At 46.3% G+C, this 126533-nt stretch overlaps 1 protein-coding gene across 4 annotated transcripts; it reads left to right on the top strand.

Annotated features, from left to right (window-relative positions):
* The first annotated feature begins 13328 nt into the window (after positions 1 to 13328).
* LOC144175881 (uncharacterized) lies at positions 13329 to 110671 on the top strand. 4 transcript variants are annotated; one of them, XM_077704933.1, is made up of 10 exons: positions 13329 to 13479; positions 68633 to 68769; positions 73869 to 74070; positions 80144 to 80247; positions 82351 to 82553; positions 94587 to 94755; positions 95259 to 95537; positions 99303 to 99447; positions 103956 to 104225; positions 109451 to 110671. In XM_077704933.1, the coding sequence occupies exons 2-10, from the start codon at positions 68647 to 68649 to the stop codon at positions 109567 to 109569; spliced, it is 1614 nt and encodes a 537-aa protein (XP_077561059.1). In that variant the 5' UTR covers positions 13329 to 13479; positions 68633 to 68646; the 3' UTR covers positions 109570 to 110671. The 4 variants fall into 4 exon arrangements, with proteins under 4 accessions (XP_077561059.1, XP_077561062.1, XP_077561058.1 ...); XM_077704936.1 differs by lacking the exon at positions 13329 to 13479 and adding an exon at positions 18306 to 18328; XM_077704932.1 differs by lacking the exon at positions 13329 to 13479 and adding an exon at positions 43604 to 43778.
* The last annotated feature ends 15862 nt before the right edge of the window (positions 110672 to 126533 follow it).

The following is a 126533-nucleotide window of genomic DNA, read 5'->3' on the forward strand; positions in this document are numbered from 1 at the left end:
ACGCCGTTTCGTAGAAGCCGTTTCATCGAATGCCGTTTCAACGAATAGTGTCTCATCGAACGCCGTTTCATCGAAGACTTTTCATCGAACACCGTTTCATCGAATATTTACTCTGTCATAAAATAGCTATAATAGCACAGTGAAAGCGTTTGCGCAATCTCGTTGCCAGTGACGTGGAAGAGCCTAATAGATAAGACTCTACAAGACTCATGTACCGTGCTCCCGAGCATGCCCGCTATCCCGATGTACGAATGCTTGTTACGAGAAATTGTGTTTGTTGCGGCGAGGTGGCGTTTCCCTGATAATGTGTGATTGGGAACTTTGCACGTGTTTGGTTCTTTTTTGCAGATATGTTAACCTCGAAACGTTAGCATACCCGCAATGGAGTTCACCACGACAATCCGTGGAAAATCGAACCTCTTCTTGGATGGCTACGCCTATATGTATACGTTTGCGACAAGAATGTTCTGCAGAACTTTTACCCGGAAGTGCGGGCGTTACGGACCATGCAGGGGACGCGTGGTAACTCTACATGACGTGGATCGAGGAGGCACGATGTGAATGTCTTCAAAGAACACAACCATGTTCCAGACAGCACTAGGTATGAAGTGCTCCAGGCCAATCAAGAAATCAAGCGGATGACTTCCCGCAAGGGCTTCGCAGCTACTTTCATGGTTTGAGAAGAATTACATCGTGGGCAAAGCACGTCAGCTGCCGGACGGCGTAGTGATTCGTACGCCGCCAGGATTTCCTCACCTTAAGAAACTTGACATTATAATCAGGTCAGTTGTTAAGAGAGCCCTTGGACTCCCTTCTAAAACGTCCACCGAACGTTTAACTCAGCTCGGGATGCACAATATGATCACTGAGCTCATAGAGGCTCAGTACACGCCAAATCATGCGACTGTCAATGACAACTACTGGCAGGCAGGTCCTTGAGGATCTCTGCATCACTCTACCCCCTACCACTGAAGACAGAGCGGACATCCCTCCCTCTTGGCGCCGCAAGCTAATCGTTAAACCTCTGCCCCGTAATATGCATCCTGACCGAAACTCAGGAAGAAGGCAAGCCCGAGCAACAGCCATAACAAAACAATACGGCGCCCGTAAAGGCGTGTATTATGTAGACGCAGCGGGGCCCACACCGGAGGGCATCTGTACGGTTGCGGTCCTGCACGAGGGAACACAGGTGGATGGACTATCGGTGAAAACGAGTAAAATTGAATTTGCTGAAGAGACGGCTCTAGCCCTGGCCGCCACTCACTCTGACGCAACGCACATAATATCTGACTCGCAACAAACGTGCCGAAATTTCATCAGGGGTCGGATAGCACTCCTAGCTAGAAAAATTCTCACAAATGCTAATCCAGAAATATTCGACACCATAAAACAACTTGTATGGGTACCTGGCCACCAGGGAGTAGAGGGTAACGAGGCTGCGCACACAGCCGCCCGAGCGTCTCTCCCCCGGAGTTCCTCTGACTTCCCAGGCTCTGACCGTACACTCGTACCTTACCCGCTAACCACATTCTGTGAGGTCACAACATACCTGCGCCTCGGTAGGTGGGCGTTCCCGGTGCCCGCCAAGGGCCTGGATAGAACTGAGGAGCGCCATCTTCGCCGACTGCAGACGGGCTCATTCTACAGCCCCGCAATGCTCAAACACATCAACCTGTCCTTCTCGGGTTCGTGTAACTTCTGCGGTCAGTGGGCAGACACGTATCATATGGTATGGGCCTGCCAGTATAATCCAGGGTTAAAAGTCGAAGTGAATCCAACGAGGGAGGGCTGGGAGGCGGCCCCGTCCGGCTGCTCGGACCTAGAATCTCAGCGGGCTCTCGTCCAGCGGGCACGGGCGGCGGCCTCGACCAATGGGATCCCGGACTGAGGAATACCCCCCCCGCAAGAGAGGCCTAGGCGCCTCTCCCTCTCTTTAACTCTGTTTTGTACATCAATAAAGCTTTTCCTCCTCCTCCTCCTCCTCAGCAGTTGCGGTCTGCCCAGCCTTTTGTAGCTGCAGGAGAGCCTCGGGAAATAATGTCGTGGGGAGTGCTGTGGGGAGCTGGCACAGCCGCTTTCTCAAAGTTGTGGGCACTCTGGTTTCAGCCGTTTCCTCAGCCGCTTTCAGCAAGAACATCAATCGACTGAAGACAAAATAGAATCATTGCTACGAAGCCAAAAGCAGACAAAGCAAAAAATGGCAATCGTTGCACGAGAAGAAAGCATCATGCGCATTTGCTGCAACTGAATCGCAGACAAATTCCCCTCAAAGATTTCCTAAGAGCGATTGCTGTTAACATGTAAGATGGACTGTTTGAAAGTTTAACTGAAACATTGAATGCTTGAGTGTTTTCTCTGTCCGTAGTTCCCCCATCCTCTATCGGAATTTGTCTATTGTTCCCCATCTGTTTATGCTTCCCCCTTTGTTTATGCTTCCCGCTTAACCACTCATTTCTTCTTAAGCAACCCAATTTTTTATGCTTCCGTGTAATGTTCATTTGTTTGCTGTGCGAGATTGTGTTGGCAGGACACTGCGTTTATAATTGAGGACCCCCCGCACGGGGCACCTTGAGTAATCTTGGTGACGGTACTGGCGATACCGCGGACCCCGAGCCCCCAAACATAAGCTGGATCCAACTGTGGCGATGTGTTTATAGGTGGAGGGTTAGAAACCACGAACGGTGGCCGTCGGAGCCCAGGTCAAGCTCCGGCGGATGGGCTCCCTGTCTGTTCACCAGGCAGGGAGCTCCGGGACCTCTTTGACTACCAGGGTAAGGTCAAAGAAGAAAGTACCCCCGTCTCGCTGCTTCTTCCTATGCCATATGGATAAATCAAACCCCCCCCCCCCCAGACGTGATCGGCCCCCTAAAAGGGGCCCCACCGAAGTATCTTTTCCTTCTTTACCTTCTATCTCGCTCCCAAAGCAAGATAACTACCCTCGTTTTTTGATCATGGAATCTGTAGACAAATCGAAGCCGGTTTCCTCTCAATCTGTATTTCTTGTTTCTAAATACCTTGAAGGTATCATCGGCAAAACATATGACGCCAAAAAACTCAGAACTGGTGAAGTGCTAGTTGAAGTTAAAACCCAGCAGCAATCCACAATCCTCCTGAAACAAACCCGCATGGCAGATCTGGAGATCAGGGTCACACCCCACCGCAGCCGCAACAGTTGTCAAGGTGTGATCTCTGAGGCAGATCTCCTAACCGAGACAGAGACTGATCTGCTCGAAGGCCTAAAAGAACAAGGCGTGACAGCAGTAAGGCGGATCGTCATCAGGAGAGAGAACAAAGAAATAGCCACCAAACATCTGATCCTGACTTTTGACCGCTGCACACTGCCAGAACATGTCAACGCAGGTTTCATCCGTTGTTCTGTCCGGCCGTACATCCCGAACCCGAGGCGCTGTTTCAAGTGCCAGAGGTTCGGGCATGGCACCAATTCCTGTCGAGGCAGAACAACATGTGCCAAATGCGCCCAGCAGGATCATCTATCCGACAACTGCACTGCAACCAACTTCACCTGCCCGAATTGCCAGGGTCCACACGCAGCATACTCTCGCGCTTGTGAAAAGTTTCATCTTAAAAAAAAATCATTAACCTTAAGATAACCGAAAACATCACCTTCCCAGAGGCGCGAAAGAGGTTCGCCTCCTTCCCTCTGGGCAGGTACGCCGACGCAGCTCGCCGGGGGGCGGAGCGGCGTTTGGTTTCGGCGGGGACCCAGTACCGCGAGTCGGACTTGGTCCCGCCTCCGCCCCCCCCCCCCCCCCTGGGTTGCCTATGGCAGCCCAACCCGCCTCCGCACCACTCGCTCACCCAGCAGCGGCTGTGGTGGCAACAACGTCTGTTGGGGATGCTGCTGCATCCACTGCTTCCTCTCCACCGGCCCAAAGCACACGCAAGGGCACGGAGATGGAGACGGAGGCAGTCGCAGCGACCCCCTCCCCCGCCTCACTGCCTGTGCCACCTGTGGTGCTCCCCACGCCTTCGGCACTGGCAGCGCAGGCAAAGAACACCCGAAAGGGTACCACGTCAAGGGGGCCCAGTCCGCTGGGCACCCCCTTGCCATCAGATGACGACATGGACGTCGAGCCCTTCCGGCTTTCATCACAGCGGAAGGAGCGGGCTGCGACGTCCAGGTCAGTAGAGAAGGCCAGAAAACCCCTTCCAAGAGTGCAAGCCCCGAAAGACCCTACATAAATAATCACACTCCAGTAGCTCTAACACATCATAATGGGAAGAGAAAACATAGTTCAATGGAACTGCAGAGGCCTTCTGAATAATCTTGACGATGTGCATGAGATTCTGCATGCTAATCAGCCAAGTTTAATGTGTGTCCAGGAAACACATCTGAATTCAAACACACAAATTTCTTGAATAGTTACCTGGTGTACAGGAAAGACAGGGATGGCTGCACACACTCTTCTCGCGGTGTGGCCATAATTGCCCGCAAATCCTTAGCATGCCACCCTGTCACCTTGAACACCGTCCTTGAGGCTGTAGCCGTCCGCACAATATTATTTAATAGGTTGATAACGGTATGCTCCATCTACATTCCTCCTGATGTAGCACTTACGAGCTCTGACTTCGAGGCGCTGGTTGACCAGCTGCCTGAACCATACATTCTAACAGGCGACCTTAATGCTCACAATGCTCTTTGGGGCTCTTCTCGTACGGATGCCCGAGGTCGCCTGATAGAGAAGTTTTTAACATCCTCTGGAGCATGCCTTTTCAACAAGAAACAGCCTACGTACCATAACACAGGTCACAACACATACTCACATCTTGACTTGGCTATTGGTTCTGCAGTTCTCTTTCCATGTCTTGAATGGGGCGTGGGCACAGACCCATATGGTAGTGACCATTTCCCCACTTCATTAACGCATATAGGTACAGGCCCGAGCAGTCCATCTTCCCATAAAAGGTTTAATGAAGAAAGAGCTAACTGGAATACATTTACAGAGACATCCAAACTACACTACACGTCCATAACACACCTACACGTTGAAGAAGCTACCCAACTGCTCACGGCGCACATCCTCGACGCCGCCGAAAGGTCCATTCCCCACGCCTCTGTTGCCCCGCGCAACCAGCGGAGGCCGTGGTGGAATGAGGACTGTAGGCGGGCGCGAGAGGCCCAGGACAAGGCGTGGGGTATCCTTCGTCGGTACCCCACGTCGAGTAACCTCCTCTTGTTCAAACGGGCCAAGGCGTTCGGAAAACGTGTGCGCCGTGAGGCAAAACGCGATAGTTGGCGCACATTCATAACATTAATTAACTCCTACACAGACACACGGAAAGTATGGACAAGAATACGCAAACTCAAGGGACATCAAACACACAGCCTGCCTCTGGTCAGTACAACAGGGGACACACTTGAAGACCAGGCTGACACGCTCGCACAACACTTCCAACACGTTTCCAGTTCAGCACACTACACAACCACTTTCATGAAACACAAACAAATTGCCGAAAAGAAGCCTTTACATGGCCATGACAGGTCAGCCACTTCTTATAACTCTGAGTTCACACTTCATGAGCTGAGGGGTGCTCTGAGCACGTGTACACCCTCAGCTCCAGGCCCAGACAACATTACATATACAATGATACAGAACTTACACACAGACACTCTTGTAACACTTCTTCACCTTTTCAACAAGATATGGCTTTCGGGGCACAGTCCAAAGTCTTGGAGGGATGCCATAGTTGTAGCATTCTTGAAAGAAGGGAAGGACCCTTCTTCTTCCGCTAGCTATCGACCCATTGCCCTGACCAGCTGCCTGTGCAAGCTTCTCGAGAAGATGATAAACCGGAGGCTCGTGTACTTTTTGGACTACAACGGCCTTCTCGAGAGCTGCCAGGCAGGCTTCAGGGCGGGTCGATCCACGAATGATCAACTCGTAGCTCTTGAATCGTATATTAAGGATGCCTTCGTGCATAAACAGTACTGCGTAACTGTGTTTTTCGACCTCGAAAAGGCTTATGATACCGCTTGGCGTTATGGAATCCTTACTGACCTCAAGTCATTCGGTGTTTCTGGTAATATGTTTAACACTCTTGCTAGGTATTTGTCGGAGAGAACCTTTCTTTCGCGTCAGAGTTGGTTCTGCACTGTCAAAGGTACATGTGCAAGAAAATGGCGTGCCGCAAGGTGGAGTGTTGAGCTGCACGCTCTTCATAGTTAAGATGAACTCTCTTGGAAAGGCATTGCCACCCACAATCTCTTATTCCATGTATGTAGACGACGTCCAGATATCCTTTAAATCATGTAACATGTCCATCTGCGAACGTCAAGGCCAGCTCGGCGTCAAGAAGCTTGCCGGCTGGGCAGAAAAGAATGGTTTTAAAATTAATCCCGGAAAGAGCTCTTGTGTTGTATTCTCCAGGAAGCGTGGGGTCCACCCGGACCCAGACATCACTCTTGCGAATGTGCCAATTCCTGTGAACAAGGAGCACAAGTTTTTAGGCATTTTATTCCATGAAAAACTTACATTTATCCCTCATATCAAACAGCTCAAATGTAAATGCCTAAAAACAATGAATATTCTTAAGCTTCTCTCCCATCAATATTATGGGGCCGACAAACAACTCCTGCTGCGCCTGTACACAGCGTTGATGCGGTCTCGGCTCGACTACGGCAGTGTCGTGTATGGGTCGGCGACAAAGACCGCACTGAGAATGCTCGACCCAGTGCTGCATCTTGGCCTTCGCCTCTCATGCGGCGCTTTGCGCACTAGCCCTGTGGAAAGCCTTTATGTCGAGTGCGACAAGTGGTGTCTAGGGCATCAGCGGGAGTATGTTGACCTGCTATATGCATCTAAGATTGTATCCCTTACCAACCATCCTTTTAATCCCATCATGAACAATACATCAAACTTGCAACTCTTTTTAAACAGGCCATCCGTTTCCTTACCTTTCTCTCTCAGAGTTAGGGAGGAGGCTTCTGCACTCACGGTCCCTCTTTCAGACACGCACAAGACACCCATCCATAATTTAATTCCACCATGGCATCTACATCCTATATCATGCGACCTATCATTTACATTAGTAGAAAAAAATAGGGTACCCAGAAGTACAATTCTGCAGCACTTCCTGTTCCTGCAGGACAAGTACAGGTGCGCAGAATTCTATAGCGGCGCGTCGAAAACTGGTTCTACGGTATCTTGTGCAGCGCACGGACCAAATTTTAGAGTAAGCAAAACAATGAATTTTCATAACAGTATTTACACGGCAGAAGCATATGGCATTTTACTCATTTCAAACCACATCATCAAACATAAAATTCCCAAGTCCATTGTGTACACAGACTCTCAAAGAGTTGTACAGGCACTGTCATTAGGAAGGTCATCTAAAAACTATGTCATAAATGCTCTCGTCAAGGTACTAATGTCTGCTTATGCCTCAAATCTTGAAATAACTATATGCTGGGTACCAGGGCATTGTGGAATCCCTGGCAATGAGGCCGCCGACCAAATGGCTGGTGATGCTGCTCTCATGACTACAGTTGACGTTACAACAGTACCTTACACCGACCTAAAGACACACATCAGACGACAGCTTCGTAACACATGGGAATTACACTGGAGTCAACAAACAGACAACAAATTACACATAATAAAACAACAACTTGGACGCTACATAACTGACTCACACAACAGATACACTGAAGTCGCCCTGGCTAGGCTGCGGATAGGCCACACACATGCGACGCACTCCCACCTGCTCACTGGAACTTCGGGACCCACGTGTAGCAGGTGTGGAAAGGGCCTATCCGTAGTCCACATACTAATCACATGCAAGGCACTTGACACAACACGACACAAACATTTCCCTGAATTATACAGACAACACATTCCTTTGCACTCATCATACTTTTTAGCCGACGAACCAATGTTTTCTAGTCAACGTGTTTTTAAGTTTTTAGCTGAGGTAAACTTTCTGCAGCTCTTGTCATATCATGTGTAATCACCCTGGCCCTATACACCAGCCATCTCCATTGTCTTTTGTTTTGCATCACCTTTACTTTTAGTCACATGTTTTAGTATAGTATGTACGGTCTCATCAAAATTCAGTAACTTCTTCTTTGGCGCTCTTTGCCCATAGTCGGCCTTGCGCCAATAAAACCCAACTATCATCATCATTATAATTGAGGACCCATTAAAAAAATTTTATTGACTGGGGAAGGTAGGCGAGCAATAGCTTACGAAGAATTTTGTTTCATAGGGATTCGAAACACGGGGAAAAGGTAAAAAGGAAGACAACGCGAAAAATGGCTAGAAATCAATAGTAACTCCCAGCATTCGCTGGTGGTGCAGTACTATAAGCGATTGTGTAACAAATTTTTATTCTTAAAGGCATCGCTAAATGCCTGACGGAGCCCCTTCGAGATCAGGTGTCCAATTTGCGGAAGTGTGTTGTGTTGTCGCTCGGGAAGGAACCATAATTTTTAGTTGTCTTAATTTCACAAGAAGCCGAGGCACTTCCACTGTCGCATGCTCCTCCTGTCGCGAACCCAGAAATTTCGCAGAGGGCCGTGGACCCAGCCCCCTCCTCCACCACCCCCCCTCTTGAGTACGCCGGAGGTGGCGAGAGATGAAGCCCACGTATGGTCTTAAAGTAACCGCTAATGGCCGGAAAACATGGCAAAAATTTTGATGCACCAATGGCAGGTGCGCGCGTTTCGTTTCGATGAAACGGGCCTCGTTGATTCGACAAAATGGCGTTCGACGTAACGGCTTCGATGACACGGGCATGCCTTCGATGAAATGGGGTTTAATAAAACAGCGTTCGATGAACTGTCCCGCACCCGAGGCGAAGTACCTTAGGGATTCGGGCTCTTGGCGTCTCCTGTTGCCGTCTCGCGTAGTAACGGTACTAAAACAGCGGGGCACTCGTTTTCGAACGCCTTGCGCTAGGACGTAACGCGTACTAAAAAAACACACCGGGACACTCATTTTCAAACGCCTCTCGCTGGAACATTTAATCTCTGTGGGCAAAAATGCGCACTAGAAGAACACACCGCAAGTCCCGTTTACCAACCCCTCACGTAAGAAATATTCATGCTTTAAAGACACGAGAATTTTAGTAGAGCAAAGCTGCATACTTCAACCTGAACTCGGCTCGATCTACGACTTGAAAGCGCTGGGGCGTTATCAACACCCGGAGCATTGGGAAGGGGGAGAAGGACACAAGAAATACGTTACGCATATTGCTGGGATTTGCCCCGCGATTGCTGATAGTACATAATAAATGTACATAGGCATGAGGGATGGCCGGGCTGTCATGCTCCAAGATTAAAAAAAAAGAACAAAGGCGCGACTCAAAGCTAACCTATAGTGCATAATGTTTCCAGGGCAGTGGAGTTGCCGTCAGTAATTCTTTCGTGTAGTAACCCACGAGCCGGGGTAAGAGGGTCCGCTCTAGCCTGTAATTATTTGTGATGTCCCTGTAGGACCCAAGGCGATCCCTACCCGAACAGCGAAGTGAATGAGCATTGTTGACGTCACCAGCTCGGTCAGAAAATCCTCGTGTGACGTCGTGCGCCCTCTATGCTCGAGCCAGGCCAGAGTGTGCAGGTGCCCATACTAGACATGCTTTTTTTTTCGTTACGGAGCTGAACCGAAACGGAACTTTTATTGATGAAGTTAAACAGAAACCGGAACAAAAAAAAAATCTCTGGCCATCCCCACTAATTCAAAACGTGGGGAGGGGCGAAGCATGTAGTGTATAAGTGTATTCTTCGCGCATTGTCGTTTTTGCCAACGAAGATGAAACCGTTAGGGGGTAGAGCTATACAACTTTGCTGTAGAAGTCTCGTGTGTTTGAAGCAAGAATCGTTCTAGCGCGAGCCGTGAATGAGTGTCCCGGTGTTTCCTTAGTACGAGTAAGGAAGCGTTACAGCGCCAGGCGTAAACAAGTGTCTCGGTATTTTTAAGTGCACAGCACTTTAGGGGCTCGCTTTATCGTCGTAGCTCGCACGCTGGACTAAAGTAGAGCCACACAGCGTTCCTTCATAGCGGCTGTCGTCGCGGCCTAGAGGCTTCGAAAGCCAAGCGGTTTATATAGTCATAAACTTTCGAAACTCCCGAACCCCTGGCGCTTGTCATACGTCTCCCCGTTGTTTAGCTCAAATAAAAGTGTACGTACATTTGAGGCGAAATATACGTAATTCACCGGCAGCGCCCGCGTTCATTTAGTTATGAAACCCGTTGGGTTTTTTTTTTTTTAAGCGAAAAAAGTGGCAGTGCAACGCCGGCCCGTGCGGGGGGAAAAGCAAGCACAGAAAGCACAGAACTCCCGCTAGCGCAGTTTCGGGTAGGGGGTAGGGGTCACGCGAGCACTGCCAAGGCGGGAAATTTGAATTGCATTGGGTCATTGCAGTGAGCGGATAACGGTGCCACAGCCCATTATGGCGGATCACTGCTCTGCACTCGCGACAGCTCTCCCATTGAGTGGAACGGCTTTCCATTTTTTAGTACGCTAAGGCCAGAATGCATGGAGCGATCTTTCCCGACGAAGTTCGCGCGGCGGAAAATCTGCCGCGGCAGCGCGCAGTATGTTCGTTGGGCATTAACTCCATGGAGAGAAGAAACGGCGCCCGCCGCCGCTGTGTTGCTCTCAAATGTGGCTTCCATGTCCAGAATCAACGGCGGCGTTCAGTAAACAGACCCAGTGAAGGAGCTTCCCGCTTGGGTTGTACGTCGTTTGAAGATTCTGCGTGGGTAGGGGGCGTTTCTTGGGCTGAAATATGCGTGTTCAGTGCTCAAAAGCGCTAAAGGCAATAAAAAGTAAACGACTGTCCCCGGGGAGATTCGAACGGCGTTCTGCCTACAGTCTATCTTGACAAATGTGCTTTGGTGCAAAATAGAGCATGTCAAGACCGTCTATAAATAAATGCGACTGGCTGCTTCTAGTATTTTGCTGTATTTGAGAGGCCCTCGCACTGATATCTCCTGTTCCTCACACGCCGATCTTGCAGACGGATCCCATTTGCTGCAATAAAAGTTGTGTAGGTGGATCGCCTCTATTTACCTTAATAAAAGTTACCGTACATGCCTATCTCGGCGACACAAGCCACGATAGTTGGGTCCGGACCGTGTAGCGCTTGCGGCTACAGATGTCAGAAAAGCGCGGACTTCACTTCTTGCAACACCGTTATCCTCAATCGATCTCAGATTTACAATCCGTTTTTTTAGCTCGAGTAGGCGCGGGACAAGCGTGTGCCTCTCAAAGTCTCCCAAACCGGCCGTCTGCAGCGGCCTGTACACGCCGTACGCCATGGAAGCGAAATCGGAAGTCCTGATTTGTTCCTTCGGTTTGCCGCTCGCCGCCGCCTCGCCACCGAGGAACTTTTCTGACCCGGCTAGATCTGCGGCGACAATGGTTTTTCCGTCGCCAGAAGTTGTCGTGAGTGTTTTTTTCGCGAGATCAAGTGCATCAAAGATAAACTATATCGGCTCACTCCTTACCTCAAAGAAAGGCTTTTAATTGTGACCTGTAAGTGGTAACAGAGACTGGCATTTGACGTTCCTTAATCATGAAGTATAACTTTATAACTGCTGTTTATAAGAAGCTCGATAAGTAAAATCAGCCATTGTGGTAAAACATAAGCGGGCCTCACCATGTGCCCCATCGTAAATACCACTGGCTGAACCCACCTTCCACAAATATAAGCCGGAAGGACAACTATGGCTCCGTCCGCAATGGCGATGACCGCATTCTGCGAAGCGATGCACAGCATTACGTGACTCTTCATAGGCAAAGTTTTTTCAGTGGTAAAAGTACAAACACGATTACCTTCGTACTAAGCATGCTCCTGATATATTTAGCCGTCCAATCCTCCACAGCTTGTAATTTCTGCCTGAGCAGCATTATGTGGTCCGCCGTTCAACACCCTCACCCGAATCACTCAATGTTAATTGTAAGTAGCGGTGGGAGGCTGCCTTGCTCAAACCTAGCGCCTAATCTCCAGGACAAGATCTTGAACTCGTCCGAGAGGGTAGCGGAGGTGCACCCTTTTCCGCTTCCTTCTGTCCTCTACCCTTTCGGAATAAATGGAGTCGTTACCTCGGTCATTGCAGTCGACTCGATAACAGTAGGTATTACGACTGCTGTCATTTTACCCTTGGCTAGCGACCATAAAATTGACTGCTGACTAGGCAAGCCAAAAATCACACCTAAAAACCTTCACGCTCTGGAACAAGGGAAGGGTAACTGCAGAGCAAAGGTCTGCACGCTCACCGGGAACCCCTTACTCTTGCCAATCGGTCTCAAAAAAACGTAACGCAGACAAAAGGCTGTGTACCACTTCTAAGACTTGCAGACCGATAGCGATTACCGCCAGCGAAATTAATACTGCCAGCTTGGTCTTCCGCTGATGCGCTCTTGCAACGGCCTTCCGTTAGCTGGCCATATGAGCTTGCAGTGACTCGGTTGTCGCCCAAAATTTCCTTGAGGGAGGCCTTCTTCACGGAACGCTCAACAGCACTGAAATGTACAAAAAGTAGGCAGTGTTAACTAAAAACATTTTCACAACAAAAATCAAACGTGCACAATGCAGCTTGTTCGCGCTTATTTATGGTTCGTGTATTTTATGATCTTTCCGGGACCGCGCGTATTACTGAATAAGAAAAACTAAAAATTGACACGCACTACGCATCCAGGAAACGGCAGGTTTGTGAAAGGCAGCAGTTTCTTAACAATGTTTCGCCTAATAGACAATACTTGAATTTCTGTACAATACTTCTCTTCTAGAACAAGAAAAAAAAGGCGTAAAAACAATTGGCTTCAACAAAATGCTTTTTGTTTAGGGTATAACGGAGACCAGACGACGATTCGTACTCATTACTCTCCTGATCAAAGGGACTGACGCGCACGCGGTACACGTTTGGCAGACACGCAAGATTAAACCATCGCTTCTTCCTGGTTGGCGCCCAGTCTAAAAACACGCGTTCTGTTACGCAACGGGAAGAAACCGCTAGCGCGGAACACGGCACGTCCGCTCTTGCCCAGCCATAACTACTGCATAGGGCGCCAAGCCAGCGCACACAAATAAAAAAATAACCAAGATAACGCAAGAACGCGTTTGCGAGAGAGAGCGTGTGACGCTGGGGGTAAGGGCGAGGTCATTTTGCCTGTACGTCTCTCCCACCGAAACTGCTACGAATTCCACTTTATAATGCGTTGGAAACAAATAAGCATGCAAATACGTTGAAAGACGGAAGCGATATAAAGACCAAGGGCGTGGGAGACATATCGAGCAATGTGAAGGGCGCAGATCGGGCTCAGAACACTCGGAGGCGCTGTCGGTTACGTTTCGCAGTCTTGCTGTACAGTATACGGCGTGTGGCATTGCGTTGCTGGGGCGGGTGTTGCGTAACTGCCACAGCTTCTCTCCGCGCCGCTTCATCTATCCGCTACTCGAGGGCCCGCGACTGAACGACTTCGTGTGGCAGGTATCTACTGCATTCCTACCCTGTAAGTATGCATGCCGACAGTTTTCTTCAAATATTCAAGTTCAGGCTATGCTAGAGTATAACCAGGTGCAAGTTGTGAGCGGCAAGAGCGCTGTAGTGTACAACTCCGACGGAGCGACCAACCCAGATGTCGACGGGCGCGCGCGTTTACAAAGGAGATTGTGCTTAATTGCCCAATGAAGACAAAATACACGTTCGGTTCATTAAAAAGCCTATTTTGTCCCGATAACAACGGTGCGAATTTTATTGCTAAATATGAAACAATACACACTCAACAGTGGCGTCGCCAGATCCACTTTCCGGCGATTTTTCTATAACGTCAAAGAAGGTTGTTCGCGCGATTGGCGGCCGCTAACCTGAGTTACCGGCAAAAAACTTAACTGGGAGATTGCAGTAGAGCCTCTATTTCCGTTTGGTCGTATCACTTGAATGCTAGTGCGCAGTCAACGCACTCAAAGAAAGAAGATTTTTGGGCCGGCCCATCAAAACGTAGCTCCTTCCCATATTACGTCACCATGGCGCGAAATTTGAGTTTTTGAATATTTATTGCGTTTTTTTTGTTCAAAAATGTCTTTCAGGGATGGATTGTAGGTGAGTGATCTCGATTATCGAAGGCTAATTCTTTCAAACTGAGCCAAGTCGAATTTGGTCTTCAAGCGCACCATAGCCTCCTTTTTCTCATGTAGTTTGTTTGTCGTTGCTGCAGTAGTTTATAGGCAGAATAAGTTCTAGAAGTGACAGAAATGCCTGAAGTCACGTTCAAAATCCTTCCAGTAAGAAACTCCTAGCTCCGCGCGGAAGAACAGCCGAATGCGGTTATAGGGCACAGGGACAACTTCCGCTGTCGTTCTCAACTTGTGCCCGAGCATAGCACGTGTTCGCTACTGTCATTCGTTAAGTCCATATTTTGATCGAAGCGAACCAATGACGGCGAAAGGCGCGAGTTTTCACTTTAGGCGCCTTAGATACTGTATTGTTTTGTTTTGTTTGTTCTGCCTTAACAATTGCACTGAAGGCATCACGGTTGCTCAGTGACCGTGCCTTTATTGTGGATGCCGGAAATCAATAGCCGCGTATTCGTTTGTCGTGAAAAGAACTCAAGCATGAATAATCCCGATCGTGACGGTACTAATTTCTAATCGCTTATGATCGCACTGGGTGCCCCGTTCACCACACGTGCGCGTAGTTATGCGCGTGAATTTGTGTGCCCGGGAACCTTTGCTGACTCGCCCAAAGATAGGACACGCTTTGGTATAAGTGTGCCGCTACACACGGTATTGAAACCGGCCTAAACTGAGCTACATTGAGGAACCTGCTTTTCACGTTTTCACACCCGCTCGTTTGCGTCGGGTTGGGCTGGCGAACGTGGGCAGTAACGTCGCCAAGCAATGACGTCATCGCGCGCGCCGGCAGAGCATATTAAAGACGATAGTCTTTCTTGGGCTACTTAAACCCAGAAATTTTGGTCTGTCTGTATGTCTGTCCGTCTGTCTGTCTGTGACTCGATTCAGCCACCCGGCCAAAGCAAAAGAATGCCTGCGCAATAGTCTTATATAGTCACAGCTAAATCTACCCGTCTTGGTCCGGTGTAATGTTCATACTTGTCAACATTGTTGAAGAAGAACAAGACATTACGCAAATATGAGACAACAAATCAATACAGAAGTGATATTTGCAGTGTGCCTTTATAAAAATTCAAACATGCTTGACTTTTGCGAAATTAAATACTTCATCAACTGCAGAAAAAGAATTCACTCCGCCGTCGCCTGCTGTCGCCCGTGCCACTATAGCTTCTGGCGCCATTTTAAGAAATCAACCGGCAACAGTTACGCAAGGTTCCACTAGATGGTTTCCACGTTCTGCTTGCAACGCACGTGGAGTAGGGAAACGCGGTTCTATAAACGTTGAAGTAGGGCGCCTCGATTAACGCGCGTCTTCTCCGTATGGCAGCGTTCGCATCGAGACGCCCGGTTTGGAACAGTGGAACGCGGAAATTTAAAATGATTTAAGCAAACATTTGGCGTCTTTACCTTGGGAGGAGCGCGACGCAAGAGGAACAACATGAGAGGTAAGCGGTAAAGCGAAGGGAGGCATTTACTTCGCAAAAGCCGATAAAGACTATCGTCTTTTGACGTCATTTGCAACGAAAGGAGCAGATACGCGGCCAATTTTTTTACTGTAGCTTTGCCTCGCCGCACTCGGGCGGTACTTAAGTCACCACCTGTCGGAGGCGCGATACGACTGGTACAAGCATGGCTTTGGAATGGCGTCGCGGGAGGGCTCGATCTGTGAATTGTGGCGACGAGTGGAGCAGTTTTGACAGTACAAACAGAAGAATTCATGCCAAAAATAATAAAAAAAGCCACATGACCGAGAAGCGATAACATTAATCAACTTCTTATGTAGCGTCCCACAGGCCATACCTCACAAGCCGAACGGTGGCCACCGAACGAGTTCGCAAATTTTGAGCAAACGCCCGTCCCGCTGCGCCCTGCGATACTCTCGGAGCTTCACCACAATACCGCTGGGCACGCGTACATTGTTGATAATTTAATTACATTCGTAGCTCTTTGGGGGGATAACGACGACACCACGCAGAAAACTTGGGCAAGTTTCCAAGCATAACCCCGCATAAACTTAGCCGAACTAAGAATAAGCTAGGTGGGTGTGGTGTGTCAGTGGCGCCATCCTTCGAAAGGCAGGCGCACTGCGTGCGCCTCTGTTGAGAGTGCATGATAGATGTCGCTGTTGAATGACACACGTGATTGGAGCTAGTCAATCCGGTGTGTACGCATGTCTCCGTGTGCCGTTGTGAACATGGTTGTGAATAAACGGCCGCGCGTCAGCTCAGTCGTCGTTTGGTCTCTACCGGGTCAAGACTCGTACTGCCTGCTCGTGCCGCAGACTGTGCCGGCGCCCGTCGCGTCTCGCTCCAGTCACCACGCCCTTGTCGCGCGCTTATAAATTTTCAATTTTTAGATGCGAAGCATCTCATGGTCGGGGCTATGTCCCTCGTTGTTGGTGCGCCGTCCACACCCGCACTGCGCATGCTCGGCTTGCTGAACGCCCGGTGGTGCCTTACCCTTTAATGACTCCTGGAGCGACAGTGTTGCCGGTGTCTTCCTGGGCCGGTACGAGCCGAGCACGCTTCACGCGCCTTCGACGTTTCATCGTCGTCGGCAGCGGCGTGCGTCGGCGAGTCTCGGCGGGCCGTGATTACAAGCAGCCCACAACCATCCGGGGTACGTCATCGACCTCATCTTCAGCAACTTTAGGGTTCATCCACTACAACAGCCTTTGACTTTACATTTCACAGACCATAAGGCGGTCATAACCAACGCAGAACGCCAACCACAGCTAGACGTCACCTACTTTGAGCATGATCATGATAATGCCTAAATAAAGACAAATTCATACCACGTGCAACGTCTCCCTCTCTTTCTTTAAGGCTTCTTCACTCTAACACCCCCCCTCCAATAAAATTACACCATCTTCCCGTAAGGGAAACCTGAGTCGTATGCGAAGCAAACATGGGGTCAACGCAATTTCCAATTTCGTAGTTCCGGTAAGTGAAAAGTGTGGTAGTTACCATGGAAACCAAACGGTAAATATAACGGTAGCTACGTACCTCAACCTAACGGAAACGCGAACTGAAAACTAATGGGCACTTGAATCGACCCCATGGCTGCTTCGCGTACTACTCAGGGTTCCCCTACGGGAAGATGGTGTAATTTTATTTTGTAGGTTAATCTTCGTGTTCTGTGGGAGAAGAATAAGGTGCATAATATTGATTGTGTCTGTTCATCTGTGTTTTATTTTATTATATCGGTTTTCAAAATTGCAGTCGCCCAAATATCGTCATTTAGCTCATTATAACAATTAAATGTGTTAATTCCGAAAATGGTGCATTTATGTGGGATTGGAGGACGTTACACGTTTTGCTAATTGTCGCAATTTTGTTATTCGAATTTCCAACGTTATTTCCCATGCCTTTTTAGTTTAGTCGGCGTTTCTTGGAGATGTATGGAATGGGTACTTTTGATTTCGTCAGTTAATTTTGTGAAATTTTTATCCTTTCCGTTTTTTGTACTTTAAGATTTTTCAAAATTTATTTGAATCAATTATGTTCGCTTACGCTATTACAGTCAGAACACGACCTGACTAATCCCAATCTCACATATTTCCCGACCTAACCACCAAATTTGAATTCCCCGAAGGTGCCTATACGGCCGAGTGCTTTTATGAACTCGAACTTACCAATAGATTCAGCAGCTTTCCCGATTTAACGAAATATTTAAAGAAATAGGCATTTAAAAAGGAGAAATTTCGAATGTGTTTCATCAGAACACAACGAACATTATTGCGTCACGTAAGAAAAAAAAAACGGGGCATGTTTTTTTCTTCTTACGTGGCTCTACGAGATATACTCAGCAGTCCCGTAGCTGCCGAGCACGGCATCTCTGCCGGCGCGCTTTCCACGAGCTTGAAGGAAAAAGATAACGTCATCCATGTAACTTCATCTTGAATTACGTCGAAGAAAAATTAATTTCAAGATGACCCCGCAAGAGAAGTTGGATGAAGCCCTGTCTGGGTGGTTCAAGGATAATATGAGAGCCAAGAACGTTCCGCTTAGCGGGGAAGTGTTACAACAAAAAGCGCTATGTTTCGCGCATATGGTGGGGTGTGATGACTTCAGGGCATGGCCTGGATGGCTTATTATTTTTACCGCTGACTTTCAGCCCATTTCTAAATTATTCGCAGGTGGGTGCCGCCACCACCGCAATTATGCTGTCATGGTAGCGGCTGGGATGCGGCTCCTTTAGGCATCGAATTGGTGGAATCAACTGCTGGTAATATTGCACTCCCGATTTTACGAAGTTCTCCATTTAACGAACTCTTTCATGCGCTCCCGACGACTTCGTTATATCGGGTTTTAAAGGGGCCATGAAGACAAAATACAAGTTTGGTTCATTAGAAAGACTGCTCTGTCCTGATAACAATGATACCGATTTCATCGCAAACTTCGGAACAATAACGGAGATATTAAAGAAAACGCGTGAAGGAGTGGCGAATCACTAGCCAGTTTCCGGCAACTTTTCTATGACGTCACATAATCTTGTTTGGGCGATTGACGGTGGCCGAACTGATCAATCGCCAGGACACATGACTGGACGATTGTAGTGGGCCACTAGTTCCGTTTGATCAAATCACTTGAATGCTAACCTGCAGTTAAGATACTGAAAATTATGTTTTAAGTGATGGCCCATATGACGTAACTCGTGCCGATAACACGTCGCTGTGGCGCGAAGTTTGAAAGTTCCTAAGTATTTCTTCCGTTTTCATCGGTTAAAAAACGTTTTTCGTTGCCGGAATGGAGCTGCGTGAGGTACTGAAGCCTAACTCTTTCAAGTTAACTAAAGTTGTATTTTGTCTTCATGGACCCTTTAACTGTATAACTAATAACTGTGTTTTTTCCACAACCTATCCAGTTTTGTGCAGATTCAGAGCGTTACGGGGTCCTCCCTTGGGGGTACTCGGCAAAGAATACTACGCGTTACAAAGTCACTGGAGCTCCAAATTAGGCCGTTAGCGTGAAAACGCACTACTCTACCCGTAGGTGGCTGAGGCCGAACAGCGAAGTTTCTTTAGCAGTTCCCCCCGCACGGGGCACCTTGAGCAATCTTGGTGACGGTACTGGCGATACCGCGGACCCCGAGCCCCCAAACATACGCTGGATCCAACCGTGGCAATGTGTTTATAGGTGGAGGGTTAGAAACCACGAACGGTGGCCGTCGGAGCCTTGGTCAAGCTCCGGCCGATGGGCTCCCTGCCTGTCTACCAGGCAGGGAGCTCCGGGACCTCTTTGACTACCAGGGTAAGGTCAAAGGAGAAAGTACCCCCGTCTCCCTGCTTTTCAATGTATCATATGGCATCTTCAAACCCCCCCCCCCCCCCCAGACGTGATCGGCCCCCGAAAAGGGGCCGCACCGAAGTTTCTTTTCCTCCTTTGCAATCGATCTCTTCCCCAAAGCCCGATAATTTTTCGCGCTTTCTGATCATGGAATCTGTTGACAAGGCAAAACCAATCACTTCCCAGTCTGTGTTTCTAATCTCCAAGTTTCTTGAAAGCCTTGTCGGAAAGTCCTACAAGGCTAAGAAACTCACAACGGGAGAAGTTCTGATAGAAGTTGAAAACAAACAGCAATCCTCTAACCTCCTCAAGCAAACGCGCATGGTAGATGTTGACATCAAGATCACGCCCCATCGAAGCCTCAATAGCTGCCAGGGCGTGATCTCTGATCGGGATCTAATGAATGAGACTGAAGCAGATCTGCTCGAGGGGCTCCGAGATCAGGGCATGACAGCAGTGAGGCGAATCACCATACGCCGAAATGATGCAATAATTCCAACTAAGCACATAATCTTGACACTTGACCGCTCTAGCCTTCCTGAGTCGGTCAATGCAGGTTTCTTGAGATGTCCAATCCGACCCTACGTGCCAAACCCACGCCGCTGTTTAAAGTGTCAGCGGTTTGGGCACGGCACAACGTCTTGTCGTGGTAAATTGACGTGCGCAAAATGTGCAGCACATGATCATCAAACTGACAATTGTAAATCCGAGAACTTCACCTGTGCCAACTGCCAGGGACCACACGCTGCCTATTCTAGGAGCTGTGAAAAGTTCAAACAAGAGAAACAAATCATTGCCTTGAAAGTCAACGAAAACATCACCTTCCCAGAGGCACGGAAGAGGTTCGCCTCCTTCCCTCTGGGCAGGTACGCAGACGCAGCTCGCCGGGGGGCGGAGCGGCGTCTGGTTTCGGCGGGGACCCAGTACCGCGAGTCGGACTTGGTCCCGCCCCCGCCCCCCCCCTGGGTTGCCTCTGGCGGCCCAACCCGCCACCGCACCGCCTGCTAAGTCAGCAGCGGCTGTGGTGGCATCCACGTCCGTTGGGGATGCTGCTGCACCCTCTGTTTCCTCCTCTCCACCGGCCCGAAGCACATGCGAGGGCCCGGAGGAGATGGAGCTGGAGGAAACCGCAGCAGTTCCCACCTCCGCCGCACCGCCTGTGCCACCCGGGGCGCTCCTGACGCCCTCGGCGGTCGCGGCCAAAACGAAGGGCACCGCAAAGGGTGCCAGGTCCGGGGGGTCCGGTACGCCGGGTACCCCTTCCAAATCAGATGGTGACTTGGATGTGGGACCCTTCCTGTCTGCTTCGCAGCGGAAGGAACGGGTCCCTCCATCTAAACCTCCAGAGGAGGTAAAGAAACCCCGTCCAAGAGTCCAAGCCCCGAAAGACCCTACATAAATAGTCACACTCCAGTAGCTCTAATACATAATAATGGGCAGAGAAAATATCGTTCAATGGAACTGCAGAGGCCTTCTAAATAATCTTGACGATGTCTATGAGATTCTGCATGCTAATCAGCCAAGTGTAATGTGTGTTCAGGAAACACACCTGAATTCCAAGAACACAAATTTCTTGAATAGTTACCTGGTATACAGAAAGGACAGGGTTGGCTGCACACACTCTTCTGGCGGTGTGGCCATAATCGCCCGCAAATCCTTAGCATGCCACCCTGTCACCTTGAACACTATCCTGGAGGCTGTGGCAATTCGAACGATAATATTTAATAGGTTGATAACGGTATGCTCCATATACATTCCTCCTGATGTTTCACTTTTAAGCTCTGACTTCGAGGCGCTAGTTGACCAGCTGCCCGAACCATACATCCTGACAGGCGACCTTAATGCTCACAACACTCTTTGGGGCTCTTCTCGCACGGATGCCCGAGGTCGCCTCATAGAGAAATTCCTTACATCTTCAGGAGCATGCCTTTTCAACCGTAAACAGCCTACATACCATAACATAGGACACAACACATACTCATGTCTTGACTTGGCGATTGGCTCCGCAGTTCTCTTTCCTCTTCTCGAGTGGGGTGTGGGAACTGACCCATATGGCAGTGACCACTTCCCCACCTCACTTACATATATAGGTAAAGGCCCAAGCAGTTCCTCTTCCCATAATAGGTTCAATGAAGCACGAGCTAACTGGAATACATTTACAAAGACATCCAAACTACACCACACATCCATAGGACACCTACACGTTGAAGAAGCTACCCAACTCCTCACGGCGCACATCCTCGACGCCGCCGAAAAGTCCATTCCCCACGTCTCTGGTGCCCCGCGCAACCAGCGGAGGCCGTGGTGGAATGAGGACTGTAGGCGGGCGCGAGAGGCCCAGAACAAGGCGTGGGGTATCCTTCGTCGGTACCCCACGTCGGGAAACCTCCTCTTGTTCAAACGGGCCAAGGCATTAGGAAAACGTGTGCGCCGTGAGGCAAAACGAGAGAGTTGGCGTACATTCATAACATCAATAAACTCCTACACAGACACACGGAAAGTATGGACACGTATACGCAAACTCAAAGGACAACAGACACACAGCCTGCCCCTGGTCAGTACAACAGGGGACACTCTGGAAGACCAGGCTGACACACTCGCACAACACTTCCAACACGTGTCCAGTTCAGCACACTACACGAACACTTTCCTGAAACATAAAGCCTCTTGTGAAAAGAAGTCCCTACACGACAACAACAAATCACAGACTTCGTACAACTCCCTGTTTTCACTACATGAGCTGAGGGCTGCTCTGAGCACGTGTAAACCCTCAGCTCCAGGCCCAGACAACATTACATATACAATGATACAGAACTTACACACAGACACTCTTGTAACACTTCTTCACCTTTTCAACAAGATATGGCTTTCGGGGCACATTCCAAAGTCTTGGAGGGATGCCATAGTTGTAGCATTCTTGAAAGAAGGGAAGGACCCTTGTTCTCCCGCTAGCTATCGACCCATTGCCCTGACCAGCTGCCTGTGCAAGCTTCTCGAGAAGATGATAAACCGGAGGCTCGTGTACTTTTTGGAGTATAACGGCCTTCTCGAGAGCTGCCAGGCAGGCTTCAGGGCGGGGCGATCCACGAATGATCAACTTGTGGCACTAGAGTCGTATATTAAGGATGCCTTCGTGCATAAACAGTTCTGTTTAACTGTGTTTTTCGACCTAGAAAAGGCCTATGACACCGCTTGGCGTTATGGGATCCTTACTGACCTGAAGTCATTCGGTGTTTCTGGTAGTATGTTTAACACCCTTGCTAGCTATTTGTCGGAGAGAACCTTTCGCGTCAGAGTTGGTTCTGCACTGTCAAAGGTACACGTGCAAGAAAATGGCGTGCCGCAAGGCGGAGTTCTAAGCTGCACTCTCTTCATAGTAAAAATGAACTCCCTTGGGAAGGCACTGCCGCCTACAATTTCTTACTCCATGTATGTAGATGACGTGCAGATATCTTTTAAATCATGTAATATGTCCATCTGCGAACGTCAAGTCCAGCTCGGCGTCAAGAAGCTTGCCGGCTGGGCAGACAAGAATGGTTTTAAAATTAATCCCGGAAAGAGCTCTTGTGTTGTATTCTCCAGGAAGCGTGGGGTCCACCCGGACCCAGACATCACTCTTGCGAATGTGCCAATTCCTGTGAACAAGGAGCACAAGTTTTTAGGCATTTTATTCGATGAAAAACTTACATTCATTCCTCATGTCAAACAGCTCAAATGTAAATGCCTAAAGGCAATGAATATTCTTAAGGTTCTCTCACATCAATCTTATGGGGCCGACAAACAACTCCTGCTGCGCCTGTACACAGCGTTGGTGGGGTCCCGGCTCGACTACGGCAGTGTCGTGTATGGGTCGGCGACAAAGACCGCACTGGGAATGCTCGACCCAGTGCTGCATCTTGGCCTTCGCCTCTCATGCGGCGCTTTCCGCACTAGCCCTGTCGAAAGCCTTTATGTCGAGTGCGACAAGTGGTGTCTAGGGCATCAGCGGGAGTATGTTGACCTGCTGTATGCATCTAAGATTGTGTCCCTTACCAACCATCCTTTTAATCCCATCATGAACAATACATCAAACTTGCAACTCTTTTTAAATAGGCCATCTATTTCCTTACCTTTCTCTCTCAGAGTTAGGGAGGAGGCTTCTGCACTCACGGTCCCTCTTTCAGATACGCACAAGACACCCATCCATAATTTAATTCCACCATGGCATCTACATCCTATATCATGCGACCTATCATTCACATTAGTAGAAAAAAATAGGGTACCAAGGAGTGCAATTCTGCAGCACTTCCTGTTCCTGCAGGACAAGTACAGGCGCGCAGAATTCTATAGCGACGCGTCGAAAACTGGTTTTACTGTATCTTGTGCAGCACACGGACCAAATTTTACCGTAACTAAGAAAATGAATTTTCATACCAGTATTTTCACGGCAGAAGCCTATGGCATATTACTCGTTTCAAACCACATCCTCGAACATAAGATTCCAAAGTCCATCGTCTACACAGATTCTCTAAGCGTTGTGCAGGCATTGTCATCAGGAAGGTCGTCAAAAAACTATGTAATCAATGTTCTTTTAAAGGTCATAATGACTGCATATGCTTCAGATTTAGAAATAACCATATGCTGGGTACCAGGTCACTGTGGGATCCCTGGCAATGAGACCGCTGATCAAATGGCTAGTGCTGCTGCTCTCATGACCACAGTTGACATAACAACAGTACCTTACACCGACCTAAAGACACACATCAGACGACAGCTTCGTAACACATGGCAACTACACTGGAGTCAACAAACAGACAACAAACTACACGTAACAAAACCGCAACTGGGACGCTACATAACTGACTCACACAACAGATACACTGAAGTTGCCCTGGCTAGGCTGCGGATAGGTCACACACATGCGACGCACTCCCACCTGCTCACTGGAACTTCGGGACCCACGTGTAGCAGGTGTGGAAAGGGCCTATCCGTAGTCCACATACTAATCACATGCAAGGCACTTCACACAACACGACACAAACATTTCCCTGAATTATACAGACGACACATTCCTTTGCACCCATCATACTTTTTAGCCGACGAACCCATGTTTTCTAGTCAACGTGTTTTTAAGTTTTTAGCTGAGGTAAACTTTCTGCAGCTCTTGTCATATCATGTGTAATCACCCTGGCCCTATACACCAGCCATCTCCATTGTCTTTTGTTTTGCATCACCTTTACTTTTAGTCAGATATTTTAGTATGTACGTCTCATCATAATTCAGTAACTTCTTCTTTGGCGCTCTTTGCCCATAGTCGGCCTTGCGCCAATAAAACCCAACCATCATCATCATCTTTAGCAGTTCCTCAGGAGGGTAGGGGGTAGTTGTGGTGCGTCTAGGCGACCAGGATTCTGAATCACGCCGCCGGGACATTCCACCGAACTCCATATCATCGAACGCCATTTCATCGAAATCCGTTTCATATAATGTCAGTTTATCGAGCGTCGTTTTGTCCGAGCCTTTTCATCGAACTCTGTTTCCTCAAGCGCGCGAGACGTGTGAACGAGGGCTCGGACTACTGGAAGGCCCTGTGTGGCGAAATGTTGGCCACTGGTTAGAATCGGAGATGTTGTATTACTTATACTCCAAAGGCTGCCGAGAAACGATTTTAACTTTACAAAATACACGAGTTTAGACAAAGGTCAGCCACTCTAAAGACAGGAAGAGCTGAACAGAAGGCTTCGGCATGTTACTGTGCAAGTGAAATTTCATATGGGAACAGTTGGTGGCACGGCTAGCTTATCAGCGTCTAGGCTTTTCCATGGCATTTAATTATCTCTAACCTGTCTTCCTCGCTACCGCAACATTTTTACATCGCACTACGTCCCTGGACGATTCGGTCACATTCACAAAGTGCGGGAGTACCGAAATAACACCGCACCATTCACTAATTATTTTTCTTCAAAAATAGTATTCAGTGTAATCGTTTGCGTTAAGCGATTGTTACTGCTATTAAAAGTGCTTCGTTTTTGTATTTGTTAGAGTAAGCTGAATTGCTGAATTGATAACGAGTCTGTTTTTGTTTAAGTGCCGCATAAAAGACTAACCTGTAATTTTTTGCCTTGCCAACCTGACTTTCTGTCACCTGAGTTCTCCTAATCTATTGTCCACCCGAGTTTCGGTCAACCTGAGTTTTATCTGCGTTTGATAGACATGGTACTGTCGATTTTTACTCTACTGAACTTGTCGCAGTTTGAGTTGTGTTCTCTTGTGTTCACTGTAATACCATATTGGCGTTGTGGGTACAAATAACTAATTAAATAACTAAATACAACTAATGTTATAAAATTCTGTAAGCTATCCGCTGAACTGAATATGTCGCGCAACAGTACTAGGAGCTGGGACATGTTTAGTGCTCCTTACACTTGCAACGCCGCGTTCTTTATAGTAGCTGGAATGGACAGTTTATAAGGTTACACAGTAGCTATTTAGAGCCGGAATCAGTATTTCTTAACGTATTTGCTAGTCGATTCTTGCTCTAGATAGCTATGGCTTGGAACTAATATTATTGCCTTGTTTATGAATTACTGTTCTTTCAAAAAAGCCGCACATGTTTCAATCAATAGTCTCACATTTGCTTTCGAAATCGTTCTAACAGCAAACGACTCCAAAACTGATCGTGCCGTCATTAAAGCTATCGATACAGTCGGACTGGAAGCGTGGTCGCAAAACTAATAAATTTAATACTTTCAACACTAAAATACAATTATACTAAACCTAAGCGAAAGATAGCATCTCCTTTAAGCAATCTGTCCTTGCTTCTGCCGAATCGGTACGAAAAAGGCTCAAATAACGTTGCAGGAAAAGTCAGTAGACAAATTAACGCATCCTAGACCTGACACCGATGTCACTAGGCATGCTAGAGTGACACTATAGCGCTGCCCACTTTGCTCCTCTTGGCGGCAGCAAAATCTGACCCCACCTTCGTTCTTGCTGCGAAGAGGCCGCTCATCGAAGGGAAACGGGCGGGGAAAATTGCGAACATGTATGTGTACTTGATATGAGTGTTACTGAACTTTTTCAGAATAACCCGTTTGTTCAGAGCGCGGGATTTTGGGACAGGCAAAGTGCGATCGGGTTGAATCATGGCCGAAATGTGCTGCACACGCGCGAAATCATGCGATCCCACGCCAACGCACGCACATACGTCAAAGCAGCCTTCGCCATGGCCAGCATTACAACGTCTGCTTCATTAACTTCATTAACCAGGGGATGTTTGTATCTAAAGCCAATTCCAGGTAATACTTGAAGTTCAAAGCAATTTTACGTTAATAATGACAAATATAAGTAATTCCAATTACTTCAAAGCATACAGTAGGGTAAGGCGGGTAAAATGAGACGCGGCGCAAAACACGACATTTTGACTTTGCCGCTAGCACAAAACGTACTTTTTCTTTGCTTCTCTCTTTCAGCGATAGATGCCGGTAGTTGTCTATATTTTTGGTGTAAAATTTTGTGATTTCTCGAAGTGTTTGCGCAGGAAAAATTGCTCAGATGATGTCAGTGCGCTCGTGACCCGCCAAAAATGGGTGAAATTCTGCTCGGCAAAGTTTTCGGATCCGTGCATGAATGTACTTCACTGTCAGTACAACAACGCAAGTATTTTTGCTGTTACTCTATACTATAGGCTAGATGCCACCAAAAGTTTAGTTCATTTGGTGCCATGGGTCAAAGGGGGAAATTTTTTGAATTCGGGCGTGTGAGAGGGGCAAAACGCGACAAAAAGGCATTGAATTGCCTTAGAAAGTGTCGTATCAAGTGAATCGCAGTGGACCACATTGGCGGATTAGTGGCAAAGGCTTTAGAAAGATCCGGCAACATCCGCAACATTGCTGCTGGGTTTTAAAAGTGTGGTGTTTGGCCGGTTTCACGCGCTATTTTACGTGACCCCGAGTGGGACGTGCCGTCGTGTGCCCGTGCAGATGAAGAGGGTGTGGAGAAAGTTGTAGACAAGAACACCGACATAACCTCATGGAATAACGCCCAGAGGAATGTAAAAAGTACTACGACCGCAGTTAGTTTTAATAAAAATTCTCCAATACCAAAATTTAAAAAGAAACAAGCGCTTGAAAGTACGAATTTATCACAAATTTGACGTCATTGAATCATAAAACCAGGCCGACGAAGTTGAAAGCCACGAAACGCCCGCGCAATATGACATCAAAACGGCAAAAAGAAGCGAAGAAGATGCATGAGAACATATCCAGCCTCTATTTGCTGAATAAGCCAATGTAGTGCACGCGTTTTACAAAGGACAACAATAGCACATAGAAGGGCTGGTGGTGTTTGATTTGCCAAGATTTTTGGAGCAGCGCAGTGCCTGGTTCTGCCCGGATTCAGTGCGCTGAGTAAATTTCAAGTGCTTCTACTGCACGAACTGAAGGCCTGAAATTTTTTTCACACTGTCTCGTTTTGCCCCACGCATCGTCTCATTTTTCTTCGCATGTTGGGTAAAATGAGACATTTTGTGCATTTTTTATTTCTTTTTTAAATAAACTTCTGAACAGTGGAACATGACCATAATTATGTTGCACATGACTTGCACCCAAAAGAAATTTCCTGTGTTGACGTTTTGTGGTATCGAGTGAAATAAAAAAAATATTGAGTTTTTACATTTTTGTCGTATTTCCCCCGCCTTACCCAAGTATTTACAATAGCAATCCTTTTAAGGTGAAAGAAGCTACCCGTTTGCAGATAATGGCGAGAGATGAATTCTGCAGGTAAGTTTTTGCCTGCATAAAAACATTGAAGGTCGTATTGAACCACGTCTCTAGACGTTTTAACTATGGAAGTAGTCTCCTAATAATCTTCTGACCACCCAAGAAATGTCGGAAGGACATGGAGCACTTTTGATGCAGAGAACCGAGAAGCTTTTCCACTGCTGCTCTTGTTCTCAATCGACTCCCTGGTAACAACGATTGCACAACTTTGCCCAACACGAACAAATCACAAAGGAGAACTTTATGCATTTATTCATGCAAATCTTTAAAGGGTAGATACGGCACTTCCGCGTTTGCTAGGGGGAAAAAGCTGTCGAGTGGGGGCCTCGGCTTAGCAGTGTCTGTGCGTGCCAACGCAAACAAGCACTTGAGACCTGGACGAACACGCATTCTAGAGCAGACAATCAGATAGCACAGAAAACTACATGTGGAGATTGGTGTGGCTAAGTGGCGTCCAAGTTTACCCTTTCAATGATGAAGATAGCACTCTGGGAAAGGTCTCTATTGCAGCTGGCAGGACTAAATTGACGTGATACAGCTCACCCAACAACTCTTCGTGAAATATATTAAAATATGTTGTGCCCTGAGCAACCCTACTTAAATTTCAGTGAATCGCCGCTTAGTATAGTTCATGTAAACTTTTCACTGTGCGAACCATAATCTGCGATGTGGCGATATTTCTGGTGAAAATGTGGTGATCACTTTCAGCTGCATTCCTTGTCCTCGTTTGTAGATCACCGTAGTGTGATTTCCAGTGAAGCTGATATTATCGACCTTTCCACGTCAGTGCTTCTGCAGTAGGTGTTGACTTAATGCCTCTAGCGACGTCGTCGAAGCCATCAGTCGGAAGTGTTGACTGCTGTAATTACGTGAGCCTCTTTAGTGCGAAGTAATTTGAAACGTCAGCGTGATCGTAGCGCGACGTTTGTACATATTGCTTGGTTTCGTGCGTGTCATTCGTTCCATTAGGTAGGTAGGCCCCTTATTTTAGCAGAACCTCGTACACCGATTGGGCTAGAGGAGAGCAGTAAAAATCGAAAAGTATTCCACAAGTCATTTAACCTGCCCTGCCCTAGGTAATAAGATGACTCCGTCATTATTTGACGTGGCCCAAGGGTTTATCGGGGCACATCACCGATGCAAAACCGTCCTGTCAGAAACCCTTTGGAAATAACACCAAACATCCCCATCACAATCTTCATTCCATTGAATAACATTGGCATGTATTGAGCCAACCCCCTACCACGAGTTTGTAGGTACGCGTCCCGTTTGAGAGGCCGTTGGCGATTTGATACAACTTGCCAAAAGTCGAATACTCAGTTGAAGTGAATGTCGGCCCACAGTTTGTCTCCGCAAGGGGCACAATCAGCAGTCATGCATGGTGATGGGCGAAAGTGCGGACCCACATCCCGCAAACTTATGCTCTGGCCAACCGGGGTGAGAAGTTTTAATGTGAATGGCATGAACCTTGAGCGGTGACTGTTGGCACATTATACGATTGCAACTTGATAGATTCCCATCATTTTTGCGGGTCCGGAATGTCGGGAGCTCGCTGAGAGTTCGATTCCACAGGCGGTTAAAAAAGCAACTCCAGTTCTTATCTTACGTTTTGTTTTGTGTCAAAATTGCTCTACAAAAATGATTTGCCTTCAAAGCGGTACCGCAATGAAGTACTTCGAGTACAAGTAGCCGACATGAGATCTCCTATAATACAAGCAGTTCACTCTACTGATAACCAACAACAGAAATCGCTGACCCGTCAGTTTTCCTAACATCGAAATATGTAGAAACCGTTCTATGTGCAAACTACAGCGTAGACAAGGCTGAGGGCATCCCCGTGTGTGTGGCCTATAATCTAAGGACGAGAGCATGCGGCTGTGGGATTTTGCGGCTTTTGAGTGAAAATGCGACGTTTTGAGTCGAAGTGTTGTGAGCGCGATGGGAAGAACAGCATGATGACGCACCCATTATTTTGTTCGCGGAACTTGCGGTGACAAGGCCACGTGAGATTCGAAAAGTGGTTTGAAAATTCGTTAAATTTGGCGCTCTTTACTCGGAATAGCTCCTGATTATAAGACGTTTAATTGGTCTGTGTTCACATTCTAGCCCTTTCAATCGTTTTGAAGAACGTGGCTACTTTTTATAGCCATGACTAGAAAATCTTGGCGCAAAGCTAGCTTGAAATAGTGTATCCTTTTCTTTACTTGCCGTAGTATAATTGGACACGTTTTCAAGGCTTTGACAAAAGGGCAATGCAGCGAGATAGTGCCCCAGCCACTGCAATGCACTACTATTTACAAAGACGCGCAACCAAGCCTCCGCGACATTGTCACTCCATTCGTTGCAGCAGTAAGTGCCTCGGGGATGGATTGCCGCTAAACCCGTGACCGGACATCCTCTCACCCACTTGCCACGCGCTTCGCTATCGCTCCGCCGCACGATTAGCGCAATCGGCGGCTATTTCGCCCGCTGTTAAGGGTAACGGGTCATTTACTTGGCACACAGCATGTGATTGGCTTTTTGTAGCTTCATGAGCAAAGGGTACTCTTTGAATATTATATTTTCAATGCCGGGACTGTGTGCCCGTTGAGTGAGTGCATAGGAGCGGCTACAGAATAAGAGCAAATTAGAGGTTGGGCCCTGCCTGTCTTCCTTGTGCGTCATCAGCGGCTACTAATAAGAGCCAGAAAGTCGTGGCAAAGGTTCCCCGAAATTTATGCTCCTTTCCACACTTCCGGAGTGCCTGCACCCGATTCTAGTTTCGGTTGAGGGTTTGCTTCTGGCTGCTGCATCATCGCGTCCACTTCGCACTGAGGGCGTCATTCAATGGACGCCTGATGAGCACGGTTAACAACCACGGTCGCTGAGGATGGCTAGCACCCACAGAGAGTCGCTCAATGAGGCTAGCAGCGCTCTCGGGTTAAAACTCCTTCAGCTGGTAACCTTTATTTGCAGGAGATGCGAAAATACCAGGCTGTTAAGTTATTTCAACGAAGCATATACGCCGACCTAAAGGTCACTAACTCTTTTGGGATGATAGACAGTGCTATCTCCGAAAAATAAGTAGTGCACATGAATCAGGCTGATTTAATGGGAGGTATGTAGGATGACTGTGTAGTCGGCGGTTGTAGAATAACAATGGGAAGAGAACATGACGAAATTCACACCGGATAATGTAATACGGACTTCAGCAATTCCAGGTAGACCTGGGACTGTAAAGGCAGCCTTCATCAGGTGAGATTAACGTGCTTACATCCCAAATCGAAGAAGCTGCTTAAAATGCCAGAACCATGAACACTCAAGCTTCTCATGGCGAGGTTAAATGTACAAAATGCGGTGCAACGATCACCTTTGGTAGGGCGAAGTACACAAACTCCACTGGTCCACGTTCTGTGTACTCGCAATCGTGCCCCAAACTCAAGAAAAAGTAAAATCGAACTAATGTTACTGAAAACATTATTCCACAAGATTGGAACTTGAACCTGTTCTTTTCGGCCACATCGTGTCAAAGATTCCCTACCATATCCAACCAGCTAACGCCCCCTCCCCCTGAAGAAAGTGAACCATCGCAGCTTTTCGGAAATTTTAGGGCACAGCCCACACAAAAGCATAAATGTTATTTGCAGCGGCATACTTGAAGAAGCATACAGCCGCGTGCAGCTCTACTATTTCTTTCACATTCACATCTGCAAAAATGTTAGGTATCCTCCTATTCTTTTACTGAGTGCGGAATAGATGCTTGTAGGTGGAAAGTTGCGGCATCAACAGTGAACAGGGAACGACACAAAAAAAAGACAGCGGCCTTGTTTGTGTGGAGGGCGTCACGCCGTGTTGGGGACGGTGGCGCTGCCTTCGCGCATCTTCCGCCCTTTCTCGGGAACCCGTGACTCCTCGCTTCCTCTTGCGATTGGCATCTCAGTCTAAACGACATCTGCCACGGGTGCAGAGCCGACTTAGTGGCTGAAGGGAGGGATATGAGTTAAATGCGACAAAATTTCGTTACTGGTCGACAACCCAAGTAGCGACGCAGCCGATGCTGCTTGTGAAGCGATAAAACCTGACCACTGACGTGGTTCAAAGCACAGTTGTCACTTTGCGCGAGAAGCGTGCAAGAAAAGCTGTGGTGCGGGCTTCTGAAGGCGGAGCCAGGCAAGTGCACAGGGCCGAGCATTCTGTTCGCGAGTAAGATGGAGGAGATGCTCACTCATCCCTAAGAATCTATCAATAGATATTCGGCTAATTTTTAAACTATCATTTCAAACATTAAAGGGACCCTGCAACACTCTTTGAGCAGTACAAGTAAACCTGCGCGACGTTTAGATTACACTGCCAGGAATACCTGAGCCAAATATTACACGTGCACGTGAAGCGGTGAGCGCGCAAATCGATGTGAAAGACGCGGAAAAACAAACCGCTCTCTCTTCAGTTGTCCTCATTATGCATGGCCTAAGGGACGTCACATAGGCCACGGCTGCCCCAACGGCTGTCACTGGTCAACTTCGCGGCTAGATTTTCCCATTTCCGTCGTCGTCATCGCTGTGTACGAACCTCTTCTATGCCTGAACCTGTAGGCACAGTTTTGCCGTTTATTTTGTGTTTTGAGTGCGCGCGGAGTTTGAGTGATGAGCTCAATACTTCCCTTTCAACGGGACCACTCGACTACAAACGTTTATTGCTTCAAAAACGCCCTACCAGCCCGAGCGCGCACTTACGAGCAGGCACCCATGCCTGCTTTTTTGTGGCACCAGACCGGAAATAGGCCCCTTAGCATTGCGGAGAAAAGGAGAAAACTACCCGGCATGTGATATATCGAAGGCCGCCGAAGAGAACGCCGCGAGCCGCCCCCCTCTCCGGGAGAGAGCGCGCAAGCTTTCTTCGCCTTGTCCGCGCTCGAGTTGACAGGGAACGATTATGCGCGATTTCTCATCGCGCGTAGTTTCGTTAATTGTGAACGGATTTTCATAATTCTTGCGGGAGGAGATTTCTTGGACAATAGACTTTATCCCAAAATACAATACTAGTAGTCGATGGCAAGTGTTGCAGGGTCCCTTTAAGTACCTCAAATCCGTGAGAAGTTAGGGTGTACTGCGTGTTCCCTGTATGCCCCGGTAGCCTCACTGCCCAAGGCAGGTGACACCTTTCTAATGTGCCTGGAGCTTCTTTTGCGGAATCCCATCACCATTATTTTCTATCATGACGATTTTCACATATTAGATAAAACGTTACTTGCGTTGTCATCTACACCACATACCAGGCACTTTTAGGCTTACATCATAGCAATTATTTTAGCAAACGTAACCTATACATAAATCATATCGGTATCTGAAACTTTTTTCCATCGATACCCTTGTGGCAGGTAAACAAAAACACTTCTGCGATTCGCTCATCATTCTCAAGAAATAACTTCCATGGCTCCGTGCACTTAGGAGTTGTGGATGCGGACGCATTATTCTCCAATTTAACGCGGCCGGATGCACCTACAAACTTCGGCGCTGCAAGCAAGGTTTTCGGGTTTCTCGGCTGAGTGTTTACGGTGTACTGACGTGCAGAGCCATTTCCGCAGCTACCTTCGTTGCTGCAAAAGGCGATTACGTCACCTCAAAGTCCATAGCAGTGAGGTACGTCTGCCGTGCACAGCAACCTGGCTCGACAGTGACGGTTACGCCATTGCGTGAGGCTGGTATGTGGTTCTAGGTAGGAACACCGTTAATATAACCACTCCATCGGCTCCAAACATCGCATCCCAAAGTTGTTAAACCACATGCACCACATCACATGGTGCCGTGCGCACGAAGGCCTAAATGGAAACGTGAGCGCCTATTCGCTTGCGAGAAGCCTTAGCAACCGTAGAGACGCACACCACTGCTACTCGATATCACCGTACAAATCCTACGGAGAATGGTTTAAAACAAAGACGAAAGAGGAAAACTACGCACACCTCACATGAGACGAAGCACCAACGAAGCACAAATGCCGATAATACAGACACACTTTGACACACAGATACAGGTTGGCGTTTATGTTTGCAGACAGATTGAGTGAGGACGGTTCTAAACATGTAATAAAAAAGCCACCCGCTTCCACACCGTATGGACCTTCCCAGCCATTTTTCAGACCGATAACAATACACCTCATTGTTTATATACACCGAAGGCGACTCCGGCCAGTTGGGCAATGGAGCACCACCGCAAGTTGATCGACAGGGTTTGGGCCTGGGCACAAGCTTCTGGGGCCCTATAAACAGGACTGCACCCAAGTTTCTCCCTTTATTCGCTTACGCATTCTAAAGAGAGTTTTACTGCACTGGACTGACCAGCACAACACGAAGAATGAAGGAGGCTCACACGAATGCGTGAGACCTGAAGGTAGTGAAGCTGAACAGAGCCTTCGCGACCACGATCGCAGCCGATTTTTTTCTTCGCTGCCGTTATGACCTTTACTCCATCATTGTTGCTATAACTGTCAGCTTATTTCATTTTTTTCGGAAGTGATAATCATTCGACATCACCTTAGATAGGCGTACTCTATGACCTGCTTTCTCGTTCCGAGCAAGTGTTGATACGATTACGGCGAGTGCTGGAGTGTTTTTTTTAAAGTGCGATGCACTTCTTAAGCGACCCTGAACCTGCGTCCACCGGCGATGTCCGCATAGCATACCCACGTGGGGGATTGGCCAGGAATCTCCTCGTCTTCCTTTGCAACGGGGGGAGATGGGGATTAGCCCGGAATCTCCTCGTCTTCCTTGGCAACGGGGGGAGATGGGCGCGCACTGCCTGGCCGCTGACATGGCACATACCCACGTGGGGGATTGGCCAGGAATCGGGCGTGAGGAGGGCTAATGCACCCGCTTAAAGGAGTACTGACACGAAATTTCAAAGCTGAGATCCGCTCTAGCAATCAATTGGCGATGTCCGCATTGCATACCCACGTGGGGGATTGGCCAGGAATCTCGTCGTCTTCCTTGTCAACGGGGGGAGATGGGCGCGCGCTGCCTGGCCTAGATTTCTTCTAGATTTCTTCTTCAACCTAGATTTCTTCTTCAAAAAAGATATTGTTTCTTTACTGAAATAAAAAGCAAGGAAGAAACACATTTTGGTTTATCCAGTTTTCACTAGATGGCGCTACCTGTCAAGCAAGTGGGACGTTTATTTTTTTTAGTACAAAAGGGACATATTTAAAAAATAAGGAAACTGGGGCGTTTGAAGCTTCTTCGTGAAATTTTGAAACCTTTTCGTATAGGTAAGCGACAGTTATCGATCCTTCCGGCCATGAAATAGTAAGTGCCATATAAACGTTAACACGCGAGTCCCCCTCACTGCGTCCAGAGACAAGTCACTTTAGACGGTCTCATGAACTGAAACCCTCCCCGTTCCACCGAGGTATAACGGGTAAGTTAAATACATTGAAAATGGATGTTTGGATTTAAAATGAAAAAAATGTAAAAGGTAATTAAACAGGATAATTACGCAGAAAAAGAATCACTACAGAACAATGATAAGTACAAAAGATCTCAAAGCTATTATCGCGTTATTTGCCGCTGACTTTGTTTCTGCGTTTGTGTGAAATTGCGACAAAATATTTGAGGGGTTAGTATTGCGTAACGGGAGACCTGCTATCAGAACAATCCCGGGGAAGCGTTGGGCAATGCAAATTTGCAGGCGTTTGTGATACGTCGCGGCCGATGGGTGGTTGGGAGTATATTTCCGCTATACGGGTGCTGGACACTGGCTTTTTTGCAGTCGCATGAAATTATCTTGGAAATGGTTAATCCCCGAGGGCAGAAACAACGCAGGAACGATGGCACCGCGCAACAACCAACAAAATGACTTGTTCAAAACAGGTGCTCCAAATAACACAAGAAAACCGAGAAACCGGAGGTCTAGGGCCTTCCACTATAGGGTAATTTACAGGTTGCCTGAAATGATTAGGAATTAGAGCATCGGCAGCAGATAAGGAGTGAGGCAAGAGAGATTTGTGTGAATTGACAGCCGGAAATGAAGAAGTAGATAGCGCGAAGGCGTACGTGATACATATTACGTCCCCGTTATCTCAGTAAAACAGTCAGTATAACCCACGGCGTGGAGTACGGCCTCACGCTATTGTCCCTTTGCCGGATTGATATCAGGCACGCGTCCTCTTTCATTTTTATCTTGTCGGAGGCCAAAAAATCAGCCGACGAGATCCACTCAACTAAGACTTTCAGCTGCCTGCACTTATTGTCGAAACCTTCTTGGAAGAATTCATTGTTCGTGAAGTGTTTTAGGTGGGGCGGCAAAATAACTAGATACTAGAATTTTGGGCCAGAGAAGGAACGCCACTTACCGCAAAAAAATTCCCTCGCACTTCCCCGAGGGGGAGAGTGTGTAAGTGCGAATGCACGGTTGTGGATTGCGCGATTACGGTGGATATCGTGATCTTGGAGTGGAGAGGAGGCGCCCAACACCCGCAGTCACTGAGCGGAGAGAGGAGGAGGAGAGTAGCGCCCGCCGTTACGGCGAGGGCTACACGAGCGCCCTCACGCGTCGGAATGCGGAGCGCCCGCTACGCGAGCGAGAGCTCTCCCGCCCGAAGTGGAGAGGAGGCGCCCAACACCCGCAGTCACTGAGCGGAGAGAGGAGGAGGAGACTAGCGCGCGCCCATCTCCCCCCGTTGCTAGGGAAGACGAGGAGGAAGACAAGGAGCGCGCGCACCCGCAGCTGTTGCTATGCGGACTACGGCGGCGGACGATTCAGGCTCGCTTAAGAAGTGCATTTGCACTTAAAAGGTCCTTCAAGGTCAGTAGATTGCAGATGTACTGCTTGCTGGTAATATTTTAAGTACACATATTTCGCGGATGTGGATGCTTGTGGCTTTAAGCACCCCAGTGACTAGTAAATCTATACCACATACTTCGGCGTTGTGGGGAAATGCATTTTCAAATATGCGACATTGGAATGGTAGGCTCTGCAGATTGAACTATCATTTTGTGCCGCGGCTTCCGCTACATGTTATTTGGAATTTTCAAAATATAGCTTTGTCTAAAAGGTTTTGTGGGGTGATTACCACGGACCAGGTCCGGTGAGTCACATAAAAATTTGTGCAGAAATTCAGATAGTTGTCTACTGTTACCTTAAGCCGTTTGTTTTCATTGAAAGTTGGTACACAGCTTGATTTGGCTATGGTTAGCCAAATACGTTGCGTTATTTTATTGTTTTATATTTTACTTCTGTTTGGCAGTTGTATAGATTTAATTAAACTAACTATTAAATGTCCAGAATGATCTACAATAACGCGTACCAAAAATTTGCGTTCGTGTGAAGCTCAGCGAATTGAAAGCATTTCTGTTTGGTTTACCGATCGTTTTGCATCCTACTTTCGGGCATTGCCTATTAATTTTGACAGAACTGTTTGTGTTTTCGTTTTACGGTAATTGCGCTGCGATTTTGAGTCGTTTTCGTTCTCACTGAGGTCAAGGTTCGCGTGAACGCTTGTTTATGAGGGAAGGGATTCAGAATGCTTTTCATGAGTGGCCACTTAACAGCCTCACTTCTTGAGTGTTCCTCACTATTGCGTCCACTGAACACCGCGACAAATAAAAGGCGCGTATCATTGCTAGCGGCGCCGCGTGGCGGTGGGCGAGCGTACCAAGATGCCGGGAGATCGTGACGGTTCCCAAAGTTCGCAACGGGTCGATAGGGTATTGAGAACGTTTAAATGGGCTGCCAATGCCAGCGCAACAATAGGTTCATGCTAAAAACAGCACAGGGACGAGGACGGAAGAAGTGACAAACTAGAGCGCTCACGAACAACTGAAGTACGATTTATTATACGACATTAAATACACGGAAAAATCAGTGGCGGCAAGCATGCGCCCGTTCAAGGTTAAGATATCACTCCAGGTATGCAATGGAGGCTTACATCAAGGATAAAACAATCAGACTTGGTGTCAAGCTAGCTATCTGATACTAGTGAGGTTCAACTGGCTAGGCATGCCACCTCTTTCCAAAAGGGCAATTGATGGCGTGCACACGCAATGTTCCCCTCAAATGCCAATCAGTGAGGCCTCCAATATTTCCCGCGAGCGAGCGCCTCGATAGCGTTTCAAAACGCGCGTTTCTTTTAACTTTGGATGGCAATCACTTTTCTTGCATTTCTTGCAATGTATTGAAAGATTTCTGCCCGTTCCTGTGTGCATGGTGTAAGCATGCTCTCTAAGACGATCATTCAGGCATCTACCAGTCCGGCCTACGTAAACTCCTCTCGGCCCCACTGCATGGCAGAAGCACACTGATCTGCCATCGGGCGTCACATACCCGATGCTACACACCGTGCAAATGGGGGGTGCGACCGTCGGCCGCGGCCGCGCTTTGCCGTAGCTCGGCACGGCCATGGCCGCCCTAGAGGCGGCCCGTCAGTGGCTTGGACACTGGCCTGTGCTGTTGGGTGGTTTCCCTCCCACACAGAAGTCAGTGACCAATTGCAAGGCTCCGAGCAAAGCGCAGAGGACTCCGACCACTCGATCCGACGCGATCCGACCACTCGGATCAGTGTTAATATTAGGGATTATTATTAATTAATATTAAGTTAATATTAAGCAGTGTTAATATTATGGAAAAAATACAAAGGCTCTATAGTGGTGCCTGACTGGCGCACGTTCGTTCAGTTGAATTACTACAATTACACCAAATTATTCCTTACCACAATACCTTGCTAGGGCCGTGTCAAAATGGGTACAATCACTTTATTTACAGCGTATCCCTCAGTTGTATCGGAGTAGCCATTACTTTAAGGCAAACACTACAGCTAGAAAGCATGCTGAAACACCCTGATCGGCCGCCGAATGGCATCACCTCTAGCACGTAGCAAGAGATATATTAAACGATTGTTTTTGCTCTGCTTCTAATACAATATTACCGTGATATGCATGCAAATCCTTCCAAGTATTTATGTCATCGCCCAATCCGTAATATAGCGAGAGTAGAGGTGGCATGTGCTCCGACGTATTTCGTTACATAAGCTTATTTTCAGTTTAGCGCGAGAAAAAACTGAGATATAAGACAGCTAGGTTATTATTCAAGAAATATAAGTATTTAGGAAGGCATAAGCCTGGGAGTGTTTGTAATTCATTCTTGGGCACCGCGAAAAAGCGCATGCAATATCAAACAGAAGGTGCTTTCCTGTGTACGTCTTGCCCTTCCTTCGTCTTGGCGTAGTATTTCCTTTGCACCGAGTCAAGAATGTAAGCAGACTTGGAAGTGTCACCTGGCGGTCGTTGAAGAGAACTTATGGGCCCTCTTGGTTTTATTCATCACCATTTGGGAAGACCTTGCTGATACTTTCTTTATCACATGGATTTGGCATTTTCTGAACGCGTCAGCTTAAAGCAATATCATCATTTCACGTGAGAATATACCACACAATTCTCTACCATTTCCTTTTCTATGCACATTGCCATGAAGCATGCCTTGTTATTTGTTTGTTAACTTGTGCTACTAGTGCGTGAACACTCACAGTTCATTTAGCTCCCATTTGTTTCTAAGGTTGAATGCCGCATCGGGATATGTTGTGGTCAGAACCCCTTGTGGCCTAGACAGTTCGTATCTGCTCATCAACATTCCCGATTTAATTGGGGGGGCTGGAAAGGAGGGTGTTTCGAGAGATATGCGTTCCATTCCAGTGATTCGCTTGGCTGCGTACGTTATTTTGCAGACGGCTTCTGTGCCGCTACATTTCATTTCGTATCTGTTATTTACTTTCAGGGCTCGCCTGCCTTGCTGAAAGGAGAGAGATTTAACATCAACAAAATCGACAAAAAGCAATAGACCTGTAGCAATTCTTGATTTGTGATGTCTATGTTGGAGGCGCTGGAGGCGGGAACGCGGTTTCAGCCTCTGCTTGTTCGGTGAATACAAGCCATGATACAGGTTAGTTCAACTAGATGGCCCGACAACTTATAGCCCTGTTCAAACAGGGACGAAGTATGGGAGAGAATCGGAAACGCGGTTTTCTTAAGACTGGATTAGGGTGAAATATTTTGTGAAAAATCAAAAGCCGGGAATATGTATGCCGTAGAGATGTCAGCTAAGTTGTCTTCTTCATGGCCGTTACACTTGAATGGCGTAAGTAGTTAGATAATACATGACTAGCTGCGTGGTTTTGAATGCCTTCGAGGGCGACGATGAGTGTGGTTTTGAAAGGGACCTAGATGGCGCATGCATTATAGTTTTGGACGTGCTATGGTTGTGTACAGGATAAATTTTAGTGAAGAAGGGACAGATAAAAAATTAAGACCTAAATATTTTATAATGCGATATACGCAACATTCATTTGTCAAGACACGTTACTTGTGATGTGAAGACTTTGGTGCTTCTAACACGTTTTACAGTACTAGCGCGACGCAATAAAGCTTGATGGTACCTTATTGCAACAACCGGATTGGTTACCCAGATGGGTTTGAAGTTCCGAGGTATAAGGGTAAGGCGTGGTGCTGCTGAGGTCAACGTAGCAGGTTCGATCACGGCCGTTATGGCTGCTTTTCAGATGCAAAAGAAACGCGAAAACAGCCGCGTGTCGATATTTCGGTAAAGATGCCCGGGGGGTCAAAGATAAACCGCAGCCCTTTTCTATGGCCTGCCTCATAGCCCATCACTCTTAGGCATAAAGGACTAAACGTTCGTCTTCTGGGCGACTAACCGACTTTGCCACCATCACTGCGCCCTTTGGGGAACAAGGGAACAAGTGAGAGCGGACGAACGGTTAGTCGGTCACCCGATTGGTCCTTCCGATGCTCTCCAAGGACGAACTGTTTGTAGGGGGTCATAGGAAGAAACACGCATGTCCACGAAGTGAATAATGACGAGTGGGCGAAGCACTGGGGATCTTTCTTACCGTAAATCACCCGTGGCATTGCCCACTCGCGCATGTAAATGAGTGACAATGCGTGTGTACAGTATATACAATTCCAATCCTATCCAATCCAAATCCAATCCAATCCAGTAGAATGCTCCCACGCATGCGCTACACTGTGTACACAGACGCCAAGGGACAAACCACGAACAAAGCGAGGTCCCAGCGTGCTTCGCCCCTTAAAAAACAGCCGGGACGGAACCACGGACTCCTGCAACAGTAGTCAAGGAATCCAATACGCTACCCCAGGGCCACAGAGCCGACAAAACGTGTCGTAGAAAATGTGTATTGAAGTGTAAAGCATTTACTACTGTGCACAACGCGACGATTCATTTCAAGTACTGTCCTAATTTCTATACGCGCTAGCGATCGTGACCGTGATTTGCGCTTTTTTTACGCTAGGGACTATTGTTCAGCTCGATTCTAAGTAGAGCCTCACAACTCGTCACCTAGCTGAAACGGGTGGTTGAGTGATCAAACAACTCATTTTTCAAGCACAAACGAATTAGCGAAAACTAAGTATATTTTAGTGTTCGCTACGTATGTTAAGTGCTCTAGGTATTATATGTGAAAGCGGTCGTCTGCGTGCATGTAAGAATAGGGAAATAGAGTATATTTATCTGCATAGGCAAAACCAAATTTGGTGTTGCCTAGTCTGAACTCTTCAAGTTAGGGTTACTAGACGATCGCGACTGGGAAATGCAGCCTGGTGTTACAGCAGCTCCAGTATGGCCATTCCTTTGGTACACAAGGCAACTGTGTAAGGAGTGTAACAGCTAACTTCATGACGCTTCGCTGTAGCGCGCATTTTTTCTTGTAGCTGTCATCACAACTAACACGTTTTTCTCGTCTGTCAAACATATCCGTAATGATTACGTTTATGGATCAACGTGCGCTAATTTCACTAATACTTGTGTTATTGTTGACACCGTTGAAATATTTCATTTGCGGTTATTACTTCGCGCGAATCCTATGTAACACAGTGTCTTAACACAGCCTCAACGGGAAGCGTTAATGTACATCGCGCATCGCCGCTGCTTGCGTTACCCGCCGCTTGTTCAACCCTGGGCGCTCTTCCTATAATTAACAATATTTGTTTAACGTGGCACTATGTAAAAGACTTCCGTTTGTGAAATCTAAAACTGTCCACAGACATATGCACCAAATGGCAAGGACGACGCTGTTACAGGGGATTAACGAAGCTGCAACGAGGCTAAGAGTTGGGTTTCGGCTTCCCGTTGCTCTTCATAGATCGAAGTGGACGAACATTCAGTCTGCATTTGTGCACGCGGCCCGCACTCTGCCACACGTACTACCCTTGAAGATGAACGGTTGCCCGCCAAGACGAACGGCCGTATTCAGTCCTCATTTTACTTCTTTTTAGCCTAAGAGTGCAGGTGCGGCTTCGGTGCGTTAAACACCATAATCAATCATCAAACACATCAATAATCAAGTTTGAAGATATCAGCCGGGTTAGAAATCTTTATGAACAATGAATAACTGTGAGCGAAGAGCTAATGGTAGCGCAAGTGAGTCGAAAGGAAGGTCGTTAACATTAATAAGGAAGAACAACGGTCTCAGCACTGACCCTGGGGCCATGCCATATGTTACAGCAGAGGAGGTGACAAGCAGTCATCGTATGTACTGGTTTCGTAATGGGTAAGCTACATTAGTGTTTTCTACTTAATTACGGAGCACAAGTTGGCTACAATAAATCTTAGTTACGAGAAGGACCTAGGTTACATGAATACAGTCTCGAAAAGATACTTTTCTGAGCTATAAACAACTCATTCAGCCATCGTCAAGGACGCCGGAGTGATCGTTTTTACTCAGAACCCTTAAAACATTGTAGAGTCCCGGATTGCGACCACGAAAGCTAATACAAGGCATGACTTGTCCCCAACAGTACAACCGCATTACTACAGTAAACTTCTACAATTGAGTTATTCAACAGTACGACGGAGGTGCTTAACTGGAAATGTACGATATCGGTTACGAAGCAGAAGCTTTCATTAGGAGATTCACGTGCGCAGAACTATCAGGCGTACACGTTGTGGAGAGCAATGTACTTTGCAAGGGGAAAGCAAATCATGCTATTTTGTTGCTTTGCTTGCAGGTGATAAGATACGGAAAATAGCGGGACTGACCTACAATAAAAAATGGAACGGGGCCCTCTTCCCCTCTGGGGTAAATGTACCTTCTTCTCAATTTCAAGCACTATGCACAGGAAAAGTTCAAAGATATACTCGTTGGTTTCAAGAAAGTAAACGTTGGCTGCTACAGAACCGTACACACTTAACAGAATTCAGATCCCCACTATAAACTACACCACATGCTAAAGCTGATCTGGTTCGTGCGTTGTTTTTAAAACGAAAGAAAGATGTCTCGTGTCAGAGGCCGCTGAAGCACCTTGAATGAGCTCCTATCTATTGATAAGACGAACAAGTCGAGATTGTCGCCCTAGATTCTGTTTGATTTATTTGGTATTTTCCATTGAAGCACAACCTTATCGTAGACATGAAGGACAGTTGCCCGGGCGATCGTGCGTCGCCTCTCGCGCTGGGTGCTCGAACAGGGGAAGTAATGTTAGCCATCTCCAGTCGCGCATGTGAACGCGACCTACACACGAAGATTGCACCGACAGCGGGCGATAAATAGGTCGTTTCGTACCCTCATTTTATAGACACACTTGGCGTGTCGTCCCGCAGCCGCCATCCGGTCTACCACGAAGCCCTCCGTCACAGGGTATGCACAGTCTTTTTGATCATAGACGTCAAGTAAACGTACAGTTGATCAGGCGTTCGTTTAGCGCTTCCTCATGCTACCTGCGTATAATTATTTGTAAAAGTAAGAGGTCCGCAAGTTGAACACCTTTGTGCTCAAAAACATTTAAAGCTGGTTTTCACACAGATTGAAAACTTCTCCGGAGCAGTAGACAAAATTTTTCTTCTCCTTCCCTGATACCAAACGGTATGTGGCTGTGGAATACGACAGCCAGCTGTTTCGGGTATGCTATTTGATACGAATTGTGGGCTCTTGATAAGTAGAGATTATATCATCAAGCGCAGTCATTTCAGGATTACTGAGTGTTTTTAGCGCAATTGATTTTAAACAAATAGTCTCTGATAAAGGGAACGAAGTACGAACAGGTAATCGTGAAGAAGTAATATACATTCACAGAAGTATCTTTGTGTTTCACGTGGCCTTTATTTCCAGTGCCCTTTTCCACGCTCACCGTGAGATGATGTGCTTAAGCCGTTCCATGTCATATTCCATGCTGAACAGACCGTCTCAATTACATTCTGGGTTACAAATTCGGGCGTTTACAATGTGCGCAGGCGTCTCAACAGGTTTCCCTTGGTTTATGTCCCCGACAAATCATTTCGCTTCTCCTGTGCAGTTGATGTAAGACAGCCGGCCAGACAACCGAACTTAGCAGTGGAGTGTGTTAGATAAACGCAAGCGTTTATTTCGCATTTTTCACAATCGTTTCGTCTTGCCGCCCGTGAGTACATAGTGCAGTTCTTCAACAATCGCGCAGTCCTTCCTAGCACGCAGTACAGTGTATTTTGATCTTCACAATATACGGAGAGTTTGTACTAGGAAGAATCAGCTCGCGCGTTTTTACACCGCGAAGTTCATAAAAATTATCAAGCTTGGTACACCGCCGGCTGAATTGTATTCGCTTAGCCCCTAAACATTGAGATCTACGGAGGAGAGACCGCTGTTGCGCAAGATTCTAACAAATATCGGCTATGAGAGAAGCAGGTCCTTTATGAAGGGGAGGAATATATCTTGTAATTACATGTTTCTGGACCGCAAGAAAACATTTCTCTGTGCGTACGTGAATCTCTGTGCGTCTTCCTAGCTATTATCAGGACCTCCTCTTCACTAAGTGGAGTATACAGGCACTTTATTGACGACAAGGCTGAGCGTGATTAGCCAACACCTACAAGACGATCATTCGCCGTGCTGAACAAAAAAAAAACACTGTAGTGGTAAGATTGCGCGCTTCCGTCGGCAGATAAAAGCTGTAATCACCGACGGCTGGTAACTGAACTTGCAGAATCTGTCTGCTACGTTAGGTGGTCGTCCTGGCGGTGAGAAGGCAATACCTATGTCTTTTTGAGGCAACGTTGATTTGGTGGATTTAGAACAAACACATACCTTCAAGAGGAAGTCATGACGATTATTGTTGGGAAGCTAAAATAGCAAGAGTGGCACGTGAAAAATGGCGATGTCTGGATGAGCATGGCGGTACCACGTTCGTGCAACGAAAACTACGATCGCTACCAATTAGGCGCCTGCAGCTTAGCGTGCGCCAATAGTAATAACAAACTTTATTTCGCAAAAAGTAGAATTTCGAAAAGTATTCAGTGCAAGACATTGGGTCTTTTCAAGCCTTGCACGAAGACAAGTACTCGACAGCAAGGTTAGCAAGCTGTAAAAAAATCACGCTACAAAATACAAAAATCAAGGTTTAAAGAAAAGAAATTGACAGAAAAACATACGAGATAAAACGAAACAAAAAACGGCTAATTAAAAGTACATGTATGCTCTAAAGGCACCTAAACAGATGAATAATTGGCTTGGAGGCATGGTTTCCGTGCACGTTTCAGTGAATGTTTGTACCATTCAGTACGCAGACAGGTGAAACTGTAATAAAGTAAGAAAACAATGTTTTTGGGTGTAACAACCACAATGCGCATAACACCTGGGGTAGTGAATGTATATTCTTGTCTGAGAAGAATGACGGGGACCGAAGGAAAAAGGAAAGTGATGTTGTAGAAATGGTTTAACCCCGGTCTCAAAAAAGAATGCATCACATGAGATAAAGTGTACATAGAGAAATGGGCTATGAAGACGCGGTATGGACCAATTGTATGGCAGATTTCTGGAAGGCGTTTTGGGATAAAACTCAATTCGGCGCTGCAATTAAACCAGCACTGATAGAGCATAGTTAATCTGTGTCTGATTACTGCACACAATGGCGGGAACGATCACTATTTGACCAGAAAATCGTATCATGTATCTGGAGCTGTATAGAGAGAAATATAGTGTAGGGAGCTTTGTAGTAATACCTGTAAAATGATGGTCTCACGTAACGTCCGGACAAACTTTTATGCCCACATATTTTACATTTGCTTGCGAACTATTGTGCATGCAGTTAGTTTACATAACTAGTCAATAATGTATAATTTTTAGTATTATTTTTTATTATCCTTATTAATATTTTTAATATTATTTGGTTCAGATACGGAAACTAAATTTATTCTTTTAAAACTCAAAGAGGCACTGACACAACACTTCTGCATCTTTTTTTGTTGTTGCAATAAGTAGCTAATCGCGCATGGAAGCTTCAATTGCTTCAGTGCGCGACGGTTGTTTGATTAGAGACGTTGTTTATGCAACCAGTCGCAGTTTCGGTTTCATCGGGTGCCTCGAAAGGTGGGATTTTGTATAAACAAATCTATCCACGTGACCACAAAAAACCACACAGAGTTGCCGGAGCACTGTCGATCCCGCGTCGGTGGCAGTGTATGCTAATGTCCCTACGTACTAACGTCGTCAGCCGCTTAATTAAAAATTCAAGCCGTTTCACGCAACGTGAAAGCTGTCGGAAGTGCGGAGCAGTGATTCAGGATAATGAGCTGTGGCGCCGTTATCCGCTCACTGCAACCACCCATCACGCTCATCGCCGAGCTGTCTCACTCCTCTCCTGAGCAATTGAATGGAGGCTTGTCCAACAGATTTCAAATTTCCCGTCTTCGCAGTTCTTGGGCAACCCCTGCCTAAAACAGCGCGATTGGGAGTTTATTTTTGTGCTTGCTTGTCATTCCGCACGTTCCGGCGCCTTTCTGCGCAGCTTAAAACGCGCCTTTTTTTTCTTGCTTTGCCACATTTTCCACTTACTATCGCAAAAACCAACGCAACGAGCGTTCCGAACTAAATGAACGCGGGGCGGCCGGTTAATTACATGTCTTTTGCCTCAGTTGTCCCTGCAGTTTTCTTTGCGCTAAATAACGAGGAGATGTATTACAAGCGCCAGCGGTACACCAGTTTCGAGCGGTTATGACTATATAACCGCTTGTTTTTAGAAGCTTGTGTGGGACGGCGTGATGGCGGTACGCCTTGTGGCTCTACTTGGGCTTAGCGAGCGTGCTACGACGACAACGCGAGCCCCTAAAGTGCTCTGCACTTAATACAGTGCGGGAATCACTGTAGAAGTTAGGTCGCGGCCAGCTGCCAGATGATCCAACGAAATCCTGATGCCTCCCCCGCCAACGATCGGATCGACGTACGATCGGAGCGGGGAGCCAGCAAGAAACACGGACAGTGCGGAGGGGGCCAACACGTCGTGACGTGTTTGGGTGTTTATTTACTCTACGTCCAAGTAGACGTCGATATCGCGACGACCTCCGCTGGCTGCTCGGGTGAGTAACGTACACTTTAAAAATATGTTCTATGCTCTAATTCCTGCTGATACTTTGCAGATGGCGTACCTGTGTTCACACCAATCTATCTCCGTAGTTATCTCGCCTTCAAAACTTTGTGTCAGTGCTCGTTTAAGCAATTGCGTTATTTGCACACAAGTTATTATTACGTGGTCAGTCACAACTTGAAGCAAGCTGTCGCCCAAGCGCAGAAGTGCACTACGGTAGCCGAAGACAAGAACCGATGTCTTAAGGAGACAGGTGGCGTTGCGGTTTGTCCTCGAGTTGCGGGGTTGCTCCAAACAAATGGCAACAAATTCGATGCTACCTGCACAAAACGTATTATTGCAAGAGGATGTTCATATAAAATTTAGGCACCCCTTATAACCAATCTTATCTCGCACTCGTTTGTTTGGACCGCTTTGGAGAGCCTTGGAGTATTCCAGCTACTCTGCTGGCGATATTAAGCGACCCGATTGATTTACATTCGCTGCATATTTGTGAATGAAGCTCGTATGCGGCGGTCCTTTGTACAGAAAGCTCGCTCTGTAATTGTGTTCTGTAATTGTGCTCGTTCTGTAACCCACGCAGTTGCCACTTACAACAACACTGTTTCTTCGACATTAGTTTTTTTGCGGAAAGCTGTCATACCAAGGCAATCTTGTGACTGTTTCACATCTTTTCGCATGTGCGCGAAATTCATCAGGCTGCTTTGAGGCATCGTTATTTTGGCACTTTCAGCCAGAATATGGTGTTCTGCTGGATAAAGAGGTTTGTCGGATGTTGCCAGCGCGTTTAGCATTTGTGAATGGGCCTTAGTTCATACCTAGCCAAGCAGACAAAAAAATGGACATTGGTTACTTGCGTGCGGAAACAGCACAGGACGACAGCAAATTAAGTTGAAAGTATTGCAAAAGACCAGCGCTTTTTTCCTTTTTCGCAATAGTCTTCCCCCTCCACCCTTATTTATTCAGACGAGTTTATTACGAAAATAATGCGCACCATTGCAATGAACGTTCCGAGCACCTTGTTTATTTATTTATTTATTTATTTCCAATACTGTTAGCCCTTGCGGGCTGTTACAGGGGTGGGAGGAAAATAATTTTCCACAAAAATGTAACACCAGTTCCGCGATAGACAAGCAATGCATTCAGAGAACACACAATGACAGCTTACGCTCAAATGATTCAGTCGTGGGTGTGTCAATAAATACATCTGCATCAAGGTTGTTCCACTCAACTATAGTTTTTACAAGAAAAGAAAATTTGAACACATCAACGCGTGGCACATACGGCATCACAGCATGAGAGTGACCTGTTCGTGGCGACACTCGCCCTGGGGGGTACAAGTATAGCCTGGAATCCAAGTTGAATTTATTATAATACAATTGGTACAAGAATTTCAGCCTAGCTATTTTTCTGCGCACTGAGAGTTCGGGCAAACCGGCACGAGATAATAGTGCAGATACAGACTGCGTTCTTCGGTACGCACCGAAGATAAACCTTGCGGCTAGCCTTTGAATCCGTTCCAATTTGTTTATCAAACCCACATTGTGCGGATCCCACACTATACTAGCGTACTCCAGTGTCGGCCGTATAATTGATTGGTACGCCTTGAGCTTGACCTCAGGTGCCGCATCTTTTAACTTTCGCCTTAACAGACCGAGTTTGCGTTGAGCAGATCCGCAGATGTTATCAATATGCTCGTTCCAGTTCAAATTGTTCGTTATTGTGACCCCGAGATACTTAAGCTTACTGGCATGCTGAAGTGGAATATTATTTATTGTGTAAGTAAAAGGCAACGGGGTTTTCTTGTTAGATACAGTCATGTAAGCCGATTTATCAAAATTAATTTTCATGTCCCATGTAACACACCAGTCGTAAATTTTTTGAAGGCTTTCGTTTAACAGCACTTGATCTTGAACATTCTTGACGCGACAATAAATGAGGCAATCATCCGCAAATAGACGTAGTTCAATCTTAGAATGACTGTCATTAGCAATGTCATTAACATATAAAAGAAACAAAATTGGTCCTAAAACCGACCCTTGTGGCACACCCGACAAAACCGGCAAAAAAGATGACCGTTCACCAACTATTTGGACATACTGTTTTCTATTGGAAAGGTACGCGTGAATCCATTTCACGATTTGCTTGTTAACTCCAAGTTTATATAATTTCTCAATAGGTTTAGTGTGACACACCCAGTCAAAAGCCTTTGAAAAATCAATGGCTATTACATCGATTTGCTCCTTGTTGTTAATTGCAAGGCCGAACGCATGGGACACTTCAAAAAGCTGCGTTACTGTCGACAAGCGTCGGCGAAAACCATGCTGTTTTCCGTAGAATAAGTTGTTAGTTTCAATGTATTCAACTAGATGTTTCGATATTATATGTTCTAACATTTTACACGCTGCGCATGTAATGGAAATTGGTCTATAATTTTCCGGCAATAACTTATTGCCCGCCTTGAAAACAGGTACAATGCGAGCAAGGAGCCGGTCTTCGGGTACACCTCCAGTACGCAATGACACCGCAAAAATTCTCAACAAGAAATGGGATATCCATTCGCAATAGCGCCTCAGGAACTGATTGGGTATTTCATCGGGACCACAAGATTTTTTGGTATCCAGTTTGAGCAACAAGGCTACAATGCCATCTCGGGAAATGTCGATATCGTTAGTATCTCCAAACTGCGTCGCACTCGCTTTGAGCAAGTTAATAAATTAAGCAAATGCCACAATATCTGGAAATATATCCTATAGGCGGATTTTAATGAGTAACTGAAACGCCGCAATAAAAATGTAAAATTTGCTGATGGAGTACAATCTGTGCACAAAAAATTCGGATTTATACACAAAACAATCCAACATGTAAATTTAAATTACACACACAACAGAGTGTCAGCTTACGACGCTTGGGGTGTCGTAGTTTTTACGAAAAGCATAAAAAAATTTATACTTGTGGTAATAACGCAGGTGTAAAAAACATGAAAGAATGCATCATTTTATGTTTCCTTAATAGCTGTTCAGTATACAGGATGTCCTAACTATCATCCAGTAATGTTTCAAAAAGAGCAAAGCCGTTATTCTAGGAAAAATTAGTCCATAATGTTTCCGGTAAATTGTTGTTGGTGATATTTAATTACGTCTATGTGAATAATTAGCAAAATTTTAGATGTACTCTCTTCTTTAATGAAGAGTGAATGAGGCACTTGCAGGTACCTGCAAAGACATCTAGCTGTGGTATTTCCCGCGACGTAATAATTGAGTACTGCTTTTTTCTGACTGATCAGGAAAACCGCGAAATATCAAAAATATCCCTTGACGGTGCCCCCACAGCATTGTACAGCACTGCCCTTTAACAGGCTCGGAATGAGTAGCCGCAATAAAACAAGAAAAGAACGAAAATCGCGACCGAATTTTTGCGTTATCTGATCCATGTGCCCTGAGAGACTTGGGTTTTGCTTCTTCTTCCTTGCTTCTCCATCTCCCTCCTTCTTTCAAGATGATGCGCTGTCTCTGGGCGTGTGACAGGCAAGGCAGCTGCTTTCAATCAGATTATCAGAGGGCGCTGCGCAATGAGGCGGGCGGGAGTGCCGTCATGTGGTATTTTTCATATTTCGCGGGGTTTCTTTATTAGTCAGAAAAAATGAATGCGGAATTAGTACGTCCCCAAAAATACAGCAGTTAGATGCCCCTTGTGTGTACCTACATTACGTAATTACAATTACGTAATGAAATCTTGTTAACAAAACAATCACTAGCTGTTAACCCATTGTATTGAAAACATTATGCAAGTTGTTTTCATTGCGTGGTACCATTGTTTTTTTTTTTTAAATATTGGTGCATGATTGCTGGGACACCCTGTATATGTTCTAGGGCAGATAAAGGCATAGAAACAATGCTCCAATGGCGGCGAAGTCAGAAAAAAAAACCTAAACAAAATCTCATAGCAAGCATTTCGCACACTCAGAATTATTGATGTCCCTTGTAAAACACTACAAAATTGCTCCCGTGGGCCTCCAGAGCGTAGCCAGGTGGGTTCCCGATGTCAGAACATGCCGCAAAATTTTCAAGTGCTGCATTCTCCTTCTCCCCTCTTTGCAGTTTTTTTCTCCTAGCCCATGAAATTTACACTGCGAAAAGATAACGGAAAACCCTACGATAAGAACAGCCTCAATTTCTTGATAAATGGTTCCTGGGAGTCCTGTGTACACATTTTTTTTATGTTGATATTACAGCGAACAAGGCATCTACACCGAACGAGGCATCCAGAGTTTAGTAAAGCAGAAAAAAGACCGAGACATTGTTCGGGCACAGGCGCTTCTTCTTGTTTTTACAGGCGGCGTATAACACCCACGGAAAAATACGTTTTGGCTACGCCACTGTCTCGTGCTTCCCGTTTTGTCGCTGTGGCCTCAACTCAATTAGAGCTCCAACACGCACTTAATCTCAGGATTTGGTTTAAGCTCCAAACAAAACCAAAGGAAAAAAACAACGAGAAGAAAGGGGCAGTCTTTTCTGCCTTTTATTTTACACAAGTTCTGGAGGACATTTTGTCGCTCTACTGTGTGCTCGATGTACCCTTTTGTAGAGCGCTGCTCTGTTGTTGGCTGTTCCGCATACCCTGATAGTTTGTTCCAAATGACTCGCTCTCTATTCCGCAGGTAAAATATGCAAATTAACGGTCAGTGAACCGGGTAGACTACCTAACTCTTGGTATGCACAAGTGTAGCAATGGCCGAAGTACGCCTAGACAACGCACTGCCGCCGTCGAGACCAACTGTGTGACTAATGTTGTAATAGACGGGAAGAAACCGATCGCCTTACGAGCGCAAAGAATGACGCGCCATTGACGTGCCCGCTTGTTGACGCAACTGTGTTTACGGCGTTCTCTCTGCCATCGTCTTGCGGCTGTGTCTGCCCGTTCTCGGTGCGCCGGTCGCCGCTGCATCTTGCCGTATAAGCACTAACGCAGCTTCGATGCCTTCGGTCATCGTCGTCGTCGTCGTGATAATAATAATGAATCAATCAATGAATCAATCAATTTATTTCCAGTGCCCAGAAACGACGGTGATGTCTTAGTGCTGGTACACTAACAAACATAAAAACAAACAAAATGACATGATATACATATAACACGTATCACTAAAAGTACGCTACACTAATAGAAGCATAAAGAACGGTAGTAACAATGATATTACACTCTATGGACGGAAGAGTTAGCCACAAATAATGTACTAGTTAAGTGAACATACAGCCAATTAGAAGATAGTTAAGTAAGGATAAAAGCTATACAAACAAGAAGTTGAATAAAGTGCAGTAACGACCAAACAAAGGAAGGTGGAATAGCAAGATTATGTGAACGGAGTAAGACATATCCTGTTAGCTACAAACAGCACTACTCAGCCCTGCACGAAACTGGGCCAGGGAGCCATTACAAACATCCCATTTGTCCCCAAGAAAGTTGTACAGGCTTTGCAGTCAGTGGATAGGCGAGTGACGACTACTAGTTGCACCAGTATGGAATGGATAACGCGATCGCGTGCACTTCTGGGGAACTCGGAGTATAGGCTGGGACAGAAGTTCTGGGCAGGAAATGACTCCGTGTAGTAGCTTGTGCAGAAAAAGATAAGCTCGATCACGCCTAGAACTCAAGGGAATAAGCTTAGGTAGCTGATGTTGGCTAGAGGATGAAACAGAACTGCGTCCTAGCCGGTGTTTATATATTGACAGGAATTTTTTCTGCACTCGTTCAAGATACTGGTAATTGGACTGGCAGGTTCCAGTCGAAACTACAGATGAGTATTCTAATTGGGGGAGGCAAACTGATGAGTAGAGCTTTACAAAAAGAACTGGAGTAGTTAAATCTCTTGTAAACCTGCACACCGCACCCAGACAGCGGAGGGCCCGCCCGACCATCTGTCGTATATGGGGAGTGAAACTGAGGGAACTGTCGAACAGCACTCCAAGGTCTCTAACCTCGGAAACTTTTGACAGACGAGAATTATTAAGCGTGTAAGAGAATTGGAAGGGATGTGTTCTCCGGCTGTAGGTGATAAATTTGGTTTTATTAGAGTTAAGAATTAATCCCTGCTCAGCACACCAGCGCACGAAAGATGAGATGTCAAGTTGAAGGGCGAGGCAGTCCTCTGGGCAATTAATTATTTTGTAAACCTTTATATCGTCCGCATACAAAATGAAAAACGAGCTCTTAATAGAGGTAGATACGTCGTTAATGAAAAGAGAGAACAAGAGAGGGCCCAAAACGGACCCCTGAGGTTCGCCGCTGGTAGGAATGTAGTCGACAGATCTTTGGCCGCTTACACTGACATAACAGCGTCTGTTAAGAAGATAGCTGCCTAGTAAGGCAACTAGCGGAGCATTGAAACCACAGAGCAACCGTTTTTTGAGCAACAGTGGATGAGTAACAAGATCAAAAGCTTTACTTATATAACAGTAGACTGCGTCAATCTGGCCTCAGTCGGTGACTGCTTTGGATGCATGCGTCATAAAGCAGGTAAGGTTAGTTGTCGTTGACCGCCCAGTTATAAAGCCATGCTGATCGGGTAAAAACGCATTTTTTACGCTCGAAGACAAAACTGTGTGTAACGAGGACTCAAAGTTTTGACGCGGCCCAGAGAATTGAAACCGGCCGGTAGTTCGTTGTATCTGTGCAGTTGCCTGACTTGAAGATAGGATATATTCAGCCGCCGCAGAAGAGTTGGGGTTGGGAGGTGTAGTACCAGGAGGCCGTATGGATGCGGCGCTCAGCGACGGCTCGTCGCGCAGGCGTCTAACCTCCTCCAATCGGAGAGAGGCGATGGTGCCCGTCTGTTGGGATAGCGCGCGTGCGTTCTCCCTGCGGAGCCGGTCATTGCACTCCCGAAGCTCGGCGACCGAGTCGGTAAGGAACGAGATCCTCTGCAGCGCGTTGAGTAGGAGCTCGCGCAAACCTGTTTCTCCGTCCCCAGGAACATCCAGAGGAGAGACGGCGGGAGCGGCGAGGTGCGCCGAGGCAGGAATGCGGGAGCTGACAATCGAGTTTCAGCAACTTCGGTGCTGAAACACCGAAGGCAAGCACATGCGTGAAAAATCACATGACACGCTATGTTGAATGTGTGGAAAACGTCGTATACGAAATTCCTTTGTCACCGTGTGGCCGCACTTACATCGGGCAGACAGGCCGCTGTCTCAATGATCGCCTGAGGGAGCATGCCAACAATGTAAGGACGTCATTAAGTACCACCTTGGCAACGCATTGCGCTTCCTGCGGCTGCGCCCCCCTCTTCCAGGACTGCGTGATTCTCGCGCGGTATCCTGGACGTAGAGAGCGGGAAATCTTTGAAGCGTTCAAGATCAAAAAGAAAGGAGGTGCTTGTATTAGTGAGGCATCAGTTTCACTTCTGGAAAAGGAAATGCTGTACCTATCTTGAACTTTAGACTTGTATCGGCACGTGGCGGTTCATGTTAACGACATATCGTGTTTTTCCGATGTGATATCTCCTAAGTCATTATCGATCCGTCTGTTGTTTTCCTTTTTCTATATATATGTTTTCTGCTGCAATAAAGCGCTCAGTTGTTCGTCAGCGCCTGTGGTTTCGCTCAGTTGTTCGTCAGCGCCTGTGGTTTAGTCTTACCTTTCTTCGTCCCGTCGTTTGCGCTGTTTTTCTTAGCTTAACAATGTACCAACTGGCCCGTCAGCATACCCTTCTGCAACTTGTATCAATTGTTGGCTTTTCATTGAACCATGACATGGGATTTCTGAGAAAGTACAGCCGTCAGATAGACGAACGAAAACATATTTATGTATTTGCGGGAATAAACTGCATAAATTTGTGCTCAAATGTAGTTCCAAACCATAAAGTTTGTTGTTGATAGTGGTTGACCAGTTTCGATGAGCACACCTGCTGCCCTTAGCGATTGTTACGCTCCCGCAACACGCCGGCAAAATGAACAAAGCATGTTAGCCAGCAGTCTTCTAAACCTTGCAGCAAGGTAATAGGCGTGATAATAGCTACATCGCATATTTTCGGAGAAATCAAAAGTATCGAAGCTGCAAGCTGCAAAGTTACCAAGGTAAAAATCTTAGTGCCGCTTCGCTTCATCCGAACTGCAGATATGGAAGCATTTCAGATGGAGGGCACCGTAACGCAGCTTAGCAAACGTAATAAACAATTATTCGGGGAAGTTCTCTTTTGAAATAGAGATAAATCGGCGAGAGTGATGGACTAGTACCGCTATATGTTGTCTGATATTTAGCGGTACCGGCCCAATCACATTTTTGATACTTCATATAACCTAATAATACTAGCATCAGTGTAACAGGCTCAAGTGGGACTCCCTTCTCAAGCAATAATAAACAGACAAACCCAAGCAAACGAAGAACGGGAGAGCATACACGTACGAAGACAAACTGGTACGCAGCATTAAACTCAAATAAATTCAGCGTTAGCATATATTATATATGGGCAGATGCAAAATACTCTGTGCACAAATGCAAACATGTTAAGACAAATACACTGACCCCCTCGCCTTCCCTCATACAGGCGCTCATACATAGGTGCAGCAGCGGTGGGACCATTTGTTCCTACTTTCAAGTTGGGATCATTAGTTCCGGGACCATTAGTTCCGGGGTGATTTGTTCCGCGACCATTTGTCCCGCGACCAAATACCTGCGGCTGCACGGTCCTTTCTACAAGCCACAGCATGAGTCATGCCGTCAGGGTCGTACGGTATGCGACACCGGCGCAGCGTACTATTTTAAGAGTCAGAGAACGCATTGTTCGTATTGCTGAGTGATAAATCAGGCCACATCGCTGGGCGGGACAATGCAAAAGTTTTTCATTGAGAGCCGGAACTCGTTGTGTTGTGGCGTCTGTCGTTTCTTGGCAGCCAACCACAGCAGCTAACACGTGCAAGTAGGAGCCAGCCTCTGAAGGGTTGCGGGCAGCACGGTTAAAGCGTTGCTAAACTCCTGCGTTTTGTTCCGCAGGTGATATGCACATTATTTTCAGATATCGAACAATCTGGTTGCTGGGCTATTCCTGTTATGCTGGTATGTTGCCCATAATGCGCCGTTGATCATAACAGCCGGAGTATGCACTTGAAGACTTCCGCCAGATTCTAAAGCAGATTGATTGATTGATTGTAGGGTTTAATGCGCCGACGCAACGCAGGCGATGAGGTGCGCCGTAGTGGAGGGCTCCCGATTAATTTTGACCACCTGGGGATCTTTAACGCGCCCAAATCTCGCACACACGGGCGTTTTTGCTTTTCGCCTCCATCTGAAAAGCGGCTGCCGCGGCCGGGAATCGAACCCGCGACCTCGTGCTCAGCAGCGCAACACCTTAGCCACGTAGACACCGCGGCGGCTCGATTCTAAAGCAGGCTGGACGAAGCCAAGAAAGTTCTTTACTAAGGTTATTGAAATTGAAGTCGCATCCTTAAAGCAGCCGATTGGTGCTTTGAGTGACGATTTGAAGTATTTGTAATCCTAAATAACGGACGCGAGCAACAAACTCGCCTGCGCCGGGTGAGAGAACTCAAAATATCCAAAAGACAGCCACGTTTCTTAGGGGGAAAAGAGTTCTGTGCACATTAACTTAACAAGCGCAGTTGCTAGGTGGGGCGGTCCACATCATATGTACCAAATATAACTTTCTTACTTGTAGCGGAAAGATCACTGTCGTTGCTTGTCTCCCATGTATCGGCCGAGGACATTTGCACGGTGCACACTTTACTCCCATGTATCGGCCGAGGGTATTTCAGGACCCTTTTAAGAGCCAAATGAAAAGAAAACAGGCATGGCGGATTTGTAGCCAAAGGAATGAACTAGGGATAATACTAATTACATTCGTGCAATAAGAAAGTATACAACAGCTGAAGTTATTTCGATTATCCTTAACGTTCAATTTGGGAAGTATTCATTAACACCTTACATTGAGTGTGTAAACAGAGAAAACGCCGCAGACTGACCAATCAGACGCTCATTTCTGAAACATAGACACAACGCAACGCATAAAACGAAGAAAAAGAGCGTTCGAGCATAATCTTTGGGCCTGCCCTGACGAGACTTCACACTGTACAGTGAGTACCTGTCTGCAGATAACAAAAATATTTCATCATGTAGCTGGAGACAAAACGGAAAACAAAAGTCTCGGTTCATATTTGTGTACGAGAAAAAAAATCTTTTATCAGGTGGACAGCAAACTCTAGGCTTATTCACGTAGCTTGCACGGTTGAATATCACAGGTTGCCTATTGACAAGTTATGCACGACAAATGTCATCTAAGATATAACGATGTAGAGAGCTAGGTGGGTTGTATAAGAAAAAGAAATTCGCAATACAGTAACTGTCTCAAGTCGTCGTCGAAGTGCGCAGAGCACGAAAAGGGACGGTTGTGTTGGAGAGAAGGCAAACTAAAATGCACCAGGGATATGCGAGGAAGAAAGGGCTCAGGAAATCTGTGTCACATACAATCGACATAACCTGGCCGGAAAGGTGCGGTCGTGACGCAAGAGGTTACAGAATAGTGAAACGATCAGGCATAGTGACGGAACGTCTGTAGATGAAATAGGATATAGAGACGTGAGACGGAGCGTCTGCGAGCGGGCGGAGATGTGCGGTGTATCCGCCAGTGTCCGTAAGAAGCGGAAACCGGCTTAGATATTCAAATACGCCGACGCACGCCGTATTCAGAAGCTTAAACTGCGAATCTATAATTCGCCACCGCTGTTTGCCCATGTGTTTCGCTCTCTCCGATTCGCCGTTCCCAGTGTCGGTACATGAGTGTGTGCCGCTGGATCATCTGTAAACTTGTCCAGTCTCGCTTCCCTTACATCTAACTCATTTCTTTCTAACGTACGTTTTTCGGGCGTGCGCATGGGGTGCCTCCGGAGGTTTCTGAGTACACGCGCCTGGCGGATTTCCCTCTGGCCTACCTACAAAAAACGTCACTTTAAAACAAAGGCCCATTTTCCCACGCGCTAAAGAGAACGATATGCCATCATATGGCTGTTATGGTGTAGTTGAAGTAGTGTCGTATGTCAGTCGATAAAAACCTAAGTTGAAAAAAATTACACCATCATCTTCCCGTAGGGGAACCCTGAGTAGTATGCGAAGCAGCCATGGGGTCGACTGAAGTTCCCATTTCTTTTCAGGTCGTCAATTCCGGTGACGTTCAGCTTTGCGTGCCTTCGTTGTATCAGAAGCTTCATGACGAAGTTTGAATGAGTGAAGGACATAAGGCGCGTTCGTAGCACGTTCTCCCGTCTCGGTTTTTAGCGCAGTGGGGAGAGCGCCACGTACTTCCCGTTGCGGCCAGATAGTCGTGGGATCGGAACCGGGCGCCGCCTAAATATTTCATTTTATAGTGGACTGCGCTGACGTCAGCCTAAACGCTGACGAGGCTGAAGAGACGCGCATGCGCAATAGAGTGCGGACGGCAGACAACGACAACGAAGGGAGGGAGGGACACAGCCCCGAGCATGAGAGGCTTCGCATCTAAAAAAAATGTTAGCGCAATCATCTAGGTATGCGGCCCACATTGTAGTGCTGACAGCATTCGAAAATTGATTTCACTTGATTACAAGGTTCAAAGCGCGGACGCCACGCAGGCGATGAGGTGCACCATAGTGGGGGGCTTCTGATTATTTTGACCACTTGGGGGTCTTTGACGTGCGCCGAAATCTCGAACACACGGGCGTGTCCTCTTTCCGCGGCATTCAAAAAGCTTACACATGCGGATTGCTTATTGATTGACATATTCATTTAGCTAAGACATCAGCGCTATATACAAGCAAGGGTATGAGGCGACGAGTCCGTAGTATGTGCAGGTTATGTTACGTTCTTTTGGCAAAGATACAACTGAATCCCTGGCGATGGCTCCGAAATGTATGTTTGAATAGATATCAGAAGCCCTGATTTGCTTACAGCGACGGAACGAACGATTAAATTTTTTTGGGATTAAATTGCAGTAAAACCGTGGGCCCTGCCGCTTCCTCAGCTGTACGATATGCGAAGAATTGAGTGCTATGGAAGCCATGACGGCATATTTCACATCCAACTATGTGGCAATATGGTTATTCTTAAATCCAGTAAATAATTCAAGGTTCGTGTGGACGCTGCTGTTAGGGCCTCCATTGAAAATCAGATGTTATATGCGAACGTTCTGAAGAACGATGAAGCTACCAATTAAACGTTTTAAAATTTTTAAATTTTGTTACATAGACGCGACTGTACATCATCTCCCCCATACAGAAGCTCTCCCACATCAGTCTCCAACGTTCGTACTCGTAACACGTGCACAACCACAAAAATGACAGAATGTCGGTCTCGCACGAAGTTTTTCTAAAGGTGCAAAATGTCTCATTATGCATATTGAAGGGGTACAAGAATGAAAGTCGGCACGCAATAGTTACGTTGCAATTCAAATAAAATGCGTGGATTTTTCAGACCAATCAACAAACCATATATTGTTACACTTGACGTACTTCGTGAAAGAGCCATATTACCACATAAAAAAAAACCGTAAATCAACGATATAACAAATGTGATTTTAGTACTATCGACCCATGCCGATCGCTACGATGAGAAACTGAAAATAACTGGAGCGCCGATTCACTCCCTGCGCTCCGGTGAAGGCAGTGTTGCTCGCTTCGGCTCACTACAAGTGGACAGGCAATTCCTCCGATGAAGTGGCGCAGCGGGCAACAAAAGAAACCACGCAGAGGGGAGGCCTGCGTACGACCGGACGCAGCACGTGGTGGAATTAAAGTCAATGAGGAAGATGACACTTGGAAAAGGGAACCTATAGACGACACGCGGAATTGCGGTCTCACGTAGCCCACGGCGTTCGCGACGCGATTGTCTTGGAGGACTCGACACCGAGCAAAGGCATCTTATGCCGGTTCGAGAAGGCTGCGAAAGATCGTTAACGCATGGTTCATCGACGAGAAGCAAGGTTCCTCCCCAGAACGCTGCTCCACCTGTCGCTCATACCACAAAACGGCGTCCGCAATCAGTGGGCGCTTTATTCCGCACACGAGGTCGAGTGCTGTTGGTTGAGGGCATATGCAGCAGATACATTGTGTGTTTTCATGTTATCTTTAATCAGCGTCGTTCCGCACCTTTTCTATACACCCGTTGAGCAGCGTCCTCTGAAAGCACGACTTTCCGAAAAAAAAGAATACACACGGAAAGGTGTTTACGGCTTGAATCTTTGGTATATTTTTAGAAAGTATAAAAGACCCCAATGTATAGGCGAACCCTTGGCGCAACGTACGAACGTACAAAACATCTCTGCAATAGGGGGAAGAGCTCGGGCTCTACGGCAGCGTAGTAAGGGTTCTTACGCGTGATGACGGGAACCATATGGTGGAAATGAAGTGTGAAGTTAGAGACCGTAAGTTAGAATCGAAGTTCAACAGGCCAGTGTAAATGGTGATGGGGAAATTAATGTGATGAGGGTAGATGTCCTTGGTAATGCAGTTAATAATGCAGGTATACTGTATTTGCACGATTCTGACGCATACCTTTTTTTGCTAAAAGTAGCCTTAAAATATCCTGTTGCAATACGGCTTAAAACCGATGTTGTGTTTCAATGTTCCCCGCTTTGGCTTTAAAGCCAGCAGGAGCTGGATGGGAGCGAAAATGAAGCACAAGGAATTCCCGCAGCCGCAGTTGCGTGTTCACGTAAACTGTCTTTTGCCCGATACGGAGTGTCATGTCTTTTACATCTGAATGGTGGAACCCGCAATAAATTGTTTTTTCGGTATTGTAATAGGTAGACTTACCTCCGTGTTATAATCGGGGGCGCGCCAGAATTTTGGAAATACCATAAGCGATCTGGGTACTTTTAATGTTTTAGCATGCCATTGTTAGCCAGGGGTACTAGCTCGCAGTTTAAATGGGCTGCCACACTCATTTGTGCCTTAACTGTTACACATTCATGGTAGCTGGTCAGTTGTCTGTGACTAAATTTTTGGGCACTAATAAAGCAAATGTTCTTACAACAGTTTTGAGTGCACCCTCGAATTATATTTTAAAAAAATATTAGGAAAGTTGTACTCGAGTAAATAGAAGCCGGTAGTCTACATTTCAAAATTTGACATCCTGTGACTATTTGCGAGAATGTTTACATGTTGAACATTTGGTGAATGTCAAACATTAGGAACATTGAAGATTTCGCGAACATTTCTAGTGTTCTGGAAAAAAAAACACATTGTATCTTTACCTTGGATGTTGCAGTGGCTGTTAAAAAACGTAAACTCACGAGTGCCCGGAAATGTTTTCATGCACGCCTGAGGTTCCCTTTGACTCCATCGTTGGCCATTACTCCTTCACTGTTGCTTTGACCTGCCGCCTTTACTCCATCATTGTTGCTGTGAGTGTGAGCATCGTTCATTATTTTGGAACTGATTATCATTGGACAACACCTTGGAGGGGCGTCTTTCTCGTTCCGAGCAACTGCTGCCACGATTGCGGAGTACGCTTGAGATTTTTTTTGGCAACTCTTGGCCAATCTCCTTAAGTGGGTTCGCTTGGTTTGACAAACCTGCGCCGGTAACGCTGGACGGTCGCCACAAGGCAGCCACACACGAGCGCACGGAATTTGCTTGGTTTTTTAACTGCCGGGCGGTAGCCACGAGGCACACGCCCACGTACGCGCGCTCACGTGCGCTCGGCATTTTCTTGGTATTTTTAACTGCGGACACGCAAAATAACGATTTGCTAAATAGCTTTGCTGTTAAAACACAAGCCACGTCTTTTCAATCTGGATTGTGTCGAACTGATTTTTTTTCCCAACTGTGAAAAAATTACGCGTTCCTTGTTATAACCTAAAAGAAACACCTGCCAAATCGGTTCACCTGGCCTTAACATAGTTTACAAGAAAACGAAAAGCGTTTAACCTACAGACCAGCCCCTAGAGTTACATGGCTTTCAAAAACACGCAGTCGCACTGACTCCTCTGAGCTGTAGATTTTTACATGTGGGATTTTTACAGTAATATGCAATATTTCCCCATGTCAGCTTTTCAATTCGAACATATGTGCCTCATGAAGTGCCTTACCCGGCCGTGAAGCGTGAACGGTGACCGGTAGTCTGGGCGGGTAAGAAACGACTGGCCTAGAGGTGCACGAAAAAGACGGCTGGGGACTGAACACCGGTCTTTGAAGTTGCTTAACGCTGTTGGTCTGTGCTAAACCTAATTTTGTGAGAATTGCTTTCATGTTCGCTATATCTTCCAACCAAAACGTGAGCGCAACCTGCCTGAACCACGTTGATTGATGCCCCTTGAATTACATCGCCAGAACCTCACCTGTGCTTTTACAAGTAATATTTTTTTTATTTATTGTCATCGCTTTTGTGTTAACTCAGGGCAAGGCGGGCTGAAAATTTCCAGCAGGGTTCGTAATACTCTAGGTATTTGAGTTTGTAAGGCCCTTAAAACATGGTGCACAACTCGCCGTGAATTTTCTCCGCGCTACGTTGATTCCTCCTACGCCGACTTACAACAGGGCCACGTGTTTCTAATTCCGCGTTCGGTGTGGTGATAAGCTAACTGAAATTTATGCCAAGAAACACGCGTTTACCGCAGACGGAATTCCCGCCGGCAGCGCTCAGCCCAAAACACTTTTTGCAATCTGAGCATGCGGGATTCTCTGCTTCCGCAGCTTCCGCTGCATACACAACGCCGTGGAATGTGGCCATGATATGGCTTGGCTGCGGTGGCGCGTGATGAGGTGAGAAAGGGAGAGTAGATGGCGGGGCGCCCCAGGCGGCCAAATGTTCAAACAAATGCTAAGCGTAGAGAATCTCGGCGGGACTGGCGGGACGGAGCGCAGCTCTTTTAAGCCGCACGCCTGAGGTTGCAAGACGCCCAACGGACAACTCGTGTCTGGCCCAGTTTGGGACGGCCGGACGCTTTCTCAACCCACCGTTTATTGGCCAAGAAAGCCACCGACGCTACTCCCCGTCGTTAGAAGCCGGCAGCCGCACGTGAGCTCGAAGTTTTGTTGCCGGAACTGAATAGACACTGAACAGCGTTTGTTGTGGTTAATATTCCTTTTTAACTAAACCTTTCGCTGTCCTGGGAATACGTTTTGGTTTTATGTTGGTCCAGAGTCAGCATGCGTCGTTTCCGTCTTCCGGTTAAATCCGACACCTCCCAAATAGTCTCGTGGCAACTACAGTACACGGGTCTGAGTTTGCACGTCACGGAGTATTGCACGGTAGGGAATATTATAGTAGGTAACATTGGTTGTGGCAAAAAGATTCAAACATTGCGTAATCCTTCTACACATGTAGCTATTATTTTCTCGCATTTTTTCTAATATGCGTAGAAGCGATCAACCAGAATTCTCATCTGGAATTCTCAATATATTAAAAAGAACTTCAACATGCTGTCATAACGCCTGCTGAAACTTTATTTCTGCTGAGATAGCTGAACGAGACTAAAGCAACATACACGACGGCATACAAACCAACGCATCGATGCAAAACCTAAATATTTTTTTTTCTGCTCTGCTACTTTCGAATCACGCAATTTCTAAGAACTGACACGTAACTGAAATAAAACACCCTGGGTTGAGCCTGGGAAAAACGCTGATGATAAAAGTGGCTGGAACAGCTGAGGTTTCATAACTACGTAAGGAATAACTCACATTGTCCGAAAAAGAATATCGTTACAACTCAAGACGTCTTTTGTCCCACCAACAGAGATTTGTCAACGGTCGTTGGAGCAAAAGCACTTATCAATGGAAGTTTTTGCAGGTATTGAAAACGCATTAGATAGTATTCCTGTTCCTCGTTTTATTTCTGTATCATATTGAATAGTTATGGCGCAATGGTTGATGTCTCTTAGTGTTCATTCTCTGGCTGTCTGTCATCTGAAGAACGGCTAGGTAAATAACTGCTAATCGAGGTATAAAAGCTCAACAATACGTTCCACAAGATTAGTTCTCGCATATTTGCAGTAGTATAAATGATCTACCGCTGGAATGGCACCAGTTACATTGTTACTTTACGTGTATGACACCACCCGTCTGACGTTTTAAAATTCTTTTTGAGAACTGCATAGTGCATGAACGTGTGAATTACGCAGTATTGCTCCCTTGTTTTTCTAATTAGCAGTTAACTTTGCGTGCGGTCATTAGCACGTGCTTTCTTTTTTTGTTCTGGAAAGTGGAGGATTCACAGTGCTTTTTTGAATTGGTTCCCGCAGAATAGACCAACCCAATCGGTGGCCTTGCAATGTTTAGATTTTTCTCAACATTTTCACCCAACGATTAGTACGATACGCAGTTCGGAAGCACATTTACGTCTAAATTTTAGTCCTGAATTTAGTTCGTGAGCCATTACGCTATTTGATTGAGACCATTTTTTGAGTAAAGTCTGTAATATATATTTTATAGCGGGGGGCTACCACACGTGCGCGGATCGTTTTATAACGCCAAATGTGGGACCATGTGATTTGTGGGGGCGCGTGCGCAGGAAAGCTGAGGACGTTGGGCACGCCGAGATAAGGTGAAACAAGTTGGGTGTGCAATCATTGTTATCAGTGACGTGAGGGAAGAGTGCCTACTTCCCGGATAGTAGTCAAAATGGGGGCACATTTGTTTCTGAATCACCAATTTTTCTTTTACTTGTCCTCTCAGACCGCGAAACAAGCTTTACAAGTGTGAGGAACGTTATCCTTGCCAAATCCGTTGTCCGAGATTATGCCAGCAAAGTGTTTTATGCAATTCTCACCGCTTTGTGGTATTTGTCCGGTAAGGACGCGGTGACGTTCACCGCCATCTGCAATGCGTTCTGATAAGGCGCTCACGGGAACGAAGGAGTTCTGCATGTGTGAGTCCAAGTTATTGACCTCAGCCGTGCGAGTTTCTGGCTTCAGTGCTGGAGTACATCCTCACGTTCAACCCGCCGCGGTGGTTCAGTGGCTATGGCATTGTGCTGCTGAGCCAAAGGAGCGGGTTCGATTCCTGGCCGCGGCTGCCGCTTTTCTGACGGAAGCGAAAAGCAAAAACGCCCGCGTGCTCGAGATTTCGGCACACGTTAAAGATCGCCAGGTGTTCAAAGTTAATCCGGACACCGCCACTTCGGCGCTCCTCATCACTTGTGTTGCGATGGCGCGTTAAACCCCACAATCAATCACACCTTCACGTTTAACAGTCAACTAACCCTGATAGCTCAGGTTATTCGTTTATGTGGAAATTAGGTGAGTAATTCAGGGAAGTGTACGCAATCATAGCGCCGAATTTTTAACGGTTCACTTGATGCGCAATCAGAAAGTTGTCACTTCCCTATTCGTTCTGTAATGTGTACCATTATTTTGATACCCTTCATGTGGTAAGGGAGTGATGCCTGATAATATCTTGCTGCAGGCTGCGTAGACCAGTTCGAGTTGGGATGAAATGTTTATTGCAGAGCCGATGTGGAACAGTACTCCTTCCGAGTGTTCCCGCGTAAATCACGATGGGAACAACACCAGGCGGTACTTATTGCGCTAAAGTCTGCTCCAATAATAATTAGACCAGTTTATTTCAGGCAAAAGATACGCTAAGATACGCTACCTCCAATCGTAGAGCCCCGGTTCCGGGAGTACCGTTTATGCCTGGAATAAATTTTGAACAGGAGGGCAGGATTGTGTCTCGGGGGTGGAAGTCGGAGGTATTACATGCCGGTTCGAATTTCCTAGGCGTCCCACGGGTATTGCCTAGAGTGACAGGATTTAGCACTACCACTTACCCGTTACCAGGGAAGTCGGGAGATTGTCTCATTTTGGAGTCCTTGTAGGTGGTGTAGCACGGGACTTTGCAAGGGCCTTTCGTTTTGTATAACAGTATGTTTACGGGCCATATTGTTGACACGGGATAATTTAAGTAAGGACCGTTTTGATCGAATCATTGATAGTTGCAACGAAGTGTAAGGGATTTAGAGAGTGTTGGTTAATTTTGTGGCATTACTTTTTTCGGCGGAATGCAATAGGAATGACTGTTTGAATAAAGTGGTATATTTGTTTTATAACATGATGTAAGCACATTTTCGTAGTACCGTACATTGACCATATTCTACGAATATTCGCACATCTTAAACCAGATTTGTGCCTCCCGCTGTTGCAACGTCTGCTCAGGGACGTTATTTTGGGGGCTGCGGCCGGTCGGCTGTAGATAAGCAGCTGCGCGTGGCGCGAGGTGGGCGAGTGGCCTTGGGGATCACGTATGTAAGGCCACATCTTGGGGGGAGTCAGACTGGAGTCGGCTGATGGCTTCCCGAAAAGGTGCAAGTTACGTATGTATGGCCTGAAGATCAAGACTCGTCTTTAGCCTTTAGCTGCGCATTTTCGGGCATTACTTCGTGGTTGCCTGGTAGAGGGGATGACGATGAGGACAAATCTTCTGCGGTTTTAATGTGGCGGTAGGCCCACAAGAAAACATAGCGCTGGCAGGTAGGTCCTTTGGGCTTGATATTACGCTCGGCAACATACTCTTCGTGGCAGAGGTTTCTTCACGTATTTTTTCCATCAAGGTTATTGCAGTGTCCTTGCTTCTTAATTACTGAAAGAACGCTTTCTTAAACGAATAATGTTTAAACATGTAGATTATTCCATGCTAACAGCCCAGTTCAGTCCGAATGCACTTTATGCTTGTTTGGTCTGCTGCCTCGCGTGCCTTCCATGTTGACGCTTCGGGTTTTGCATTAGAATGCTCGCTTCAATGGCGGCTAACGAGATCTGGTGCCTCGTTTTGTATCACAGTAACCAACGGCCCGGCATGCAACAGAGAAAGACCTTTATACAGATTAGCCTCCGGCATCACGGCGATGGAACATCTTATACACAATGGCAGGAAGGGCAGTACTCGGCCAGGTCTTGCTACACTTAAAGACAGTATTAGATGACTCGTATCAGTTATATACAATTTTTAACCACGTGGGGAAAGTAGTAAGGTCAAAACGTACCGTTGTCTGATTCTGTGTTTTTGTAAGCAAAATACTTCGACCTTTCATTTACGAATGGAAGCGTGTGGATGGTTTTATATGTTTAAATACCGCTTCAAATAGTGTCTTTAGTTGTGCGCAACAAACTCAGTAGTTCAATAACTACTTCTATGGCTTCTCAGTTTCTCCCCAAACGTAAGGTGATATATTTGGGCGCATTTGGTTGCACGACGTTCGGCGTATACTGCGATGGACGCTATGCTTGCCGCGTCATCGAGACAACGCGGAGGCGAGTTAGGGACTAGGTGCTTGTTGGACTTTTGCTACGGCATGTCGTGGATTTTGTCCTGCCATTCTTTATTTCTGGTTTTGAACAACTCGCGTCACCGGCTTGAACCGTCTGGGCGCGTCTTGAAGACGCGTCATCTTTACGTTCTTGCGTACGGTCGGCACAGAACTCTGCCGCGTCATAGATGTTCACTTGCGATTATGGCCGAGAGAGAAAATGGTAGGGTAGTTCAGGGCAGTAGAAAATCCACGCCCTATGAATAATTGGCTTAAGTGTCTTTATCGCGCATAGAAATGTACCGATTGAACCGGGAGTCTCTTCATCCGTAGGTGTTGTGACAGGCGCACACGCAGACGCCGCGCCATTACTTGTGATCAGAAGAAGGCGAAGTCTTGTAAAGTACCAACACCTTATCCCCAACCGACTTCGATCGCGCGGGGCTAAGAAAATAAACTGAGATTTCAAGCTTGTGGCGGCTACGATGTACCGAATGTGGTCGGGGAGGAAAGCACGTAGATATGAATGTATGAATGTACATAATGAAGCTAGTATCGCTAAAACCATGACACCTATTGGAAAAAGCTGAAGTACAGTCGGGATCAAAAGTCTAGATTGAACGTCCACCACAATTTTGTCTTCCTGCGGACTAACAGCACTTCGGCATGGGCAAGAAGACGGACAGGTGTACAATTAAAATGTACAGTTAACCATGCACACAGTTAAGGCGGCCTGCACTCATGCAAATGCGCTGCCTTTTGAAAGCTGCTCGAGTGGAATCTAGACTTTTGCTCCCCAATTTACATTCTAAGGTTGACAGCTATACAGGCGAGGACCCCCAGGGGTGAACGGCTAAATGTTACAAACTAAAGATGCTCCGCGTTACTGCAGAAGGACGCAGTTGGCTGAATTATTCGTGTGAATTACTTGCAGGAACAGCACCGACAATGAAGGTTCGCATTGAAGATGGCATCGTGTACTCGCCTTACCCTGACGTGGACGTACCAATTAGGTCCTTCTACGACTTGGCCAAAGAGAAGCTTACCGAGAACCCTGACCGGACAGCTATGGTAAGATATTTGGCTAGACGACTGCTGACATTTTGTAATCCACTGGCTGTGGCCTTGAAAATTTTAGGAAGGATTTTGTAAACGTTCTGTTGATTGCTGAAGTTTCAACACCTTTAATCTATTCGCCTTGATATAACCCTTTAGTGAGACCAACTGATCTCTCTAATGCCTGGCTAACCGACTTTCCGCGTGACTAGAGTACGTTAGGCAGTTACATGTGCGTAGACGATTTGGTACAGGAACTGGGCAATTTTTTGGCAGACTTATTCAATTTTTTATATAGGCCGTAGACACGATATTTGTTGTGAAGTACTCCGACACTTGAAAGGGAAATGTGGTAGGATCATAAATGCGAAAACATATTTCTTTTTTTTTTTTGCGGAAACTCGGAAGTCGCAATTGTATGATGCACGGGTAAGCCGCTCAGCTACACGTGAACCCCTTAAGAATCGAATTAATCACTGTAAACATGCAGTAGAGGTAGTGGATTTTTTTCAGTTCTGTATAAGAAGTCTGCTGCAAAACTATAGGGCCCCAGGGCCTTTCGTCGAGTACCTCGATTGAACCTCAGGTATTCTAATGGAGCTTAATATAGCAAGCCCCTTGGAGTCATCACAGCTATACACATTGACATCCCTGGCAAAAAACTTTTCAAAGCACAAGAAGTCTGATATCAGGGTATGTATGAAGTCCATAGGGCTTTATTACACAATTGCAAACACTACGTATGGGTGGTAAACGCTACCCATCGAGCCATTCTAAAGTAGACGTCTTTATAGTATACACATCCGCTGCTAGCAATACTTTTTCGGGCGAAAATACAGGTGGTATGATACGACGATATGTCGGTCGTGTGGCATTTTGTTGATGACAAATCCATGGAGGGCGGAAGTGGGGCGTACGAAGGATCGACAAGGACATACAGTTTTTCTACTTGAACCCACGTAGAATTGCTCGGCCACTCAATATGAATACAATTTGGCGCGCTAAATGGCAATTTATGGGCAAGGTTACTTCGTCGTGCAGGGTCGGACCCTCAGGAAGGAGGGGGTGAGGCGGTTGCGCTAACGCCCTGTCCCCGCCCCCGTCATCCCCCATTGCGACCATGCTGTGGTACTACCGCTCACCTCAGAGGTCACTCTTTGTAGGATTCGGGGCTGACGACTTTGTTTTCATACTAGCATAATCCCGGGTTTTGGTTATTAACTAATGTTCTTTCTTTATAAGAAATCTCAGTCTTGGCGATGAGTGAAAATTGGAATTGTTTCGCAAATTGGCGAAACCTTCCCAATTCATCTTAGATATTGCCGGATATACTTTATTTTCGGTAATTGAACATAAAGAGAAAGACAGATACTTTCACAGCCACGTCGTGAAAAACAGTTTTAGAAAGGTTTGTACTGGAGTTTATGCTGTACGACCACTTTATTTGGCTCTAACGTAGGGCTGTAACTGTTCCTTTCTACGTGTACACTGAATGTTACGGAAATGATGAGCACTTGTTAACTACCTTTGCAGGTGTTCCTTTTCCAGAAAGCTGGGTACAGCAAGACTACCGCGTTCACTTGGAAGAAAATGAACGCAACCTCTCTAAACGGGAAGAAATCTTTATAAGCAGGGCCGTATTGGAGTGTTGCCGTACTCGAAAACAAATCTGACGCCAGCAGATCCCTTTAGGCGGTATTGTTCCGACCGCTGGTTGTACGATCTTTTACGAAACAAATGTTCGCAGCACTGAACATCGGGCACTTTTCCACGTCATGGAAATGCCAAAGTGCATTGCTCTGGAGGCTGTTGACTCGTTTATTCAAGTATTCGTACCAGTGTGCGTAGGGAATTTCTGTAGCTACGTGCAACTATTTAGAGTCATTCTTTATTTTCCAAAGTAAATTTCAATCAACCGCAGTGGTGGTGTCGCTTGACTACTAGCTACCAACCTGTGGCCTAGTGACCTCATGTATTCCACCTGTCGCTTCTCATTCATATCGGAGCGACAAGGGCGACAATAAATTTTGGCATCCACGCTTTTATGCAAATATGTATTATCCCATGAAATAAATAGAGGGTGTCAAGTGTCTTTCCAGAAATCTTACTTAGGGTTATTAACTGGGATGGATTGACATGGTGAAATCTTGGCATCGAATCGAACACAAATATCGGCCGAAAACAAAGCTGGGCTGGACACATCACACCATGTGCTGATTTATTTTTTCCGAAACCGGTCAACCGCATTTAAAAGTGTGTGCCTAATGACATGAATGGAAGCAAGAACTCAAACTGGGACGTGCATTGGAGCTTTTATTTCCACCTATTTGTGACACTTCGAATGGGACATTCCCGTATGCTGTGATTCGTTGGCTCCAGCACTTTGAGTGGTTTATAGACACCCCGCTATTTATCTTACGTATAAACTATAAATCAAAGCAAGAATATTTGAAGATACGAAGTACAACATTTCCGATCACAACCCAAACTGGATAAGAACACTATGTGGTCCGAATTAGAAAGATTGAATGAACTCGCTGCCCTAGCTCTCACAATCTTTAAGGCGGAGCTGGGCCTTGATTACCGCCATGGCGACACATACGGGGGCATTAAATCGGCTGTGCATGTGGTATTAAAACCTTCTGTTAAAAATAGAGAAGGCTTTCAAAGGCAACAGTATGAGCCGAAAACTTTGCGCAATGTTAGCAAACATTATTGCGGAGGTGGTGGGTAAGGTGTTGGCGAGACGGTTACGCATTGTTATACATTATTTGAACTTTCCTTTACGGCCCCCGTCCCCAGATTTTAACGTCCACGTCCATCACAGGCAGGAAAAAGTTATGAGAAGGGGATCGACAGTGCTTAGCCATTTCAGCTTTTGTTTTGTAGGTTTTCGTATATGTGGATAGCGAAAAGGAGAACCGGCTACAAAAAAATTATTTTTCGTGCAGCCGATTTCTCCTACAAGTTCCGCCAGTTAAACACGGTGTGCAGGTAATATTACTACACATAACCGAGCGAGAACCGAAGTGCCTAACAGTTGAGCAATTGGGTAGGTTCATCTGTGATAAATCTTTTCCGCACATGGGAGAAGTCATACATGGCAGAAATTTTTACCATGATGAAAATCTTTGGTACATTTCAGGTACCACAGGACCATGTCACAGTAGTGCTCTATTAGTAACAACTGCACGTTGAATTTAGGAGACAACGTTTATTAGACAAAGGTCGCTGGTATTCCACTGCTAATACCATATCGGTGTTCGATACCACAGCGAGGGATGCCCCTCCAAATGGCCAAGCAATAATCTATAAGGAAAGAAGAAAGGAAGGAAGGAACGAAAAAAAGGTAAAAGAAAGGCAGGAATATTATTCAGCCCGTGACCTAGTATGCTGTCCTACACGTGGAAAAGGGGAACAAGGAAAAAAAAAACCGGAAAACAGAAAAAGGAGAAAGGTGAGGACTAAGCGAAAAGGGGTGTACCCAGCGTTAAGACACCATAGACAAACAGGTTCAGCGAGATAATCAATAAAGCTGCGCAGTATTGATTGATAATTCTTAACAAATCTTTCAATGGCTATGCTCAGAAGCATTCCTTAAATGAGGCGCAAATATGGAAGCCTAAAAAGTCAGCGCCAGAAAGCATAGTGCCGAATTGCGCTCGTGTTGAAATGGTAATACTTCGGGGCTATAATTTAAAATCCGCATACTCAAGAATACACCTGCGATGTCGTGCAATGACGTGGAATACCGTAAAGTTGAAAAGTATTCATAACGCTAGGTTAGTTACACCTCCTATAAAATACCTCTTGTTACTAGTTGCCTCAAGGAATGTTCCGTAAATCTACAAAGGTTCATTAGGCGTACTGTAAATAGGTTTATTTATTGCCCGTTTCAACAGACATAACGTGCAGAAATTCAGAGAATTGTCTACTAATGCGTCGCATTCTTATTCCGCTTGTGTATAGACAAGGGGCATAGAATGGCTACTACCATTCCAGAGAGTGTCAGTTCTCACACACTCTGGAGAACTCAGACCCTATAAAACGTGAGTCTTTTACAGCGAAGTATGGTTATAAGTAGCCAAAGACGTTGGATTATTTTATTGATATGTTTTCTTTTTTTATTTTTGTATATGTAGTCAATTTATACCATTGTAGTGATTAAGTGCCTGTAGTTCCCTAATTATTTTTTTTTCGAAGATCCAAGGCGTACTGCAGAGTATGTCCATTTACGTTATATTTTTATTTGTACTTCGAGACTTCATTTGCAGACTTTTATTGTTTAGGCTGAGGTTTTGTGCTGAGTTGTATACGATTCGTATTTTTGATTTTAGGAGACCATTTTTATCGAAATTTTAATTTTTTATATTTTGTTTTTCAAAATTATGTTCGACCAATTACTTCCATTAGCGCTGTTATGACGATTTACTTCTGTAAATATTCATTTTTTTTTTCAAATACATTGCGTTACATGGTTCTGGCTGTGGTTACACTCGGCAAAGGATGCTACCCTTTAAAAGCTGTTTCGATTTCCGTTTAGCACCAAAGTCTTCCGAACGAGATCAAAGCGCTCACCCTCATGAGTGCAGCGAAAATCAATGTCTTCCACGCACTCAAACAATGAAATTTTGAGTTCTGGCGAAATGAATCTAACGATTCTCACGGTCGAAGTTTTCCCGTGACTGAGAAAACGTGAGGTTCGCAAAGATTGGCCACAGTCAGGGGCACTTCGTTCTGAATTTTATATTTCTGCATGGGTTTCGACGATCAAACATGAGAAATATAGAGTTCGGTCTATGCATTACCTCTTCTATGTTGGGATTCAGAAAAACACTGTTCCAGTTAATATTAAATTCAAGCACAGTTATGCGGATTTTGCCTCCTCTATTTGTGTTCTCTCTGTTGAATCAAAACTTCACAACGATAGTATCTCTGCATTAACTTAGCGAAATGACACAATAGTGAGAGGTAGAATACCTTGTTTAAAACAAACCTATTTCAAATAGAAAATAGCGAAAATTAGTGATGCAAACACCTCTTCTGGCACCACTGCGATTGATGACATTAAGACTTAAAATGCATACTATTGATCACATGGCGTTCTTGTGCAGGTTGATGACGAACTATGCCTGAGTCGGGCTCAACTGCTGGCCCGTATGAAGTCCTATGCCGTCGGCTTCCGTCGCCATGGAGTCCAGCAAGGAGACCGATTGTGCGTTCACGTAAACAACAACGTGGAAAATTACGCTGCTATGTACGGCTGCATCCTTGCCGGTGCCACCATTATTATGGCCAAGACGTCGCTCACCGAGCGTAAGTTGGCATGGCTCCAAAACGGCCTTTGGTGCAATAAAATCACTGACAAGAACGCTGCGGTCACCGCACTCCAGAGTGTAAAAGAAGTGGTGCACAGGAAATGAAAGCACCGCTAGGAGGGGCACTAAGAAACTGAAAAAAAATGTGGTTGATCCCTCTTTCATAGGAACCAGTAAAACACGAAAGTGAAATGTGCCTTCACAGGAACAGTTGAATGTTTATTGTGCATCGATATGAACTTGCACATCCCTATTTTTATTTCGTCCGTATGGCACCGTTATACCATCAACGTTATACCATACACCATTATACGCAGCAACGTCAGACGTTAGGATTGTACGCGCGTAAATCCGACTGAAACGTACTGCAGCAGAAACAACAGGAACCAACAGAAACCGACTGAAACCACAGGCGCTCGCAAACCATCCCTGCGTACGAAACCAAACGGGTTATACCAGCGCATCGTTCGGTGAACACAACGGCCCTATGCAGCGAAACGAGCAGTGGACCGTGCTACGAGCGCAACATTCGCAAGTCGGCGTCGATCTTACTCAGTGATCGTTAGCTTGCCGGTCTCTCCGCAGGTTACGCTACGTGTCCCCGTACACGTAGGCGCTGGCAGCACTATCTGAAGGGAAGGATATAAGGCGCGTTTTCGTCCTTCTCAGGCGTTGGTTAATAGCGCAGTTGGGAGCGCGTTGCGTACCTCGCGTTGCGGCGAAAGAATCCGTGGTTCAACTCCCACCACAGCCAGACGTAGTTTTTCTGGCGATGTCATTTCCGTGACGGATATGACGTCAGTCAGATCTTGGAGGACCCCGGCATAAAACACTTTCGTGTTTACAATGCGTGGTGTGCAAACAGAGGTGAAACTGCACGTTACGAGGGCAGAAATAGATCTGTAAATTGGCGTCGACCAGATTTACGGGATTATTCGTTTGGGTACTGCGCTGAAATGGCACACTACAACCTTTCTGTGACAAATGTGGGAACTTTCTTACGGTGTTAGAGGTGATTGTTGACTGCACATCATCCGAAGCTAGGTGGGGACACTTCCTTGAGGTGCACGCATAGAGAATTCCCCTTTTTTGTCTTCATAACAGGTGCGCCAATGTTCAGTACCAAACGTATTTTAACGTACGTCGCTGACAACAATTTTTTTCAAATGTCATCTCATACCACACGTAAACCTGGAGGATACCAGTACTGAGAGTTTCTTCACATACACGAGCAACATTGAGCTACAAGGCGTCTTTCAGGCTTTCATCGCAATTCCTTTCAGCTATCATTATACTTGATTATGTTGTTCATACTTTGAATAAAACCCCTTTGCTCCTGTACATTCATGTATGTTAGTAAGGTCATGCATATGCCGTGCATTGTCTAGTCAGTAACATTATTCACTGAGAGACCACCGAGCTCTGTGTTGCACTCTCTGGCCTCGGAAGAGCTTGTGCGATAAACACACACACATAGATGCTGGTGTCTGGACTATCGAGTAGACAGGCGCCGTTAAACTCAAAAAACTGCTTTTTTTGCTACAGGGTTGTGTATTCCTGTTTCTCGCTTCCAAGACGAGATTTATTTTTGCTGCTGGACGATACGAATTTCTCAACTTTTGCTTTCTTCGTCACTTTTTTTACAAGAGCCCTACTGTGTCGCTAACTCCCGCTAGAGTAGAAAGGTGTGCTAAAAAAATTGTGCGCTGCTTCTTCATTTGCATAAATACGCTTATTCAATTTTGTAGCAAATGGTGTCCCAACTACACACGCTAACTTTAACTCGCAACAGGTCTTTCCGGAAGCGGACGAAAGTCAACATTTTAATGATGTCATAGTTGAGGCCGTAATCTCTTCTGGCCTTGGTTTAATTTTATTTCTAAAGTTGTTACAACACATATAAGGGGGAAAAACACGGTTGCAGGTCCCTTGGTTAAAGTCCCAAAATCGTTCCCGTAAAGTCCCAAAGTTATTGAAGGACCTGAGGGGGACCTTCAATGATGATAGTCCTAGAAAAGGATACAGCAAGTAACACAGGATTAGCTATAAAAAATACAGAAAGAAACAATTGCTGAGAACCCAAACATAGACAAAGTGTGGAAACAAGAAAAAAATTCGAATACTGTTCTCGCCACAGGAAAAAGTCTTACACAGAGCAGGTACACTAAAACGAGCATTGAGACAAAGGTCAGTCTCAGAAAAGTATCGGAGTGCAAGTATAATATCTTCCCGGACAACCGCGCGTACAGTATTTATTTGTCGTTCAAGAGTCAAATACTTAAAAAAAAGCTTTTTCCCTGAGATATAAAGGGGCAGAATGTGTTAGAAAATTTAGTCTGACGCGCCAACGTATTCCAAAGTAAGATAGGAAGATAGAACTACATGTAACATTTGTCTTCCACAGTTATTTGGGAGCACATAGTGGCGGGAAGCTGAGTAAATTATGGACACGGAACGATGCCTTGGCGGATAATATTAAAGGAAAGCGGATCCTAAAGTTTAAAAATGGAAGACGAAGGCGCAATAAAAAGTCTGTATTTTACACGTTTAAAGACCTTACGGAAAAAATTACCGCCGCAGCTTTCACTACTAGTGTAAGGCTGGTGAAACAGCAAAGCTGGCGGCCCCTATACCTTCTTCGGAGACCCGGCTGTTGCACCTCACAGGGATTTCCGAACTTGCCGCTTAAAGTTCTCGCTGACTGGTAGGCTTGGAGCATTTTAAAGTGCGCGGGCTTTCACATATCTACCAAAGTGGACTGCGCTAGCACGCGCGAGAGCCCGCCGCCAAGTCCAAAGCCCACACCAGCGCGTCGAACCCAAAGGAAAAGCTGTGCGTCCGGAATGCGCTGATAGGTCAATCGGGTAGACGCCGGTTTCATAACAGGGGGACCCAGGTTTGACTGCGACCGCTGGAAGCGTTTTCATTCCTTTCAAATTGAATGCACATGTCATTGTTTCCCGCCGCTGGTAACCTCGTACTCCTCGAGCCTTTGCGGTGGCCCAGTGGTTTGGTTGGCGCCTTGTTTAACAGCAGAGTTGTTTAGGCCGATCTTTGTCCGTCCGTCGCACCAAAACACCTCGAAGCTTCAGGAAGACAACATGGTTAAGGAGGTCCCGGGAATCTAACCCGGAACCTTTAGTCCTTGAAACCGGGAACTTAACCACTGGGCTTCCCCAAAGTTCTGAGAGCGACGGGCGCACAGCATTTCCTTTGGGTTCGTAGCGCGGGCGTTGCTTTGGACTGGGCCGAGGGTTATGAGCGCGTGCTAACGCGGTCCACTTAGGGAGAGATGTGAACGCCTGCAGACGAAACGATGCGGGCCTGGCAGCTATGGAGAACCTTCTGCGGCAACTAGGGAAACAATAATGAGGTCCTACAGCCGGGCCGACGACGAAGGGAGAAGAGCCGCAAGCTCTGCTGTTTGTCCAGCCTTGCACCAGTAGTGGAAGCTCTGCCAAATAATTTTATTGAGGCGCGCAGTCCGAACACCTGCTCGTTGAGTCCTTTTCCTCCTTGCAACTTTCTCTCTTACTTCGAGGGTTTTTGGTGCGACGAAAGGACAATGCTCGGTTTAAACAGCTCCGCTGGCAAAACACCGGCAAGACCCTCTCACAAGGAAACCGTCATATAGGAAACGCAACACACTAGCCCTTGCAGGCAAAGCATTTGAGGTTCACACCGATTTATCTACCAGCCGAAACAAAAGCGAGATATCCGTGCCTCTGCTTTCTACTGCGTGTGGGCGCTTTTGCTGTTGAGCGTCAGCGAGGTGTTGCCACCTTGGAGGCACTACCGTAGCGCGCGATTGTCCCTTTCTTGGGGCACGTTCGTAAAAGGTCAGTAGCGCACTTATACTGGCCGAAACCCCCTGCCATATTGTAACGGCCATACCCATTAGATTCTCTATGCGCAGTTGCAGTTCGGTCCAGTGGTATGCTGTTCCGAAACAACTGCGGACCGGTTTTGTCTGCAGTCTGGGTTAGGGCTCAGAAGACAGCGATGGTTATCCTTACAAGGATGCCTGAACTTCTTATCCTTACACGGATGTCTGAACAAGGATGCCTTGCAGCCTGAACTTCTCGCGCAGGGGAAGGCTTTCCCCCTGCATTGGTCGACTCGTTTCATGGAGGTCACCAATAACACCTTGCATTGGGTTGTAGTCCCTTATTGAAGTGTAATGCGTGTGTTTTCTAGGGAGGGCATTCGTATGTTCAGAGGCCACGAGGCACCCTACGCAATCTGGCTGAACATGCTTCTATGTACGCACATAAGCAGGAGTGAAGAGGCAAACTGTGGGAGAATGTTGTTGCTTGAATATCGATTTATACGCGTGAAATGTGGTGTCTGAACCTTGTGCCGTGGCCACTAGCGTAAAAAGCCTTTGGTGCGTTGGACCTTGTTTTTTCGTGGTGAACTGTTGTGCTGTTTACTTTCTTTTTTCTGTAGCACATTGCGTATATACTGTGTCCTGTCTGCCCAGGCAGTAGCTAACTGCAGCGGGTTCTAGCTGTTACTAGATTTAATAAATTGTCTTCATGTATACGCTACCTGTGGTAACGAGGCATAAATAGCTTCGCTGTAAAAAGAGGCTGCCCTGTGGGATATCCATTCATTCGGGATTTCTCAGTGCCTAAGCTTTACGTACTGAAGATATACAATACAATTTCCGGTTTAACTTTTGCTCTCGAAGCGAAAGAATATTGTTTGTGTCAGCCACGCTAAAAAAACCGCGGAATTGTACTTATTCCTCAAACCAAGTACCCACCATACAGTTGTTCTGTTTTAGCTAATAGGCTACATGACCTTATTATCGCACGGTGCTATTTAGAGCAACACATTTTAAATAAAGGTGTTTTAGGTCGGCAAGTGGAGCACTTTACCGCGCCAATCGTCATGCCCAGAAAGTGCTTTTTATAACTTCAAACACGTTTTCCCGAAATTATGTCTGGGCTACTTTGCATTGCTTTGCACCTCGTTTGAAAAGTCTTTGTGTAGCGTGAAAGCTCAAGCACTGGGTAAAGGTGTGAAGAAGTAGCGAGTCCCGTGGTCTTTCTTGTCTAGGTTCTATTTTGCGCTGTTCCCATCGTGTACCTATACCAAGATGCCCAACTCGCAGTTCTTCTTAGCGAGTGAATTCTATACTTAGTACGGGTAGATGGTGCCTGGTTGAGATGAGAGTCATCAAATGGAAGTGTGAAACAAAAAGTTACCTCTATTATGTGATCGGAGACACTGTTGCAAGGCAACGGTGATGCTGACAAAGTGAAGATTGCCAATGGTAAAGTGTCAATGGTGGGAATTATGCTCGGAGAGGGGGGAAGTTTTGTTGGTCCAAAGAAGGAAAAAATTGAAGAGCGCGACAACGACACAATACAATCTAAGTCGCACAATGCGCACGCGCTTATTGAGAAGAATATTGTCACGGGACACATGGACAATGCCCCTTCGGACGCCGCCGCCGACGATTAGGCAGTGGCTTTGTCGCGAGTAATGTCAAGGCCTACGCCAGCTCTGTCATGGCCGCAACGCAAATATTGCAAATAGATCACTCGTCAAGTTTCATAATTGTTCGTCTCATCTTTTCCCTCCCCCCACGCAACATCTTTGGTAGAGGTTCTGGGTAATCTTCGTCCCCGTCGTCGAGCAACGCCCGGCTCGGCATTCGAAGACTCTTTGTAAAAGTTCCCTGATCGTAGCGGCTAGCCCCAGCCTCGGTGCCTCAGGGCCACGCCCATGCCCCCAGCCTGATGTCCACAGTCGTTGAACCGCCGTTTATTTTAGTAAATATAGGCACCATGAAAGGCCCTTTTTGTATTCCTGTGCTAAAAGAAACATGCAGAACTTAGAATCTCAATTGCTCTTTAGGTTATCGGTTACCCGCTCCACCCCCCCCCCCCTCCTAATAAGGTCCCGTCATGCACATCGGGGCCAGATTTTGTAGCACAGGTGGTGATGGGCGAGGAGAACAAAACTGTGGTAAACTATGAGCGTCCCTTCACGAGTTGAAGTTGCTGCCGACTCATGCATCTAAATTGTTCAGTCCACTAGAGAATTCTTGTCTCTCGCAGGGGAGCTTCAATACCAGGCACAGGACAGCGACTGTACGCACATTCTCACCGATGTGGAGTATGCGCCGAAAGTGGTGAAAGCAGTATCTTCCCTAAAGATGAAGGTAAGGTGATGGTGACATTGAGCTCAAATAGATTCTCCTGTACAGCCAACACGTACTCAAACGCGAAAATTCACGCAGGCATTCCGCAACGTTTTTTCTACTCCACATAAATGTCTTCATTTAAAATAATACCTGAAGCTTTAGAAGTGCATTGTTATTGGGAGTGGTAGCATAACATTCTTTATTAAATGTCGGTACACTGATGTGCAAAAACGTGTTTTTATCCTTCAATACTGTTATAAAGAGCTTAAACCAGCTGTGGCGGAATGCCAGGTGCAGCTGTTTCCCGTGACAATACTTTTCTCTTAGGGTAAATTTTATTTCGAAGACGGGAGTTAGCGAAAGTACTGAAATGGTTTCCATGATCCATAGTGAACCAACAAAATATCAGAGAAAAATTGTCCCTTGCAAGGTTTTCTTCGCATAAATCTTAAACAAATTCTTGTAATGCAGCATTCCGCTTGCAACGCATGAAGTTGATTTTCGCTTACGTGGTGCAAGTGTATTGACGCTGGCAAATATGGAGGATTGGTTAGAATGAGCTAAAGGCGTTTGCTGTGCCAAATAACGTGATGGAGTAGTAAACGTTTCTTACTCATACCTTGGCAGCATTTTTGCTGGTTTACGAGTGCCCTGAATGCGCTCAGTGTAATAGCTTGTGTAGCCGGTCTCCGACAGTTGGCATAGATGGGCGATTTTTGTGGACGTCATCTTTATACACTTGTTGAGGCAGTATCTGCCGCGGATCCATAAAGGCGTGCAGCAGTATACGTTGTACACACGCGCAACAACGAGCGCAAGAGGAGGCAATTGCGCTCGCAGAAATGGAACATAACCTGTGCTTGTTTAAAACAAGTTCACAAAAAAAAACGAGGTTTATGGTTGAATAACACAAGCTAAAATAGCGTTTTACATGGGGCGCTGCGAGGATGGCAGAAATGATTGAATAGGGGGACACGCTGTAAGTCATCAATTTCGGCGCACCTGAAAAGCAAAAGGGCCTGAGAAACGGTGCAGGTTTCGGGCGATGTTGAACGTCCATAAATATTTAATCGTTCGGCAGGTCTTCCATTTGTTGAGAGATGTCTACTAGGCAATGTTAATCAAGCCGGTAAGCAAGCCGTTAAACACCCACCTGCACACTGCGCAGGTGGGTGTTTCACAGATCCACCCCTGAGTTTCCACACCGTATCGCTAGCTTTATCCCGTTGCCATTTCACTCTGCAGGCTGTTTTACCAGTGAGTGGGCTCAACACGAGGACGGTTGAAGCGCGTTCATCGTCATTATTCCTTGCGCCACCTGCATCTATTAGGATTTCCTTCGTGTCACTCGCACCTGACTCGGTGTATTTGGACAGAGCGGCATCTTGGCCTAAACTGTGTTTTTCCCAGGAAACCTACCTTGTTAATTTACTCTATCTGTTTCTCTGAATGCATATAAAGAGTCAAAGCGAGGACGTTTGGCATGCCTCCATCGTACTCAGTTCGCACCACTTGCATCTAATACGATTGCATTCCCGTTTCTCGCCTCTGACTCCGTGTATTTAGGCAGAGCGGCATCTTGGCCTAAACTGGGTCTTTTTCGGGAAGCTCACCTTTTCTCTTCACTCTGTCTTTTTGTCTCTCTTGATGCTTGCAAAGCGTCAAGTTAACGTAGGTAAAACCGTTACCCAAAGCGTCAGACTTGTGCTGCCCCACTATACTGCATACCAGGCATGAGCTTTTCCTACTAGAAAATTGGGCTTCAGAGCTAAGCAAATCTGTCCAGCAGGATTTCTTTTTGTTTACGAATTAGACTTAAAAGTTTCAGAAAAAAAGCCTTAGATTAGGATACTTTATTATCTTGGCCCCTAGTTATGCCAACCCTGTACACTTATTCTGCAAAGAAAATGCTGAGTGACCGGAACTCTGCAAATGGTACGGTTTACAGAAACAGGAAGTTGACATGAGCATACGCATTTAGTAGCAAAATAGAAGCACTTCTAACTAAATATCTTCGTGATTCGGTTAATAGCGGTGTTTTGTGTCTGGTAGGGTGAAAGAAACTTATATCGGCTGTAATCCTCGAGTGCTGTTAGGGTTAAAGGAACCTTATACACGCAGGGCCTCTTCAGCATGGGAGACACTCCGGGCTTCGTTTCCGCCGCCGAGTTCTCGGAACTTGACGAGAGTGAGTTCCAGGAATGCCCCGTACCGGACACGCGAAGTGCAGTCATGGCCATCTGCTACACGTCAGGGAGCACTGGCTTGCCGAAGGGCGCCGAGATCACGCACTATAATTTCGTCACTTGTTTCTACACATCCAGGTAATCAATGCGTTTTCACCTTCCGACATTCGTTTCTCACCAAAATTTACCTGTGTGCAAGGTAGGCACTCTAATTAAGAAACAAACGTGATAAAAACAAGAAAGGAACGCGAATATACTGAATTTAAATATGTGATGTGAATCTGAGGCTCAAGCCAACCAAACCTCACCCACTCACTCGATATAGCTCAAAACACTCTGCCCCTTACATTTTGTCACAATATAAACACACTGCCAGTGCCGCCTATGAAATCAAGCCGTAACCTACCACCTCTAGCGTTTCGTGTACTTGGCCTCTGCATTTTCCATAAAATATTCTATCACCACGAACGTAGATAAGTCCTTATGGCACCTCACTACATTTGCAATCGCTTATACCACGCAAACGAAGTCAGTATACACCATGCCCGATCTAACGTCTTATCTATCACTTTTCCCCGGTCGGCCTCAAATTGGAACTACCTTCTTGACTCTCAGTCTGTATGCCAAATCCGGTGTTGTTAAAAAACGCCTTAACTAACATTGCATACTAAGAAAACTTTGCAACTTACATTCCTCAAATTACTCTTAACCTGGGTGATTGTATTTATACCATATAATTCACAGATAATAATGTATAGGTAAAAATTTTTTTTGGTGACGTAATACGCACTTCCCGTCCCCGCACGGGGCACCTTGAGTATTCATGGTGACGGTGAGCAGCGACACCGCGGACCCCGAGCTGCCAGCATAAGCCGTGTCCAACCGTGGCGAGGTGTTTAAAGGTGAAGGGTAGAAGCCGTAAACGGTGGCCGTCGGAGCCTTGGTCAAGCTCCGGCCGGTGGGCTCCCTGCCTGTCTACCAGGCAGGGAGCTCCGGGAACTCTTTGTGACTACCAGGGTAAGGTCAAAGAAGAAAGTACCCCCGTCTCCCTGCTTTCCAATGTATCATATGGCATTTTCGAACCCCCCCCCCCCCCCCCCAGACGTGATCGGCCCCCGAAAAGGGGCCGCACCGAAGTTTTCTTTCCACCCCTACCAACTATCAACGTTCCGAAACATGACAACTATCCCCGTTTTTTGGTCCTTGAATCAATAAATAGACAAATCCAAACCCGTCTCCTCCCAGTCTGTATTCCTGGTCTCCAAGTTGCTTGAAGGGATCATTGGCAAATCTTTCGAGGCAAAAAAACTACGAACAGGGGAAGTGTTGGTTGAAGTCAAGACGCAGCAGCAAGCCACAAACCTCCTGACCCAAACCCGCATGGCAGATCTGAACATCACTGTCACACCCCACCGCAGCCTCAACAGCTCGCAGGGGGTGATATCTCAACCAGATCTGCTAAGTGAAACAGAGGCCGACCTTCTAGAAGGCCTGAAGGATCAGGGCATAACAGCTGTCAGGAGAATCACCATCCGTCGCGACAATGTCGAAATACACACTAAGCACATAATCTTAACATTCAGCAGTTCAAAACTTCCTGAGCACATCAATGCTGGTTTCATTAGGTGTGGTGTACGTCCGTAGATACCTAACCCGCGCCGATGCTACAAGTGCCAGCGGTTCGGGCACGCTACGACTTCTTGCCGCGGCAAACATACCTGCGCAAAATGCGCCGCACACGACCACCCCACTGAAAAGTGTGATTCCACCACCTTCACCTGCGCAAACTGTCAGGGGCCGCACGCGGCATACTCCCGTAGCTGTGAGAAGTTTCACCAGGAAAAGAAGATCATCCATGTGAAAGTAACCGAGAACATTTCCTTCCCCGAGGCGCGAAAGAGGTTCGCCTCTTTCCCCTTGGGGAGGTACGCCGACGCAGCTCGCCGGGGGGCGGAGCGGCGTCTTGTTTCGGCGGGGACCCAGTACCGCGAGTCGGACCTGGTCCCGCCACCGCCCCCCCCCCTGGGTTGCCTCCAGCGGCCCAACCCGCCACAGCACCACCTGCTCAGTCAGCACCGGCTGTGGTGGCATCCACGTCCGTTGGGGATGCTGCTGCACCATCTGTTTCCTCCTCTCCACCGTCCCGAAGCACATGCGAGGGCCCAGAGGAGATGGAGCTGGAGGAAACCGCAGCAGTTCCCACCTCCGCCGCACCGCCTGTGCCACCCGGGGCGCTCCTGACGCCCTCGGCGGTCGCGGCCAAAACGAAGGGCACCGCAAAAGGTGCCCAGTCCAACTCTAGAGGGCCCAGTCCGCTGGGCACCCCCTTGCCCTCAGATGACGACCTGGACATCGAGCCGTTCCGGCATGCACCACAGAAGGAAGGAATGGGCTCCGGCGTCCAGGTCAGTAGAGAGAATCAAAAAGCCCCTTCCAAGAGTAGAAGCCCCGAAAGCCGACACATAAACACACACATACTCCAGTAGCCCTAAACTTCAATCATGGGAAGAGAAAATATCATACAATGGAACTGCAGAGGCCTTCTTAAAAATCTTGATGATGTCTATGAGTTACTGCACTCCAATCAGCCAAGTGTGATGTGTCTCCAAGAGACCCATTTAAACTCCATGCACACAAATTTCTTGAATAGTACATGGTATTTAGGAGGGATAGAGATGGTGGTGGCACATCCTCAGGCGGTGTGGCCATCATTGCCCGGAAAACCTTGGCGTGCCACAATGTTCAACTACAGACCATCCTAGAGGCTGTTGCCATTCGAACGATAATTTTTAATAGGCTTATAACACTATGTTCTCTTTACATCCCTCCTGACTTCCAACTATCGAGCATAGATTTCGAGGGTCTGGTAGATCAGTCACCCGAACCTTTCATTCTTTTAGGCGACCTCAACGCACATAACTCTCTTTGGGGCTCTGCTCGCACGGATTCCCGAGGTCGCCTAATTGAGAAATTCTTAACATCGTCAGGAGCATGTCTTTTCAACCAAAAAAAGCCAACATATTTTAATATAGGACACAACACTTATTCACACCTTGACTTGGCTATTGGATCTGCAGTTCTCTTTCCATGTCTTGAGTGGGGTGTGGGCACTGATCCATATGGTAGTCACCACTTCCCCACCTCACTAACATATATAGGTAAGGTCCCGAGCAGTCCATCTTCCCAAAACAGGTTTAATGAAGCAAGAGCAAACTGGAATATATTTACAGATTCATCTAAACTACACTACACGTCCGTAACACAACTACACGTTGAGCAGGCAACCCAACTACTCACGGCGCACATCCTCGACGCCGCCGAAAAGTCCATTCCCCACGCCTCTGTTGCCCTGCGCAACCAGCGGAGGCCGTGGTGGAATGAGGACTGTAGGCGGGCGCGAGAGGCCTAGAACAAGGCGTGGGGTATCCTTCGTCGGTACCCCACGTCGAGTAACCTCCTCTTGTTCAAACGGGCCAAGGCGTTTGGAAAACGTGTGCGCCGTGAGGCAAAACGGGATAGTTGGCGTACATTCATAACATCAGTTAACTCCTACACAGACACACGGAAAGTATGGACACGAATACGCAAACTCAAGGGGCAACAAACACACAGCCTGCCTCTGGTCAGCACAACAGGGGATACACTCGAAGACCAGGCTGACACACTCGCACAACGCTTCCAACACCTTTCCAATTCAGCACACTACACAAAAACTTTCATTAAACACAAACTCGTGGCCGAAAAGAAGCCTTTACATGACAATGACAGGTCAGCCACGTTTTATAACTCTGAGTTCACACTTAATGAGCTGAGGGGTGCTCTGAGCACGTGTAAACCCTCAGCACGGGGCGGCCTCTCTAGCATCCACAGTGGTCCCGCGTAATTCGCGCCAACAGCGCCAAATCCTCACGTAGTGGTACGTGGCCTCTGAAAAACGTTGCATTTATCGTCATGGCAACGAGTGGAGAGGGGGAAAGGAGGTTGGTGACGTCGCGGACGCTGCTGACGTCATTTTTTCCGCGGCAGCCGGGCTGGGCCGCCGGACGAAGCAACCGACGCTCGCCCAACTTTCGCGCCGGCCGCTTCTCGTCGCCGCTCGGCAATGGCACCAGGCGCAACAGTTGGACGAGCGGCGGCGATGCCTCGGAATGGCCGCCACCCGTCGTTTGGTATGTGTGTGCAGTAACGAGTTTAATAATTGAATGAAGAAAACATGTAGGTAATAGTCCATTTTCTGGTGTCGAATTGTTGTCTTTGTGGCGATATTAATTGGAGCGTTACACAAACAGTCTTTTCGGTTTTCTTTTATTAAAAATTCATATGGGGACATCTTTGATTCGAAGTCATGAAAAAACATGCCCTACTCTCATATATTGCATATACAGCCGGTAAAAGGCTTGTCTATAACACAGCGTTCGTACTCTCAGCCCTATCCTGCCCCACCGGAGCGGGATTTGAATAAAAATACTGCGGAATTATGAAGTCTTAGCCCTTCGCTTTTGCCTCCGACATGTTTGGAACGAGTATGTTTCGGCAGTTTTCGGATGTAGCTGGTTGAAGTTGAAATCGCTGTTATAGACAAGCGTTTTACCGGCTGTACATGTTATGAACACACTATGTATTTTTATTTTCATTACCTCAAAGCCCCATGGAAAAGGGGCATTACATGAGGGGTGGGTAAGGTACACACAAAAAAGAAACAGTAGTACAGTGAATAAAAGACAAAAATACAAGGCATGAGTTTCAAAGCAATATACAGGTTGTAGAATATATAGATAACATAGCACCAGAGTCAGTATAGCAGTTTCGTATAAACTAGAACGAAGTCATGGCAAGCAGAGCTAATTTAAATAGTTGAGGGTCGCTTGTTTGTACAAAATGGTCAGGCAGATTATTCCAAAGTTTTCCACAGGTTATAAAAAATGAGTTTGCGAATGTGGTGGTTCTAGGGCGAGGATATGATAGCTGAATTGAATTATTACTGCGGCAAGGAGTTTGTGGGCTCCTTGGAATCTAAGTAAAATTTTGACATGCAAATTTAGGCATACAACATTGCACAATAGGAAAAAAACGTGCGAGATACACATTTAAATACAAAATAATTGATCACGCAAGCAGAACTTCAAAAGTTTTAGTCACTATAGATTTTTTTTTTTTCGCGCACACCTCGGCGGGAGAAGAAAAGAACTTGACAGGTCCCACTCAATGTAGACTTATCTCTTGGGCTCGCCTCGAGACAGGAATATTCTTAGACATTCAAAATTCGTTTCACTTCAGCGACACAGTAATCGGGAACCTATAAAATAAAAGAAGGCACGCACAGGTATGCTTCAAGGGCGGCCTTTTTGGCCAGTTAACGCAAACTCTGAAAGAAAGCGTTAACCCGGACATTAACCTGCATACACTGCCGAGAAATCATGTTCGCACCAACAAAATGCAGCGAGAAAAAAACTTGCGGCACAATAACCGCACTATTGACCACTCATTGCTGGATTATATCTGCGTACAAAAATAATTCGCGACCACATCGTATAGCACAGAACACAATCGCAACACAAACCGAACGCACCGTCTTTTCTTTTAATGGCCCGTGAACAGTCTCATTACCAGGGGGGGGGGGGGGGGGGAGAAAAGACGTGCAGAAAAAAAAAAACGTTCCTGTATTGTAAGCCCAATGTACCATGCTCATTACTTCCAGATATGGGCTAGGTTGTCACAGGCTACTCTCTAGCTCCTGTCTGGGTCGCGCCTCTTATCTCATCCTGTCCGATACGGCATGACGCTTTTAACTTAGAACTATGGAACAGCAAGGCCACTTGCGATAAGATGACAAGGCGTGGGCGCGCACGTTAGATTGAAGAACAAAGCCGGCATCGCTACTTTTTTTTTTTTTTTAAATAAGCGAAACGCTTGCAATGGGGGCTGCAGACAACGCATGTATTTCGGCTTGGCCTTCCACTGATCACTGTGCAAATCGAGTGGCATTGAACACCGCGGTATTCGCCAGATATTTCGGAGCGATGAAGCAACGCTTGGAAGCAGTTTTGCCGCAAATATCCGTTTTTGGAGCAAGATGGAACAGGAAAAACTGGTCAGAGCACACCGCCCCCACGCCATCAATCGCCGTGGTAATAGGAACGAAGTCAATGACAAGAAGCGGCTACAGTTGAGCTTGCCTGCTTTGTGAGCAGGTGCAGCGTGATGACTTTGGAGGGGTTGAGGCGATTCACCAGAGGAAACGTCCAATGAAGTCTCAAACCTTCCTCGACTTGGGGCCCCAACCAAGACTCAAACCCACTGCACGAAACAATAAAAATACATTGATAAGAATCCTGAACCGACGTGCAAGCAGTTACTAAGGCAATCATAAAACGGCAATGCCGCCTCAAATTCACCTTTTGAGCAAGAGTGTGCGCGCCGAACGCGCATTTACTTCTATTAAAACTTTTTGTACCTGCAAGGCTGGGATATATTTAAAAATTAGTTTCCACTCCAAGACGACTGACATGTCTCATTAACTTCCCGTAACATGCGCGAAATATTTTGAAAACAAGAGAGTGCGATCGGTCGGCTTTTTTGGAAATTACTATTACTTGTACAACGCTAATTTGCTTACCTGTCGTCTTTGGAGAAGACGAGAAACTTGGCCGAGCTGTTTCGCCCTGTGTTGCTGCACCACAGAGCTGCGCAGGGCTGGTGACGCTACTTCCTCCGCGGCCCCATATTTAGAATACATTCGAATATATTTTATAATGCAGCGAAACGTTTAGCCCGTGGAGGCGTTGAGGCAACCCGCGCAACCCTTCGCACGCCGGCTCGCTTACGCACGCACCGAACTGGCCCGCCGCGAGCGCCGAGAGAAAGAAAAAAAATATTGCGCCGGTGAGCTGTTGCGCATGCGTGAGGAAGCGTGGAAGCATGCACGGTGTGTTAAGAAAGAAACGCCGAGGGAAAGGGAAAGGCCACGCCGCAGCACCCTGCCGCTAGGATCGCCACAATTTCGGAAACCGAAACTAGCCAGAGTCGCCGACCAGTGCCCTCAGCTCCAGGCCCAGACAACATTACATATACAATGATACAGAACGTACACACAGACACTCTTGTAACACTTCTTCACCTTTTCAACAAGATATGGCTTTCGGGGCACATTCCAAAGTCTTGGAGGGATGCCATAGTTGTAGCATTCTTGAAAGAAGGGAAGGACCCTTCTTGTCCCGCTAGCTATCGACCCATTGCCCTGACCAGCTGCCTGTGCAAGCTTCTCGAGAAGATGATAAACCGGAGGCTTGTGTACTTTTTGGAGTACAACGGTCTTCTCGAGAGCTGCCAGGCAGGCTTCAGGGTGGGGAGATCCACAAACGATCAACTTGTGGCACTAGAGTCATATTAAGGATGCCTTCATTCACAAACAGTTCTGTTTAACTGTGTTTTTCGACCTAGAAAAGGACACCGCTTGGCGTTATGGAATCCTTACTGATCTGAAGTCATTCGGTGTTTGTGGTAATATGTTTAACACCCTTGCTAGTTATTTGTCGGAGAGAACCTTTCGCGTCAGAGTTGGTTCTGCACTGTCAAAGGTACACGTGCAAGAAAATGGCGTGCCGCAAGGCGGAGTTCTAAGCTGCACTCTCTTCATAGCAAAAATGAACTCCCTTGGGAAGGCACTGCCGCCTACAATTTCTTATTCCATGTATGTAGATGACATGCAGATATATTTTAAATCACGTAATATGTCAATATACGAACGCCAAGTCCAGCTCGGCGTCAAGAAACTTGCCAGCTGGGTAGATAGGAATGGTTTTAAATTGAATCCTGTAAAAAGCTCCTGCGTTGTGTTCTCTAGGAAGCGCGGGGTCCATCCGGGCCCAGACATTACTCTTAATGGCGTGTCGCTTCCTGTGAACAAGGAGCACAAGTTTCTGGGTGTTGTGTTTGACCAAAAACTCACATTCATTCCACACATCAGGGAACTTAAACATAAATGTCTCAAAACAATGAATATACTTAAGGTTCTCTCCCACCAATCGTATGGTTCCGACAAAGAACTCCTACTACGGCTCTATACTGCTTTTGTTGGATCTCGTTTAGACTATGGCAGTGTGGTATATGGGTCGGCGACTAAAACAGCGTTGCGAATGCTTGACCCAGTGCTACACTTGGGGCTACGGCTTGCGTCGGGTGCTTTTCGCACTAGCCCTGTCGAGAGTCTGTATGCCGAGTGTAATAAGTGGAGCCTTGAGAACCAACGGACGTACATGGACTTACTTTATGGTTTTAAAATTTCGCCGCTGTATAATCATCCTTTTTATCCTGTCTTTAACGATACATTAACATCTCTGCTCTTTGTAAATCGCCCATCCATTCCTCTGCCCTTTTTACTTAGAGTGAGAGAGCGAGCCTCGGATCTCAATGCTTCGTTTTTAGATGTGTACAAGTCGTCTTTTTCTAACAGTGTACCGCCTTGGCAAGTTCGCCCTGTATCGTGCGACCTTTCTTTTATGAGACTTGACAAAAATCGTGTACCACGAGCTGCAATACCGCAGCACTTTCTGTTTTTGCAGTTTAAATACACATGTGCAGAATTTTATAGTGACGCTTCTAAAACCTCCACTATGGTGTCGTGTGCTGCTCATGGTCCAAGTTTCAATGCAGCCAGAACCATGAGCGTCCACAAAACAATTTTTCAGCAGAAGCCTTTGGAATTTCACTGATTTTACGACACATTCTTTAAAATCAAATTCCCAATTCCATCATCTATACAGATTCCTTGAGTGTTGTTCGCGCACTGTCATCGCATACACCCCCCAAAAACCACATAGTTAATCTTGTATTCAACAGTATCATGTCCGTGTATGCACAAAAGCATCAGCTGGTCCTCTGCTGGGTCCCAGGACACGCTGGGATCGCTGGGAACGAGTTGGCAGACGAGAGGGCCGCTGCTGCTGCACTCAGGAACACTGTAGACATTACAACGATACCCTACACAGACCTCAAGCCACACATAAGACAACCCTTGCGCAGAACATGGCAAACACACTGGGACGAACAGACAGACAACAAACTACATATAATAAATTTACACTTGGGACGGTACACATCTGACTCACACAACAGACACACGGAAGTCGCCTTGGGTAGGTTACGGATAGGGCACACGCATGCAACTCACTCGTATCTGCTGACGGGATCTCCTAGACCCCAGTGCAGCAGGTGCGGAGAGGCCCTATCCGTAGTGCACATATTAATAACATGCAAGGCACTTCACACAACACGACACAAACACTTCATAGAACTCTACAGACAACATATCCCCCTACATCCATCGCTGTTTCTTGGTGACGATGCCATGGTTTCTGTGAAACGTGTCTCCGAGTATTTGTCAGACATTAAGTTTTTAAACCTCATCTCTTATCATGCATAATCAAAACTGGCCCTATACACCAACCATGCTCATTCTCGTTTTGTGATTTTACTTTTGTTTTTGCTGACTTTACTTAGTGTTTAAGGTTTATGTTTAGTGTTTAGTTTAGTGTTTTAAGGTTTAGTGTTTAGTGTTTAAGGTATATGACTATTGTTTTGGCGCTCTTTGCCCCAGTTGGCCTTGCGCCATAAACCTCCAACCATCATCATCACGCACTTCCCGTGGTAGTAACTTCACGATCTGGTGGTATAATAAATAGATCAATATATAATTAAGTACCTGTTTAAGAAAGACGTCTACTAAAATGGCATGAAACCTTCCCAGGGGTGCTGAGTGGATAAGGGGTCAAGCTGCTAAGCCAAAGACGCGAGTTCTAACGCGCCCATGGTCAGATAGAGGGCAAAAGCTGAAATGCCCGCTTGTCGAGATTTTTGCGCACGTTGAGATGCCTCCACTACGGCATGCCTTACGACCCAGGCGTATATGTTCGGTGGGTTAAGCCACCATAATTTAAGAAGGAGCATAAATATCGAGAAGGTTGGCCACAGAATAGAAGATGCGATAGTAAAAATTAAGCCACGGCGTTGAAATTCCTAAAGGGATGAGGTGTTCTATAAAGTAGAACGAACAAGAACATGGACATTGTTGCCGTCCTGGTAGCGCGCGTAGTTCATGGCCGTTTTTGGGGGTGTGGGGCCGAATCGCGATCAACCTAATAATTTTTTGACGCACGTACACGCGTGCGTACCTCAAGGAGTAGTAGAGTTGTTAAAGATCGCACTGACGGCAGATAAACCGTAAAATAGCATCGCATAGTATGACTTGAGTCAATGCGCACTGAATGTCATACAGAGTGTTTAAACAAGCGACCCCAACTCGATTCAGCATGCCACCGCGTGACCCCACCAGAATTCTCTTTCTACACACCAACGTCGTTAAGCTTATCGCTGTCAGTACTGGGTGCCGCCAGGAGCGCCACCACGTGACCTTTTCTGCTGTGCTGGAGGCATTTCCCTGAGCAGCTGGACTTGCGTGGCTGTCTGCTATTGCACAGTGCCACTGGCCTTAAGTGCAGAGCACTTTAGGGGCTCGCCTTGTTGTAGCTCGCTCGCTGGACCCAACCAGAGGCACAAGGCATTCTGTCGTAGCGGCTGTCGTCGCGTTGTAACCCAGAGGCTTCGAAAGCCAAGTGGTTTATGTAGTCATAAACGTTCGAAACTCGTGAACTGTTGGCGCTTGTCCTACATCTCCCCGTTGTTTAGCGCACAGAAAACTGTAGGTACATTTGAGGGAAAATATACGTAGTTGACCGGCAGCGCCCGAGTCCATTTATTACCCAACGCTCGTTGGGTTGGTTTTTACGATAGTAAGCGAAAAAAAGTGGCACTGCAACGCCAGTACGTGCGGGAGGAAAAGCAAGCACCAAAAGACTCACAAGACTCCCGCTGGCGCAGTTTCAGGCAGGGGGCGCGCGAGCACTGCGAAAACGTGAAATTTGAAATGCGTTGGGTAGTAGCCTTGATCGGATAATGGCGCTACAGCCCATTATGGCGAATCAGTGCTCTGGACTTCCGACAGCTTTCACATTGAGTGGAACGGCTTTAATTTTTATCCATGCTTGCATCTAATCGCCTACACAAAGCATAGCTGTTCCACGTGCGGAAATACAGCCATCCACGTCTCTGCTGGACCACTCGTGCATGCGGGATGTATCTGAGTATACTAGTGCTATATTAGCATAACGGCCAAGTGCCCGCATTACTTATTAAGCAGTTTCAGGAATCACAGATATACTGTGAAACTTATGCACGCCGCACATATTGCGCCCTGACACTGCTGCATTCGAAAATAAAGGGGAGCGTATTGTTTATGTTTCGCCTTCATGCGGCTGTAGTCTCAAGAACCCATGCGGGCCAGAAAATGTTGGCTAGTCAGCACTGTCGTGGAAGACAGCGCACGCTATTGTTGGTGCTGAGTTGTCTGCGAGTTCCTAATTGGCAGCATTCTTTGGCTCGTAAAGCGTGGTGTAACAGGTTGAGACCACATTTTCATGCACTATCTTCCGGCTGCAGCCTGTTTCCCTCGTGTAAAAAACAACTAGCGCCATCTACGTTCCTTCCATAATGGCGCTTCTAAAAAGTAAGCGTACCAACGCTCTGTAAGCATGCATTAATAAAAGTAGTATAAACATGTCTAAACCAATAATACTGGTTGCATTGTTCGTGATAGCCAACTTTTATTATTACAAGGGGAGGCTTCGGCAGGTGAAAAGAACCGAGTTCATTCAAGTAACAACAGACTTCAACATGGATATTTGGAATAGACATAAAAATACCCAGGTAACAACGGCGTCGAGAGAGGCGGGGTAAATGCAGAACAAAACATAAACAACAAAGACTGCCTCGTGCGGTTGAGAGTGGGGGAAACAGAAAAGCGAAACAAAAAAAACGCCAATCCCTGCCTTCAGCGTGCCTAAAACACATACATCCGATCTACTCCGCTTCGTCATCTGAAAATAAAAGCACAATAAACACGATTGAACTGTGAATGCTACGCGCAGTATTACAGCGCTTCTACTAAGTACTTGCAACCCAATTTTCTACATTTTCTTGCGTTTACGGTCACTTGAAGAGTTCTTTTTAATAGCTCCTTTCGGTACAGCAGCTCTGAGGGGATATTGGGAAAGAGCGACCGCAGGCATTTGCCCTATGCGTGTATGCTGCACTCTGAAGCTCTCGCACGGTACGCAGGCACCAGCTGCCATGGGGTGAAGGTGACATGTACCTTGGCATAAATTCCATCACGCACGTGACGGGCCTGGTGTTCATCATGATGAGTGTGTTGGACGGCGCTTCTTGCGCTGTCACGTCTGCCAAGCTGACCCCAGTGGAAATCATGGATGCCATAGACAAGTTCAAGGTTCGAAATCTTGTTGCATTTCTAAACACAGCGAATCTACCTGAGTTTACGGAGCCTATTTTTACTTCAAATGACTGTATGGATCATTCCACCAGAATTAAGAGCGACAAAACGACTAACCTAATTGACTGCAAGACGGCACTGCTCAAGTCAGCTGGCTCGTTTCGAGTGGCATATCAGTAAGCCCTGTGACAAAGATAGTGCCATACTCAACAACAATTCTGGTGCTTCAGCTGAAAATGCTAGACTGAGATGGAATATCATTATTAAGGTAAGTTTGTCTGCTACCATCACCAGAGTGAAATAACATGAGGAACAATTATTTCAATCGAGAACTTTAATGAGTACGCATACAGAGCGCCATGTGTCATACTTCTGCGCATCCTTCGATACATATGCTTGAAGGTGCACCGATGGCTCGAGTTCACAGCCTGCGTATTTCTCTAAACATGCGAACTCCATTGTTTGTTTCAACGATCGTATTTGATTTCTGATTGATGCAGGCAACGGCAGCCATGACATTCCCAGCCCAACTGCAGGCACTCACGCGCGAGATGCAGCGGAAGGGTCGAAGACTACCTTCCATGAGAACCCTCGTTGTGGCTGGTAGCGTCCTTGCAGAGCCTTTGGCAAACTCCGTCCGTTCATCCTTTGGAGGGCTCAAGCAGCTCGTCAACCTGTACGGCATGACCGAATCCTGTGGTGTAATCACGTGTCAACCAGCAACTGAAACGGGAAGAGGGGTCGACGTTGGTGTGCCTGCCACAGGGGTAAAAGTTAAGGTATGAAAAACGTATGAAAAATGTCTAATCCAGAACCTTTTTTTATGGTCTTGTGGGAGATTTTTCATTTCGGCTGCGTATAATCTCACGGCAGACGTGGGAATTACCTCTGAGAAATTCTCACGGCATTTTATATAAAAGCCGGCTGGCCTAAAGTTTGACGAATAATATTACGTCCCAACGTAACCTGACGTAACATAACCTCACCGAACGTAACGTAACCTAACCGGACACATCATAACCTACCAAAATCTAGCCACACTGCAACAAGCCTAATTTAACCCAGCCGAATGACACAGAACACAACCTATTGTAAATGTAATTCAACCCATTCTAGAAAGTACTGTGTGTCGATCTCTTGATATTGTACAAACCAAAGTAAAAAAAAAAGCACCAACACAATCACGATCATCGAAAAAATACGAAAGCTAAAGAAACATCGCAATGCCCCTGAGCCTTCTCGCCTAAAACCAAGTACTATAACATAGGGCTACAGGGGTAGCTGCGAAGACTGCATTTGTAGGGAATATGTATCCCATAGAATCTCAAAATAGCGTTCTTAGCCAATGAGAGGAGACTGCCGTGAGAAATTTCTGGCGGCAATTCTCACGGTTCTCGTGATAATAGACACTGCCTTTTCTTTTCCGTCTGCGCAGTTTATTAGGTCAATCTGGGCCTCGGCGTGCTTAGACCTAAACTTCGAATAACGAGAAGTTCTTCTACAAGAAGAAGAAAAAGAAATTGACACAGCTTTCAATGGAGGTGAAAAGGGGACGAAACAGGACAGCTGGTATACCCTCTCCCTTCGTCAGAGACCCGGCTGTTGCCATTCACATGAATCTACGAATTTGCTGCTGACTGGCAGGCCCAGATCGTTTTTCCCGCAGACTTTCCCTCACCAAGTGGACCGCGTTACCACGCGCTAGAGCCGGCTACAACAGGTTTTGCGAACTCAGCGTCTGTAGCGCGAACTCGGCGTCTGGGCTCCCCACTTCGCCCACGAACACACATGAACTGGCGAGGAGCACAGCACGCGAGAGATTACGCCACGAATACTAGGCAGAGTGTTTTCGAAGGCCTAATTGCACGATGCCGGGCACTCGACACAACGCGCATGCTCACGTGCGCTTGGTATTTTTAAAGACGATAGTCTTTCTTGGGCTACTTAAACGCAGAAATTTTGGTCCGTCTGTATGTCTGTCTGTCTGTCTGTGACTCGATTCAGCTACCCGGCCAAAGTAAAAAATTGCCTGCGCAATAGTCTTATATAATCACAGCTAAATGTGCCCGTCTAATTCCTAAACTTGTGAATATTGTTGAAGAACAACAAGACATTACGCATATATAAGACAACAAATTAATACAGAAGTGATATTTGCAGCGTTCCTTTATAAAAAATCGTACATGTTTGATTTTGGCAAGATTAAACACTTCATCAACTGAAGAAAAAAATATCACTCCGCCGTCGCGTGCTGTCGCCCTCGCCATATAGCTTCAGGCGGCATTTGAAGAAATCAAGTGGCAACAGTTACGAAAGGTTCCACTAGATAGATTCCACGGTCTGCTTGGAACGCACGTGGACTAGGGAAACGCGGTTCTATAAACGTGGAAGTAGGAAAGCTGTAGAAAAGGACAAGGTGGAACTATAGTTAAGACCACCAGATCCCCCGTTTCCGCAGTATTCCCTTCTCAACTGGCGAATTTTTTTAAAACCAATGCTATCGTAGGTGTAATAAAAAATGGATTGTGGAAAGTTGTGCGGAAAGGGAAAGGTCCCATTTTCGTGGTTCTCCTAAGGGCCCCGCATGTGCAACTTCCTTTGTGTCTTAAAAACGGCAGTTGCGGGTGCGCTAAAGATTGGTGCAGCCAGCACTTGGGGTGCAAGGCTGGAGAAAAGCAGAGTTGGCGGCCCCTCTCCCTTCGTCCTACGCGCAAGTCTGGACGACGACTCTGTACTCGAGGCTTTATATCATGTTTTGCGCAGTGACGTCACGGCTTCACGGGCGACGATGAGGCTCGGCGAGCCATGCCTCTTCCAAGGAAGCGAAGGCGAAGTTTTATGCACAGCTGAGCCAGGGTTTGCTAGGCAACGCGAGCTGACTTCATCGCTGGGCGAGGTATTTTTGGTCCGATGCACTGAAAACAGTCGGCTTAAACAGCCCTGCTGTTAAAAATCGAATTTGCTGACCCACATTGGCACGTGTAGCGTCGAACGTTTCCTGTCGTAGGATAAGAAGGAAATAGCCTTTTATTGTGGCAGGAAGACTACGTCAAGTGGGTGAAGTGGGAGCCGAAGGTGGGGGGTTCGTAGGTTAGGAATTCTTAAAGGCGAACAGTGCGACCGAAAACAGGCTGAAGAGGCCGCGTTATAAAGAGTATGCATGTGGAGGAGGCTTGGAAGTTTCTGTAGCACGTGAATTTCGGACAGTGCCGAATTAGGTGCTGGAGGTTGGCGGGCGTGGCGGAGGCGCAGATGGGACATCGAGCTGCACGAGATGGGGTGTACCATTTACGGAATGTGTGTGGGGTAAAGCTAGCATTGGCAAAAATTTGTTTATAAAACTTTCTGTTGATTTGTGGAGCAATGGCAGAGCGGATCAAAAGCGGATTGGAGTAAGGGCCTTAAGCATGTCTTTTTTCCTTTTGGTAATGTAGAAGCTGTATCGCTGGTGGTAATGTCTCAGAAAGTGGAGGAGTCAAGTTGGGTAGCAGCGGAGCTGGGGTATTGACGCGTAGGTACTGAGAAGCGATAGACTTTCGAGTTGCAGCGTATGCCATTAGTATCCGCTTGCTCTCGGCAGCCCAAAAACGACAAATATGCGTCGTTCCAGATGATTGATGGAATTATTGATTGATTGATTGATTGATTGATTGATCGATTGATCGATCGATTGATCGATTGATCGATTGATTGATTGATTGATTGATCGATCAATCGATTGATTGATTGATTGATTGATCGATTGATTGATTGATTGATTGATTGATTGATTGATTGATTGATTGATTGATTGATTGATTGATTGATTGATCGATTGATCGATTGATTGATTGATTGATCGATCGATTGCGCGGCTCAACGCGCTGACGGTACACAGGCGATGAGGTGCGCTGTAGTGGCGGGCTCCGGATTAAATTTTGACCAACTTGGAATCTTTAACATGAGCCTAAATCTCGAACACACAGGCGTTTTCACTTTTCGTCTCCATCACAAAACTGGCTGCTTCTTTGATTGATTGATTGATTGATTGATTGATTGATTGATTGATTGATTGATTGATTGATTGATTGATTGATTGATTGATTGATTGATTGATTGATTGATTGATTGATTGATTGATTGATTGATTGATTGATTGATTGATCGATCGATTGATTGATTGATTGATTGATTGATTCATTGTGGGGTTTCCGGAAGAAACGTTAAACTTATTGTTCTGATGCGCCAATTATCTCACCACGCACCGACTTGAGCGTTGACCATAGCAGAAAAGTGCAGAAGCTTTCCAAAGAAGAGGGCAGCTGGCTTGCTGCTTACTGCTCTGTGTCGCTTCAAGAGCAGTCTGCGAATAAAGAAGTGTCGCAATGATAACGTCAAAGTTAGACGAGAAAGTAACAAATAATGCACGATGAATAAGCTGGACTGTCTCTACTCCTGTTTGTTCTCTTTTGTCCTTGGTCCTGTGTTTTTTCCAGCAACATTAACGAAATCACCAAACAGCAGCTGTTACGAAGTCTACTAGGACAATGCGGTTCGTTTAACAGGTGGTGGACTTCAAGACGCACGAGAGGCTTGGTCCAAACCAAATGGGAGAAATCTGCTTTTACAACCTCTCCAGGGTTACCACCTATTACAAGAGACCGAAGGAGTCCGCCGAACTTTTCGACGAGGAGGGATGGCTTCGAACAGGTGGGACAATTAGCATTGCCTGCATGTTCATTTTGAACAATACTTTCCCAGTTTTCCTTCACAGCACTTTTTTGTTGTTGAATATTTTGACGAAAAATTGTGTGCTTGGTTGAACACCTGTGGAGAGTTGCGCCAATTAGAATATAGTAAAAAGAACCGTGAAATGCAAAAAAACCTGTGTATTGTAGAAAAACGCTATAGGAGAAGCTCATTCTTCATTAACACAAGGGTAGATTCATGCGTCTGCTGCAATTTTCTGTAACGTGCCTTCGCAGTGCACCTTCCTTTTTACCATCTAAAATGAACAAAAATGAATGTACAAGTACCATTTTTACCGTACTGTTCCCCTTAAGAAGCCAATATTTTTTACGTGTCCCCTTAATCTGGGGGAATATAACCGTCTTGACTGTAATAGATACAAACAGTTGCAACGAGAAATTTTCATAGTAGTGTATGAACAGATGTACGACTCTTTATATATTGTAATAAACGCACATGTTGATACTCAATGGTACGGTCTCAAGGAATTTTAATCTGGAAGTTTTTGTAATGGATATGTACAGAAGTTTATTGCATAGTTTTTTAGGAAGTAATAATGCACAATTTTAAGTGCAGAGGCAGTGTAAAATCTATTGGGTGTGGGCGCAGCTGTTCTCACGGCGGAACTCTCGAGACGGAATGCACATAAACATAGTCCCAGAGCAGCGGAAAACGTATGGGTGTCAAAGAGGAGCTTGGCTTTTTTCTGTGTTTCACTTTCATTTCTTGTCTTCCTGATAACCTGAGACAAAAGTTTACAGCTGAGTAGAGAGAGAGAGAGAGAGAGAGAGAGAGAGAGAGAGAGAGAGAGAGAGAGAGAGAGAGAGAAAATGATCTTTAAAGAGGCGATGTTAGCCGATCTAAGACGCCTTCTTTGCTAAAAAGATGAGTGCGGTGATAACGATGAATATATTTTATGAGGTGCACACATTCTCCCAACCATTTACAGGTTTTCATCAAGACTCTTTTATTTTGCGACGCCCACAAGGCTTTGTAACGCTAGAGAGACCTTCGGAACTACCCCAAAGACCTGTAGGTCTCTCAGACCTACCTTAACGCAGAGCAGCCCGCCAAGATTAGCTTTCAAATCCAACTTATCGCACCAGTTAGAAATATGTAGTACTGACATAGAGGCTTGAAAGGATCTGCTTATTTTGATTTTTATCTTCTTGAAGATCAGCCAATTGTGGCGAAATAATCCTAAAATAACGCTACCAACAATTCAGGCTGTCAGATCATTATTTAAAATAAAAAGAGCGGCGGAACAAGGACGCTTGCTGGCAGCACACCTGAGTTTACGGGGAGGAAGTCCGAGCAGGGGCCATCTTTATTGACGAGTCGATGGCGTTGTTTTAAGTACAACGGCGTTCATTTACCTACTTTTGGAGGGATGTGCAATATGTTACGTTTTAATATCAGGCTTAAATGAAGGATGCTAAAAAATTATTTAGTTAAGTTCGAAAATATTTTAACAATTTACGGAAATTTGTCGAGAATAGATGCAGATGTATGAATGGTCGAAAAGGGTTTCTTGGTGGTGTGAAATATTCTACTAAAGGCATGTTGAAACGGAGTTAAAATATTAACAAATAATAATTAAGAAGTTTGCGATGAATGCTGCAAACCCTTGCCAGAGGCACACGTTAGGAATATTGGGAAGTTTTTTGTTTTTCCCAATCCCCTTTTTTATGTACACCGACAACACAGATGATTAGCTAGAGTGTCGGCACAATACCATGCGGCAGTGACAAACAAACAAGGATAACAAAAAATCATCCAAGTTGTTCGGCATAACTGCGAGACAAATCTGTCAGGAATGCTCTCAGGCCCACATGAAGATTTGGCCTTTAGATTTCAGAACTTTGTAAAGGTACCTTCCCAGTTAAAGAAATTCGATTTGATGTCGTCCGTACGATTGTGATCGGTGTCACAACAGGTACACTATAATGAGCAAGGCACTCGTTTAAATGGGACACCAGTTTTCGCCTGTCACAAATTATTTCTGTTTCTATCGATACGGGATGAAGACATTTTGCCGTTTTCTTCAGGACGGTGCTAGAGGTTTGCAGGGCCAGTTTGAGGAATATGGCAAGTGTACAAGAATAATAATTGTTTACTGGCGCGTAATTGTTTACGGAGCGTTCATTGCAAAGTTAACAAGTTCACATTCTTAATACTTTTTGTATTCTCAAGAGACGTTGTTTTTGCGTATTAACAGAATTATTCCACTGTTAACCCAGGTATGTCTGTGGCTTTGTTTGGGGTAATGCTGTCGGGAAAAAAAGGCACTGATTTACATTTGCCCCACCTGCTAATAAAATCGTTGTTAGCGACATCCACGAATGCCAATTCAAAATAAATGGGAAGACTCATTATTCCCTGTAGAATAATTTTACCGTGTTTGGGTTTTCACAATCGGGATGCAGGAATTACCCAGTCGACCTGACAAATTTTCTAAATTATGGTCACACATTCCGCTATAACAGTAACAGAGGCATCAGATAATGGTCGCAGAACATGAGATCAAGTTACAGCATGAATTTCCCTGAACTGGTGCGAGAATTGTAACGGCGTGGCAAAGGTCAGAAGCCAGTGTTCTATCAAAAATAATTTCGTCTGATGCACCCCATCATGGAGAAGGCGATGATTGCTTTGCCCAGTAAACGATCCGAAGACGAAAATAACCTGCAATTGTTACAAATTTTTAAAGAGACTCTGATCAGAACGTTTGACAGGTAAGTCCGGGTGTACAGATAATGAACGTAGCGGCCGTAAGGTTAAACGCCCATCCGTAGGCAATTTACTCGGGGGCACAAACTTCATTTGTCTGGCATCTGTTCAAGCGAGGTGACAAGCATGCGTTATGTACTGTCAGCGTCAAAACTCTGCGGGAGGCGCAAACCTGCCTTGCTGCGCCATCTGCTGCCACAGACCGCTGTGTCGAGGCTCAAGGAACTTGCACGTCCGTCTCGCATTGTGTATACCTGTGCCACGGCCGCTGAACATCTATCAGGCCTCTGTTCCTTTGATATCATTTCCTTTTTGTTTCCTTTGGTATCCTTTTCCTTTGCCATTAGGCCTCTCTGGCGACTCGCTTCTCTGTGACATGCGCTCGATATTCGCGGTAGCCGCAGCGGCATCGCAGGACTTTTGCCACGGGCATTGTTTTTCTGGTCCAAAAAAGACCTAGCTCGCTGCCACTTTTTGTGGGGTGATCGCCTTTGAATATATACTATGTACTAAGTCATGTGCGGGTGGAATAATAAAGTAATTACAGCGGAGCTGTTGTCGGCTAGAGTCTGAAGAAAACTGCGGGCGGCGACAAAGTAAGCTGTTGTGCTAACGCCAGCTTTCTGGTGAACGCTCCGTAGCTCTCAATGTAATGTAGGACGTTATGGCACTTAAGTGCGCTTTGAAATCCAACACTTTTGTTCAATATGTTTTGAGTGTTATTATTTGAGAAGCCTCAGTTGGGGTGATGTCAGCAAGGAAACCACCGTGGGGTTCTTAAGCGCACTCGCCGCGGTGGCTCAGTGGCCAAGGCGTTGTGTTGCTGAGCCCAAGGATGCGGAGTCAATTCCAGCCACGGTGGCTGCTTTTCTGATGGAGGCGAATAGCAAGAATTTCAGTGTGTGCAGATTTTGGCCCACGTTAAAGAAAGATCCCCATCTGATTAAAATTAATACGTAGCCCCCCACTACTACGCACCTCATATCCTGTGTAGCGTAAGCGCGTTAAGCCCCATAATCATCGTTTCTTAAGTACTTTTAAGTGGAACAGGAACGAAGTAACGTCCCTTAGACGATGGGATATTTTATCCTCTGTTATATTCATCCTACATAGAATTGTTGTCAACAGTAAGATCTTTATCAGGGACAACGCTGATGCTCTTGCTATTGGTCTTTGGGCTTTGTCTCAGCAAACTACAACTCCGAATTGGACCCTTAGAGTGATCATTAAAAACAAAATTTTAATTCATTCAGGGGCTTATCTTTTTGGGAATTGTCTTTGTTTAACTGAGGCATAGCAGGTGCAGAATAGTAGAAACGCTTCTGCCACCACGGCGAAGCCCAGGAATTTTATCAACAGAGTTACATAGGACTGCTAGTTTTTTCTCAACACTTGGATATTCACTTTTTTTTATTAAGGATGTCTTCAGTTTCATCCGTAGCCTCCGTGATACCATATGAAATCAGATTCGAAAAATGGCTACAATTTTCTAGATAAACTGGTTTTTTAGACTCCTAAGCTGATTATAGAAGCAACCCCATTGAAAAGAGTGAATTTCGAGCATCGGCACAGTCAATTTATTCGGACGCTTGTTAATTTCAAACTTTCGTGCTTACTTGAGGTGATGCCGCGTTCGTAGGAGTTAGTTACTACCCCAACTTGTCAATTGCTTGAGAGTTTCAGTTTGACCCTTGAAGACGCCCGCATTCAACACTGCTGGCGCTGCTACTGTTTTACAGGAGATGCAGGGTATTACGACGAGGACGGCCGGCTGTATGTCGCCGACCGGCTGAAGCAGATGATCAAGTGTATGGGCAATCAGGTGGTTCCTGCGGAGCTCGAGGAGCTGCTTATGCAGGAGCACTCTGACGTCATCGCCGAGGTATCGGTGATTGGTCTGCCGCACGCGGAGTACGGCGAGGCAGCGGCTGCTGCTGTCGTGCTCACAGAGGAAGGGAGAGGGCAGGACCTGGAGGACCTCACCAAGAGAATAAAAGCCACCATTGCCGGTACGAAAATCGAGGGATTCTAATATTAAGGGGTTGTTTCTCTGAAGAATGTGATGGCGGTTACAAGCACGGTCGGCGTATTGAATTTCATGAATGTAAGAACAAATAATTTCGGGCCACCCTTTGAGCTACTAGGCTTGTGAAATAAACGAAGTCAAATTCGGCGGAACTAAGACATTTTTATCGTGGGAAAACAATGAGGCATATAAATCGAAATACAAACATTTATTGAGCCAGATGCTTACCCCCATCCTTTGCACCGTCGGGCATTGTAGTTTCTGTTCCTATCACTACCCTTCCAGCACCACGAGAAATCTTTACAATATATTGACACGAGGCACCGACAGGCGATAACAAACTATGTGGTTATGGGGGGATTTGCCACAGGTTAAACGAACGGGGATTGTGCGACGAGTACCCGTGGAAGAGGACGAGGTGTGATGATCGTGCTTCCCTCAGTGCATACCAGCGGCACCCAGCCTCTTGCGTTTTGAGCATTGCAAATATATTTTCTACGGCATCCTCGCCTCGTAACAATATGTATTAAATTTATCGTAGTCAAACCTGTGCATTATAGCCCACCAATATTCGCACCTTGTGAGGCACTTGCAGCGCAAGCGCGATGATTTTCATGGTCGTTGCCAATGAAAGAATGGCCGGCACTGCACTGCACTGCACTGAGGGTGCACTGAGGCTGCACTGAGGCTGCACTGAGCGGCGCTGATTGGTGGTTCTCAAAATAAGGCCATTTTGTGTATGTTTTCCGAAGAGTACGAGAAGACTCAGGATAGTGGAAACCTGCTGCGCGAAAGAGTCTTATCACGTTATGTACAATAACATTGTCTTTCCTCCGGTGCCCGCCGGACATTCTGTGCACAATCATGGGATGTTTTATCGCAAAAATGGGTCACATATTCAAAACCTCAGAGGGTTAAGCGGACGGGATTTGGCGCACGAACGGTAGTACAGGACGGAAGAAAGAGGACACTTGTTCACCCGATATCCGTGGCTCCGCGATGGCGTAGCTTGGCGGGGCTCTGCCACGTTGAGTGGCGGGGGGGGGGGGGGGGGTAGTTATAGATCTGTGCGTGTATGGCCTCCGCGATCAGCCACAGCGCGAGGGAAGGGAGCCGCACTGCGCCGAAAAAGCCAATGGTGATAGGCGCGGACAGAGCAGGAGAGGAGAAGCCAGGCCCGCGCAACGCGAACCAGCCGTCAGGGGCCGATTCGGCACCCAAAGCGTGCGGGGGTGTGTGTGCACGTGCGTAGACTCCGCCATCAGCAAAGTTGCTGGGACGGAGCTGATCACAGAGGCGTAAGCAGGACTTTTTCCTCGGAGGTACCGGGCCCACAAAAAATGTGCAAAAGGTATGAAACAAAAAAAAAATGATCAGGAAGTAACAAATCTATACTAAACTAAACAAAAGATTCGGGTAGAAGCGGCCGTACTCTAGATAACTTCCGACGTTTCTTTTATTGCGAAGCTCACTGGCGCTTGGTTCTGGCCACAATCGGAGCGTCTACCATGTCGTGTCGACAAAGAATAGCAAACGCTCGCTTCATACCTAGTGTTGTAAAGTGCTCTGTAGCTGTCAATGTAATGGAGGTATCGTGAAAAAAAAACTACAGTGAAATTGGCTGCTAAGACCACTCTATAATTACGGCTTGTTTCATTTACTCGTCATAATTCTTTAGTTTACAGTGAAGTTCGAAACATTACATCAACTCCTGTCCGCTGTCAACACACGGCCGTATAGGACTATCCATAAGGGATAGAAGACGGCTGCAACGCTTGCTTTACTTTAGCTATCCCGAACCAAATATGAGAAGTACTTTATGAATAATTTTACATTACATGGACGTGTCTTTACTCGATCAATATAGCAATTCACGACCCATAACTCACTGCCCTTATCCACCAACACAGCTTCGGTGGTCCTCCGGCTTCGCAGTAGCATTAGAGCTATATATACGCTTTGCTCTTTTTTTCTTCAAAGGCACTGAAAATAGCTGATAGCTGTCGTTAAAACAGACACAAAAACCACGTACCTCAACATGGACTTTACTTGATATAGAAATACAACCATCGCTACGTGTATCTGATAAGAAGTATACGTGGAATAGCACATCCGGGAGCATATCTGTAATTGCGCACCTACGCGGAATTCAAGCAGCAGATATTAAAAGTATTTTTCCCCGTAGGGCCGGAGCTCTGGTTTCCGTGTGGATTCGGGATAGGTTGTTCCTGGCGTGTAATGAATACGGGGATTTCGAATTTAAACCTTATATGATAAATTCATTAACAAGATTGTCGTTCACTGTCCTTGGTTGCGGCAATTTGGCGCAGCCCCTGCTTGCATTTTGATGCAGTGCTGAGCACCTTAACACTCGTGTTCACTGTAGAAACGAGGAAGTTCACCTCCTGTGTGTTAAACTCTTTCTTAAGAACTCCATGTCCATCGAATTTTTGTACAAAAATCTGACAGCGTAATGAAAAACAGTATATTTACTGGTGAATCTTTATGACTACACTACCCGCCGCGGTGGCTTAGTGGCTAAGGCGTTGCGCTGCTGAGCACGAGGTCGCGGGATCGATTCCCGGCCGTGGCGGCCGCTTTTCTGGTGGTGGCGAAAAGCAAAAACTCCCGTCTGTTCGAGATTTCGGCGCACGTTAAAGATCATCAGGTTGTCAAAATTAATCCGGAGCTCTCCACTACAGCGCGCCTCATCGCCTGCGTTGCTTCGGCGCATTAAATGCTACAATCAATCTATCAGTTTATGGCTACGCGAGGTAGTTGTCATTCTCCCTCCAGAACTTGACGCCGAGCACGCCGATGCACAAGTTTGGCAGGCTGAAAACGTAAAGAACGCGTCGATCCTCGCATGACCCTCTTACACCGTCACGGGTCCCGTGGAGTCAGAAAGAGCTGGTGAGCCGAACTTCGACTAGCCGTCTGCATGGAAATGACGCCAGTGCTGCGAATGCAACTCTCTCCACTCTCGAAGTTAGCTTTCTTCAGGCGCTGTCCTTCGTTTTGTCCTTCTTGTCCCTCGCTGTCAGGGAGCGGCGTGAATAGACGCGCAAAATTTTCCAACGTGACCCATGTATTCCTCACGCATTGAAGGTTTTTGTTTTGCTGTGAAGCGTAAGAAGGAACGTGGTTGGAAACGGGGGAGTGCATATGCGCAGGGAGATTTTTGTCGTCTATCTACTCACGCTGGTTGTATGGTGCTTTCACCTCCACTCCTAAGCAGCGACTCTTATCTTCCCGTAAAGTTTCAATCGCAGCAGCATCGGTTCCCTACCTGCTTTGTGGTGCCGCTCGATAGACCCCTAATCACCAAAAATAGCTGTACCCGCTGCTCGTTCACGTCTTAAGGCAAAAATTTAGTATATTTGGTAAAGATCAGAATGAGACATGATTGCTATCGTAACTGTAACAAGAACGATAACGAGGCACTATACTACGCTTGTTCTAACGGAATTTTCTTACACAAAAACGCAATTTATATTTATCTAGAGCAGCCGTTGATGCGTGCCGGGGCATTTTATGAAGAATAAATGAGCCTATTGTAACAAATGTAACAGTCTTATGCAATGGCGGGACCTTCTGTCCTGTCTTCTTGATTGGCAGGATCCTGTGTGTTCAACTGTATTATTGGTATTTTAATGTGAACAGCCGCTAAAACAGCAGCTTAAACACGTATATGCAGACGATGGCTATGTAGCCGAGTTTGAATAAAACATAAACACGCAATGCGAAAAGTGTGCATATGGGAAGCAACACCAGCGCATGGAATTCACCGTAGTTTGCTTATGACTTATTACTAAACTATGCTAGGGGCTGAACCTCTTGTTCTGCAATTCAAGGGAGGAGCGGCTGCACTCAGTCTTGAGCCCGAACTGGCCCTGCTTGAAGTGTTTTGTTACGACAATTTTTGCCACCTTAAGTAATTGCAAGAGGGACTTCGTCATTGTTGCAGCGACTGGTATAATTCGCCAAACGATCTTTTCTTGGTAGCGGTCCCAGTGACAATTCTGTGGACACCGGCATAAAGGAACTTCAAATGCAATGAAGTATTGTGTAATTTGGAATGCCTACAGGCTTCTTGGATTCTCTGGAAAGACGCTTAGTGCAGACACTTACTCTACAAATTAGAACACTCCATTCGGCGACATCTGAAATGCATTCAAAGACAGCGGGCCATCAGTTACGGCATTGTGAGGAGGAACCTAGATGTAAGCCTTCCCGCGCGGGCAAGAAGAGAAGACATGTATGTGTTCACCTGGTTACCTGCATCGCCAGCAGTACTTTGAGATTTAAGTCCCATTTGGCCCCGTTTCGGCTTTAAACTTACTGATTACGCAATGGGAGCTTATCTTTGTGCCGCAATATAAAAGAGTGCTCATATTATACTTTACATATATATATATATATATATATATATATATATATATATATATATATATATATATATATATATATATAGGCAATCGTCTTAAAAATCTCACTTTAACGGTATTCATAACAGCTAATAATGCTGGGGTGATTTTCGAAAAACAAGCCTAATTCATCTGTCAGTCAACTCGTTCGAGGCTGAATTTATTTTCAAGGTGGAATACCGAGACCTCCAGACTATTAGTATCCTATACGTATATTTAGGACATACCTTTCTAATAGGGTATCTTGGTTATGTTCAATTTGAATTCAATTACGCTTATTTTACCAGAATCAGCTGGACGGCTACCTGCCTACAGCTGCTTGAGTAGCTTAAAAAAGGAACAGAAAGGCGTTACAAGGCCCAGCAGACAAGTTACACAAGCAACAGGAATAATACGTGGTTTCACTTAACAAGTTAACAAATTAACGACGCAACCAACACACAGTTTACAATACAAAGTTCTGATACTGGCCGTGCCGACCGGTGTTGGATGGAAAAGAAAAGATGAAAACGCTGTCGTGCACAGACTTCGACGCATGCAAATATTGTTGTGTGCTCCTCGTCCATCTGTAGCTCCCCATTATTCCGCGTCTCGTAGCCCTGGTGGAGCTTAATCAAGTGCCTAAAATCCACCTCGTAGTCATAATTTGTGTTCATTACTGCACGGTACTTTTTCCATGCTATTGTTGCAGTAACAATATTTAGGCAATACTTGTTCAGCGGTTTTCAAACACGTAAGGCAATTTAGCGGGTGTCAACATCGTTCCCGTTTTCTTTTGCAGACAACCTTGCGGTGCAGAAACATCTCTACGGCGGCGTATTCTTCCTCGACTCATTCCCGAAAACGGAGACCTCGAAAGTGAATCGACCAGCTTTGGCGCGGTCACTTATACGGGCGTAGAACGTGTCAGAGCTCCAGCTTGGCTGATGTCCAGATTTGTGTACACGTACTGCTAATGTTGTGTATGTCGTCTACTCGCATGCAATTCAAATTCACCTCTTCACCTGTAGGTAGTTCACTTTGTGGTTTTCTGCATGACAGGTGTTTACATACGTCCCTCTATGTTGCTGATTGAACAGAGTTCGGATGGCAAGTCACTAACAGAAAATGTTCCTAGTTCATCCTGAGGAGTTTTGCTTCCTGTGTATATCAGAGCTAGTTTACGTCGGTCGCTCTATATGAATAATTAGACAGAGTTCGGATCGCAAGTCATGGAAAGAAAATGTTCCTAGTTCATCGTGAGGAGTTTCGCTTCTGGTTTATATGAGAGCTTGTCATACATACAACTTTATGCTTGCTTTGGTCGCTCCCGTTTTTTTCGTAAACGTAAGAAACGGAATTCCTTCCCTGAGGTTGCGTGATGAAGTGTGAAGTCTGTGGAAATCATTCTTCAGTGGTACATATTCACACATAGTTGCTGTGTGGTGTTGTTGGGAGCAAAAAAAGTAACACTGGGTCAAACAATTTCAAATGTGTTCACACATGGCGTGCGCACATGTCTTTAGATTATTTTTGGTTGCTCCTTATCGCAGCACCGGTTGCTGTACTAATCGACAACAGCAACGTTAGCTTCATGTCGCTTTGTAAAAGCGTTAACAGCTTCTTACAGATTGAAATGAATGTGAAGTTGCGTAGTAATGTCACGTGCTAGTACTAACCGAGTGTTAAAGCCAAAGAACCTAATACGTGATCGGGATAATAGTGTCACGAAGCCAAATATGGCGCAGTTTTCCTGACGGAAAAGACAAGTTAAAACTAGTGAAAAACAAGAAAACACCGGTAACACAGCCCGGTGAAGCCTGACGGCAAAACACAAACATATATAAACGTCAGGTGTGACGCCAACCGGTATCTTTGTTTGTCTGCTTCTTTAACATTCGTATATTGTGCTATGTCGTATCCCTGGCGAAATTTTTGTAAGTAAATATCGAATGTTTTTTTTTATTTACGCTAGCTGCAGTTGTAGGAATATCAACAAAGGAATAAAGTTGTTACAAACAAGCGTCGGTTCCTTTTACTTATTTTTACCCGTAAAGATTGCAACATTTTCGCCAATGTGCACTGCGCTACCAGGTGTCACCGTGAGCAGCATTTTCTTGTGAAATACAGACGGTCAGATGCCTTATTTTGGTCACACTAACACCTAGTGGTGGCGTCCGTAGGCAGTCGAGAAACCTCGACAGAAAACCTTTTCGCAGCCTTTATGCCACTGCACGATGGCCTTGAGTGCGGAGCCGAGGCTAGCTTAGTGTGGAACTCATTTTGTGAAGTTGGCAGTAGAGAGGTATTCCTTCCTGCTCAGACAGTTTTAGAAGCTTCACGTGCGTAGAACTTTCACGGGTGACCACGTACGCGCATGCTCAGAACGCAAAGGGGTCGCCGTGAGATGTTTACGCATTTTTACGTTGCGGTCTTTACGTTGCTTCCGTATGTAGAGATGACAAACATGGCGGCGTGCTGTCCTCCCACTTCGCAGCGATAACAGCTTGTTTGTTAATCCCCACGTGCGATATCATGTTCAATGCTGTTGATTTCGTCTTCAATTTGCCCACTCTTACCCTCACCGAAAGTTGGAACAGAAAAACAGCTTTTCTTTTTCAGATAGAAGGGCGATTTTTCAGCTGTTAATCCTGACGAAGTAGGGTTTGTTGCCACCATAGCAACGGGCTCGTGATATCACGAGTGGCTACATCAGAGTCTGTGTCTGTTGAACAGGTTGAATGTTCTGAACAGACGTTGAATGGGTCGCGCCAGGAATAACCCGCAGCTAGGTACGGAGGACGCGTGCATCCAGGCGCCCTACGTGCGAGGTGCGTCGCGTGCGTGTAACTGTAAGGGTTTCAAACAAAATGCGCGTAGGCTGAGTATTCTATTCGCGTTTGCATACGTGAACTGTGTACGCACGTGAAACTAAAACTCTCTAATATGTATGTACGAGAAGAGTGAGGTTTACAAAAAAAAAAAGGCTTCGTGTTTTACTGGAACTGTCTCGACACAAATTTTATGGCGTAAATAAACGAAAGCGAAGAAAGAGATGCAAATACGACGTAGTTGTAAGAAAGTTAATTGGTATCCCCCGTCTTAAGCATTTAAATGTGCAAGCAGACTTAAGTGCCTCCACGAATGGCCGTATGCCGAGCCTGTCCACCACTCCATGTGTCTCCTCGATACGGCTGAGTGGAGGATACTGCAAGGCTTTTACAAGCATAAATCGCTTTCAAGGACACCCTCGACTGCAGGCTCAAGTTTAGGGGAATTCAGAACACCAAGGTATATTCCACTGCTCGTTTAGGCCGCCTTGTGGCCACCTTGTATTCCAGAGGTGTATTCTTTGGATATTCTCCCCATTTACTTGGGACCTGGGGCTGCTTACACCACATAACGCAAGTCTTCGCACAGCACAACCGAGGGGCCGGCGTTGGGAGCTGCTGGCGTCTCCGCCATGGAGTTTGAGACGTTGAACATTCCTTTTTACGTATCGTATTTCTGGGCGCACTAGCTACCGCTGATCTGTCCGAAAATTCTGCTACTACACCGAGCACAATAACGCTATAAAAATGACACGCACTGTTCTGTTTCAACCCAGGGAAACCACGATGAAAGCTCCTCGTCACGTGGATTCCCAATTCTGCGCGGGGTCCGCGAATACTTCATTCGCGGAATCGGAGGGCGACCTCTGCCGTAACGGAGGAATACCCAAGCTAGGGCAACTAAAGGGCTCTAGGCTTGCTGCAAGCCACAGGCGCACGCTCTTAAAAGGAATTTTTGCAACCCGCCGCGGTGGCTCAGTGGCTAAGGCGTTGCGCTGCTGAGCACGAGGTCGCGGGTTCGATTCCCGGCCGCGGCGGCCGCTTTTCTGATGGAGGCGAACAGCAAAAACGCCCGTGTGTACGAGATTTCGGCGCGCGTTAAAGATCCCCAGGTGGTCAAAATTAATCCGGAGCCCTCCACTACGGCGCGCCTCATCGCCTGCGTTGCGTCGGTGCGTTAAACCCTACAATCAATCAAAAGGAAGTTTTGCGAGTGCTTTACTAAATTTAGTCCATGTCGGTAACATCCCAGAACCGTTCACATCCGAAGGAACGATGACGCAGTAAAGAAGTCCTTGTCCTCTAAAGAAGATTAGCAGGCTGAATTTCCTGGAAATTTTTTCAAGTGTTTACACCTATTCACAAATAAAGATACTTAACAAGTTTGATTGTATGCTTTTGTTGAATTTATCGAGTCCTGGCCAAAAAAAATCACCTTGGGCTGACCAGCGAACCTTGAATACCAAAATATGATATTTTACATAACGCTTGTGCAGAACTCCTACCAGTTATGACGGCCTTCATTCTGTTGGCAAGCTCGACAAGGCTTGCGCTGTCCCGTCCGACGCCCTGTTCACGAATGACTGCAACGGCAGCCGGCGCTTCTCCGAAACGAGGGTGAAGAAGTCCAACGAGGACCACCTCAGGAAACTCTTCCAAAAGCTCCTTGAGCAGCAGGTCTTCGAGTTCGGCGCATGATCACTTCTTGCAGACGCTGCAAAATGTGCACGCGGCCGTCTTCGTCGTTGTATCCGGCGTCTTTTGAGAGAGCGGGACGAGATGCCCCAAAACACGAATATCATCTTTTCTGGAACCATCGCATGGCTTCTGTGCAGTAAACTGCATTTGTCAAACCTTGTGAAGGCCCTCTAGTAGTTCATAATTCATGGTGACTCCGGAAAACAGTACCCTACCAGTTGTCCCGTGTGTTAGCTAGGCCTACTCGGTAGCTTTTTTTAGCACAATGTGCCGCTAGCGGTGCGTGTTGAGACTTATGTACGAATACGTATTTAGTTCTACTTTATGTGCTTCAAGAAATGCCTGAGGGTTTTTGATTTCTAATCACACAAACTGTCCGTGCCTTACGATGAGGTTGACGCGATATGCCGCGCATAATACAGTAAAAGTGTCCTGCAGCGCATTTTAACAGCGAAGTTGTTTAGGAAATCGTAATTTTTCGTGTCCGCAGTTACAAATAGCAAGAAACTGCTGACCGCGCAGATGCGAGCGGGCACACGTGAGCTCGGGCCTCTCGCCGGCCGGCCGCCAGATAAAACCAAGAAAATTCCTAGCGCTCGCGTCTGCGTGCCTCGCGAGGACCGCCCAGCGTCCCCTGCGCGCGTTTGTCTGGCCAAGCATACCCACTTAGGAAGATTGGGTAAGAATGCCGCGACCGCCCACCACTTAAAAAAAACAAAAAATGCCGAGCGGTCGTGTGTGAGTGCCTCGCGGTGACCACCTAGCGCTGCCAGGGCAGTTTGTCAAGCGAAGCATAAACACTTCAGGGATTGCTCAAGTTTGGCAAAAAAAAAAAAAAAAACTCCAGTGGCAACATTTGCTTGGAACGAGAAAGACTCTCGTGGCGACACTTTCTCAGAACGACAAAAATGAGACACGTCATAGCGTATGCCCCTCCAAGGTGATGTCCAATGATTATCGCTTCCAATAAAATGAAGGAACTCACACTGATAGCAACACCGATTAAGTAAAGGTCGTTGTGGCGGCGAAGAAGCAAATCGGCTGCAATCGTGGCCTTAAACCTTCGTTATGGTCATGAAAGTTACGTACAGATTCCCTACCTTCGAGTCTTAAGCGTTAGTGTGAGCTTCCTTAATTTTTTTCTCACATGGCAGGTCCCGCCTCAAGCCATGCGATTTGGTGAAATTTTCTTGGTTCGCAACATTTTCGTTCTTATTCCTACCTCTGATTTCACCGTCAAATGCCATTATTTTGTCATTGTCAGTTCGTTAAGGTACTTTACTATTCCGAGATACATTGGCCATATCAACAAGGGAAGTTTATTGCTTTTCCTAATCTTTTGGTTGTGCCATAGCATAATTTTTTCATGCCGTGCTGACGCTGATTATAAAGTGATATGTTTCTTATACTGCTGTTATTCTCAAACCAAATGGCACTCCTTGAATGGAAAGACTTTTCGAATCTTCCGTGTTTGGCATGGAGATTCGTCTCAATCTCCAGCGGAGCCTTACTTAGCTCACATATTTTTTTTTGAGTAACAGGCTGTCTTGGTGTCGTTGTTAACGTTTCTTCCTGCGCATGTTTCTGTTTACGAGCTTTTAAATTCACAGCAAGGGCGTGGGCCATTGTTTCGTCGTTCTTAAGAGCAGGGTTTTAAAAAATATAGAATTCCTTCTTTTCCTTGTGCTTTGTCCTATTTGAGTTCAGGAATTTCTCTCTAGAGGATGTTCTTTTAAATGTGCGTCCGCAAATACTTCTCTGCTCAGGCTTCACATCTAAGCAGTTTTCTTCAAAACGTAACGCTACTGCTCCGTACGTAGTTACATATCTGGCTGCTATACCCGACTGCCACCAACTTTCTGTAAAGCTGAAAGCTAAAAGCCCATCTGCGACTGAAGCTGTGGTTTTACTGAGCGGACCATCGGGAGCGGAGCGGACCGTCAAGAACGGTCAGCTACACTCGGTGACAACTTAAGAACGGCACCGGAAGTTGCCGCTGTGCCTTATCACCGTAGCCGGATGTTTCTCCGCGTGGCGCAAGTAGGGCGTTACTGGGGATATTTTGAACACGGCGTGAGCCGTTCCCGTGATTTTTTGTACTTAATATGCTTATAAACGACTCCAGGGACAAAAAACAAACTTCGTGAGCCAAGGCAGACGATATCACGCATTCATAGCAAACCCCTTTCAAAACGCGCGCGCACTGACGTCACGGGTCCGGCGCTTTGGCAGAGTGATACACTACATAAGGTGGTGCCGTTCTTGAGTTGTAACCGAGTATAGAACTTCCTCTTGGGCGATCGTTCCCGCGCTGACGTCACATTCTGACCTCGCGGCGAAAAGTCGCTATTAAAACCCCGAACAAAGGCTTCGGCTCAACGCAACCTGAGCCCAACTGCAAACACGCCGGTAGCGTGTGCGGCGTGCGCGAGGGATGCGGAAGGCACCTGTGAAGCACGCCTACGAGCCATGCGTATACTGCGATGGCCCTGTGGTTGCCACCTATGACAGGAATAAATATAGTTGCTCTTTGTAAGCAAGTTTTGAGTTCGGTTTAAAAGGGCCGTAAAGACGAAATAGAACTTCGTCTTAAGTAACTCTGCAAGCTCTGTTACAGTTACGAAAGATGTGTTCTAACCAAAAGAACGCAAGAAATATTGAGAAACGTTCTAACATTGTGCCGTTCAGTGTCGTCATGTGGGTGGGAGTTGGGTAATTTGGACCAGCCCTCAAAGCAGTTATCGGCATATTTTACTTTGCTTCAGTATTCCAGCGATACTACCAAACGGAACTACTGGTCTCCAGTTTTATTGCCCAGACATGTCTCTCGTTGGCGGTGGCTTAGGCTGCCGTCCAGCAATGGCACAATCAAGATTCTGAGAGGTCACAAAATCAGCGACAAGAAACCGAACAAAATGGGAAAAAGCGTTGGCACAAAACTGATGTCGTCGTGCCTTTTACATATGCCGCGTTTTTTCTTTCGCCAATTTTTAATGCTAAGATTCAAATAGATATAGCGCAACCTGCCGTCCTTGTGCAGATTCTGTGAAGTTATGAAGACATCGCTTAAAAGTGGCTGAAGAGCTGCCATTGGTTTGCCATGTCGATTCGGCAACATATCCAATATTTTCCAATGGTTTCCGCCTAAGTTAGAATCAGTGGCATCGGGATAATGCTGACTTTTCTACGAGACAAACTTGTAATTTGTGTTCATAGCTCCTTTAGGCGATGGTCGGAAAATTGGAGTTCTTATTAAAGACAGTTTCTCGACATTGCCTAAAGCAAAACCGAGCAACTGCGTGGCGTTTTTTTTCTTGTGTGTGTTTAGACGGCAGTCCCGTCTAAGTTATTATCTGCCGGGCAGGGGCATAGCGAGGGGGGAGGGGGTGCTAATGGGGCTTCAGCACCCCCCCCCCCGCACACCCCATTTCAATGTTTTTGCCTTGTCATGAACAGCGATGAAGGAGACCAACTGCGCCGCACCCCATCCTTGGATTTCGTCTAGAACTCCAGGAACCCTGTCCGGAAGGCGGACCTACCCTCCTTTGGTGGCCCGTTTCCCTCCTGGCATGCCTAACTCCTATGCAAGTCCTTCATCCACAGCGGTGTTCTGCGAGCACATGCTCCGCGATGCAACGGAGAGTCATTGCTCAGAACAAATAAGGGCAGATTCGGGGGCGAAGCTACAGCCCTGACTGCTTCAATAACTCCACGAAACTAGGGCTGCCGCCGGAAACCAGTGCGCTAACGACTTCGAACTTGATCTCCCCCCGTACTCCTTGCGTTTAGTCAGAATCTTGTTCCCTACAGGTTATTTTTAGTTGCTTTCATGTGTCCCGTTTAAAGCGTTCGCCGTAATTTTGTTGAAAAGTGGGGACACTCTTTGCCGTAGGTGGGTGGTGTCGCGAAGCTGCCTTAGCTATTATTTCTGATGAACACTTCCAGGACCTATGCGACAACGATTGATTGATTGTGAGGTTTAACGCGCCGACGCTCCCCTGACGATGGGGCGCGCCGTAGTGAAGGGCTCCTGTGGATTAATTCTGACAACCGGGGGGATCTTTAACGTGCGCCGAATCTCGAACACACTGGAGTTTTCGCTTTTCGCCTGCATCGTAAAAGCGGCCACCGAACCCAACACGTGTCCTTGAGCTCATTAGCATGCAAGCCCCGCCGGATGGGAGCGCGCTCGGTTGCGTCGTGCCGTTGGCGTACCCTCCGGCTGTCTAGTTCCCGGAAGCTCTGACCGGCTTGCAAGTAGTCGGGCGGGACGGATTTACCGCGGACTCCACTCTCCGGTTCTAAGCGTCTTAAGCCCATTCTACCACGGCGGCAAGACCTCTCTTCTTTCCGCTGTTCTACACGGTGCGAATATACCAGCGAATTGGCGGCTGCAGCGCCGTTTGTGCGGCAAACGATCTATTGCGACAGCTACAAAAATTCGTCGTTTCGCCTCACGAGCGGCGCCACATGAGCGATTCGCACAGAAAGTCGCAACATCTACAGCGTGATTCTGTATAAATGCACAAATTTATTGGCACTGACACTTTGGCTGCCCTGATCAAAACCTAATCTCATCGCTTCTCTCTCCTCAAGTATACATTTTAACCTAATTCTTCTGCGAGTAATTTTGGCGCAATTATCTGCAGTACGCGACGGCTGTCAAGTTGCTCCTACAACATACATTGGCATAAAAGACCGCAGCGCTAACATTTTTTCCCTAATTGCCGCATGTGTGCAAAAGTGAAAACAGCAAGATCCTTGGACCTCAAAGCGACACAAAATAAAACGTACCAGCCGCGATGTCTCAGAGGCTAAGGCGTTGCGCTGCGCGAAAAGAACCCCTGGCAGTTATCCCACACTCCTCTTAGCAGCGCAGTGCTAGTCGACGCACACTGCACAGGCAGACTGCGAAATGAAACGAGCAGAGCCTGTGAGTGTTTGTGAGCCTGATCAAGAATGCGCCCCCCACAGGGCTCGCCATGTCCCGGTGTCCCTTTTATTCTATTGCTTCTGTCCTTCAACATCTAGGCATGTTTTTTTTTATCATTTCGCACCAATTGTAAAGCGGAATTCGCAACCATTTCAATCGAAGAGATATACACACAAAATGACCTCTCCATTGCACCCCAGATCGCTCGCGTAGCCTAGCAAAAGGTTCTTTCGTTGTCTTGGTTAGTTTTGCTGTGCTCATTACTAGCAGTTTATTTGCGTAACCCAACGCGATGTTCTTGAACTCGGCGCCAACCAGGAAGAAGCGATGTTGTAATCTTGCATGTCTGCCCTGCGTCTCCTGGCTGCTCGTCAGGGACTTTTAGCAGGCGAGAAATGACTCCGAATCATCTTCTGGTCTCCTTTATATATTAAACAAAAAGCTTCTGTTCAACCCAGTTGTTCTGACACCTTGTTTTATTTTTTTTTGTTCTCCACGCAAAAAAATTGTACAGAAATTAGGGGAAATGCCTAGTAGGCGAAAGCATTGTTACGAAACTGCTTCCTTTCCTAAACCTGCAGTTTCTTGGCTGCGTCGTGCGTGTGAATTTTTAGTTTTTCTTATTGAGTCATCCTCGCGGTAATGGAAAGATCATAAAACACACGAAACCTAAATGAGCAATGTTTCAGCTGCATTGTACTAGTATGGTTTTTGTCATGAAAATATTTCAAGTTATACCGTCTACTTTTGTAAACGAGGATGGCTTGGTGGGCTAGTTGGTGGGACATCATAAAACAGGGTTAACAGTGCACAACAGTGTGTGTATTCATCTTTGTGCGCTGTTAACCCCTTTATGATACTTTTTGTACATTTCAGTGCTGTTGAGTGCTCCTGGAACATAGACTCCCTCAAGGGAATCCAGGGCGACAACCGAGTGACTCCAAGCTATACCAGCTATAACGCAAGATTATTGCAAGAGCGCATAAGCACAACAGAAAGCTGCCAGTATTAATTTCGCTGGCCGTATGCGCTATCAGTCTGCATTTCTGAGAAGCCGTACCCAACCTTTGCCTGCACACGTTTGTTTGAGACCTAGGGGCAAGGGTAAGGAGTTCCAGATGTCCGTCAAGACCTTTGCTCTGCAGTTACCCTTCCCTTGTCGGAGAGCGTGAAGGTTTTCGGATGTTATTTTTAACCCGCCGTGGTGGCTGAGTGGCTAAGGAGTTGTGCTGCTGAGCCCGAGGACGCGGGTTCGATTCCCGGCCGCGGCGGACGCTTTTCTTATGGAGGTGAAAAGCAAAAACTCGCGTGTGTACGAGATTTCAGCACGCGTTCAAGATCCCCACGCTAGCAAAATTAATCTGGCGCCATCCACTACCGCTCTTTCTATCACCTGTGTAGCGTCGGCGCGTTGAACCTCATAATCAATCAAAATAGAGCGTCCACCAACAAGTTGTTTGGCTTTAGTTTATCCCGTTTAAAATATCCGCTGCATGCAATCCTTTGATAATTTTACATTAACGTAGTTCCTTGCCTCTAGGTTTCTTGCCTCCAGGTTTGTTAAGCATGTATGTTGATATCTGTTGTACATTTACATATTTCTTTAAGTGCTATTTCTTCTTCTGTAAATGTAACAGAGAACTGCAAGCAGTGCTGACATGGCACAATTACTCCTAAAATGTAACTTACTTACATTACTCATTATTTCATACAATATTCTCAAATTTACTTAAACTACATTAGAAAGTACAGGTGGCCGAAAGTAATGACATTACATTACTATTACTTTTCAAAAGTAATAAAATTACTTTGTAATTATTTTAACAAAAATTTACCACTGATACACTGCCAACTCATATAAAATTCATTTACGCTCATGAAAAAATGCGCCTTCCTAGCAGCGGGCTTACACCAGTGACCAGCGTAACGAAGCCTTGAACCCAATCTGCACGTGCCTGTTTAACCCGACTGTCTGTCGCCCCGGCATTCTCGGAACGCATGAGAAGGGAACGACGAAGCACCAGAAAGCAGGCAGAGCTCTCATCGAAGCGTTGTTTCCTTCGCGTTCGTAGAGTTCCAATGCCCAGAGACTTTCTGGGCAATGGAACTCTACTTGGTCAACTTTTCTTCGTCAACTTTTTGTGCCATAAGAGAAGCGGACAGGCTATATCGTAGTCAAAAGGAATTGTGAAAGTAATGAGTAATTTCCATGAAATTACTGGAATGAAAAAATTATTACAATACTAAATTACCAACACTGAAAGGTAACTCATTACATTACTCATTACAGCAAAAAGTAATTTAATCAGTGTTTTTAATTACTGTATTTTATTACTGCCAAGTCTCCAGTAGTGATAGCAGTTCTCCCGCAACTCCCAGAACGTACGAGCATTTTTTCATGAATGAATATTTTATATTTCTTGTTCGCTACAGTACGTACGGTTTAAGATTTCGCCCGCAATGTGTAACGTACATAGGTATCAGTTCGTTTATTATCTTTATCTTAAGCCTGGTTATGTCCACTACAGAACGAAGGCCTCTCCCAAATATCTGTACCCACGTCTATTGAGTGCCTGGACGCCGATAGTGTGATTGTATAATCATTGGGAGGGTTTTAACAAACGTACTCCACCAGGGCTGCTAAATCCTTGTCTGGCGAGGAAATTCTGTTTTTGTCCAAAGGAGCCTCACCCAGCATGGTTGAATCTATCTAATATCTAGTACAGCCTCTCGTGGTATCCGGCGGCGTTATATACCGGACCAGGCAGCATTTCGTATCTGGTACAGCGCTCTAGATGCACAGCATTGAAGGTGCATAGAGTGCGCAACGAGAGCGGCAACCCTTCCCCCGTGCTTTCGTCTGCCGGAAAGCGCCTTTTCCTGTGCCTCTGAGAGGTGCATTAGTCGCCGGCGTGTCGTAGTGCTAATCTGCTGCTGCTCCTCAAATACTGTCTTGCTGAAATATTTGCATCACAGTGAGGACAAAAGTGAGGCAGCTTTTGAAAAAAATCGGTACTCTCTGGTGAGGCTTTCGGCGCTTCGAGGAGTGTCAAGTTAATTCATTAGGGAACTATAATACAAAATAATACATTACATTTTTAGTTATTTATAACATTTACCAGTATTTTAATATAGTATAATACAAATCTATAGTTATGTATTCGTTCTACATATTTTTAATCTCTTGAAAAATCATACGGAGCAGGTCGAGGCGCAATTTCAGGCCCCCGGAGCAAACTTTTTGGCGACGTCCCTGCTAGCGGACCAGATGTTATGTAGTATTAGTGCCCGAACAGGAACAGCTGTAAACGGTGCGAACCCAAGCCGCAATTGTGAGGATCTTCGAACAACCTTAATCGGTTGATTGCGGCTTTACAAACGGGCTTTGTGAGCAGACTTCCATCTTCTAAGATTCCACTGAAAAATGCAACAAAGGGTTTCCAAATGGGGGCTGCTTTGGATCCTTGCCGCTCGAAGTACGTCAAGGGTCGAGCAGCCACAGTCACCGAAGCTCTACGGTCTTCGGCCACCCAGCTGCGCTAACCCTTGGTTAAATAAAGTGTTCTCTCTCTCTCTCTCTCTCTCTCTCTCTCTCTCTCTCTCTCTCTCTCTCTCTCTCTCTCTCTCTCTCTGTCTTTCTCTCTCTCTCTCTGTCCAGTCGACAGAGCGAAGTTTTGCCGACGTGGGCCATCTATTCGTAGCGCAACAATGAAAACAGATGGCATCTCCGCATTTTTCTTCTATTTTTAAGCGAAGCGTGTTTTGGCTGACCCCTGTCGTCGTCTGTGTAGCTGCTTTCGTCGTTTGCCAAAGCTCCCTCATCACCCCCTTGCTTCCTATTCTCCCTCCTAGCTCGCTGCTGGCGGCCGGATAAACTCGTACTCCCAGCCAACCAAGGGAGGGCAGCTCACTCAATGCGCACCGTTTCTCGTCAGTTCAGGGTCAGCGGTGCCATTTTTGTCAGAAAAACGGAGAAAATAAAAATGGCAAAAATAAATGTCACCAAGCAAAACCTGGCAAAAACTCGTACGAAATTTTCAACGTAAGTGATTTGTCCAAGAAAAGTTAAAACAAAATTCAAAGTGCGAGATTAAAAAGCCCAGAAAGCTTACTGGAGTTATCAAGTGCTACAGGTTATGACATCTCTTCTAAGTTTATTCTTACGAAGTTTTCACGAAAAATTTGTTTTCCAAATTAACCTCCTAATAATGCTCGGAACCTGTAATTAAACGTTGAAATTTATATTATCACACCCTAGGGACCATTGTGCGCCATGTGACATTTTTAATTACTCTCAATATACCATTTTCCTCGTAATACTATTGTTCGCCATTTTATGAGATGTATTTCTTTTGTACATTGTTCGAAATATCTTTGTGTATGAATTGTATTGGTACTACTCGTGTTTCCTTATTCAGTTATGCATAGTTACCGCTACCTTTGTCATGTAACAGTTTTTGATGTCTCTTCAACTGAGGTCCCCGGGACAGTTCTTTCAAATTGGGGACCTCCTCTTGTATTACGTAAGAACAATAGAACTGAAACTGAAACCGAGAAAAAAAGTAACAAAACTAAAAATGCTTACGGAGGGTGGGTTCGAGTCCACGACAGCTCTGAGGATTGGAAACAGTTCATTGTGTAAAATTTAATTGCGCAAAGGAACGGATGCCACAGAGGACACCGGCTAGCGCTGTTTACCTAATGTTCCGCCATGCGCGATTAGGCTAGAAATATAGAACAGGAAATATGAACACCATATGAAAAAATCATAGCGAAATTCCAAACAGGTAAAGCTTTTTTCTTGCACAAAAGAGCATATTTGACGAAGACATTGATTTTTCGGTGATTGTGCATATCTAGGTTATGGAAAATAAAAACAAGAGCAGTTTAACCACACAAACCAACATTGTCCATCTATGAATTTGTAACGTAAGTGATTGGCTTAGTTAATATTCCATATGTCGTATATTGTAGTGCAGGAAATATAGAGGGACGCTAAAAAGACAAGGCAAGAGGACACTGAATACAACTAAACATTATTGCACGTAGCCCAACGGGAAGTAACAACGACGAACAGCCACCAGATGTTGCTCCCCGTTGCCAAGACTGTCTCTGTGGCGACATCAGAAAGGCCAATAAAATCTAGCGACTTCATGCAAACAAAAAGTGCAATAGAACAAAAAAGAATCTGCCTTTAATAAAACAAAGTTTTTTGAATCGGAGGAAACGTGTGAGTATGCTTACACCTTACTAAATAATTCTCAGATTTTTTTTTCGCAGTTTTTATTTGTTCAGAAAAATACAAAAAGAGCATGGCGCGCAACACCGGGATGAAGCGCCGGTGGCTAATATATGACGGAAGCCCGATAATCAGGAACACCGAATAGACCTTTGCATGCACGCCGAATTACATCGCACGCGGAATCACTTCGCTCCTTCCTCGTTCTCCGCGTGCATACAAATGCGGCGCTGCCTGTCGCAAGAGGAAGAAACCGCGAACGCACAACCCTACGCGTTGATTCTTTCGGGACCCCGATCACCGCGCTCTGCCCTAAGGCAGCCAGCGAAAGGCAAAGCTACTCGGATTACAAATTAAAATGGTTACCATCATATGCGGACCTGGACACAAACGTGGGCACATGTCGTCAAGAAGCGTGTCCTCAAGGATACAGACGAGGACAACGATAAGGACACAAAGAAGACAAAACGCGAAGTCCTTCTGAAAGTGGGTGAAAGGTGAATTTGAAAGAGGCCCACTGAAAGCCTAACGAATAAAACTATTGCATGGCTCGTCCTTACACGACCGCGCGGATAGATTGAAGTCCCTTAACACATAACCATGTTGCGCTATTGTAAGAAGAAAGAAAGAAGAAGGAAAAAGAGGGCGGTAGTGGCATACTCTGCTCTGCGCAGGACGGGCTCTACGATGGCCCCAGATTACTCGGAAGCGCTGGCGGTTTCGTTTCCCAGTCTGCCTGTACAGTGTGTGTCCACTACTTCTGCGCTGCTGTCGTCGGTGCTTAACGATCACCTGTTCTTCTTTCTTCTTCTGCCCTACAAGCAATGGCCTGCCACTGAATTTCTTTGTCAGACAGGAAATTGTCAGTGCTACTTTTAACTAGGGAAGCAGATGCACCTTTGCTTGCAATTTGCAAGTTTGTGGTAGTTACTGTTTCTTACCCCCATTCCTTCATGGCAGATTTTAACAGAAAGACAACAAGAATGTAAGGCGCCAGCTTCGGTGATCTAGGCTGAAGCCCCGCCCGCCCCCCTCCCCCCAACATGAACCCGGTGTCTCACAAATAAAGTGTTTTTTTCTCTCTCCCTCGCCGTAGTTAAACTGAGCGCTGAAAGGTTCGGCGGCCGCTTCTGCTTTATGGGTGCTGCAAATCAGTCTCCCCGTAATTATTCGTCTCGAAAAAAAGCGCCAATGACGTCGATCGTCGCGGTAAAATTTCGAATCACATAAGACACTATGGTTGCGCCATCCTGCACATATGTACCTATTCGCTTCAAACTGGCTTCTTCGCAGATCTTTGAGGAACGTCCTCACATTCAAATAAACTTTTTTCGTCACTTTCTGGCATAGGCGAAAAGTTCTCATCTTTCCGTAGGGACGGCAGAGGGGGGGGGGGGGGGGTGAACTCTCGGCGCTTCAACTGAAAGCCCATGCTGTTGATTGGGCATTTTTTCATCACTTTCTTTCTGACTCAAAAAAATTCTTCATATTTTTCTATGACCTACTACAACCTCCCCTTTGCTTTCCTAGGTTTTGTTGATTGCCAACCCTTATTTTCTGTCGTATATATATCAGGGTGTCGAACCGGAACCGAACCGAACCGGAAACCGTTACTGAACCGGTATTTTTGCCGGAACTGAACGCGAACCCCAACCGGTATTTTTTGAGCGCGCTAAACCCGAACCGGAACTGAACCGAAAAAAGAAATAACGGTTACCGGTTAATGCCGAAACGGTTCGATCCTCCGTTGTTGATATTGCACAGTCAGTGCAACTCAAGCCTTTTTTTTTACGTACCATCAACTTCGCACCCGCTCGCGCACTTTCACCTCCAGACAGTTTATTTATTTATTTATTTATTTTACCCTGAAGGCCAAGGGCATTACGGAGGGGAGTGGGGGTTCATGTAGTGGGAGCAATACAACAAAGAAATAAAACAAAGTGCAGCAGCAACAACAACTAAACATATGTACTTAACATCTGTTACATTGTTAATAATGCAGTGCGGAAGCGTTCGTTATCTTGAATGCCAGCAATTGGTCCGGGAAGGTGGTTCCATTCGTTCGATGTACGAGGAATGAATGACTGAAAACAAGTGTTAGTGAGGCATGTCATAATGCCTACTTTGTGAGGGTGGTCAGTGCTGGACGAAACATACGAAGGTGGGGAAATGAGAGCGGTGCGTAAAATGGAACCCTATCACGCTCTATCTAACAACAAGGGAAATGAATGAGCACCAATGCAGCAATGGTCTGTTGCTGCTGGAAGCGCGAGCGTAGTGCAAGCTGACGAAACGAAACCTCATTCTTGGCAGCTTTCAAGGGATATAAAACGACTTCGCCCTTCCCTAACTGCGACTTTATTAGAGCAATCAGGCTGCAGGAGTGCTCCACTGCGCAACAGCGAAAGCCCGCACCCGATGTGTGCAAACTTTTTGCATTTCGTAATTTGTTGAAAAGGTCCGACACCTGCAAATTGTTAATACTTGACAAGTGTGATCGCAGGAGCTGCTCAGTGGCAAAGCCGTTTGCTGCTGATGCAGTTTTGTATTTTTCAGATCTGCTTTTTTTCGAAGGTGTACTTGTGCTGACTGCCCAAGTCGTTACATTACTTCTACTGCTACTCGTTCTGGAGGGGAGTACTGTTGTGGACGAATTAAAGAGCGTCTGCCCAAATACGTCCCATCTTATGCTCCGCGCGTCGAATTTCCCTTTCATTTTGTAACAGCATAAACTGTTATTTGTAACAACATAATCTGTTATAAGATTCCGCAATGTAGCACACGGAACGATGGCCGGGGGTCAGGCGGTACGATGACATACTGATTGTAATGCACACATCCGGTATAGCTATCGCAAAAGGAATTGCAGTGGTAAGAGCAATAATGCAGCGACTGAGCGTTAACTAAAGCTTACTTTTAACAAAAGTGTGGCTACCACATTCGATAACGTGACAGCTAACAAATTATTCAGGGTACCAAATAATCTAATTCATTGGTAGTATTTATGTGCCTGTTGTACGATTTTTCGTTTTTGTTACAAATATAAAAAAATGTGCGCCATTGGTATTAAGCGCTGGTACGCAGGCCTAAATTTAAGCCTTCAAGGTTCGCGTTATGGGCGATTCCATAGCGACGATTGCGATTTCAACAAAAAACGAAAGGACAGGAAATATATCCCCCCATC

Source organism: Haemaphysalis longicornis, unplaced genomic scaffold, assembly GCF_048455015.1.
Source record: "Haemaphysalis longicornis isolate Haplotype H1 unplaced genomic scaffold, Haemaphysalis longicornis Haplotype H1 scaffold_3, whole genome shotgun sequence".
Taxonomy (NCBI): domain Eukaryota; kingdom Metazoa; phylum Arthropoda; class Arachnida; order Ixodida; family Ixodidae; genus Haemaphysalis; species Haemaphysalis longicornis.

Excerpts from the sequence above, each read along its gene's own strand:
- LOC144175881 (XM_077704933.1), top strand. The coding sequence starts at position 68,647 with ATGAAGGTTCGCATTGAAGATGGCATCGTGTACTCGCCTTACCCTGAC. Across the intron at positions 74,071-80,143 it reads CAAGACGTCGCTCACCGAGC|GGGAGCTTCAATACCAGGCA; the intron begins GTAAGTTGGCAT and ends TGTCTCTCGCAG. Across the intron at positions 82,554-94,586 it reads ACTTGTTTCTACACATCCAG|GCACCAGCTGCCATGGGGTG; the intron begins GTAATCAATGCG and ends CACGGTACGCAG.